The 144,179-nt window shown below is 37.0% G+C and overlaps 1 protein-coding gene and 1 long non-coding RNA gene across 2 annotated transcripts; one reads left to right on the top strand and one right to left on the bottom strand.

The window, feature by feature from the left end:
* Positions 1 to 24,382: 24,382 nt before the first annotated feature.
* MAN2A1 (mannosidase alpha class 2A member 1) lies at positions 24,383 to 125,301 on the top strand. Its single transcript, XM_015849447.1, has 22 exons — positions 24,383 to 24,517; positions 34,746 to 35,006; positions 40,002 to 40,146; positions 46,766 to 46,937; positions 48,524 to 48,651; positions 52,184 to 52,357; positions 53,875 to 54,061; positions 60,191 to 60,368; positions 63,011 to 63,213; positions 68,145 to 68,330; positions 69,106 to 69,220; positions 71,221 to 71,288; positions 86,990 to 87,155; positions 88,394 to 88,630; positions 88,792 to 88,914; positions 96,645 to 96,759; positions 99,392 to 99,525; positions 100,632 to 100,773; positions 103,646 to 103,779; positions 116,435 to 116,629; positions 121,840 to 121,950; positions 122,342 to 125,301. The coding sequence occupies exons 1-22, from the start codon at positions 24,383 to 24,385 to the stop codon at positions 122,492 to 122,494; spliced, it is 3,462 nt and encodes a 1,153-aa protein (XP_015704933.1). The 3' UTR covers positions 122,495 to 125,301.
* Positions 27,516 to 29,598, bottom strand: LOC107306351. Its single transcript, XR_001552085.2, has 3 exons — positions 29,512 to 29,598; positions 27,856 to 27,958; positions 27,516 to 27,608 (listed from the first exon to the last, which is right to left on the bottom strand). It is a non-coding gene; the product is annotated as an uncharacterized LOC107306351 (long non-coding RNA).
* Positions 125,302 to 144,179: the final 18,878 nt, after the last annotated feature.

Here is a 144,179-nt window from a genome sequence, read left to right as displayed (position 1 = left end):
ATTGCAAAGAGGTATAGGTGGGCTACAGTAGTTACTTTGTTTAATTAAAACTGAGAAAGCTAAGAAAGTGACAAGCCTGGGGACTTGACTGCAGTGTCTTGAAAATAATAGAAACACTGACACAGTCTATACACCCAACATAAAAAGAAAAGAAAGAAAAGCTTCAGATCTGAGCAGGGATGTACTAATGCAGATTTTGAGATCTGTGCAGAATATGATTATATTCTATGTAGATATAGCAGTCTGCATTGGCACATCTGTTCATGTACCACTAGGCAGTAATTTATTAATGAACACTCATTACAAATTCCTGAAGAGGAAAAAGGGTGTAGTACGGTTGTGCTTGAATACTTTGATTATCTTTCTGACTTAGTGACAAATGTCTATCTGTATTTCATTAAGGCACTTGTTTCTGTGCTTAAGAGCATCATCATAGTCAACAAAAATCAGAATACAACATGGAAAGGAAGAACAAGCTGAGTTAGCTCTTGCCAGTCTCTCTTGCTGATCCCAAAGCAAGGCCGCTCACCTCTGTGACGGCTCAAGCTGAGAAGTGAAGGAAAGCTGCAGCTGTGGGAGACACTGGAAGACAGAAAAGTGAGAAAGAGTGGTCATAAATATCACCTGGCAGAGAGATACTATAGAAAAGGCTGTGCTGTGCAAGAAGCAGTGCTCTTAGTATTTCATTTTCATTCATCAGAAACATTTTTTAAAAGGGGAATTAATTTAACTTGACTGTTTGCTTGTTTTAGTACATATATTTTAGAAGAGATTGTGTGACAATTTGCTTTTGAAAGATGCTTAGGTATAAAATTAATTCTCACTGAACAATACTTCTGCACACACACATTATTATTTTTCCTAAAGGGTGCACTTAGAATAAGAAATGTATAAAACAAGTGGGACAGTCACTTCAGGAGTGCACTGTTACAGCTATTTCTCTGGACACCCATCCCCTGCTTGGAAGGTTTCCTTTTTCATAGAAATATGTCTCAATTTGGGATCCATTCTTCAAGGTGAAAATATATTCATCTTTAATATTTATCTCCCTGAATGCTCTCTCATTTTGACTACTTCTCCCCGCAGCCTGGCAAGTTTCCACTACTTTTTCCTTTCAGGTCTACCATGCAGGAAAAGGAAAATAAATGCAGCAAAGAGGAGGATTTAGTATTGTGTGTTGTTGCTGTTGTTGTTGTTGTTGTTTTTCAAATTGGACCTCTTAGATTTCATCATAAAAAAGCTACACAGTCAAGTTCTCCCAGCTGTCTTCTGTTATGAAAATGTGTTTTCCAGACACATGAGAGAAAAAATAAGAGTAAGGACTATCACAAACAAGACTGAAAAGTACCACATACCCTTTTTAAATTAAGCACCACAAAGTGCTACTTGAGCAGCTTTATATGGTATTGTATTTTACTTCTTTTTTTGTAGGACATACAAGGTACTTTTCAGCTGTAAGTGAATTTCATTGCTTTTATTCTACCTTATTGTTATTCTTTTATTGCAGGTTTCTTTGTGGACATAAATGACCTTGAAGGCAGTATGTGATTTCAAACATATCTAGGTTTGCTGATAATGCTGAACTGGGTTAGACCAGTAAAATGGAGAGAACCAACTGTTAAAAAACTATCAGACAGATTAGGCTTGGGGCTGATAAAGTGTCTCATTCAGCTTAGCGTGGAGACTTGTAAGATAATGAAACAAAAGGGGTTCTCAAAACAATCCTAGTTTATATGGACTAAAATCATACAAGGTTCAGAACTTGGAGCAAACAAACACTGTAAAAGAGATTGATGGTAATTAAGAGTGTACTTCTGCAGTTACACATGCTCGTTTTCTGGTCTCCGCAGTTCTTTTGAAAATACATGAAGGACATGGGTCAAAATCATGTCCCACATACTACATTAAAGCAAGGTATGAACAAAAAACGTGGAACTGAGGAGCTTAGGTCTCTATTTTGTTTCCTTTTGTTTCTCTTCCAGCAGCACTGAGAGATTGATTTGCCCTCAAACTTCCACAAAGGTCTTGATCTTACAAAGATGATTAAATAGCTCAATCTAGCTAAAGGACAGAATATTCCTAGTGTGCTCACCAAAATTTCTAACTCCTGAATCCACAAGCTTCATGTTTGCTGGTGAACTAGAAGAAAGCCACTGCACTAAGCAGTTGTTATCGTTCATACTTAATAAGTTTTAGAAGCCTCACTTTGCTATGCACTAGATAAGCACCTGTGTCAATTCCAACTGACCCATTAAAGAATATTTGATTTATATGTGTACCTTCCAGTGACAAAGAAAGTCAGAAGATAACTCATCCTCTAGACAAACATGAGGAAACAGTGCTGCTGCACAGCTGGTGTTCCACGTCCAAGGACAAAGTGACACAAGCCAGCTACCATAACTTAAGGGAGGTCTTATGGCCTCCTCCTGCTCCTGTGCTCTGCGGCCCGCCCAGCCCTCACAAGAGGTCATGCCCCTCTCTGAGGCTGCTTCAGCTCACATGTCCTGCTGCAAAAAGCCCAGCTCTTCATTACCCCTTTTGCTGGATGCTTGGACAGTAAGGCTGGCCTGTCAAGGGGGCAAGGGGGGAAATAAGCCACCTCCCTGACCTCCTTCCACAAGCTCCCAGCCTGCATGTTGCACAACCTGCTGGCAGCTTTGCGCTTCTGGACAGGAAAACAAACCTCTGCTCACGAGTCAAGCGTCAGTGTTTTGTTGGCCTGCTTTCAATTCATTATTTGAAGTGTTGAGTCAGACAAAAGAGTTGATCCATTTCTGCTAATCTGTGAAAGAAAAACCCAGTCTGTCCTTCCTCTCCTCAATATGCTCATCTACTTCGGTATCATCTTACTTGGATATTTTTAAATATGAGAAATGTCCTGTGTCAGCAGGTACTCTCTCATTTAATTGGCAGGGAAGCAGAAATTTAAACAAACAGAAATGCAACCTTATCTTTGTTAAAACAACACCGTCTGGTCTTTCTGCTGTTTGGAGAACTAGCCTTAAAGGGCAGAAGTGTAAAAGCCTTCAGTTTTACAAGCAGGCCGAAACTGAAAAATATTAGATGTGGTTGATTTTTTAAGATGATCTGATTTCAGTCCTCCTGTACTTCAATTAATCAGACAAAGAAAAACAAAATAAAAGAAGAAGAAAAGGGAAATAAACCTTCTTACTTGCTACTACTGATGTCAGTGGAAGGCATTTTAAATATTTTGGTTTATGTAAAAGCAGTGAATTGTGATAGAAATAAGGAAGAAAAATGGATCATTCTTTGGAGAAACAGAGCTGTAAAAACAAACCTTTTCGAAAAGAACAAAAGTTATACTACACCTGTGGCACGTTCAAATTCATACAAATTTGTGATTTAATTTTAAGTACTTGATTGCTTCAGAAGTAAGTGATAAAGACAGATGAGAATGTACTACCATGTTAATCTGCCAGATTTCTGATGCTGGATAACAAACAGGAGTATAGTACTAGTTCTTTGACCTGATCCCAAAAGCAATTGACCCAGCACATTCACTCTAAGCAAGGGAATTGGCTCTAACTCTGTCAGACAAGGGCAGGCAACACTGTTAACTCTGCTGCTCCATGTAGAAAATTCACAAAAATTGCTTTTCACCCTGAGGATGGACAACATTCTGGATAACCAACCTGCCTGAGACTGCTCGAGTGCTGGCTACTGTGGAGGTGTCTGATGCTCAGGCCCAGCTCTGCTCCCTGTGGGCCCCAGTGGCAGCTCTGTGGCTGACACAAGTGTGAGTGAGGACCGGCAGGACTGACAGACATGAATAAAAGATACAGGAAGGGAGAGGCAGAAGGGAAGTTTTTAAAGGGTAACTCATTTCTGCTGGGCTCATTATGTGTCTCACTTTCATTATCCTTACCATGCACACTCATAATTAGTATAAGAATACAGTAGACTGGAATACACTCCTGTTGTGACAGGTGTTTAGAGCCATGTGAATCCATGTGAATTCATTTTTACTGAGTATGTGTCCTGGATCCATAGTTTGATTAAGTCATCTATATTGTTGTGTAGGGACTTATCTCAAATTTCAGTATCTGGAAGTGAGATTGAAGAACTGTCTGAAGAAATAAGACAAATAGACCAGCATATGTAGAATGGATCTTCAAGTAGTGCTAGTGCACAATGCACTGAGGCATTCAGTATTGGATCATGGTATATTGGCAGCTTTGTGTTTTCAGGGAAAAGCAGGGAATGATCAAGAGAAAATACCTTTACACTTTCAGTATGAATGCTGAGAAAGGGGAGACAGATCAAAGAGTAATTTTGAAGTAACATCAGAAACACGTAAAATAAAACAAACTCTTTTCTAAAGATAGTGGAAGGTTTTGTACAAAACTGGAAGAATTCAGTCTAAAGAAGTTTGGTGCCACTTGCCCATAGAATGGAGATGAAATCATAGGAAAGAAATACAGTTAGTAGGTACCGTGTTACAGAGTACTGAAAGACAATAACATATTTTGTCAGTAAAAATTACAGTGAATTTAAATTTTGATGTGACTCATCTTAGTAACTTTTATCTTTATACTTGATTAAAAATTATTTTTATCATAAAATTTAAAGAAATGTTTGATACTATTTAGTCTGTTTTTCTCATTAATTAATGCTGACACAAAATATGTGTTAATTTAAACCAGAAAATAAAAGAAAATGGCATAAACATGATGTGAAATTCAAATTAAAGAGGATAAATCTTCATTAGTGAAGAACGAATCGTTCTGGATGAAATCATACTTGCAACATGATTAGTCTCTTCAGCAGCTGCAAACAAAACTTGATCTTCCTGCCCTTGTAGTGCTTGATGACAAAGACTTAGCTGCACTGCAACACAAAACTGCCATGGCAAAATACAGAGTCCTTCTTCTCTTGTCATAATAATTGCAGTGTAAAGAGAGGGTAGGCAGGAAGATCTCAATACTTCCCAGCACAGGAAATATTCTGATACACACTAATTGATCCAGCTCATCCTTACGAGTACAGCCTGTGGCCAACAGTGTAGGAAAAGAGGTATAGAAGCACAGATAAACATAACAGATAGGGCTCAACTGGAGCTGTGAGAGGCTCCTTATGCTCATTTGCTGAGCCTGCTCTGTATGGAAAATGGCTCAAGCATCTGGTGCTGCTAGAAGGAGACTGGAAAGTGGCATGTGGTTTTGAGACAATCCCATGCGTACTTGCTCATTAGTTATGTTTTATGGCATTCTGCTTATCTGAAGCCAGCACACAGCACATGCTCATTGCTCAAGGCCATGCAGACTCACAGAGGGTAGGCAGCATCTGCCATGGCTATGCATAAGGACAGGGGGAGGAGAGGCTGGAAAGCAGCCCTGTGGAAAGGGATCTTGGTGCTCTGGCTGATGGCAAATTGGAACTGAGCCAGTACAGTGCTGTGGCAGCCCAAAGGGTCAACTGTACCCTGGGGTGCACCAGGCCTGGCACTGCCAGCTGGTGAGGGAAAGGCTGTCCCACACTGCTCTGCACTGCTTAGCCTCACCTGGGGCACTGGGTGTGGGTTTGGATGCCACAATACATGGACATAAAACTATTAGAGAGTGTCTAAAGATAGTGACAGGTATTGGTGGAAAGATGTGTGAGGAGCAGCTGAAGTCCCTTGGATCATTTGGCCTAGAGGAGCTTCTTAACATCTAATCTAAATCCCCCCTCTTTTAGTTTAAAATCATTTCTCCTTGCCCTATCTCCATCTGCTTGTATAAAAAGTCACTGTTCCTCCTGTCTATAAACTCCCTCTAAGTACTGGAAGGCAGCATAAGTTATATCAGGGAAACTGGTAGTAAAAATTCATAGAAACAATAGAGAATTTTTGGCTATCTGCTTAGATTCTTGTGATAAGTATTCATTATTTATGTTATGCACAATGAATTATTTTTAAAGAAAACAATTTCAACATGGACAATATTACTAGCATTGCAAGCAAGAATACATTTTAAAGAAAATCATAAACAAAGGTTTTCTCATTTTCATTTCATTATTTAGTAGGTAAGATGCCTGTCAAAGTTTCTCATGTTCAGTAGATCAGCAACCCAAACAACTGTATTTTTTGCTTCAGACTCATGAAATCTGATGGAGGTTTCATTATTCCATCCATGGAAACCTACCTTATTTAGAAAGTACTGAGCGGGCCTTTCTTTAACTATCTACTCCCTTGGTAAATTGTACTTTATAACAAGACAAGGAAAACAGATGGACAAGGTAAATGCAATTCATTATGCAAAAGCTAGAAAACATACAGACATAACACAGGTCAATGCAATATGCTATGATATTGTTTAAAGTTGCTGTATCTGGATAACATCCAAAAGTCTGAATCACAACTGTCATTTCTGCTGACCTTTTGAAGCACAGTGTGGTTTTCAGAATTCAGAAGTACAAAAGTTTAATATCAATCATGATTTATTCTGCTACAGGGAAAGTACAGGTGTAGAGGATTGTGGTTAGTCTATGAATGCAAATGTGAAACAGTCCTCTTCTAACTTTTTCTCTACAGCCTCCCCATACCTTAAATACTAGTCTTGACTTTCATCCTGTATCGCTTTTCACTGACAAGTCTTGCTGTTTCAAACTCAGCCTCTTAGAATTACATGGATGATAATACATATCTCCTTAGAAAGCTGCTTAGATGTTGAGTAAAGTGTGAATCAGCTTTGCTTTTAACAGCAGTGCTTTTGTAAAGGCAAACTTAAGACCCGTTTAGATTCATCAAATAGGTGATCCCAGAAGGAACACTGCACAACAAATGAAAAATACGTAGGGCATTTGTCAACAGCCTAAAAATTGCACCTTTTTCTTCAGATCAACCAACTCCAATGTTGGAGAAAAGTGCAAAGAATGCTAAATTATTATATTTTTTCTCAAGTTCATTTTCCAGCACTGCTTGAATAATTCACTACAGACTAAGAAAAGCTTATTTGCTGTGTAGGAGGTTTTACCAGCAGATTTGATGAAGCCAGCATCATTCTTCTAATAGAGTGTAATCAGAGCTGGTTATCTCTCCCAGATTAATCAGGCCCTAGCAGAAATGGAACATAGCAAAAGATACATGGCTTTGGGCAAGAATATCTTTGTGTCTCCTAGGAGGACATACAGTACAGTAACCTGTGGGTCCTCTTCTTTGTCTTTTAAAATGGTTGTAATGTATAGCCTAGCACTGACAATTCTGTCAGAGCACCTGGGCAAAATTCCAAGAAGTCCCTCTGTTTCCATTCTTTTTAGAGTCATTTATCTTCTTTAATGTCTCTTGCTGCTAGTAACATGTATGCCACATTGATCAATGGAACTGTCTCTCATATACTGAGAGACTGGTTCTATTTGCAGAATGGTAGCATTAGGAATAGTCAGGATTTTCAGACTAAAATGTAACTATCAGATGACTCACTGCAAGGAGTGACATGTGTCTCTGGAAGAGAGAAGGATGGCTGAAGACGGCTTCTGCCTAGGACAGTCATTATTACAGAAAATATCCATCATCCTATTACTGTGAGATTGCATTTCATAGCATTTCTGAGGCACAGGGGAAACTCCAACTCCCAGGCTGGCGGTAAGATAATCAATATGCTTGCTGACTTTGAGCAACCTGAGATATGCCAATGTTATGCTCTGTGTCCAAAGTAAGCTTAAAGAGGATGATTTGAGCATGATATTGTACCATTAAAAAGGAAATTACTGCTTCGGAAAACATACATCTGAGTATGTTTCAGGATGAACGAAAACGTTTTATTTTTATTTAAATGAAAGTTGTATGGAAAGTGTTAATTAAGAGTGGAAGATTCTCAGTGTTTGCAGTAGATGTTAAATTATCATAAATTATCATATCCACACAAACTGGTCTGATTAGGCTGATACAGTCTGGAAGTAAGGGCTATCATCACAAAAGACACTGGTCAAGTAGAAAAAGATAAGCCCAAGGCAAGGCAGGAATGTGCTCGGCACCCAAGCAAGCCGCCAGTAATCACAAAAATTTATTATTGTAAAACAGGTTCTGAGGTGGCTTATGAGAAAGACATGAAAGGAGCTGAAGGTGGAGGTGTGTAGCAGTCACAACTGGTCAGCCAGGAGGCCAAGGGAAGCCCTAGGAATGGAGCTGCTGCATTTCTGGTCATGATTCATAGTGGCATGCTGAGTAATATATCAGCAATTGAACTCATGTAGAAACATGTCAGTTTTTAGCCTCGATGGCCAGCCTTTAGTTCTTAGACAGTTTGGTCAGGTTATCAAGATGTTGGAGACTGGCTTCTGCCAGACTGCTGCCTGCTTTTTAATAGTCCGAGAAAAGCATAATTGCAACTGACAGTAAGTTTATTCATAGCACTTCTTATTGTCTGCCAGAGCTGGATGATAAGTATACTTCTAGGAAGACTGAAAATCTGATGAAGGGCTTTACATAACTTGGGCAGGAGTAATTTTTTTTCTCTATTGTCAAGTGGCTGCTGCATTGTCTGGCTGCTGCGTTGTCAGCCTGCTGATATTTTGATCAATAGTGCATTCTTGACATTTAAGTCTGTTGTTCTAAAAGATGCAAGATCTCCTTGAGCACTCAGGATCTGTCTTTCCAACCCAGTTTGACAGTATAAGAGAAGATAACTACTCAGCAAACAACTCTGCAAAATAAATCTTATTTTCAACTCCTACCAAGGCCCATGTTAAAATGAAAATAAATATCCAAGTTCAAACAAGACAACGAATACAGCTATCATTTTGAGAAGAAGGTGAAAAAAGGACTTTAAAGAAAATAAGCTGTCTATATTCATGAAGCAGACACTTCTCCATCATAGGTACTCAAATTCCATTTTACCATATCTAGAGACATTTCCAATCATTTAACTCTTGCTCTCAACATCATTTGCGTTTACAACTTTAACATTCTCTCCCACAAGCACCTTTTTAAGGACATCTCCCTGTCTGGATCAGATAATTGTCCATTATTACTAGTAAGGAGGTAGCAGGATTCCAATTCATCTTGTCAGAATACCTAAAAAACCATAACTCAGCATGAATATCACTATAGAAATGCAATGCAACTGTGACATTTAATCCTACTGAGCAAATCCAGGTCCAGACTAACTGAAATGCAGAAAAGCCCATAGAAGAGTCATGAAGTATTAACTTAAAAAGACCACTGATAGTCTTACTTATCCAAACTTCATTTTTCAAACTGGAAATGTTCCCTAAAGTATTTCTCTTACACTACCTTCTCTATTAGCAACATAAAAGCTATTATGAACTGTATTTTAATGTATAGCTTTCTAATTGCCAAATAGTTATGTACTGTTCTGCTGACTGACTGCATCTTTGATAACATTTATAAATATATATGTACACATTTCTAGATAAATGGCAAGTTCCTTCTCTGTCAGAAAAATAGTTTTGTTTTGCAACTATTTCTGAAATTTTTATTGAATTAAAAATAGCGTTTCAGTCAAACATTGTATGTTTACTGCAGATCTTGAAGAAGTTCACTCGGCTTTATTTGTCTAGATTTTGAATAATATTAAAGTCCTCTGGTTCATTTACATTAAAAAAAAGAAGTCAAAGAAAGAAGAGGATGGAAACTACTATTGTGTATACAAGGAATGCATGCAGTCATTTGTCAGAACTCGGAGGTAATAAAAAAGAAATTGAAAACTGCTGTGGTCACAGCTGTATTCAATCTGCAGCCAAATCTAGATCAAAGCTTTACTCTTTCATTCTTTTTTTTTTTTTTTTTTGCTTTTGCTTTTTTTCTTTTTCTCCCCTATGGGGAAATACTAATGTTTTGGCAGCTGTTTATTCATTTGGGTACTAGATAATGCCAAAGGCAGCAAGAGCCTCTGTACAGACTCGTATACATTACCTAAAGAAGTGTTTTGAGTTATACTCATAGTTCAGTTGTAACTTGATGACTTATTAATTAAATAAAAAAGAGCTGTAGAGCTTGTTTCTTTCACAAAATTGAAGGTTATTACTCAATAAACCCAGTTCTCTTAACGTTTTACCTAATCTCTGCCAGTAGGTAGCAGTAATCCAATTTGAAACTTTTGTTTCTATTGACACATCACTCCAAAAACAGTGACAAAAGGAAAAGTGTTCCTGAGATTTGTCATGTTTATCTCTTCTTATTTGTCTCTTCTGAATGGCTTCAGAATATTTTCACAAGCGTGGCCTAGGGCCAAGATTAGGAGCTGGTCTTTCAGCTGTAAGGTGGAAAGAGAAATAATCAGTTTCTGTTTCTCTGTTGCAAGGCAGAGAGCAAAATAATCTGTTTCTATTTCTACCAGAATTTGATTATTTTTAATGTGTTTTGAATATTTAATTGCATTCTAGGACTGAAGTCCTTTCAAATAGGTAATGTAGTTTCCCTCAGTTTCACAAAGTTCTGTATTTTTTGGTTAATTACTTAATTACTTTTAAAACTGCATAATGCATAAATGCTGTGTAATCAGAAAATTCTGTTGTCCAATGTGATACTCAGCTTCCCTCAATTTATTTTGGAAGTTTTTCAGTGTATTCTATTTCTTTTGAAGAAAAACTAATAATTCAGAAATATATTGCTCTGTTCAACCATTATGACAGCTTCAAAATTTGCATTGTTTCCTGGAAAAGTTGTCCCAAAAAAGCAGAAGCTGTCCAGTGAATGACTCAGATCTGCTGTGGCAGGATGTTTCAGAAGAACAAAATTATCAATGGCTTTTCATTAGCCATCATCTTTCCCTTTAGCCCTTGTTTGTTTGCCAGTTAAAGTGCCTTACAGTTTAAAGTGTAGTTTGATATTCAGCTTAAACCAATATAAACCTTGTTCTCTTTCTTACATCAATGCAAGCATTCTACAGTCAAAAGGACTGTCAGATACAGAACACATCTGCCTGAAAACCAATTAATATTTGTTTCATCAGGTATAAGCTTCCTTCATTGCTTGATTGCATGGTCTGTGTACCATTGTGGTTTCTAGTGCCTCAGCACAGAACAGGTTATGAGAATTCAGGAACTGTGTAAACAAAAGAGTGACTCTGTTAACATCTGTGCAGACTTGGGCAGACTTAAAATGTAACACGGGAAACCTGTTGTCCTTTGCTGTGTGAAATATATCCAGGAAAGTATAATTACCACCCTTTTGAAACTAAGTAGAGGTGGAGAGGCTAGCCCTTAAATATCAGTTAACATACTGGTTATCGTTAGCACCCACAAAAAGTAAATGCAAAATGCAAATGGAGGATGTGTCTTAAAAAGCAGGTAAATAAAACTGTTCTGTCAAGAAATACAGTACATAGCCAGGCTTTGCTGCCTCAGCTTAAAGGGGAAAGCAATTCTGGAATAAGGCATACCTTCTTAACTAATAGATGTTTGTTTGTTTTTTTTAAAGTGGAATCCCTGCAAACTTCTCTGATGACAGTAAAAAGAGAGGCTCTTTTTACTAGGTCATAAGGACTTAAAAGCCAGTAGCACATTACTAGTTCCAGATTCATCACTTTCCTGCTTCCTGGATTAAAATAAAAGAACAAAACATTCAGCAAATGCTATCAAAGCAAACAAAACAGATAAAATATATGAACACAAACCATGGGAGATTACAACTATATTATTTGACATAAGATAGTGGCAGATTACTTATAGTTTCTTATAGAAGGAATTAAAATCTTTCCATTTTCTAAATACAAAAGAATCTCAGGTATTCACCTTGTTAATTTAGTGCTCATGCAGCTGAAGTAACAGATTAAAACCACTTTAAATACTAATAAAAGCATTGATTTTAAACTAAAAAGTGAAATTCCAAGATTACCTCTACACTATGCTACAAAATACTCAGACTGATAAAAGAATACTCTGCTGCATCATTTACCCTTAATAAAACAGTATAAAAAGAGAAAAAAATATTAATGATTCATATAGCTATTAATTTACAAATCATACACTTCCATCCAATTGCTACAAATAACATATTCCTTTTCTTGGCATCACTGAATTTCATCAAAAAGAGAAAGTTGTCCATGGTCTGTAAGGCATATAAACTGCAAAGCAAATACAACAGAATAGTCACAGCCCATAATACACACAGTTTGAAGGGAGCATAAAAACAGGGGGGAACAACTGCTTACAAGAGTGGATAGTGATAGGACAAGAGGAGATGGTTTTAACCTGAGATAGGGGAGGCTTAGGTTAGATATTAGCAGGTTTTTTTTTTTCATGCAGAGTGTGGTGAAGCACTGGGACAGGTTGCCCAAGGAGGTTGTGGATGTGGATCTAGGAAGCCCTGTCTAGTGGCTGGTGACCCTACACATAGCAGGGAGGTTGAAACTGGATGACCATTGCGGTCCTTTTCAACCCAGGTCATTCTACGGTTTTATAATTCTGTTGTAACCAAAAGCACCAAAATACTGCATGGGACCCCATAACTCAGACATAGTGTTACTGGCATAAAAATTAATTGCAGAAGTGTAAATATTCATTTAATGGTTATCTACAATCCGATCACAAGCCACCAACCCCTTCCAATGTGTTCTCATGTAAGCTTGTCCTATACAACTGTTGAAGTTACATTCTCTCACTATTGTGCAATTTAATAACTTACATCACTTGTGAAAATCAGAGGTATTATTTTCCTAATAGTTATTATCCCAATAGTGATAGAGGCAAAGATCCATAATCTCAACCAGAGTAACCTTACTCTTGTCGACTTGAACTGCTTCCTTCTTAGAGACAAGCATAAACATGCACATTAAATGCAAGAGTTACAAATGCAATAATAAAATGATTGTGTGAACTTTTGTATGCAGATTAGACACCTGCATTACTTGTCATCACCACGGTGAGTGCCAATTGAGTCTTACTGACATTGGCAGTGTGGTCATGGAGCAGACATGGTCATGTTGACAAGCATGTGATTACCTGTGATGCAGTTAGCATGCTGTGAAGAAAAAGCTATAGAATTCAATCCTCTCCCTGTTGCTTCCAGCAGAGATGAGATTGAGAGATAATTTCCTCCCCATCATTCACACATTTTTGCTCACAGTAGAAAGAAAGATGAAAAAGCTAAGGAGCTAATTAATCACTGAGAAAGGAAATGCAACACCACCAACAGAAAAGATGAGATACAGTGTCAGGTTGTTATCATAACTACTTAGTGACTTGTGTTTAATGCTATTTGATAATGAACTGACTGAGGACTACTGGAGTTGAGGACAGTTGAAGTGCTCGATAGTGAACATTTCTATATTAGTTATTCTTTTCAATCTGTTGTGCGATGGTGGTAGAGGACACTACGCTTATTAAATCTTTACATAGCACAGAATCATATTTCCTCAAAAAATGTACTTTTCCCTTTTTAGCCAGTTTTTCAAGGAAAAATAAATTTCTATAATTACAAGGTTACTTGTCCTCACATTTGTATAATGCTTAGAAATACTTGCAAACATTGATCAAGTTCAGCAAGGAAACAAAGATTAAAATAACATTAAAGTCCTACAAAATTAATAAAACCAGGCAATTGGGTAGAAGACAGGCATCTAATTAAGGTTCCCCTGAAGTTCATAGAGCTTATCTCCTGTTTATATATACAAGGTTCCCCATAGGAAAGATAGACTAATAAATGCTAACACTAGAAAACGGTGCTTGTCCTTTATTAATTTACTTGTTATGAAAGAAAAAAAAAAAACAGACAAAAAAGTCTTATTTGTCCTGCTGCCAGCAGAACTTCTTTTCATTCTCTACATTTACTCGTTTTCCTTCTTCTTTTTTTCTTTTTTGCTTTCAAACAAAAACTTAGAGGTACTCTAACTGTTGGACTCTGTGTTGCAAAATTCTTTCTTTACTTTTCTCCCACAGGAATTGTGGGGCTGTTCTAACCAGAGTAGTATAAATCTTGCTGTAAGTTCTTTTTACTTCTTTCTGAATTGTGACATGAAAAAGGGGAATAATGCAACCTAGTATTGTGATACTGTAAGATGTAGGTCATGTACTGTGTCATACAAACAAGTTACGACATGTTACAAGACTCAATAAACTCCAAGTTTGTTCATTTGCTTATTCATTCATTCTCTCTCTCATTAATTAACACTTCAGCATCTTACAGATTTCTTTATAATCACTCTAAACACAAAAGTATGCTGGGGAAGGGGTGGTAGTTGCAAGTTATTCTACAAGACAATGCATATTGTTTGTGTTTTCCAATGTGTAGTAGTATTTTCATCTTGTTAGTGTATTTTTTTTCCCTACATCATTGTTGTCTTAAATGCAATATGTTGCATGTGAAAATGAACACGCACATTTAAAGCAAAATTTCCTGTTGAAATTTCAACCAGAGATAGTGACTGCCATACTTCTTTCAACATCAAACAGCCTAGAGCAGCAAGTCAGTCATTGTGTAAAGCTCTCCTGTTTATAGGCTGTGCTGGAACTGGTGGAGACAGTGTTCATCCTCTTCACTAGTGAATAGTGCCAGGTTTGTTCAGTTGAAATTAATTTTCAGGGCATCTATGAGATGAGTTTAAAAAAAAACCAAAAAAACAAACTGAGCAGGTCTATATGTATATGCTAGAGATGCCTGACCTGTATGCAGTACTTCAGGTGGGGCCTTGCAAGAGAAAAGAAGAAACGATCAATCACCTTCTACAACATTCTGGAAACCCCTCTTTTGATATAACCCAAGATATATTTAGGTTTCTGGGCTGTAAGCAAGATTGATGGTTCATGCTGAGTTTCTCATTGAACAACACCTTCACATCCATCTCCTCTGAACTGCTCTCAATCCATTTTCTGTCCATCCTGCATTTATACTTAGGATTGCCCCAACACGGAGGGAGGGCCTTGAACTTGGCATTGTTGAATTTCATAAAGTTCATATTGGCATACCTCTCGTCTTGTCTGGATGCCACTCCTTCCTTCCAGCGTATTGACTGCATAATGTAGCTTGATGCTGCTGGAAAACTTGCGTATACTCTGTCTCACCACCCATGTCACCACCAAAGATGTTAGATAGTACATTTGCCAATATTGGCCCTCAAGGAGTGCCACTGGCTGTTGGTCTCCACTTCAACACAGAACTGCTGACCAAAGTTCACTGAATGGAACCACGCTGCAGATTCCTTATCTGTGACATGTTCCATCTACCAAATCCAAGCCTCTCCAATTTAGAGACAAGGATATCATGGAGGACAGTGTCAAAAGTTTTACACAAGCCCAGGCAGATGATATCAGTTACTTTTTACATTTTACTCATTTTTGTTTTCCTTTTAAAACTTACGGACTTTTAAGGATTGGGCTGCCCAACTTCTTCTCTTCAAAAAATTATTTAGTTAACTAACTAATTATTTTTTGTAGCTTTGTATACAGCCTTGAAGACTAACAGCAATTTTTCACAACTGTAAACTGTTGCCCATATATCGTTTTACAGTTAAAAGGATTAACCAAGAGAAAAACGTACTTCTCAAACGTGACATTGATTTGTAAGATCCCTTTTCTGACATGGATTTCAACTGACTTGAAAAGAGATCAAAGGAAAAAATAAGAACCAGAATATCATCCAAAAACATATCATACTATATTCCTACAATATTGAATATTTGTTTTCATAGGCAGTAAACAACAATAAATATTAAATACATATATTTTGTTCCATGCTAACTTAGCTTGGCTTATACTGATTTATGTTAGTAGACTTACTATTGATAAAACACATTTTCTGAAGTAAAGCACTAATCTCACTCTTATAACTGGCCTTTTTGCAAGTGTGACACTTATGCTCTGAAGAATATTTTTGTCACTGTTTTGTTTTGAATATTCATTAGATATTATTTAATTAAAAATTTTAACTGATGTTTCTATATGACTTCTTAAAATGTAGACGTTGCTCTTTGCTTTGATGTTGGTAAAGCAGAAAATTATCTCCATCTATTAATTGTTGCTTTATTCCCTTTAAGCTATGCTAACATTTAAAGATTTGCAGTCACCAGAATGGTTTCCAAGTTTTGGGTAATTCTGAGAATAATCATGGTGACAGCCTATTCTTTATCTTTCATTAAACACTGACTTCTTATCATGTTTTCTAGAGATTATATTTATTATATTCAGTGTATCTGCAGATACATAAGGCTTCCTCTGTCTGTTCTGGAGATGTACACTTACTATTACAAAATGCCTCTGGTGAGATCTGAGTGGCACTGGGAAAGACCATGACAAATTTTGTCCTACAATGTTTGTGTAGACTTTCCTTAGCTAAGCCTATGTTTTACCTTTAAAACCAATGATGTTTTGTTAATAACAAAGACTTCATTATTTCTGTGCTCCAAATTTACATTATATTCAATATGGAGTCATTACATATTTTGAGGGGGTGTGGGGGGGGAAGTATAGTTGAAGCAGATACATTCTTTACTTGTGCTTTTATTCTACAGTGTTTTCAAGAGAATATCCATATAACTAAACAAAAGACTGAGTGAACAAAGAAAAAGCAGACATCAAACTGCAATCAGCAAGGAATGAAAGCATTGCTTCATTTTGTAAAATTAAATAAATAGATGATATATTGTTTAATGACTCATTTCCTCATCAGTGAAAAAGCTTGTTGAACAATTTTTATTGTTATTTATGTTTTTGTTTTGTCCAATCCTTGTGCGATTTCTATTGTGGAAGAAATTCAAAAGTTTTCATGTGGGTTTGACCACATTCATCCGTGCTGGCAGTGGAATTCAACCCACAACAGTAAGGCTAAAATAGTGGATACAGCTCTCCAGAAGAAAAGGACCTTGTTACAGCTGGTGGTCAAACTGGTCATCCATTAGGAAAAATGAATTGTATGGTACACAAAAAGCTGGAAGAGGTAACAGACAGCATGTGGTGAGAGGGAACAATCAGTTCTAATATGACCTGTGAGAACAGTCTGCACTATTATTAGCAGCTGTCAAGTCATACTAATGAAAAAACCTTACATGGGTTTGAGAGAGTCCGAACTCTTACATTTAGCCTTGTTTACTCCTACCTGTTTGCAGTTTACTGAAACCTGAAATACATAAATATGATTGATTAAATTATGGATTGAATAGGCTAGGGTCTATCAGGACAACAAAAGTAATGGACTGACAGCTTCCATGTTAACTTTCTGCCAAGATACAGTGTCAAAATTCTGAAACTACAGAATTTAACAAAATTGTTTGATAAAACAAAGAAGTTCCACAGCACTTTTTTCCTCTTCAAAAAGTAAATGTTAAATAAAAACAAAAACCATAAATATATAAGATGTATTAAATATATTAAATAAATTGAAAATCATACAGTCTAAAATCAGAGGTGAGTGCAGTGTGTAAAATGTAGAATTTTTCCTTATAAAAATCAAATTTCCACATCAGTTCACTTTAGTGTGATAGCGTTATCAAGAGGATGCCAACAAATCACATTAAATTTCTTCAAAGATACGCAGTCTTTGCAAGTAGATTTTGAAGAAAAAACAAAAGCAGAAATTTGCATTACAAAAGTTTAAAGGACAAATAAAATGGAAGCTTCCACTGTTCTACATTCCTTGTTTGTATATTATAAGTACAGAAACGTACAGGGTTGCAAGGCCCTGCAGAGGGATCCGGACAGGATGGAGAGCTGGGCCGAAGCGAATGGGATAAGGTTCAGCAAGACCAAATGCCATGTCCTGCACTTTGGCTACAACAACCCCAGGCAGTGCTATAGGCTTGGGGCAGAGTGGCTGGAGGACTGTGTGGAGGAAACGGATCTGGATGTACTGAATGATGCTTGGCTGAACATGAGCCGACAGTGTGCCCGGGTGGGCAAGAAGGCCAACGGCATCCTGGCTTGCATCAAAAACAGTGTTACTAGCAGGAACAGGGAGGTAATTGGCCCCCTATACTCAGCACTGGTGAGGCCACACCACGAGTACTGTGTTCAGTTTTGGGCCCCTCACTGCAAGAAAGGCATTGAGGCCCTGGAACGTGTTCAGAGGAGGGCTACAAAGCTGGTGAGGGGTCTGGAGCACAGGCCTTATGAGGAGCAGCTGAGGGAGCTAGGATTGTTCAGCCTGGAGAAGAGGAGGCTCAGGGGAGACCTTATTGTTCTCTATAACTTCCTGAAGGGAGGTTGTAGTGAGCTGGGGGTTGGCCTCTTCTCTTGTGTAATCAGTGATAGAACTAGAGGGAATGGTTTTAAGCTGCGTCAGGGGAGATTCAGGCTGGACATCAGGAAATATTACTTCTCGGAAAGGTTAGTCAGGCATTGGAATGCACTGCCCAGGCAGGTGGTGGAGTCACCCCGACCATGGAAGTATTCAAAAAACGTTTGGATGTTGTGTTGAGAAATATGATTTAGCTGGGAAGTATTGGTAATGGTTGGACTAGATGATCTTCTAGGTCTTTTCCAACCTTGATAATTCTGTGATTCTGTGAAACCAAGAGAAGTTTAAGCAACCTCCATGCTCATGTTTTCAACTAGACTTAAGCTGAAATTAGATGAGGCTTCATCAGTTCCCCAGGGCTCCCCTCTGTTATAGTGTATCAAGGTCTATACTAAGCCAGTGCAGTCTAATTCTAGAGTCATGAGTTTAAATACACATACCTTTCTTTAAAATTTATATAACTTTGGTCCTTGTTTTAATCACGTCATCTAATGCAATGTTTAAAAGCCATATACAAAAAGCAAGAAAAGAAATCTGATGTAGTTGAAAGGAATGCCTTATTTTGCTTTAGTAGTTACTGATATTTTTGAGAAGAATAACTTGACTGATTGTAACGCTGATTGATTTTTTGCAGTCTGGAGCCTTACATCTTCAATAAATGCAAAGACTGGTAAGTACTTCTACATGATACTAATACCAGGCAATGAGGCTCTGCAAAACTGTTTTCTGGTAGATTTTTCATTTGGATTTAAATACAGTGATCGATCTGTCACTGAGTGATCATAAAATGAAAATAAATTAGCTTGACAGGAATGTGAAAGCTTATTTGTTTAAATAAGTAAATAAACAAGTAAACAAATAAATTAAGGGGGGAGGAGGAGGGAAAAAGGAAGAGAAGACAGGAAGGGGAAGGGGAAAATTGAGAAAATGCTAAAGGGGGGAAAGGGAACCTGCCAAGCTAGCCAGATTTCTAAGTTCCTTAAGAAATTCCTGAGATCACTTGAAGTTTTCCAATACAAAATTTGTTGATTACTTGCTGACCAGTTCAATTATTATGATTTTAAAGCACAATTATATAGTTACTGAAATTACAAGTATTTAAAAACAGGCTCTCTCTAAATTTCATGATTTAAAAGTCATCAGCTTGGTGCGGAAACAAATTTCTGCTGGTAAATACTTCCACAGATTTTTGTTTTTTTACAATAATGTTACCAGCAATAATTATAGCTTCCCTCCTAGAACTGAATATTCTTTTCTCTACCTGAAATTCTGTGACTGTTACAAGTATAGAAGTTACCCAATTGGGTGTTATGCGCGCATGTATATTGGCCTGAAGCTAAATATGTTGTGGTATGTGTAGTGATTCATCTGAGCATGAACATGGAAGCAAAAGCAGCAAGCAGAAATACTTACAGAAATGCTACGAAAGTATGATGCAGTTTGTTAATGCAAGGTTTGTTAATGATTAATGTTTGTCCCTGATTTCTGACATTACAGTAAAACAAAGAAGAACCTTGTCAGAGGTCACTCAGGATCAAATAAGTTCATCCAAGCTTGTCAGCAGCTATTGCTTTTATCTAACCAGTGATGTTTAATCCAGAGGAAATAGAAGCTATTGATTGCCTTTGCACTGTTGTTTTTACCGTAGGCTACTTACAGCAAGACTTCCAGGATGCAGCATCAGCCTTTCTCTGATCCCTCATCCCCTGAGTGCCACAGCCTTTTCTTCTTGGTTTTCATAGCCTGCCTCCTTGTCTCTTCCGCATGGATGTAGATGTCTGAAACAGGGAAGCTGCTTCTTGGGCTATTTCCCTTGCAATTCATAGGAGACATGCTGTAGCTGAAGGATAATTTGTTTGAGTCTGCAAAAGAGGTACAGAGTGTCTGCAGGACCTAATGGATCCAGGGGTGCATGTTAAGTAGTGCCTGGAATTGAGCATTCAGAATCTTGGGGAATCTATTGAAGTTCTAAGAATAAAGTTATCTTTTTTCTTTCCCCCCCTGATGAAAATGACACTGTGCAGAGACTCCTCAGCTGCTGATTTGAGTGCTCTGCCTTTTTACTGGGTATCAAAGCACTCCAGAAGAGCCCTTCTCAAGCATGTTTTCAGCTGCTACCATCTGATGAAAAAAATGAAAAGCTTATTGTGAACGATGTGGTGCCTTTTTCACAGTGATGATTTTTACCTATACCTCATAACTGGAGGTTATATACCCTCATAACTTATTAGTGCCATGCATTTGCCTCAGTGAGTTGCTATGACTGGGTCTGTATTTCTTTTGAGGACTACCTTCCCTATTATTATACCAAAAGTTTTAAGAAAGCATGGAGTAAAAAAAAAAGAAAGCAGAGTAGGCATCACCAGGGGCTTCTTCCCTAGTCAAAGCTGTGCAGATGAACCTGTGGCTGTGCCCTTGACCAGTTTGTGTTTGCTTCTGTGGCTCTGAAACATCAACCACTGGGATGACTGTGACAGTTTTGTCCCCCTAGTTATAAGACTTGGTCTTGATGATCTCTGTTGGTCACTTCCAGCTCAGGACATTCTATGGTTCTGTGAGTTGGTATGAAGTTGAAGGTAGTTTGAAAAGCTAAATCCATGCAACATTTTTGTATTTTCCTCCGTGCTTCTCTCCCCCCTTTCCTCTTTCCTCCCTTCCACCCATCTTCTCTCCCTCCCTTCCTCCCTTCTTCCCTTCCTTCCTTTTTTATAAAACGTTAAACGTAGGATTAGACAGACGGCACCCAAATTCAAAACCAATGTCTAAAAAAAATTCACCGCAGCAGTTGCTAATAGCTTCAGGCATATCTGCACTTAATAATAAATTTCTTTACACTACTGCAATGACTGTCAAGCACTTTTGTGTGGGTCTGTCCTAACCTCAGTATCCAAGTTCCCATCTTCCTCTAAATGGAAAATAAAAGCCGCAAGCCTAAGTCTGAAGATACATGTATATACATTATGGTACTGTTTTAGCAGCACTTGAATTAGTCTCCTCAGGCACATACATATTATTACAGAGCTTTAAAGCATAGGACCAAGTACTACTTTCAGCACCACCCATGACAGTATTTAACATGATTCAATGCATAGCTTTACCCTCATCTTACACTGTCGACTCTCGTTTCTTGATGCTACCATCAAAACAGTGAACAGACAGCACAGCTGTTAATTTTCTTAAACTTAAGTAATATTCTAGGAAATTGTAGTTTATTTAAAGCATTACTGCTCTTCTCAAAATGCTTGTGAGGAAAGATTTAAGTTCATTGCTTTCATTAACTTCAGCTCCAAATGTGAGCATGGTGACCACAGGTCTGATCACCTGTGTCTTGGAAAGAACCCTAACAGCAAACCATCCTTCACCAGCTCTGTGTAGCTGCTTTGGTCTGGGTGAATTAGTATGGGAAATAAGCCCTGTAACAGAAATGGGCACCGCGTCTGACTGTCTGTGGCACTCGTGTTGACTCAGCCACCTGATCATTACTATCTCTCCAAACCACTCCTGATATTTTTAAAGAGGGAAATAGGTCTGCTGATGGCTGGTTTGTTCACAGTCCTGTCCTTCTCCGTAGGTACTCTGTTCAAAGAATCAATTAAATATGCCATGAAATAAATGAGGAAATATATATTTGATCAAGCAAAAGATGAGCAAAGGCTTCTCTGTGAACCCTAATCACACATATCCCAAATCTTGGAATCATCTTTCTAAATCTGTTACCCTACCATAGATTTAAATACAATTTTCCTCTTACAAAAGATATATTTGGAGATAAGATCTCACACAGATCACTGCAAAGTTGGATTTTAGATATCTGACTGCCAACAGCTTATGGGCTGATTTGGCCCAGCTCCATGACTAGAGGGACCTGCAGATCTGCACCCTGCAAAGGGATAATGGAAAAGGATAGAGAGGTGGGCCCAAAACAAAGCATCGATGGTGACCTGAGGAGAAACAAACTAATGTACTAAGTAAGAATGCAAGTTAACACACTATACTACAATATAATACCATATAAATAGAATTGAAGATAATAAATTGAATAACATGAGAGAGTGTCCAAAAGCTGAAGGCCTTACTGTAATGCTGAGGAGAGATTTGTGTTGAGGATGAGCAGAAGGGAGGAGAGCCTGGTCTCAAGACCTTGCCAGGGATTTTACCTCTTCTCTGAATGCAGATTCCTCTGGGGGATGAAGTTCTTCTTTTCTGGAACAGGTGCCCAGAACTGGAGCAGTAACTCTTTAACTTCCAGAGCATACATGATGCTGTGATGTGGAATACCGACAGCCAAAAATCATAAAACCACGACACTGACCTCTACTAAGAAAATGACAAACGGAAAAAGAAGAGCTTATATTTATTTTCTGTGCGAATCTGCCACTAGAGGGGGAAGAGAGCAAATGTGAGGAGGTAAGAGCCACGTGTTATGTACAGTCCTTTGCTTAGCAAAACGCTACCTGTTTCAAAACTCCTGTTTTATTTTAGGTTCTGCAGGATACCCACCAGCACTGTCCCTCTATTAGACTGCTGTGTCCTCCCCTGCTGTCTTTCACCGCGATCTGCCTCATCTCTTAACTTGCAGCTGTTCCTGGTCAGCACTCCTCGCCATTTCTGCATAGCTCCCACTCTTTTGTCCGTCCCCTGTCCTGCCTCCGCTGCACAGCTCCACCCTTCAGCTTTCTTTTTTCTTCCCCGGCATTACAGCATTACAAAAACCAGTCCTTCTGAGCTGAAACACAGTCTGTACACAAAGCAACTAGCAGCTTTCTGCCCCCACTCACCCCATGGTGCACTGCACCCCCACCTGTGCTGCAGGATGACAGCAGGGCCTGCACACCACACCCAGAACAACACAATTCTGCTGCATAGTGGGAGTGGGGGCGACGTGGGTGCTTTGACAGCTTATCTGCGTTTGCGGGTTCTGAGAGACACTGCAACAAGTTATCGATATGGAAAAAAACTTCGTGAAGATTTCACTTTCTTGAATTCTTCCTAAGTCTGAATGTTATTGGTCAGATCTTCCAGTTTTAAGAACTTTGGAGGTATTTTTGTGGGAAAAAAAAATGAAGGAAAAAAACCACCGGTGTCTTTTAGACTTCAGACTATGGGGATGTCAGAGCTGCTTGGCAAGAGCTCACGCATACATTGCTAGAGCTTTCAGCACCGGTGTGGTTCTCATTAACAGACAGCATGTCTCAACTACTTCCCAAAGCGTTATTCAGGCACAGACGCTGAGCCTGGACACTTTGAAATCTTACAAACTCACATCTGTTAAAATGGGGAACTGAACATGGCCACGGCAGAGGAGAGGCACCCCCAGTGCTGAGCCACGAGGTGCATCGGCAGGAAGCTTGTTCGGATGTGGAAAGCACCGACTCAACCTGAACTCGGGGCGATCCATTCGTGTGCTGAACGCTGTACGGGAGGAGCAGTGCCAGCACAGGGCACAGCCCTCGTTCTGACAAGTCTCTGCCGAGCACCGGGCTGCCGTCGGCCACGACTACGGGGAAGAACCCCATTCCCCGGTCCTTTCCGGGCGGGCCCCCGGGGCAGCCGCCTGCTGCGGCCTTCCGCACCGCTGCCCTCTGCGGGTAGGGCGCGGGCAGCGCGGGGCCGGTACCCGCGCGGCAGAGGCAGAGCCGTACCCGCCCGAAGGCCGCGGGGCTGCGCGGTCCGTTCCGGCCCAACCGAGCGGCGGGGCGGGGAGCGGGGGCGGTGCCGCTGCCGTGACCCGCTCCCGGTACCGCCCACCCGCGCGGGGGCGGAGCGCGGCGCTCCGGCGGCGGCGGGGCCGGGCGCGGGCGGGCAGGGGTTCCTTTCGGCGCGGAGCGTGTGCGCAGCGGCCCGCGGTGCTCCGGCGGCGGCAGCAGCAGCGCTCCGGCCGTGGGGCGGGGGAGGAGGTGCCAGACTCCGGCGCCGCTCGCCGGTGTCGAGGAGGAGCGGAGCGGCCGGAGGAGAAGGAGGAAGGGAAGCGGGCAGTCAGCGGCTCTCGCTCGGCCCCGCGGCGCCGCCGCCGCCACTTCCCCGCCGGGTGCAGCCCGAACCTGATCCGCTGCCGGAAACTGCCGGCTCGCCTCCGGCCGCGGCGCGGGGCTCCGGGCGGCGCTTTGTGTCCGGCGCGGGCGGCGACTTGTGGCACTTGTCGGAGGAGCGCTCGGGGCTGCCCCGCCGGAGGAGCGCCCTTAGCGCGGTGCCGCCCGGCGCGGGGGCACAACTTTCCCCCGGCAGCGCCGTGCGGGGCGGCGGGAGCGCAGCGCGATGAAGCTGAGCCGGCAGTTCACGGTGTTGGGCAGCGCGGTGTTCTGCGTGGTGATCTTCTCCCTCTATCTGATGCTGGACCGGGGCCACTTCGACCACCCCAAGAGCCCCCGCCGGGAGGGCACCTTCCCCAAGGTGAGAGCGGCGCCTTCGGGCCGCGGCGGGGCGGGGGCGAGCGAGCGCCCTTCACACCGCGAGGGGAGAGGGCGGAGGGGACGGGGAAAGCGAAGCGGGGGGGACTTGCACTTTCTCCCGTTGAGCCGCCGTGCCGGGGGTAGCGGGGAAGCGCGGCTCCGCTGTCCGGCGGGGCGGGTGGGCCGGCGGGGCAGGACGCGCCGTGCCGCCTCTGGGCGGCGCTGCCGAGCGCGGCGCGGGCAGGGAGGGGCGGTGCTGCCTCCGGCCGCGGCGGGACCGCGGGGCGCCCGAGGGGGGCGCGGGCTCTTGGCGAGTGGCAGCCGGGGAGGTTGGTGCCACGGAGAGCTGGAGGGCAGGCGTTAACCTCGTCAACAGGTGGGATGGGGGAACGCCAAGTTCGCTGTCGCTGAGCGTTGGTTTGGAGCCGGAGGTGGCTCACAGCTGGCAGGGCGGTGTGGCCGTCGGAGAGAACACCTCGCCTTGTCTTGGTGCATGCATGGGTGGAAAGCTAAAAGCTACTTAGTTGTAGTGTTAAAATAAGCTGTCTCTATTTGTAACAGGAGTTAAAGTATTTTGGAGAACACGCAGAATGCCGTGCAGAAGGGCAGAACTGCTGTGTGTGAAGAGTTTTATGCTTTTGCAGTAGTAGACCAAAATTACAGGAAATTAGGAACCGAAGATACAGTTCATTTTGTTTTCTTGTATTTGTTCTGTTTGGGAAATGAAACAACTGGAAAAATCTTAGCACAGCTATGAGGTTTCAGGCAGAACTTGGAAGACGTGCCAAAAAAGTAACGTCTTATTTTTCTGATGGAGTAACTATCTTCTCTTTTAGTGCAAAGATAATAGCTGACATCATTTTATTTTTGGCCAAGTTAAAAGCCTCAGCTTCAGAGTAGGAAAGGACACAGCTCTGTTCAGTTCTGCTTCATGGAGTTACAGTTCAGAGGTCAGACACTGGCTGTTTTTGGAACTAGGAGAACAGAAAAGAAGCAATAGAGAAGGAAGACCAGCTTCTTGCAGCGGTATCTGCTTGTTCTGTAACTCCAGCAGTGTTACAGACACTGTGTGGTACCTGTTAAAGCTATTGTGAGTGCTGTTTTGGTGGTATGGTTACTGTCACTGTTAGCAGAGCATCGTGTGTCCTTGTATCCCTAGTTGAGTTTAATCCTGGTAAAGAACAGAATAGGAAAGCACATCTTTATGTCATGTTTTGATTTAAAAAACTGAAGTGAATATGGAAGACCTACTGGATGTGTTCGGTTTTCCATTGTCAGTATCTCGCAGTTGAAATTCCAACAGTGCAGCAGTGGTCTTGTGGTGTAGAGTCAGGTAGGGAAGACATCTACTATCTGTTCTCCTTCCTCTCTTCTGAACCCTGGAATGTTCTGTTAGTGATTACTTGTTTCTACCTTTTCCAAACAGAAATCCCTTTGAGGCTGGTTGCTCTCGCTGCAGAATCCTCTGCCAGCACTGTTTCATTCCTTCTTTTGGGTTTCTAATCACCCTTTTCCTTCTTAGTTCATTATCCTTTGAGAAGGTTACGTGTTAAGCTGATGGAACTTTTTTGCTGCCCTTTCTGTTCTGAATAGAAATTTTTCACTTTGTTAAAAACTGGAATGCTTCTGAGCCCTGTCATGCGTCAGCTTAAAGTTGGAATGGAAGATGGAGAAGGGCAACGGAAGCTACCAAAAATATTTGAGAAGAATATGCTGTCTTAGCTTACAGGAAAACTATGTCACTGTAGCATTTCCAGAAGGCAACGTTCTGTACTGTAAGTGAAACTAGTCACAGATGTAGAAACTTCAACCAGTTTTTGTTTGTGGAAAAGCTTTGGCAGCAGTGTATTGCATTGCATGTCTGTGGATACAGGAGGACTTTTTTTTTTTTTTGTGATGACAGAGGTCAGTTTTTTTTCCTTAAAGGGATAGATTTTTTTTTTTCTTTTCACTTTTTTGGTAGCTTCACTTCATCTTTTTCTGATCTGATAACGTGTTAGTTTTTCAACTTTGCTTCTCTGTACAGCTCAGCTAAGAGACCTCGCATGTCCTGAAGTATATCCTGAAGTATACATAACCTTGGAGGATGGAAGTGGGTACCACTGAAAGCATCCTCCCCTCTAAGCTTCTGAGTATTCATCTATCTACACTTCAATTTCTGCCAGGATTAGAGCTGGGATTTTTAGCTGGCAGTGTCTGTTGATCTGCATTATCCAAGGAGTGTGGTACCTAGTACCAGTGGTAAAATGCTGGTAATGATTACTATTCATCTTTCATTTTCACAGTTTCTTCCAGATGCTGTTTGTTGCATGATCTCATGATAGCGTGCCTCAGACTAAGGCTTGTGGACCTGTCTTCTTTCAGCTGCATTTGCCATTGTTCTCAAGGATTGCTCTTCCTGAGCTTGATTTCTAGTTTGAGAGTTCAGGTAGTTGTTCAAGCATGCCAACAGGAATAATTGCCAAAATAATTTCGGGAGAAGATCTCCCAAGAAGCATAAATATCCCTAAGCAGGAGCCTTTTACATATGCTCTAATTGAAATGCTTGAAAATGTTTTTTGCTGCTGTGTGAAGGCAAATCTGTGGTCTGACTCAGGAGGTGGTGATAATATCTTCTCTTCAGGGGCTGAATTTGCGAAAGCCGGCTTCAAAGTGAATGTTGTCCATGCACCGTGGTAAAGTGGCGTTATGGCAACTTGATAGAACTTGAACTGGTGAGATAATTTATAGCCTTGTCATCTCTAATGGTGCATGTTGCCGTAGATTGGAAGTCTCTGAGAACTTTGGGAAGATGAGGTACCTGCAGTATGTGAAGATTAAGGCTTGCTTTTCTTCTCATTCCCTCATATAACTTCATGGATCCCGCCTGATTATTGTAAACGTATCATTTTTAATGCAGCCATATCTTTGTCTTTGTAGCCACTGTAGGATCTCTTCTTGCTGTAGTATATCACAGACTCTGGTATTCTTCCACAGAGATTGTTCACTTCCTCTCCCTTGCTATTTTTCTTTATATTTCTTCGGTATGATTCTGATGTGGATCTCCAAAGTCCAGAACTGTTACCATGACTGCTTCCCATGAATGCTCTGCTCTGAAAGAGAATTTGGCCAAAAATCTCCTAAGAGAGCTAATCAGCAGTTAATAATGATCTGCTCAAGATGGCTCAGGCATTGCTATGTATTTATTGTAGCCTTCTCAGTTTAGGTAGTGTTGTTACTATACCAGTTATACTAGTTGTATAAGTTATGGAGAGTAGCAGCAGAATTGCTGCTGGATACCTTTCCCATTCCTCTACTCCTTTAAGTAAAGAAATAGAAGCTGCTGGGGAAAGTACGTACCTCCTTTTGGTAAGGCTGTCTGAAAACATCTGTGGCTGTGTGAATGGAGAGGAAAATACTCCGGCTATCAGTTCGTTGCATTTGAGAAAGCTATTGAAAGATCCTGAAAGTGAGAAGGACAAATTGTACAGCTGATTTGCATGCCTGCTGCCCTGCCTCAAAATAGGATGCTTCCTGTCTCAAGGCACACAAGGATACTGTGTGTCTTAGCATCCTGACTCAGGACAGGAATGATGTTTCTCCATTGTGCAGCGACAAGCTCAAGGTGGAGGAATAGCCTTAGATGCATTTTTGTATTATTATTGAATCAGTCCTCAGCTCTTACCATTGTGTAAATCACCTAGTGGAATTTACAAAACAAAACAAAAAAGCAAGCTTGAGCTAGAGTAAATTCATAAAAGCTGTTCATTTACAGAAGTTGGTGGAGTATTTCTTTCGATCCTGATTTGTGCTTGACTTAAGCCTCAGAGAGCACGGTGCTCATATAAGACCAAATAATATATTAAAAATGCAGCGTTTCTTCAATTAAATGGAGGATTTGTTTGGGGGTAATAATATTTTGCTTCAGAAATATGTCCTTCTGTATAGTCTTCACATTTTGTGCCTGAGCAAGTCAAAGCAACCACACAACAGAGCATCTTCTTTCACAACTGGGGTGGTGATGCTATGAGTTTAGAACAAAGCATTTTGTTTTTTTTCTAACCATTTTCATATATCTTGCTTTCGGCTTTTATGGGACATATCTCTACCATGTGCAAAGATGTTTGTGGAAATATGTTTTTGAAACTCAGGTCTGCCAGTTCTGGTTGATAACTGGAAGAGGTTGAAGTAATTGCTCTTTTTTATCTTAAGTGTTTCCCTTAAACTTTATTAGAAGGAGAACACAAACATACAGAAACTTCGATCCGTAGTTTTTTGCTGCTTTTTCTTTCTTTCCTTTTTTTTTTTTTAATTAATAATTTGCTGAATCAGATTCCTTCTGATCACCCCTCCCTGTCTCCCAGTGCTTCGTTATTTCAAACTTTGATACTCTTATGTATGTGAACAGCTTTTATGGGCTCTGTAGCTGCACTGTCTTGAACAGAGATGATGAAATACAGTTTTCTAAAAGCAGTTGGCTTGTTCTTTCATTTCCTGTATCCTTCCAGGAAAGGGTTAAGGCCTGGCTGTTGATGTTAATACTAAAGCTTCTCTGCTGGCTTCCTGTCTTCAAAGCATCTATATGATGCTTCATATACTTCTCAGTGAAAGAGACAAGAAGTAAGTATTGCACTGCGCAGTGTTATTTCATCTGTGCTTACCAGTTGTTTGAAAGTAATACCACCTGGCCAAAATATAATTCTTAGGTTGGAGCAGTAATAGGTGGAAATTGGAGCCAAGTACGTGGCAGAAACAGTAGCAGTTCTCTGAATCTGAGGGCTGAACAACGACATCGGCTCATGCTCCACAGTTGCTGTGCCCCAGTTCTGTGCAGTACATACCTCAGTTCCCTTCAGTTTTAGCAAGTCTTTATGTCTTCTGCTTTTGAAATCACAGAATGCAAAGGACTGGAAGGGACATGATACACCAGAAATACACATCATAGCTATAGTTTTCCTAGAGATATTGCAGTGAAGTAAGTGAAATCAGTGGCTTACCTGAACTACTAATACATACCTTTTTGTTGCTTCATGTTCTTATCGTGATCTCACAAAAATATTACAGCGAGCTCAATTTGAATGGTTCTCTAAAGGCAGGTAATTTTCCCTGACGAGTCTAGTGCTGTTCCTTGATGGAGTGACAGCATCGGTGCACAAAGAAGCCGATGTCGTAGTTTTAGCTGTCCTAACTTCAGAAACCTGTAATATGGATTTCTCTTCTTCCTACCAATTTCCGTGTGATTTCCTCTTCCACAGGCCTGTCATGCTCTGTCATGCTCCCACTTAAATTTATTGAGCTAGCAGTCTCGTCTCTTCATGAAGTGGTCGCCAGTTGCCTGTTGAAAGCAACTGCATTTTGAAAATGCGTGAACATTACTGCAGAAATGAAAGTTGCAACTAATATTCTTCTCTGCATTATTGAAAGCTTAGATGGAGAAAATTCTTTTGTCTTGCTCAGAATAGAGCAACAGAATATCCTGAGATGGGGGGGACCCACAAGTGTCATCCAGTCCAATTTGAGGCTCCATGCCCAAAATTCAAACCCAGTGTCTGATAACATTGTCCAAATGCTCCCAGAATGCGCCCCAGCATCTGGGGCTGTGCCCACTGCCCGGGGCAGCCCATCTGTATCTACTGCCCTGTGGTGAAGGCCTTTTCCCTAACCCAGCTGCCCCTCCCCTGGCACAGTTCTATGCCGTTCCCTCGGGCACTGTTGTTGTCACAGAGAGCTCAGCCCTGCCCCTCTGCTCCCTGTGAGGAGCTGCAGCTGCCATCAGGCCTCCCCTCAGCCTGCCCTGCTCTGGGCTGAACAGACCCAGGGACCTCAGCCATTCCTCACGTACCTTGCCCCCCCTTCTCCACCTTCCTTTGGATGCTCTGAAACTAAATCTTCCAACCCTGTATAACTTCGGGATGAGCTGCTCATGTGAAGCCCTATCCTACCAAAGCTCTACCTAGTTTCAGTACATAGTAGTATTTATCATCACTGTTAAGTGAGAGCTATGTTGCCTTCTTTCTTCTGAGTGAACTCTTTATTTGTATAGCCCTTCAGTAGCTGAAGGTGGAGATAAATGAAAGAGACATTTTTACCAATGTTACTAAAAAGTAGTTTACTGGCTTTATAAGTCATGTGATTTCGCATAATTTCACACTGCATTTCCTTATGTAAAATAAGGATGTAGATTCACAGGGTGGCGTTTAGTGGTCTCCATTTAGACTGAGCAATAGTTACCCAGAAAGCATATCTCCCATTTTCTATGTGGTTTAGTAAAACTCAAGGTCTTGGAAGAGAACTGCTTCTGTTCTAGGAGGAACTGATGCTGTAAACTCCGGACAAAATCTGCTGATGCTTATGAATTGTACAGCACTCCAAGTTGTGCTGTCTAGTATTTACAAGGCTATTTAGACCACAGCATTTCAGGAACGATTGACTAAGATAAAATTAAGACATCTCTGCTCAGGTATTAAAATAAAACTGCCCTTCAGTCCCAATAATGTGGAAAACTTTCAAACTTAATTTAGAAAAATACTGCTGGAGTACGATTTTAGTGATCAGTAGAAAACACTGTGTTTTATCTTCTGTTTTATCTTTTAATTAGACCTATTTGGTGCTCTTGTTACATGTTGCTAATCTGTTTTACTAATAAGTCGACATCAATCAACTGGCAACTAGCAAATGGGGCAGTGTAAGTCAGCTACCTTTATCAATGCTGAAGCTGAACTCCATTTGTTATTTTCATTGTCTTGAAGGCTTGGAGTATTTTTCATGTTTATCTCAAATTCTAAAATAATTTCATTATTGAATACTACATTTTAAACATTGTCTACTCCTGCCCACTAAAAACATGAGTAGGGAGAAAAGGTGAATTTAGACTGGAGGAGGCAAAGGAAAAAAAAAAAAAGCTTTTGGTAAGCGTTCTGTATGAAATTATTAACTTGAGAATGGATTCTTGATACTATCTCACTATTATTATACTTCATGAAGTCTGGGATCCACTTTTAGTTTGTGATACTGCTTTTTTTTAAAGTTAAATCCAATGGCTGACATATTGTGCAATGAAAATTGAAAATATTTTCAAAATCTACAAAGGCTTGGTTACCTGTCAGTTTTAAATTGGATACTGCATGAAGCTGTAGTTAAATATTCTTAACTGTAGCTTATCATTTGATGTTTTCCCTGCAAGCTGGGTTATTAAGTGTCATGTTTGAAATGTTTATAAGAGAGACATGATATATCTCATAGTCTTTGGAAAAGAAAGCAGATAGTTTTAATTAATGTCTGTTGTTAGTTTCCACCATGGGAGGTTAGGTAAAGATTTTCATCCCCAAAGATGAAGTAATTACATGCTTTATATTCTCATAAAAACTACTGCTCTTCAGTGTTCTAGATAGACTTGAACTCTCCACCTTAAGGATAAATTATTGATGAAAATTTATTGCAATATATAAAATCATTACTTGAAGATGAATGAGAAAAACAATACTATTTCTTTGGACACAAGAAGCATTGAACTCAGTTTTAAAATATTTTTTGCAGTATAATACACTATAAAAATGCTTGAACATGTCACATATATTTTACGATTTAAAGTGCAGAAATTTAAGCAAAATGTCCATCTTTCAGATATAAGAAATATTACATGACCTCTGGCTTAGGAAGTTTGTGTATGGCTGCCAGAAGCTGGCAGTATATGCCAATGGAAGGATGAGTCTAAACATGCATTCAGTGTTAAGTTTTTAAAATGTTCTGTCTGCTGTTGACTGCTTCTGGAAAGATGGTACTTAGCTGGATGATGTAGGGCAGGTTAGTGGTGTAATCAAGGACAGGATAGTTGGTGGGATATTGGTAATCACTGTGAGGCTCTTCACTTATAGGTGTAGGTAAAATATTTCTAAAACATACGTGAATTAGAAGGTAAGTTTTAAACATCTGTATGTTTTTACAGTTGCAGAAGAGGAGTATATAGTGGTGAGATAGGTGTGAATAATACTTCAACTGCTTACTCATTTGGTAATTTTGAGCTATAATCATATGTAGTAAAGCAGGTAATAGCTACAGTAGATGATATCTGTATTTTAGCTTTGTAGGAACTTAAAGATCAGTGGCTGCGTTGGGCAGCCTGTATAGTCTGAAGGAGTACTATTTTACGCTACAAAATGTTATCTGGGTAGAGAAACTTTTCCCCGTGTTTTTCTTTTTTCTTTTTGTTTTAAATATCAGACTTTGAAAGGGAAAATACTGTTTTTATGAAACATGTACCTACAGTACTCAATGTAGTTTGTGGAAGATTTTCAGCTTCGTTGTTTCTTCTGGGCCACTAGGGGGCATGGGACGACACTTTTTTTTTTTTTCTTTTTCTTTCCTGTGCCCTGTCATCTGCATATTGATCTCCTGTTCTTTGTTGATTTTATTTCATAAGTTTCTCGTATCTGAATTCAGTCTGTGTAGATTCTAGGGCCTGTGCCCTACATCTCAATTAACATAGCCTGGATCTATTGTCGAGATGCATGTTTGTCATTTGAGAAACAGTAAGGTTTTTACATGTGTTACATTTTTAAAACCTGTTAGTGTGCTGGGAGTGCATAAAACTAAGAACAGAATGAAACACTGAATCAGCATTTTGCACAGTCTGGAAAATGAGGGGACAAACTTACCAACTGTAAAATAAATTTAAAAAAAAAAAGGCTAAAACTTATCTTCTGCATAATTACAAAGAACTGCTGTAGAGATGAAATTAGAGAAATGACTAGCAGAGCTCAAGAGGATGACTGGTATCTTGTGTTAAGGGGTGCATTTTTCTACAGACTTGCGAAACTGAGCAGAATTTAAAAGACAGTGCTCATGACAGCTTTAAAAGAAGGCTTAATCCCTTGCAAACTACAGAAGTTGGAATTAGTTGGCTTTTGAATGAGGCAATTTGTACATTAAGAAGAAAATGGAAGGCTCTTATGTGAATGATTGTCAAGGGGGGAAAAAGTCTAATACACTAAGGCTGTCTCTGATACTATTCTATTATGCTTCCTACTTTCCATAGGAAAGTGTTTAACTTGCCATTAAAAGCATAGATCACAGAATGATTGTCTATTGAATGACTATTATTTGTATTTTGTATACTGGGTGAAATACAAACCCTTGAATCCGCAGGTGATTTTGTTGCAATTACAACTTTTTTGACAAAACAAAGTTAGACACTATATTTTGGGGTCTGTCCACAACTTTAAAAATAGAGAAAAAAACACCCAATTCCTTTTTGTCTTTTATTATCGTTAAGTTGAAGTCTTTCTGAGGAACGAAATAAACCGTTGTTAAAATTTAGTAACCTTAAAAATGTGTTAGGTGATATGGCCTCTTGTGATTGTGGAAAAGCTAACACATTCACTATTTGGAGGGGGGAAAAAAAGCATACCCCAAGTGATTTGGAATGGGTGGCTTAGGACATCAGAGAGCAGTGCCATCCTAGGCATCTTCCCCTCCTGCGCTATCTCTTGTACTCCAACACTACAGTAATTAAATGACATAAATTGCTTTGTGCAATTTGTCTGCACCTCTCTTTCCAGGTTACTTTGGAGCTACTTTGACTTCTTTTGGTGTGCTGATGTTATCTTCTGTCCTTCCTTCTGTGGTGTACACTAGAATCATCTATAGAATCCTGTTCTCCAGAAACTGAATATGACATTCAAAGTGCAGATGCTATCAGATTGAACCGTCTTCTTACAGAACACTATTGATTGGCTAATTATACAGATTCTTAGAATACTCAGGCAGTTAAATAAATCTTTTTTAGTGCTTCTGTTTATTTCTCTCCACATTTCACTGAAAATAGAAAACCATTTATTGAAATGTTTCACTTGTAGAGGGAACAACTACTGTATTTATGTTCTGTTAATTCCATCATGCTATGACTGTCTTAAAAAAAAAAAAAGAAAGCTTTCCCTTTGGTGTTCTGATGTGGTAGCAAATTAAAATGTTTTCTGCACATTTTTGACATACATGAAAAATTTGATTTAGGCATATTGGGTACTGGAAACAATGTGACCTCTTTGGAATATTTTCATATCACTTTTCTTATTTTTTTTTCATGTTACGAGAGTAGTTTTTTTGTGTAGGTTTGATTTCTTCCTTATTTTGTCTTCATATAAAATACAGAATATTTTTGAGATAATACTTTTACTGTGAAATTGATGTAAAAGAAAAAAATAAAACAAGAATTAGTCTAAGAAGTAATTAAATTTGCTTTTTTCTTTATACAGGGCCAGCTTTCAATATTGCAAGAAAAAATAGATCATCTTGAACGCCTTTTGGCAGAAAATAATGAGATTATTTCAAACATACGAGATTCTGTGATCAATCTGAGTGAATCAGTAAAAGATGGTCAGAAAAATCCAGTGGCTATAAACTTCAGTCAAGGATCCCAGTCCGAGCTCTTTCCTTCTGCTCCCACTCTGCTTTCAGTTGATTCTGAAGATTGTTTGTTTGCTTCAAAAAGTGGAAGTCGTACTTCAGGTGTGCAGGTAAGCAGAATGACTTTTTTATTCTCCTAGTTGCCATTACCTTTTATAGTTCTGAAAACATCTACATACCGGTAGAAGCCTGCAACTAAGCCTCTTACCTAAGAACTGTTCAACTGGCTGTTGTTGTGTTTAACAGAAAATGTTGTGAAACTGTTCCTTTCTACCTTTTCTAAACTGTCTAGAAACAAAATGTAATTATGATGATCCAACATGTCAGAGTGCTTTAAAGTTCTTAAAAACAAACAGTATGAAATTGCTTCTTTTTGTTTATTGCTCAGTATCCTCAGAAGTTCTTAGAGGCTCTCAAATTCATTCTTATTTCTTGAAATTATTGTAAAAACTGGTGTAGGATAATCTGGGAATATTAATCTTAATTTAAACAGGTTTTACTTTTAGTGGTATATATGTAGATGGGTCACGAAAAGGAGATGAAACTTGCTTAGTAGTTAATTGTTTATAAGGATCTCCAATATTGTGCTCTACTTTGCATATCAGTTGTGTGTTTTGATGTTCTCATATATCTCCAGTCTGTATAGACACTTTCCTCCAATAATAGGAACATATACTCTGTTGACTGGTTGGTGTGAACTGGTCAGGCAGGAGTTTTAAAAGTCAAATTCTTCAAGCTAAATTTATTTCACTTTCTGGTGATGCCTGTGAGTTCATTGACTCTTATATATTCAGTTTTAATGCAGTGTTTCAGGAGTGCTAAGAATACTGTGTGAAGTTTGTGATCTGTATGGTTTTTGGGAGTCTTGTGGGAGTGCTATAAATATTCATAGTACTCTAAAGCAAAGATTACATTTTGAATTCCAGCTTTCTCTCATTCTACAAGTGAAAGTGTTTCTATTGGAGGCAAAAGACAGTGGACTAAAGATGAATAAGTTTACACATCTGAACAATTGTAACCTCTGATTTATCATTTATAGTGCTTTTCAGCTCTTCAGGGATAGGCACTTCCTTAATATGTCTCTCATGGAGAAAGATTTTTAAGGGTAGTAATATCTAATTTACTGTTTGTATTGCATGTTAAGACTTATGCATTAGCCATAAATTGTTATCATGATGGTGGATTGTTAACAAGTTATTCCTCTCACAGTCTGTTTTTTTTATCAAGTTTTCTTGGGTGCATTAGAAGAAGGTTAAAGTGAATACGAATTTTAAGAATTTTGAGGTAAAATGACTACAGGATCTGCTAACTTGCCATGATTAGCAAGTATGTGTTTTGTAGCAGTGTTTCATCTATCGAATGGTATTACTGTGCTCTTTATATCTGTTGTTGCTTCCATGGAAATAAACGGAATTCCTTTTGGAGCTATCTATGTAATTTGCTGTATGGTGGTTTTCCTTACTTTTAAGTCTGTATGCAGTTATATATAGGTAGCAGGAAATGTTCTCAGTGCTGTTCCTGGATTCTCACTTACACAGGCTGAGAATGTCAGTGAATCAGTACCTTGTAATCATGTGTTATCGGCCATATATTATTAAGTAAGTGTAATATTGCTTTATGTACAATTTATTGTTGTGCTAGTCAGAGTCACATTTCAGTTACGGAATCTAAAATCTTGGTGTTAGTCGATTCCTGGTAGCACCAGTTAACCTAAGTTAACTAATCTAAGTTGCTGTGTTTGAATGGCTCTACTGTGTAATGACTCACCAAGGATGATATACTCTGCAACCTCAGTTTATTTATTTTCTTTCAGATTTTATGGAGTGAGAAATTCTGAGCAGATTATTTGAAGAGTATTTTTAAAGTTTTTAAACAGCTTATGAGTGTTAATTATCTGCTGTTCATAAATATTAACTAAATATTAACTTAAAACTATTGATTTGGACCTTTATTCTTCTCTGTTTGTCTTTAAAGAGAATGTATGACAAAGAAATGAGAGATTAGAAAGAAATGAGAGAGCATAGATGAGATTTAATGTTTGGATAATAATTGCGATGGAGAACGAACGCAGAAGATGCTTCACAGAATTAATTATGGGAATCCATTATAGTTATCCGTAATGGAGAGGCCATTAGGAGAACAGATTCAAATTTAGATTAAAAACCTCTGGTATTTCAATGAGAAATATTACTAGGTTTTGTTATTCCAAGAGGTTTATTTTCTTTGCATAAGCTGGTGGAAATGGTGTACTAATAACATGAGAACCAAAAGGTTCTTGGATAGTATTGGTGAAGGATGATTTTTAACGGGAAAATTGTAAAACAAGAAATGACACACTTAATTACTTACAACATCCTTCCTACTTTATGGTGTAATAGAGCTGGCTGCTGAAAATAACATTCAGCTGAGAATTTAACTGATTGCGAGGTACGTCCTCTTTGTCCCCTTCAACCACTGTACTATCTAATATTGTGCATAGTAATGTTACTCTGTTTAAAACTAAGCATGAGTTCTGCTGTTTTTTTCTTTTTTCTTTTTTTTTTTTTTAAGAGAAAAAAAGTGACCTGAAGAGGCATGAATTGTGCTTTTAATTTCTCTAGTTTGCACATCTGCAAATTCTCAGGGTAGTGTGTTTCAATGCCTTACTACCCTGTAACTAAAGAATCTGTATGTAACTCCTAACATAAATTCCCCCTTTTGTAGTTTAAAGCCATTGCCTCTTGTCTTATCACTGTCAAACCATGTAAAAATTTGATCTGCCTCCTGTTATAAGCTCCTCTCTAGTACTGGAAGGATGCAGTGAAGTTTCTCCAGAGCCTTCTCTTCTGCAGGCCGAACAAGACCAGCTCCCTTAAACTTTTTCTGTAGGAGAGATGTTCCAGCCCTCTGATTATCGTCATGGCCCTCCTCTGGACCATGAAGTTCAGGGTCTGCTTTATTTGCCATGGCCATATTCCTTAAGATCATGAATTCAACCAGGGCATTTTTGTTCAGCTTCTCATTAGTTGAGCTCTTAAGCTTGGATAAGGTGATTCTTGAATACTAAACACTTCTTTTGGGTCCTTCTTCTCTTCAGGGCCTTATTTGTTGAGACTCTTCCAAGGAAAGAGACTGAGGTCAGCTCCTTTGTAGTCAGCTTGTATTCCTTCATTTCTACACTGTAGTTTTTGGAGCCATCTTGCTTTGTCTCACTGTAGGCCCTTTGATAGTCAACCCTCTCAGTTAATTCCCTCCCTCACAGGTCTGCTGAAAACTCTCTCTTACCCATATTTCCAGCAGAAAGCTCTCACTACCATGGAATCCATTTTGCAGGCAAAGATCACTTTGTCCTGCCAAATGAGAAGTGTCCCATTTCTTCTGAGCAGAAACTGACCTGCAGACAGCAGTGTCATGGTCATAGAATCTCAAATTCTGTTTTCAACACCATTTCTGCACCCAGTTATTGATCTCAGCTGTCACATCTTTTCCCCTCAGTGTCTGGATTGAAAAAAACACCACCTGGACTTCCCTGTCCTTGATGATGGCCTCTTGAGCCCTGTAGTCACTTCTAAAATTGCATAGGTTGCCCTTGGCAGTGTCATTTCTGCCCATGGAAGAGCAACAACAGGTAGTAGTCAGGGAGCTGAGCAAGTCTGGAGCTCTGCAACAGTCTGCATCTGGACCCCTGGCAGGAAGCAAACCTCAATAGATGGCACACCAGGTCATTGAGTTATTTCAGAGAACTCCAAGATTTGTTTCCTGAGTTGCAGTTCCCATATCATGAACCATGTGAGCATAGTTTCAGATCCCTTTTTATCTAATGCATATTATATGGTTATATATATATATATATATATATATATATGATTAATATATATTGAGTATATATATTGTGGACTGTATGAATTGGCATCTTGCAGAATGTAGAAACCCCTATATGAAATTCAGGCATTGCACATTAGAAAGACTCATAGGAATGTGTGTGCCTCCCATGAATTGTTGCCTTTTAAATAAATATTTTTTTATGTTTGGTGCTTCAAAAGAATTTTTCAGTCCTATGTTCTGTTATTGGTAACAGGCAAATTTGAGGAGTATGCACGTCATTTTCCACAAAGAAGAAATATGATTCATAGAATCTTTCATAGAAGAATCATATTTCTTGAAAATCAAATCCTAGGAAAGCAAGGAAATGTTTTTCGCCTAGTATCCGTATAACACTTCCTTGTTCTCCTTGAACAGACAGAACAAAATGTATGTGCCTGCTACTGTTGCACCTGTATTTTCTTTTAAGCAGTGCTGTTGGAAGGTAGAAGCAATTCTGGCACAGCTGTGATGGGACTTTATCTCATGCAACCCAGATAATTAGTCAAGGCCCAAGTGAGGCACTAGGTGAGGTCTAGGTTTATGATGGCTTATGTTCCAACTTGTGTTTATGTGCATGTACAATCTTAGTCCTGAACACAGTTTGTGCTTTATGTATTTAAATTATATTTTTTCCTGAATGTGTGCCTTCCTCTTAGATGGTTCTCTCTAGGTGAGATTCAGTGGCTTTTTCTTCTTTCCTGAAAGCATGTGAAGACTGACAATTCCAAATGCCATGTGCCTGTTAATTTTTCTTCCTAGCTCATTCATGAGTTGTTTAACTTGAGTTGTAGGAGCAGGTGTAGAAGTATACCAAAAGAATAAAACTCTTTCTTGACTGCTGCTTTCAATTTTGCCCAGTTCTTGGGAGTGCTGAGTAAATTTCACACAGCTGACATTTGTTTTGGGCCCAACTAAGCCTCTGGCTTGATTTGTAAGTAAATAAAAAAAGAGTTAAAATGGCTTTTTTCCCTCTTTTTAATTCTTGATGGACTTGTGTATATTAGAATATAACTTCTAAAATGCACACATTTGTTTGGGAAAAATGTTATGATATCTTTTTTCCTAAAACTGCTTGCATAATTCAAAAATACAAAGCAACCTTTGAAGGTATGCAAGGAGCTTCATCTTAACAATTAATCTCTCCCTTTGTAACAAACAGGCTGATCCAGTGGTATTGCTGGTTTTTGAAGAAAATAGCTTTGGTTTAATGTAATTCTTTTTGATGAATTTCTATTTTATATTTTATATTTATCTCTTTTTAGATGTCAGATGTCTATGACATTCTTCCTTTCGATAATCCAGATGGTGGCGTTTGGAAACAAGGATTTGATATTACGTACAATGAAAATGAATGGGACAATGAACCACTTCAGGTTTTTGTTGTGCCTCATTCACATAATGATCCAGGTAATACTTCTTATTTGGGTATGGAAAGGCTTTTGAATTAAGTAAGATACATACTAAAATTTCTGTTATAATCTGAGTGTTTTTGAAGCATGCTACATGATTTATTATATCTAAGTTTAGCAAAACAGTCAAAGAAATACAATTTAAATGCTGTTGATTTCAAGGGACAACTTGTTTTGATAGACTTAGTAGTTGGATACATTAACTGGAGTTTAGAAGTTGAATGCTGTTACTAGAAAATAATTTTCTGTGTTTGTGTTGCTGTTAAACACAGCTTATTCATTGGTGCGTCAAATAAAACCTGTTCTTATTTTGATTTCCTAGTGTAACTTGGATATTAAATCCTCAGCTTCTGCTAAAGGAATGTAGTTTCTGGTAGATGTTGCGTAGTCAAAAACTTCAGACTTACCATTGAAACTCCCTACTTAGCTGTCTGTCCCCTAGCCTAGGAAAGCTACAGTGGGATAATATGAAGTCTGCATTTAAGCTGAAATCTGACTAAGTAAGATCGGTAATTTGGATGTGACTTTGAAATGCTCAGGAAAAATAACCTCTGCACAACGTGCATGATGTTTGGGGGTTACAGGTGGAAGCTTAAAACAGCTTTGCTTAAAACTTCTTAGGTGTCCATTAACATCATGAGGTTTGATAAAGACTCAGTGTTCCGATACTAGTTTCTCTTCAAGTGCAGTATATGACAGTGAAGGCTAAGAGCCTGCATTTTCAGTCAACATTTTCCTTGCCTCTTTTCAGGAGCGCAGACTCTTTGATCACTGAATATTAACTTTCAGATCACTTGTTCTGCTGGACTTTTCCAAAACTAACCAGGAGATGGATGCTTTCTTACTCTAATGCTAAATATGCTGTTTTATAACTGCCTAACTAGATGTATGAGAATGGTAGGTTCATCCTTTTCCTACTTTGAAGTACACTACTCTGTTTACTCTCCATATAAGTTCCATAATGGCACAGTTTCTGACAAAGTCAGGGCTTTCCCTTGTGTATATATATCATTTAAGCATAGCCCTTTGTTCTTTTTTTTTTTTTTCTACAGGCTTTAGTAATCCTGTTGTTATTTTTATTGTTTCAACTTGTTCTCTAGACATTCCATCTGTAACAGTCTTCTATGTAAGATCAGATTGGTATGATTTCATTCTACTACCTGCCCTGTCTAACCAGGGCTTCATACAGAGCTGAACAATTTCTTTTGCTATTCTGGAAGGTCTCTCTGGACCTAACCTTCAGCTTTCTGATCTTCATTCTTTGCGTAATCTTTATATTTACAGATAATATAGTTGTGTAAAGACTTGGATTGGAAAAAAACTTCATCTAGTTCCAACTCCCCTGCTGTGGAAAGCCTTGCAATACTCCAGATGGAGCCTCATTAGGACCGAACAGGTGCAGCCCATGATACTGTTGGGCCTTTTGGGCTTCAAGCATTTGCTGGTGACTCATGTACAGCTTTCTGTCTACTAGGACCCCCAAGTCCTACTCTGTAGGGTTGTAATCAGCGAGTTCTCAGTCGGTACACACATCTAGGATTACTGCAACTCAAGTACAGCTCCTTGTGGCTGGCCTTGCTGGTCCTTATGAAGTCTTCATGGGCCCACTGCTCAGGCTTGTCCAGATACCTTTGGATAACTTCCTTTCTTTCTATTGTATCAGCTGTTCTACTTGGCTTAGTGTCATCTGCAAGCCTTGCTGAGGGTGCACTTGATCCCATTGTCTATGTCATTAATGCTAAAGTTGTTAAGGAGTTAGCTGTCCCAGTACCAACCTTTGGGGAATACCAGTCATCAGTGGCCTCCACTTGGACATGTAGCTGTTGATCACAGCCCTCCAGTGGGCTGCAGCTGTCCAACTAAATAGTCCATCCTTTGAATTCGTATTTCTCTAATTTAAAGATAAGGATGTGGTGCAGACCCATGTCAAAGGCCATGTGGACGTTGAGGTAGACGGCATCCATTGTCTTTCCTTTGTCCACCAGTGCTGTTGCTCCATCATAGAAGGCCTCTAGATCAGTTGGGATGAACTGTCTTGGATGAGCTCCTCATTTCACATGTGACTTAATATAGTGTCCAGGAGGATCTGCTCCATGATCTTTCCAGGTACAGACAATAAAAATTATTGTCGTGTCTTATTCCTGGTCTTCCTTTCTCCCTTTCTTAAAAATGAGAGCAATGCTTTCCTTTTTTCAATACCAAGGACTTTAACTGTCAGGCAGCCACATCAGCCAGCTAGTCCAGGACCTCAGAGTGCATGTCATTGGACCCCATAGATTGTGCACATCTAGCTTCATGAGGTGGACTTAGACTTCCTCTGCTCTTATGTTGCTTTTACGCTGAGGAATTTCGGTTCTAGGAGAGAAAAAAAAAACCACAAAACATTGGTAACAGATTGATGTTGTAGTTGCAGCTACTCAGTGCTGCACAGAGCCAAGGCTATATGCAGAGAAGGGCTCAAGAAGCTGTGAAGGAACAGAATTAGGACAGCTGGCTTAAACTGACCAAAGGGATATTCCATACCATATGACATCATGCAGAAGGAGTTTTGAAGGAGGTGGGAGTGCATCTTGCTCTCTTCCACTCCTTGGCAGGCTAACGGGGCATTGTCTGGGGGACAGTTAGTAATTGCTTGTGCATCATTTGTTATATACATACATGTATATGTAGTCATAAGTATCATCCTCTTACTTTTCTCTGTCTTAGTCCATAGTTTTATTTCAACCCATGAATTCTGCATTTTTCTCTGTCATGGTTGGGTTGTTTGTTGTATGTAGGAAAAAGAAACCAAACAAGTGGAAAGCAAAAACCCTTTTGATTTGGCAGTATTATTAAACTTCCAAAACTGGCTTTACCAGAGCTAGTCCTGCCAGCCCCTTTTCTTGATTAACTTCTTATGTTGTCACTTGGAGAACTTTCTTACCCAGGAAGTATGTTTGCAGTGTGTCTGTCAGCTGTTCAATTTTACATCTGAGTGGTGATGTCTTTTGGCGTGCTTGAAAGTTCAGTTTAACGAAGTTTAATCTGATTCTACCCTGCCTTCTCCAGCAGTGCTCTGGCCCACTTCCAAATGCAGGGGTGTTGGCCATTATGAATTTTGCTTCTGAGATAGGTGCTTTTATCAGCAGTCAGTAGTTTATTTTGGAGGGAGTCAGTCATTAAATCAGCAAGGTACTTGTTTTTCCAGGTCTCTGAAAGAAATCCTGTGTGTGGTTGCCTCTCCTATAATAACATTTGAGTAATTCTGTGAAGTAATGAGACCTGTCTCTTTTCTTCTGTTGTGAATTTCTTTTCCCTACATAGGTCATCCCTGAGGGCTTGTGCAATATCTTGGCTGACATCAGAGATACCTTTCACCTTACTGATGTCTTGTTTTGGCTGTTACCTTTAATATTAATATCTGAGCGATACATTTCTTGAATATAAAATCTGTATTTAGGAAACCAAGGAATCACCGTTTGCTTGTGCTTACAATCTAAGTGTTTTCAATCACATTCAGTTTTCGTATCTGATATTGAATAACATTAGACTGAGATATAGCACTAGTATGTGTAGTCTCTTCCTTGACTACAGGTGTGATTGTGCCGCGCTGTTTGCTTTAGGTAGACTTACCACAGGAAATCTTCAGACTTCTGTTAACAGCACTTCAGTGGAATTGTCTGTATTACGAAAATGCTTATTAATAAGGACTTGAAAATGAGAAAACTTACCTACAATAGAGATGTAAAATCTCTTGTGTAGGTAATGGTTACATGATTCCTTTTCCACTGAGAATTAAAAGGTGTGGTGCAAAGGAAATGCCTTCTGGTAAAAAACCTTTAAGATATAATGAACCTACATTGTAAAAATAAACATGAAAAATATTTACTAATAAATAGGGTTGGTTGATAAAGATGTAACTAATAGCTCTAGAAGCATAAAATTCTCATTCTATATTATATTTTGTTGTCTGAGAGCACTTTAGCTTTTCACATAACCAGTTTTACCTCTGAAATCTGTAGCTGAAAGGCAAAGAAGCTGCCCTGAAGCAGAATCCTTGAAGAAAGAAAAGGTAGTTTTCAGTTCTGAGCTCTGTTTTTAGGTCTGATGCTTCGAATCACTTGGTATTACAAGATTCTGGCAAATCTGGCTTGTCTTCTTCCACAAGAACACAAGCAGAACCTGCAAAGTTAGATCTCTATGATTCTTCCATCGATAATAATATATGCATAAATTATTGGGAAAATAGGTATGAGAATGAGTACCTCTCATGCTTTGGATGAATTGCAGGCATAATCGTGTTTCAGCTACTTGTAGTCAACAAAGATCAGAAAACTTTGTTAATGTGAAGTCAAAAGACTTCAAAGATACCTGGCCCACACCTGTAGCATTTATTGCTGTATTGACTGTGAATTGTATAATGTTTTTTCAGTTAGCTATTACAGAATTGAGACTCGTGAACTTTGTAATACATGTGTACATATTATTTGAGTGTTTGTTGCTGGATGTGATTATTACCGGCATAATACGAGCAGCTCTTAAGTGGAGCCTACAGAAATAAAAACATTTTTTTTCCCTCAGATTTCTACCAAAGTATAAGTGAAAATGTATGTGCACATATATCGGGCCTAAATGCTGCTCTAGGAGACTATATTACTTATCTGTATCATGAGTTACATTAGCTTATTTGCCCTTGCAATAACTCCTTTTTATTGTTTAAGATTATCTGAGTTTCTCAGGTGGCAATCTCTGTAGCATTAAGAAATAGATTGAAGCATCAAGAGAAAAGAAAATTTAAGCTTAAGGTTTTTGTTTTTGTTTTTTTTTAAGCTTCCCATGTTACCCAAAGCATGGGCTTGGGGAAACCTTTTTTTTCAACTTAGGAATAAATGTTTAGTTTGTGTGTAAGCAAAGTGTGAACTGGAGGTTGTACAAAAATCTTAATTGATGTTACAAACTGAGATGTGAATTAATAATATTTAAGATGAATGTAGCATATATGTAGCAATTGCAAGTGAATTTGTTATTCTGTTCAACTTCTGATACTTAGGTTTGAATGTTTACAGCTCCATGCGAAGTTGAACGGTTTCCACAAGTAAGGGGGTTTAATAGCTTGAAAGCTCGGTTTAGAACTGAGTGTATCAAGTGCAAAGTACCATATGTACAGCAGTGACGTGTCAGGTGTCTTTCTGATGGCTTGCAACTAATTCTGTGAGCATTGAGGTTTTCCTCAAGGTTTGGGATGCTAATATATTCTGCCTCTATAGCTTAACTGAAAATACATTAAAAACAAGTCTCCAACAGTGGGTTTTTTTTTTCATGCATTATAATGTAATTTTATGGTATTTGCTTTGTTATTTGTCCATTTGTCCCTGTCATTCTTTTATGTTCCTTTATTATTGGGATTTCCTATGATGTTTAAAACAATTAAATGTATGCTTACTTTTATTTCAGCAGTGTAGTTGAGTAATAGTAGCATGCTACAATAGTTTATGATGATAACAATTTGATGTAAGCAGGGAAGTAACGTTATGTTCAATTCTTCCTAAGAATAATGGCATCTATCTATTACCATGAGAAGAAAGCAGAGTAGAATCTGAATATTGATTTTTAGTATTGTTATAATAATGAATTTAGAGTTTATACTGAAATATTTTGTATTTATCTAACTGTTTTGAAATGATGTTAACTAATTCCAGAACAGCTTCATGCTTATTGTTGGCACTGTCATATGATAGCAGTGCCTTCATAGAACAAAAACCAGGGGGAGAACTGGTAATCGGTGTGAAATCACTAGGGTCATATTTATCCAGATAAAGTTCTCACACTCCCTTAAAGAAACTCCCACAAAATCTTAAAATGTAGATGCTATAGGGATGGCTTGCAATATCACTGGTGTTGTTCTGTACTTAATGTACATTACAGAATCTCAGCTGCCAAGTTCCTTTTGGCAGCACACACATTCATGACAAGCTGGTATGAGGAGCAGGAATATTCTGCTTGTGCGTTAAGTAGGCAGGTTTATCTGCCTCCTTCTCCTAATTGCAATTATGGAAAGAAGAGAAATCTTCCAAGTTTTGTAATGGAAGATGAATGTTTTTCCTCACGTAAGTTATTAGGTAAGGAACTTCATGGAAGGCTATGCAGTGTGAAACCTGAATACATGGTTGATTAGGTACACATCACTGAGCTGATACCTTTTAACAGTCATTGCTGACAGACATATCATAAATGATGCTGGAGTTGTGTAGCAGGGCTTAATGCTGTCATTTTACTTTACACCTGAAGATGTGCAGTACCATTAATTTCATTTCTCTTTAAGCTCTATGTATAATGTATTACTAGTAATTTTGCTAAGTAAGATTTTTAGATAAAGAATAAATTCAAGGATGATTATGGGGATGTGTATGATGGAATGACTCACAGGCTGGGAAGATACCAGTTAACTGATAGTCTCCTTCTGTTGAGAAACAACCCCCTGCCCCAAAAACAAAACCATAAAACTGATGAAAAGCCCTACAAACTAACTAAAGCATGTGAAATTCATCTGAATTTTTTGCAGGGAGTGGAATGAAGGCGGATCGCTAAGACTTTCAAAAGCAATTTAAATTTTACTTTTCTTTTTTTTTTGAATGTAGGATGGCTGAAGACTTTTGATGATTACTTCAGAGATCAGACGCAGCATATCTTAAATAACATGGTTATAAAACTGCAAGAAGACAACCGGAGGAAGTTTATTTGGTCTGAGATTTCTTACTTTTCAAAATGGTGGGATGGAATAGATAGCCAGAGAAGGGATGCTGTTAAAAGGTTTGAATGCTTTTGCTACTTCTTACCTTCCATATTGCGTGTTTTGATACCTTGTGTGTAATTGACTGCATTGTAAACTTGATATTTCACTTGTGATGCAGAATTACTGCAGCTACTCAAGTACTGAATTTTTCTGTTTTGTTTACAGTAAAAAATTAAAACTGTTATGAGAAATATGGTATGATTCTATGACAGAGCCTCATTTCTGACATGCTGAAAAATTTTCCATGTCCAACTTTTAATATGTTATTTAGATAGAAACTGTGCTGTGATTGTAAACCTACCTAGCTCCTTTATTTGAAAACATATTTAAGTACTGGCAATTGAATAAAAATAATCTTTCATGGTAGTGATTCATATATAGATTTTTTTCCTTCAGTTACAACACTGTTGTGAAATGAGATTAGTCCTTTTTAAATATATTTTTAAGACACATGGCACTTTCAGTTGTACACCCCCGCTCATATATTTTTAAGATCACAAGTGAAAATGTAATACAAAAGTAAATGTTTTGACTAGACACTGAAGTGAGAAAAGGTGCTCCTTGATAAATGTAAGGATCTAGTTAAAAGTTTTGAAAAACAGGTGTTTAATTTATAATGTGCTTTGCTCCAAGACCAAATCCAACTGTCCATAACTCAACTCTGTCATTCTATTCTGCTTGTACTCCTGTTCTTCAAGATCAATGGAGTGCAGTATACATTAAGGTGAAATCCTCATGACTGCATGTTTATGGTACCTTGAAAATCTTGAAAATGACATGTAAATAATTTTTTAAAATATTTCTCTAATGCATGAATATTTGCAAGAGTTCTTTTCTGAGATTAAAGAAATACTTCGGAACACCATAAAAGGCAAATGATGTTAAGGAGCTATATGCTTTCTTCAAGGAAATTAGATATTAATTTAAACTGCTGCAACAGTCAGGGAAACTGCACTGGTAACTTTTTACTGTATGATTTACAATACTTTTATTGGTATTATCTGTATTAGCTGATTTTAACAGTTACATGCTAGTGCACAGTAGTAAGACTAAATTATAGAGACAGTCTGCGCTGGAAGCATGATCATTCTATTCGTTGACATCTCAATAGGGAAACTGGATCATCTTGTGTTTCACGAATCCATTTAATGAATGAGATATGCTGGAGCTTTTATATATGTATAATCAACTTTGAAGCTTTATTAAGCTCTCTAAAACAGTAAAAAGAACAGTAGATCAAGGATGGGAGACATTAGTAGTGCTTTAAATGTAGCTCTAGCTCTACATGACCTCTAGCACCATAACATGTTCACTATTTTATTTTTGTAATCTACGCATGAAATAGCTTATTTCCTGGCTTGAAAAGAAAAATAACTGCAGTGGAGCTGTAATTATTATTGTACAGCGACATTAAGAAATTCACGGTTCATGTATTCATTTGTTCAGTGTTTGATTAAAAAAAATATAGCCCAGTGATGGAAGTAGCGTAATTCAAATTTTGTTTTTGTTTCCCTTATAAATATGTACTGGATATCCAGAAATTGATTCTAAAAGTGTTTTTTTCCAGATGCAAGGTTTTGATCTCAATTTACATAATTTTCAGGTTGATAAAAGATGGTCAGTTTGAAATAGTAACAGGAGGATGGGTCATGCCTGATGAAGCTTCTGCTCATTACTTCTCTATAATTGACCAAATGATAGAAGGACATCAGTGGTTGGAACAGAACTTGGGTATGTAGACTGAACTAAAAGTTCACTGTGTTCATTCAGCTTTTTAAAAAATATATGCTTAAGAGGCTTTGCTTACTCTGCTTTTTAGAAGTATTAAATCAGACCTTTGTGGTGAAAATTGTAAGACTGACTCTATAGCATTTATTACTGCAGTCTACATATCAAACAAAAATGAAAAAAACTTTCTAGACAAAGTGTACTTAATGTTCTATCCTGACTTGTTTTAGTGGTCTTTGTTGGTGGTACTTTTTAAAATGATGACAGAGGTCTTCACATTCTTAGAAAATTATTCTGTGTGTCTTGGTCTATTCTGCAATCAGTATATTAATTGGACTTTTACATAAGATTATTAAGAAATAATATTACTAGTAATTGTGAAACCTAAGTTTAATATCAAAATTGTTTGCATTAAAAAAGTAAATAAAGACAGCACATTCACTTTCAGAACCATGAGGAATTATTGCGGTAAGGTGTTTTAGTCTTACTTAGTAAGGAGAACCCCTTCTACAGGGGAATTGCTTATTTTGTGATAGTTTAATGATAGTTTAACATTTTCCTATTTAATTAAATTATTTTGAAAGCCTGTTTTACTATCATAGAATCATAGAATGGCTCGGATTGGAATATCACCTAGTTCCAACCCCTCTTTGCTGTGGGTAGCATGGCCAACTGCATGATCAGACTGCCCAGGAATGCATCACGCCTGGCCTTGAACACCTCCAGGCCTGGGGCATCCATAGCTTTTCTAGGCAGGCTGTGATAGTGCCTTGCTATATTCCAAGAACTTATTCCTAACATCTAACCTAAAACTCCTTTCTTTCAGTTTAAATCTGTTGCCCCATGTCCTATCACTATCTACTTGTCAAAAAAGTTGGTCCTCCTCCTGCCTGTAAGCTCCTTTCAAGTACTGGAAGATAAGGTTTTCCTGGACCTTTCTATTCTCCCAGTGAAAGAATTCCAACTCCTTCAATCTTTCTTTATCGGAGAGGTGCTCCAGCCCTCTGGTCATCTTTGTGCCCCCACCCTCCCCTGCTCTGGGCCTGCTCCAAAAGCTCTGCATCCTTCTCACATAGGGGCTCCAGGCCTGGATGTACTCCAGATGGGGTCTTATAAAGGCAGAATAGAGGGGGAGACAGTCACCTTTCTCTACCTGCTAGCCACTTCTCCTTTGATGCAGCCCAGGTTACCATTGTCGTGTTGGGTTGCAGGCACGTTCTGGCTCATGTCCATCTTTTCTTCCATCAGTACTCTCAAGCTCTTCTCTGCAGGGCTGCTATCAAGGCTTTCATCTTCCAGTCTGTAATCATATCTGTGGTGGCCATGACCCTAGTGCAGTAACTTGCACTTGGCTTTATTGAACCTCATTAGGTCCTCTTGGGCCTACTTTTTGAGCCTGTTCTTATCCCTTTTGATGGTTTCCCTTCTTTGTATTGTATTGACTGTACCACTTAGTGTCATCAGCAAAGGTGCTGATGGTCTACTCAGTCTTGTGATTTAAGCTGTTGATAAAGGTGTTGAAGAGCACTTGATCCCAGGGTAGATCCTGGAGGACACCACTCGTGACTGTCCTCCACCTGGATGTAGAGCCATTGACAGCCCTCTGGCTGTATCCATCCAGCCATAACATCCAATTTAGAGACAAGGAGGTGCTATCATCTACTTTAACATGGTCTCACAGTAATTGCCCTTCCTTTGTCCACCATTGCGGTCACTCCATCATAGAAGGCCACCAGTTGGTATGATTTGTGCTTGATGAAACCATACTGGCTGTTTTGGATCTTCTGCTATCCCTTACATGCTTTAACCTCTCTCCAGGAGGATCTATCCCTTAATCTTCACAGGCATGGATGTCAGGCTACCTGATCTGTAGTTCCCTTGGTCATCTTTTCTTCCTTATCAGCACTCTCCAGTTCATCAAGTGGCCTGTATTAGACCCTGACCACCAGCTGCCTTTTGTTAGTCCTGTCCCTAATTTTAACCCACAGACAACCTGTTCCCAGCTGTTTCTTAGAGGCAGCTCCTCGCACTCTACCCACTCTCTTTCTGAGAGGCAACTCTCCCACCCCACCTACTTTACTTAGCCCTTATAAAAAGCTTATTGCCCTCAATGGTGCTACTCCAGTTATGCGAATCATCCCCCCGTGTTTTTGTGATAGCAACAAGATCGTGGTTTTCTAAGTACACCATGGTTTCTAACTCCTGCTTATTTCTCATGCTGTGTGCGTTGATGTAGGAGCACTTCAGCTGGGCTTTTGAACATGTTACTTTCCTAGGTCCCACTAATGTCTGGGACAAAACTGAGGCTTACCATATTGCTTCCTGAAGTGACAGTGTTCCCTGGCTCTCTGTCACCCCCCCCCGCCCTGCGAACCAACAAGCAGCTCTAGTTTAAAGCCCTGGTGATGTTTCGCTTCTCCTTGTCTGTTATGGCCTGTCCCACACCAGCATAACCAGTTTATCGAGGTTGCACATTACATCATAGAGCCTTCAGTGTGACACACTTGCCAGGATTCCAGTACCCAGCCATGAGGATTAATGAGAACACTACCTGCACTTCTGATATATTCATTGGGAAGATGTGAAAAGAAAGTCTTTTTTAGACTTATTTTTCTGTTCCCTGGTTGTAGCATTGTGTGATCTAGCTTGAAATACCAGTAAGTAGTAGTTTCCTGGCTTTATCGTATGTGGTCTCTTCTTCTTGATGCAGGCCACTGGAGAACAGCAAACTTCTCTAGAGTGGTATTTGTTAAACTGCTATTTCCATAATTATGTCTCACAATTAGGAGATTGGGGGGTTGAAAGTGTATTATAGCAAGAAGATAGTATACTCCCTACTGCTTGCTTGTTTGTTGCTGTTTTTTTGTTGTTGTTTCTTTTTTTATGAGGAGGTAAAAATGCATTCAAAGGAGCCACAGTGAAGAATTAGTTAAACAAGAGATGGATGCAACTTCTCTATTTGCTACTATGAAGTTAAATTAAAAGGCAGTAGTAAATGGTATGATTCTAATGTTTGCCAGCCAAGTGAATTAATTCATTTTGAAAGAGAAAATAGTCCCAAAGCAAACGTAGTTTAAAATTATTTAAATTACACTGACTGAAAATTAAACAAGTCACATCATGTTTTCATGTTTGCATCGGTTCATTTTCTTTCTACGTTCCTTTCCAATTGTAACATCTGGAAATGACTTAAATGAGAAAGAAGTTTAATTATGCTTCCGTGTAAAGATGTTTGAGACAAAATGAGAATAGTATAACAATATAAGGTACTAATCCCAGTTTTTTTAATGCAGTTAGACGGATGGGCTTGCCCCTAGGATATTTGACTTTTTTTTTTGTAAGTAATTATCTGTTTAATTCTAGATAGTTAATTTCAAGGTGTGTTCTGCAGGAGGCTTAGTACTCAGATGTGATTTCCTTTAATCTTCTTTGAGATTCTGTATTCAATGGTCTGATTTGAACTATGTTGGTACGTATTTCATTGAGTGAACAGTAAGAATTTTTCATCCCTTTTAACTTTTTACCTCGTCAACAGGAGTAAAACCAAAGTCTGGTTGGGCAGTTGATCCTTTTGGGCATTCACCAACAATGGCCTATCTTCTGAAACGCGCAGGATTTTCAAATATGCTTATACAGAGAGTGCATTACTCAGTTAAAAAATATTTTTCATCTCAGAAGACACTAGAATTCTTCTGGAGACAGAACTGGGGTAAGTTTTTCCTTTCTGTTAATATGTATTATATTTATATAGGGAAAATATGGAGATATCTTGAATAAGGACTCTAAAAATCTTCACAGGTTGTTTAGAGTAGTTTACATTTAAAAGAAAAAAATAGACTTGAAGTTCCATTAAAAAAGAAAGAGCCTGTTAACTTTATTTGAGGATAGTTTGTGTAACAAAAGGGAAAAGTGAATACCTGAACATTAGGGAAGGGATTAAAGTATGAATGCTGCGGTTTTTCTGTTGGTCATCTTATCTTTACTGTTTCTTCACTTTTGAATGTGTTTTTGTTTCATTTTCCACATCCCATCTCTTCTTCCCCCTTCCCATATACTGTGTAAGTTGTGGTTTTTTTCTTTTCTTTTTTTTTTCTAGTTTCCACTTAAAAACTTTGAATAAAAGTTTAAATGAATGTGCTTTTCCTATGAATCTTTTGTTTTGCTTAGTTATGTTGCTCCAAGTCCTTTTAAGCCGTACAGTGAAGGTATGCAATCAAGTTTATTTTTTGCTTTTTTAAAATAAACTGATATGTCACTGTTTTGTCAGTACAGAGCATAGGAAGTTTTTTTACACTTGCTATTGAAAGGTAGTGATGATTTTGAAGTTTTATAGTATCTGTATGTTGTTAATCAGAAATTGTAGTGAGAAAGGTACTCAGGGAAGGCAATTTGGAAGAAGACATAAAACTGTGAAATAAGCAGTTTTTTAGGAACAGTTCGTAGTTTTTAATGTTGGTACATACATGCATAAATGACGTGAATAGTAATGGTGTAGTGTTCGTATTTCAGAAGAAGGCTTTTCAAAAGAGATCACAGATCAAAGCTCAAAGCATACTCATATGTCATAATATGTAGATGTAAATTTTGGAATACCTTCTTTTGAGAAGGATAAAATTTGTATACAGCTTTAATCCTAGTGGGATGAACTTCAGAGAATGGACTGACTAACTGGAAAATTTAAGAATTCGAAAGTGATCTCAAGCTTACATTGAAGTATATGCACTTCTACTTATGAGTACTTATAATCTGTTTTACAAGAATGTAGAATCGACAGGTAAAGAAAGTCATGTATTCCAGAAATCCAGATACTGCTAAAGCTCATCAACTCAGACATGTAAAAGTGAATAACATCATATTTATTTATTCTGAGGGAAGTGGTTGCATCATTTTATTTATGTGTAGCTTTTTATTTTTGTTCACTTAAAGTACAAAAATATTTTTATTAACCTCATCAGTTCTGGAAATAGTCAGCTTTATGTGAGTGAAAAAATCCCTAACATTTTCTTCTTTTATTTCCAAACTAGTTCATGCTTTGTTGGGATTCCAGTTGTGTTTGATCAGTTTTTAGCCTGTATTAGTATTTAAAGTTTCTGCTTTGCATAGAATCCAGATACAGATATTCAAAGCAAGAAAATGTCTTGGTCTTGGATTGAGGTAGTGGAACTGATTTCGTTCTGGCAAGTTAAGAATTTATGGTAAAGGTGTGCTCAATTTGTTTAATTCCAGATTTGGGATCCAGTACAGATATCCTTTGCCATATGATGCCTTTTTATAGCTATGATGTTCCTCATACTTGTGGTCCAGATCCAAAAATCTGCTGCCAGTTTGATTTCAAACGGCTTCCTGGAGGCAGAGTAAGCTGTCCATGGAGAGTCCCACCTGAAGCCATTCACTCTGGAAACGTTCAACACAGGTACCGTTTTTTTTATATTCTGAAGAAAATTACTTCAGAAAACAAACAAATGAAAAACTGTGCTGTTCTAAGATGACTACTGTGATTAGCTTGGTGAGTTTATGTAGTTCTTAAGTATAGTAGGAAAATAATACCTAGTATTTGCTATTAAGTTCAAAGTTTAGCTAGACAGTGAAGTTTGAAATAGGTGATAATTAAGGAAGACGCATTTCATTTCTGTTTTTCCTTTTCTTATCATGTGAGTTTTCAAGTTTTATCAGCTCTGGTAAATCCTGGTTGTAGGCATGCTAATTTTTTTCTGTTTTCCTGCTCACTTGGTCCTTGCTGGCAGCGTTACTGCAGAACACCCAGTAAAACTGTACGTGTTTGGTAATCAAACAAGAAGAGGAAAAAAAAACTTCAGATGTGTCTGTTCAGGTTGTCACTTCAGTTTACCTCACTGTTTCCAATCCTTGCCCCTTTCCCTGCCCACACCCCACCCCATTCACTCTGATTCTGAGCACCTATGTTCTTAAATACAGGTCAGAATTCTTGACTAATTTGATGCATCTAAGGATCTGTATTTGGTCAGGATTGTACTGTCAGTATAACTGGGCATTCACTGGTACAGCTCTGAAGCATCAGTATTATGCAAGTTGAAGTATATAAGTGACTTCTGGGTGTGAGTGGGTTATTTAGCTCCTTCAGTATCAGAATAATGGTTTGTGGTCCTCGTTGCAGAAATTCTATGAAACATTCTAACATGTAGTAACAAAACAGAAAAAACGGCAGTCATGGAGGTAATACTGTGTGTGTTTGTCAGATATCTTTTTTGTTCTTTATTTTGTGTTTCTGTGGTTTTAACCACTTTGATGTGGGCCAAAGCCGTATTTCATAAACTTTTTATAATTTTTAAGCTTAAACTGTAGAAAATATGGAACGGTGTTAGAGAGTTTATCTTAAAGGGAAATGGAATGCAAATCTACATTTGGAAAGTTCTGGTAAATGTGTGCTGAATAACTGATGAAAGCAGCATGGAGAAAGGGGTTTCCTGATTTTGGACAGTAAATTTATGTAATGCTATAATTGAGATTGGTCCAATTCCCTTAATTCTATATTTATTTTCAATATTCTACAGTGAAAGGGCTTTCAGTACAAAATCCAGTTAGTAGATATGTAATGTGGCTTGCTGCAATTTTTGTGAATTCAAGATGGTTTGTCCCCTTCCAGTGGAAGATTTAAGGGATAGCAGGGATAGCACAGCTTGGTATTCTGTAACTGCAGTACAGTGAGATATTTTCCCACAGTATATCCTCACAGCACTTGGCAATCTGTGGCCTAGGTTTCTTAGTGTAAATGCTTTAAATGAATCTATATCCTGTGTCTTGTGTGTCCTGTTTAGAAACTAAACATATTCAGATGCAATCCAGTTCAGTTTTTGAAACAAAAAAATGAATTGTTTTGATACTGTTAAGAATTAAATTTCAAAGTTTTACATATCCATTTATTTGACCTTTTTCAAACAATATAAATCATAAGATGGAACTGCTAAAGTTCTGGGTTATTTATTTTTTTCCAGAAAGACTGTATTCTGTGGTAGTTTACTGCCTTCAGGCCTAGCATAACATCTGTGCGTACAACAGAAGTCTATGGAGGTGTTCAAAATTATTGCAGATTATTGAGTATGACAGATGTTAAGAATAGGAGGGTGACTTTAAAGTTTTAGTCTAGATGCTGATGATTAAAAGTGAGCTACTGTCATCAGAAATGTGATTTGTAACATTAAAAAAATTACATATATCACAACTGTCATCTTTTAGAACTAGAAATGATGACAGCAAAAAAGTAGTTTTATTTGAAAGTAGAAAAATGAAAGGTGAAAGTGATGAGAGAGCAATAGTTAAGATAGAGTGCAGGTTAAAAAAATTACTTTCTGAGTACTTATCAGTAGTAAGGAAAAGCTCACGTGTACTTAGGTCCCTGTTACATACTGAAAAATCTTGATTATGTGACTCAATTTGTTGCAACAAATGTATGTATGAGTGACAGATGGTTTAACAAATACTTGGAATGTGCTGGCTATGAGGATAAAATGGAAAGCCAGTTTGAATTTTATTTATTTATAAGTCTCAACTTATCTGGGAGCTTCCACGATGCCACTTTTGCATAGCAATTTAAATTAGACCTTGTGTAAGAAATGGTTCCTTCATCATGTTACATGTAATTGATGAAAGATGAGGCAAATATTTTTGTGAAGGTGTCATCAAGTTGAAGTATCTCGAGTCTCACTGTGGTCTCAAAAACTTTTCAGTAGGTAATTGGCGACTGTAGATACATTCTGGTGTCTTAGCATAGAATTGCAGCAGGTTGGTAGATGCTGTCTAAGGAGAAAGTGAAATAGACTCATTGTCTTCGTGTTCAGAGCCTGGCTTCTTTTCATTTGTAAAATGAAAAAGAGCATAGGAATTTCCACTTTAATAGTGGAAATTATGGAGTTCAAATAACTCCATTAAAATATGGGAAATACTGGTTTTCTGGAGAGTGCTAGAAGTATTACTCATTTAAAGAAAATTTTGGGATATTTTAGAAAACAAACTTTTCTGGTTGGGCCTATGTAACAGAAGTTTTACAGAAAAGATGTGAAAAATACCGGAGTGATAGGAAAATCTGTATGTCATGAGCTTTCCAAGGCAAAGGTCTGTAGCACAGTCATATCTCTCATTTCTGGTTTGTTTCTTGAGTCTGAAAAAAAAATATAGGAGATCTCTACTACATGGATCGAATGAAGTAGTATTTGATACATTAAATTTAGAGGCAGGGTTTACATCACTGACCTTTAATCAATGCTAGAATTGCAATTAAATTGATGAAAGGCATCTCAAATACTCAGATGGGGTTGCTTTTGATTTCAATACTGTTATGGCTTTATGTGCATTCTAAAGAAATATTTGATTGAGAACTTCAGGCTAGTAGCTGTTGGATTTATAGTTGCCCTGGAAGTTAATTGCAATTAAAGCAAGGAATGAGAGAGCAGCCTAATTGAAAGCCTGTCCTTTTGAAATTATACCGCAGAACAGCATTGGTTATAAAGATTGTACATGCCTAGTCTTTCAACCATATGCTCATCTGTATTTTGAAGTTCTAGCTTTTCGGCAAACAACTTGTACATGATTTAAAAGATTAGTCCTACTTGCAGGAAAACACAGCTTTTTTTTTTCTTTCTTTTTTTTTTTTTCTCTCCTAGAATGGTATCCGATTGTTTTGTTTGAGGAAGCATATCTTGTTTTGATGAACATCTCTTTCCCATTTTTAGATACAGGAAAGAATTAGAACGGCAAAATTAGAAAACTTGGTTCTCTACAGGCATGGAAAATGGGCTTGCTTTCTCTTCCCTTACTGCTCAGAAGCCGTTTTCAGCTTTTTTTCTCTTTATAACTGGCAACATTGCTTAATATGGAACTGGCGAGTAGAATTAGAATCATAGAATCACTCAGGTTGGAAAAGAATTTCAAGACCATAGAGTCCAACCATCACCTAACCATACTAATCTAACTAACAACCCTCCGCTAAGTTGTATCCCCGAGCACCACATCCAGATGGTTTTTAAACATACCCAGGGATGGTGACCCAGCTACTTCCCTGGGGAGCCTATTCCAGTGCTTCAATTAAGTTGGCATTAGTGTTTGCTTTTGATCTTAGATTCTTGAGATTGGTGGCCTAGTAGGAAGTACTTACCATGCATAAAGATCTCCTTCACAAAATCACAATGCAATATCAAGCTGCAGATCAACCAAATAGTTTTGTCTTCTAGTTGAGGTTATAGAGTGAAGAGTGAGAGCCTCATGCTTAATGTGTTGTATGGGCTTAAGTCGTGACTTCACAGTCCCTGTTATAAATGTGTCATATTAGAATAGCTATTAACTGCTGCAAAATTTCTTCTGCTATCCACAGGTTCCTGCTCCTCCTTTGTTTAACAGCAGGAGAAACTATCCTTGTCAATTGTTTTTATTGTTGATGTTGTTACTGATTTGGCCTATTTATGTTATGTTGATATATTGAGAAATGTATCATGTGTTTTGTCAACAGTTATAGGAGTTTTTAACAGTTTAAGAAGCCAGTAAAATGGTGTTGCTGCTGTTATAATATAGCCATTGTTACGTGGCTAGAAAGCATTTATCATGACTCATCCATATGGTTTTCACATTTTTATTCAGAAGGATAGAATAAACATATTCTCAAAGCCCACCTGATATCTTTCTGAGGGAGCAGAAAGTGAAAGTTTTTTTGAATGTGTTTGTTTTTTCTACAAAAGTATTTTTCATCTTCTGCAAGTTTGGCCTGCAGGTTTTTGATGACTTTTTCTTTCTTACTACTGCCTCTGAGAGTCATTTAGGAAGTTACTAGAGAGCAACTTTTCCTGAATTTTTAGTAGAAGATACACTTCATATGTTGTATCAGATTTTTCATCGGTGCTTTGCCTCAGAACTAGTTTGAAACTAGGTTGTGCTGGATCCTACCGCTCCCCTAAAAGTATCTAGGTATCCTGTAGAAAATGTACATTGCGGTAATGGCAAATAGCACTAATGAATTCTGCAGTGAATTTGGAAAAAACAGCTACACAAAGACATTGAGAAGAGATACCAAAGGCCAATGCACCAGTAACTTACCTTTCCTGGAGTTCTGTACTTTTCAAGAGGCTCTAAAACATTTTCCAAACGATAGAGTGTAATGGAAAATCTAGTCTGGCTTCTTAGAAGGTAGAATTACCAAATTTTCTGTTATGTCAGTTCTTGTATTTGATGTATGAGAAGGAAGACTTCACATTTAAATCAGCATCCTGTTGGATGTCATGGCAAATATTGATTAATACTTCTTAATGTTGATAAATATTTGGTAATCTGAACTATAAAGTGTGCTCCTGCCTCCCCTCTCTGTCTTTACTATAGCAGAGTTGGTGTTTGTAATCTCATGTTGGCAGAACTGTAGTTCAACTGAAGGTTCTGTGCTGATGTCTTCCTCTTACCACTATACATTCAGATGTGTTTACTCAATACTTATAAAATTGGATAAGAAAATGAATAAACATTGACTTGCTGATCAAATATGGGTTTATGGATTTCAAAGGTACCAAATATGTTTCAATTCTTACAGAAATGTTTATATGTTGAGAACAAATTCAAACTAGATGATGGCAGAACATCTGTTAAAATTCTGGGAGAAAAAGGTTACTGGAGTCTGGAGTTAGCTGCTATTTTCAATTTAAAACTTCATCTCATTCCTACTTGTGTTCTCTTGTACATGTTACTATAATTTGTACTCCCTAATAAAATTATTTTATGCATGTTTAATTGAAGAGGAGGATAAATGTCTCAAGATTTTGGTATTGACCTTTTCAATAGCCCAGGCTTCAAACTTTCAACTCCTATTATTCTTAACCTGCTGCTTAATGACAGAAACATATTTTCTCTGTCAAAGAACTGAGCAGATGACAAAGTAGAATTTTACTGCTTTTTCCTTTTTTTTTTTTTTTTTTTTAATTGCCCGATTGGTTGGTTTTGTGTGTTTGTTTTTTTAAGGCTGTTTTTGAGGTTAGAGAGCTTGACTCTAAGACAGGAAAGAAGTTGGCTGAAGGGGAAACAGTGGTTATTAATAGTGGTCTTCCAAAAGAAATCTTTTTGCAAGGCTGAAGTACCTCCAAGATTAATTTATGGGCAGTTATTCTGTCAAGGATACTAAGGTGTGAAGTAAGATGTCTGAGTGAATTACAGGAGGGGGATGAGAAGAGCTTGCTTATTATTTTAAGAAAGGGCTGGAAAGGATTTGGATTGTTATCTAAACATAAAGCAGGTAGACATAATTTAAACTGTTAGTTCTAGCACAGGGGCAAATTGATGCAGACTAACCTACTGTTTATATGGTCTTGAAAAGCTTTTTGAATGATTTAATTAGCACAGTTTCAGCAGCACAGTTGGTTGAATGTGGTGCCCCAGTAGAGGGAATTGCATCTTGCTTTTAGTTACAGAGTGGAACAGTGTGTTGCATGTCTTTCTTTTTTGCAATCACCCTAATGCACAGCTTGATGTCATATAATTATTGCAAATACTAATCTTTATTCTTCTGTTTTCTGAATTATTTTGTTTGTTTTTGAAGGGCTTGGATGATTTTAGATCAATACAGAAAGAAGTCAAAGCTTTTCCGTACTAAAGTTCTGCTGGCTCCACTAGGGGATGATTTCCGTTATGTTGAGAGCTCAGAATGGGATCAGCAGTACCAGAATTATCAGAAGTTGTTTGATTATATGAATTCTCATCCTGAATTGCATGTTAAGGTAAATACAAATCTTCATGTCTGTGGAGAGAACTTTCTCAGTATTCTGAAATACAATGGTAAAACACAAGTAGTTTCAAAGCAAAACATTCCCAGAAATACTATTTGCTTGAAAATTCTAAATAATATTCAAACTAGATAACTTTTATTTCATAGGGTTCAAGTTTCATTATTTTAAGGCTCTCAGGGTTTGTCTTTGTTATTTGAAATAATTGTTTGTGTTTTCTCACAGGAAATTTAGGAAACTTACGTCGCTATGCTTGGGTCCTCTTGCTTTTATGGCCTACTGTGCTGCTAAACAAACAAAAAAAGTTAACTGAAGAGCTATTGTTTGCATATATTTTTACTGTCAAAATAATACTGTTTAATACAGTAGAATCTGTCATTAACCTGACTACAGAAGTAGTGAATTATCAGATAAGATTAGCTGTATTCAGATGATGGTATCTTTATTCTTTCATTCTATTATGTAGACCGTGTACTTCGAAGTCTTCTACAGTATATGCTTTCTGAACTCTTGTTACCTTTTCATCACCTCTTAGCATAGGAATAAGAGGTAGTGGATCAGTCTTTGTTTTTCTTATGTATGAAGTGAGACAGCTATTTTTTTCCCCATAATTAGTCTTTTTAAACCTGGTCTACCATTTTCACTTCTTTTTCAGTTTGTGCGTATAGTATATCCCTAACTTCTCTCAAATCTCCCCCATTATCCTAATCCTGCAGATTTGAGTAGTGCATTAGTTCTTCCTGCTGGCTTCTTGACTAGTGTTCTTTGTAAGAAGGATGATTTCTTGGGCTCATAGCTTGTCTGAAAGCTGAATTTCAGCATCTGTCTCCTATGAGGTATGGATGACGTGACAAATGTGAATGTTTACAATGGGAAAGGGATAGACCTAGAAAATACTCTTTGGTCATCTTGCTATCACTAGCTTTACTAGACTGACCAGTGGTTATTCTTTGGACGCTAAGAGCAATAGATTTTCTGTTGTCTCATTTCCTGTTAATCAGAGCTATGTGAATTCAACAGTGGGTCAAAAGTTGTGGGCTCTGTCTCTGATGATCTTCAAGGACCATTTCTGTAAGGTTCTGCTCTCAGGGGTCAGCTATTATGGTTTTGTTAGCCCTTTCTTATCCACACGGATTAATGCTTTGGGAATCACCAGAGGTAGCAAGCCCTTTTTTTTGTTTTCAAAACTTATGCACAAAAATCAAGTTAATATATTTATCTGGAGCACTGCGTCCAGGCCTGTGGCCCCCAGCACAAGAAAGACATGGAGCTCTTGGAACGGGTCCAGAGGAGGGCCACTAAGATGATCAGAGATCTGGAGCGCTTCTCCTATGAAGAAAGTTTGAGGGAACTGGATTTGTTTAGCTTGGAGAAGAGAAGGCTCCAGGGAGACCTCATTGTGGCCTTCTGGTACCTGAAGGAATCATAAACAGGAAGGGCAGTCACTGTTTATGATGGTGGGTAGTGATAGGACAAGGAGGGTAATGGTTTTGAACTAAGACAGAGGAGATTTAGGTTAGCTATTAGGAGGAAGTTTTTTACTCAGAGGGTGGTGACACACTGGAACAGGTTACCCAGGGAGGTTGTGGATGCCCCTTCCCTGGAGGCATTCAAGGCCAGGCTGGATGTGGCTCTGGGCAGACTGGTCTGGTGTTTTGGTGATGCTGCCTGTGGCATCAGGGTTGAGACAAGGTGATCATTGTGGTCCTTTTCAATCCAGGCCATTTTATGATTCTGTGATTCAAACAATTGATACCTAAAGTGCATTGTTTATATGCAGCACTATTAGCCCTATCTTCCATCTCTTTATTTATTTAGTTAGTTTTTTATTTAGTTTTTTTGCTTCTTTCCTTTTTTTTTTTTTTTTTTTTTAATTTAGTATATTGGTTTATTTATGCTTGGAAATATGAACTTAGCAGCAGAACTTGCACCCTGCACTCTCTGCTGCACCTTCCTGAGTGAACTTGAACTCAACAGGCAAATAAAAAGTCATGTTCAACCTCCTAAGGACCTGGAATATATATAGTACACCGTCCTGCCTTAAGAGCTCTGATGACTGGGATTTTAATTGTTGCACAAGGTAGTGGTCAGTCTGCCTTTGTACCCCTCAGTCTTGGAGGTTCTGTCTTTTTATCGTGCTAGGTCTCAGTAAACAATTTCTTCAAATGTAGAATAAAAAAAAAAAAATTAACAGAATTTATTGGCATTCATTTCTGATTTTCTATTAGCAGTCACCTGGAATTCTACATATGGTATAGATTCTAGATTTTGGTGTACTACATTCAGTTTCTTGTTTAGTCCAGACTTCAACTTAGATAATACTGAGGAAATACTTCGCTCATATATTAGACTTGCACAAGAAAATACTTCCACTGCTTTTTGAAAATTAGCTTGTATTTTGGATATTAATGCATACTTAAAATGGGGAAAGAAGTTTTTCATATTTCTACACCATGAAATTCGTGAAGAACTTCTGAAAGAATCATTACCCTCATCTGAAAAGAGCTCAGGGAAACCTTAGATTTCTGTTATATTTCTTCTTCAAGGCTGACATATTCCTGGAATGTGTGAGTATCATTCTCTTCATATGTCTAAATAAAGAAATTGGAACTATAGTCATTTTAATTTTCTTCCAGGCCCAGTTTGGAACTTTATCAGATTACTTTGAAGCTCTTCGCAAAGAAAGTAATTTGGGTGAAAGGAGCAGCAGCTCAATTTTCCCTGTTTTAAGTGGAGACTTTTTCACCTATGCAGACAGGGATCATCATTACTGGAGTGGATATTTTACATCACGACCCTTCTATAAACGGCTGGATAGAGTCTTGGAATCCTACTTACGGTAAGTAGTGTTATCCAATAAATACATAACATGTTATTTAATATGTGAGAGGTGAATGTGTAAATAAGTGTGTTGGTTAGGTGGAAAACTGATAGGAAGTCTGTATTTTAAATTTAGCAGTAATAAATAGCACAGTGGCTTCCCAGTGGTTAGGAATGATGATTAGTCAGTATACCTGAAATTTCATCAGTCTGCAGAAATACAGTGATATCTTTTCAGTCCATACAAGTAATTTACGTATTCTTCAAGTGACCATCAAGTCCTGAATCCATGAGAAATAACAGGTAGAATGCTTTTATATTTCTGTATTGGATCTGGATAAGTGTCAAATCAGTCTCTTCCTCAGAGTTTTGGAAGGATTTCAGAGGCAGTTTAGAAGTTGTCAAGAACATCATGTTGTCTTGGACTTACCACAGCAAGGCAGTCGTTGCTGTGATAAGTATTTACACCTTTTCTGAAGGAAAAATAATTATTGCTCTATTAACATGGTAATTAAGTGGTTTTCCTTTGTAGTAGCTGTGGATCAAATGCATTGCAGAAAGACTAAACTGTATTTATGGCTCGAGGAACATATTTTGCGCAGGATGCCAATTTGTGGCTTGTCTGTTCCCGAAATTTGGGGATTCTGTTTCCAAGAATGACTGTATGAGAATTTTTTTTGTCTTTTGGAAGGACCTGTTGGAGTATAGGTATTGGAGTGTAGCCTCTTTGTGCAGGTCAGACCCCTTATCAGGTCAAACTGCCTGACTGTTAAGGTATAACTGAAACGTAAAGCACAACAGAACTGAGGGCACTATCCAAATGTTTCCTGAACACTAAGAGGTGTGAAGCATCAACTGTCTCCTTAGAAGATTCTTTCAGTGGTTGACAACCCTTGTGGTAAAGATTTTTTCCTCCTGCTGAGACTGACACCTCCTCACAGTGCAGCATCGCGTTGTTTCCATATTGACATCAGTCCCCAGGAGCAGAGCCCTGCATCTAGCTGTGCTTCCCCTTCTCTGGCTGCTGCAGAGAGCAGTGAGATCACATCTTGGTTTGTTCTTGACGGAATTGGATAGCCCGGTGTCTTCAGCCTCTCCTTACATGGCATGTCTCCTGTCCCTGATATCAGATTTGTGTGTTTCTCTCTATCTGTCTACCTATCTATCTGTATATATGCACCATCCAGCCATTGCTATGGGTCCAGGGGTGGAGGATCAATAAAGGTAAACGTTCCTGACCTTTATTTGACCTTGTCCCTGCCCACGCTATGTTTGGGACCTGGTGTTATGTGAGCAGGCTCCGGCCTTTGATAAGGCCCACTAACTGCAGCCTCTTCCACACTGCAAAGCGTGGGTTATGTGCTTTCAGACCAGGCCATACAAGCTCTACTTAGATATCCTTCCAGAAAGCCTTTACCACAATAAAACATGCACAAACATACTGTTTTTAAGTAGTAAGTAGTGTTTTTATTAACAATTTATTAATATTTTTGTATATCTTTAATTTTTAACTGCGTATCTCCATGGTTGCATTTTCTCGATTCACAAAAGCTTGGTGTTCTAGTGATTTATATCAAGTAAACATATTTTTGTATTCTGCTAGCACATTAATTGGATTTAAAGCACTTTCCATACAGTGGAAAAGACAAAGCTGTAGATCTATGTGCCAATTTGCTTTGCTTTGGTGAACTATTACCAAATAGCTGCTGGCATCCTCCTTTCTGTAGCCCTACCAACATATTAGATGCTATGGAACTCCAAATTATAGTCCCTTCTACATTCTTACCCTGGGAATAGTATATCTTACCCTGATGCTGGACTGCGAAGTGAGAGTTCTATTCTAATAGAGTCACTTTGCAGCACAGATTTATTTGTCTTATTACTGGGTCCTGTGGTCAAAGCCTGTTGAGTTTACCAGATGTTTAAAGTTCACTTCTATTTACTAGATAAAATGAGGGAGGTGAAGAGAGCTGGTAACAGTTCAGATGTGACCTTTTGTATTGACATGTTTGGTTTTTTTTGTTCATCAAAAACATACAAAAGCTTAATTGTTTGTGTGTAGTTACATGCCTGTAGTACAGGCAGATTTTTTGAGAGAAAAAAATTGCTTGATCAATCCGCTGCCTCCTGTGAAATACTGCAAAACAGTATTCAGATTGGATGGTATCAGATTCAGTAATTATCTCTATCTACTATGAAAAATTGTCAACCTCTGTAAGACGTTTTCTGTATGTTATTGCTCTGTGAGAAATGAAGACTTGGGGAAGCAAATCAGGTCAGAAGTCTCCATTTGTGCTTGTCAGATAATTATTTTAGCTTTTGCAGAGTAGCTTTAAACAGTAGATTTAATCTTCGTTATGCTCAGCTGAGCTTTTTTAAAATATGTTTTGCTAGCACTGCTCAGCATCTCGTAGTTATCTGCAGGCTGCCACACAGCTGAACTTCTAGAATGGATGCGGAAATAATCATGTATCTGACTGTTGATTTGAGCTTAAGTGTTTTACTCTTTCCTTGTTGGAGGTGGTTTTTATTGAAATTCAAATTCTAGCAGGACGCAGCAACTACTAAGTGTAAAGGCTAAAAGCAAGTCAGAGCTAGTCATTTATGGAAGCATACTGTTTTTATTGAAAATGTAGGAAGTTGGAATAGAAAATATTATTACAGTTTTTTTAATATCCAGTTGCAATATACAGGAGAAATTGTGACTTTATATTTTCGTATTAGGATACTTAAAGTCTGTGAAAATTCAATTCTGGCAGATGGAATAAAAGTAACAATTTGGGTATTTGACAGATTAACTCAAGTAGAAGACCTACTGAGGTTTGAGATGTTCGTGTGGTCTAATAAAAAAAAAATGGACCAAGCATAAAGTGTCCAATTTTAGTATTCTTTTATATAAAAAATGTCTTTCTCTGCTAAAAGAAAGCCCTTTGAAAAGCCTTTCTGAACAATCATTTAATTATGCATTTAAAGAATACAAAAATATAGTTTTCTTAAGAACGTTTTATTTTTTAGCTTGATTTCTTTATAAGTAATAAGCTAATGAGAACTGATCTATCATAAGTATCTTTTTCTTCAATGAATGAAGCCTTGTTTAACTCCCATAGTGGGCAAAGTTCATTGCCTAAGATTCATGTTTGTTATGGTGGATTAAGGATTTAATTTCATTTTAGCTTTATCATAGCTTTGTTCTTCTCAGATATTCTGTGTGCATCTACTTTATCTGTTTTTGGGTTTTTTTTCACTACTAATGCTGCTATTTGGTGTGAATTGCTTTCGTTTTTGATATTTACAACTTTACACTATTAAAATATTTATCCATGTAAGAGTGTAAGTTTACTTCAAAAGCTGCTAGATATGCAGATGAATCTAAGCTTAACTTTTGTTCTTAAGAATAGCCAAAGCATGTTGGCTCTTGTAACCTGGAAAGGTTTACATTCTTCTCTAGCCTGTGTGTATGCCATGTAAGAACAAGATGTATAAATGCTTGTACACATGGCTAGAAAAGGCAATACCTTGAGAGTTCAGAAACTCTTTGTGAAATCATTTATTTATTTCCATTATGTATAAAGTAGACCAAAAGATGAAATGGGTATAATCTTTTAAGAAATCAGTCCAGTAATTGAAATTAGAACAAACTGGGTGAATTTTAAGTAACTCTTTTAGTTGTGCCTCTAATATGCTGTGGTATGAAATAGATGTGAGACATGTCAAGGCTTTAAATGACTTCCATAGGCAGATTTTTGAATGATGTAAATTCTTGCTTCTAAGTTAAATTTTTATATAATGGGATATTACTATTGGTTTCTCTTTTGGGTGTCTTTCTTTTTAGACCATTGAACCATACTACTATTTAAAATAACCCTGAGACTTGAAAGGAAAAATCTGTGTCTAAAAGACACATCCATAAAGCAGAATCACATTTTTTCCTCAAAGGCAAAAGAGTTCAAAGTGTTCCTTCTAGAGAAAGTGGCTAAGTTCATTAAAAAGTAAGGAAAATCTTTCATACAGGGTTTTATCCAGGGTTTTACATTTGTATCAATAATAAGCATTTTTATTTATTTATTTTCATTTCACACTAGTAGTACGTAACCTCTTGGTTTGCTTTAACTGTGAGGAAAGTTCAGTTTTAAAAACAGAACCCTAATATTTTAGGAAGAAGAGATAAGAAAAAGTTTACAGATGATATCCAGAAATTTTTGTTAGATATTCAGAATAGCTGGCAATTACAGCATTTTTGTGAAATAAATTCATGCCCTCATGAAACTAGTTGAAACCTGATGGTGATGATTTAGTGCTAGGAGCTTTAGCATAAGAAATTGGATAAAAGGGCTTTTCACTGTGTTCAGTCTAGGATTTGTTTTGTAGCCAGAGATCCTACATATCAGATGACTATTTAGAGTGGATTTATTCACTTAGGTAGTCTATTTTACTTAAATTACAAAATACAGTATACCTTTATTTATATATTTATGTGTGTGTGTATAAATACAGGTACTTTCAAATTACGGAGAATTTACAGAGTAGCCTATTTAAGACAATATTATTTTGTAAATAGTTGCTTTTTGAAATAAAAATAGTACATCTCCTGTAAGACAGTCTATCTTCAGTGTTTTTCTTTCAAGATCTGATCTGTATATATCACATTTCTGAAAATCTAATGCAATTTTACAGTGATCTAATTTTAGTCTGTAACTATTGTCCATCACTGACAAGCATTGCAGAAAGCTTAAAAGGTGTAAAGGTATTTGATGATGATGTACGGTCTGGATTTTTAGCTGTTTGAAGTTAGCAGCTGGCTGGAATGTAATAGGTTAATGTTTAAAGATCTCATGGAACCAGATATGATCAAAGATGTGGCATTTTGCAAGCTTATTGCTTAGGTAAAATGTGTCTTGCATTTTGCTTTTTAAACACTTAAAAATATTTCATGTTTCTCTACAATTTCAGAACAGCTGAGATCCTTTACTCCTTGGCTTTGATACAGTCCCATAAATACAACAAGATGAGTGTATTTCCTTCAGTGGATAACTATAAATTGCTGACAGAAGCTAGGAGGAACCTTGGACTCTTTCAGCATCATGATGCTATTACAGGAACAGCAAAAGATTGGGTGGTTGTGGATTATGGCACTAGGTAATTTAATATAGATGTATACACTTAAATCTCATTTTCCTATTACGTTTTTTATAAAAGCGTTTATTGTAAATAGGTACGCATTTACTGCTGTTTGCAAAATGCTGAGTTCTAAAAGTGTGTTATTATCAGATACATCAGTGTCTGCATCGTATTGTATAGGAGAATTGTTGCCTGTTGGAATAGAAATCATTATTAAGTTTGATTGTTGGTTGGTGGTTCAGCATGTCTGTTAAGCAGATTATTATTAATTGCTATTTAAGTTGCCTTTAATGTAGTCTTTGAACCTACTGAGTTCAAGGGGAATATTTTTAAATTTCAAAAAAAATCGATTTATCTATAAAAACAGATTAAAACATAAATTAGTGCAGTGCATTCTATTGTGAGAGATAAAACAAAAGGTTTTCTTCACTTACAATTAAAATTAGAGCTGTATATTTAAGAATCTTTGAACTTCGTATCAGTTGAGAAAATGGAAGTGATGGTAATCATTTAAATGAATAATTTTTGTGTTTCTGATGGTTTCTTTAATCCTGTTTAAATACAGTCTTTACTCAGAACAACTTTTCAGGCCAATCTACACTTCAGATATTGGAAATGAAAAATATAAAATGCAAACTTCCCTAAGATTAACATTTTATAAAATAATGGTACTTTGAGGGCATACATTTTGTGGTATGGTAGTGGAGTAAAAAAATGCAAAGTAGGAAAATAATTCCGCATAAATGACAGAAAACTATTTATAAAAACTAATGCTACTTCAAAATTTTAACAGGCTTTTCCATTCTCTAATGAACTTGAAGAAAGTGATAATTGACTCTGCTCATATTCTCATCCTGAAGGATAAAGGTGCTTATAATTATGACACATCATCTCCATTCCTTAAGATGGTAAGCTATATTTCTTCATTTTCACTTTTAAAAAAAAAAAAGTATTTTCAATACAGTTGAGTGGGCTGGGAAAGGTCAGATTGAAATTTGCTGGCAATAGTTGTTCAAGAACCTTCTTTCCACTGTTCATACTGGAGATGCTGTAAAATAAAAGGTGAAAACTTCAGCTGTTGATGCTGAAAAGAAGTTCACAACTTAAATAATTGGGCTTTTTTTTTCCCCCCACATTATGAATGACATAGTTAAACTGAGTGTTCAGATTTTCTTACAAATTGCATTTGTTGGTAATTTCAGAAGTATAGAGTACAGGTGGAATGCATGAATATGTAATAGTGTGCAGTTCTGTAATTTGACACGGCTGGTTGTTTAGAATTTTTTTTCTTACAATATTTTTGTCTTGGAATGAAATCCAAGCCAGATTTTCAGGACAAAGTCTGGACAAGCCTTGTGCTTTTTTCTTTAGCCGAGCTCATTGTAAACAAGAATCTACTCAAGTTAGTCAGGATTGGATGTCCCTACATCATTCTGAGCCTCACTTTATGGAGAAGACCCTAAAGAAAGGCTCTAGCTAATACTGTTTCGGTATTCTTAATTTTTCCCCTTTCTAAGCACATACTGTCCACTTTTAGGGCTAGATAATCTTAGGAATTGTTACACCAATATTAGTCTGAAAATTATATGCTTTAGTCTGTTTATGTATATATGTATACATGTTATCATATATATCTAAAGCATCTAATAAGCCTAATATTCCCATACTTCCTATACACTCCCCTATCCCTATACCACCAGCATTCATATTGACCTCTGACATTGTGGGCCAGCACAATAAAGCAGGAGGCAGTGCTTTAGGAACAGCCCTCACAACTGATTAGATCAGCCCTGAACATAGTATTGTTTAATTGGGTGCAGAACAAAAGCATTCATATATGTGGCAATAGTTTGATGTGAAAAATATTTTTTAAGGGTGTTTTTTGAAGTATTCTCTGGTACTGGGAGCCTTTTCACTTCAGTTGCAACTTCTGTAGCTGTCACAATTATATGATCTAATGAAAATGAAACAGTACTGATCAGCTGTTTTCTTGCTTAAAAACTAAGCTAATAAGTGATAGCAATATCTCATTGCTACCTAATTTCACTAAAGCTGGTATTAGAGAAAAGAGAAACTGGTGAAAAACAGGAATTTATATATACGGTGATCAACGCTTGAAGAAGCTTATGTCATAAAAATCAAACACACCCCTAAACTGCTTTTGAAGATTTATTTATGACAAGATCTGTCAGAAGACTAACCTTGAAGTCTGTGTGACAAAAATAGAGGATTATAGGACATCTTCGATTAAGTAGAAACTTTCTATTGTGTAGCTGTTTGCAGAGTTTGAAGGAGGTTGGTGATAACAACATCTGGCACGCGGGGATGAAAACATGTACTTACAATTTGATATGGGTTAATAATAATAACAGACGTTAATAGAAGCAAAGATTTCTGACTGAATTCTGTGAAGGCTTCTTCTGCCAGAATTAAATACATCAAAATCTTTACTGATTCTGTGTCTGAACCATAAAAGTTACAAAACGCTTTCTGAGAAGATACCATTCTGTGTAATATGCTAAGTCAGGGTTCTAGTTATGATACAGCTAGCATGTTTTTGTACTTCATAGAGTTTGTGTAGTCAACAAAACTCATATTATACTATCACAGAATCATAGAAACTTTAAAGTTAAAAGTCATCTAGTCATTTCGTCCAGCTCTCCTGCAATGAACAGGGACATCCAATGCAACATCAGGTAGCTCTGGGCCTGATACAGCCTCACCACCCTCACTGGAGAAGTCTTTTTCCTTTTGTCTAAACTAGATCTACCTTCTTTATACTTGAAACTATTTTCTCTTGTTCTATTCCAACAGACCCTGCTGAGGAGTCTCTTTGTATATTATATATTATATATAACTAATATGTATTAGTGTATTCAAAAGCTAATTCATAAATGGTGTCTTGTAGGATGATGTTCAGTCTTCCCAAGATTCTTTGCCGCACAAGACAGTTATAAAGCTGACATCGCAACCAAGGTAAATAATTGATATATTATTTAGTGTCTGAGATTCTTTTAGTAGTATGTGTTTTCTCCACTAACTGGTAGCTTTTATTCTGTTGCATTATTTTCTGATTTTCCTTTTAAATAAAGGTACAATGCAGTGTAGCATGTTATGCTGATGTTATTTTGTCTGTTTGAAAGAGGACAGCATTTTTTAAGTTTATGGAAGTTTCTCCCATTGCACTAATTCATCTGCATCAAGTGAAGTAGTCTGATTACTATATGCTTTAACAGCATTGTAATTCTTAATAAATTATGACTGAGAGCAGCAAAATATTAATTGAACATAATTACTCCTGATTGGATTGCATCATGAATTTTAGTAGGGCCTAAAAATCACAATATATATGTGTGTATCTTTAAAGAGTCACTTTTCAATCTGTGTTTTCTCTTAATTCCAAGTTTCCAGTCTAGTAATGATTCTTAATTCTTTCCCGATAAAAATTCAGTATCCAAACTCAAATAACTTAGACATACATTAAGACTAATTCATCTAAATATAGTGAGTAAGATGTGTGGATACGAGAGCTGTTTGCTTATCAGTAAAGTAATGCAAGGCTAGTTTGTTCTTATAAAACAAGAGATTTAAGATTAATTTAAAAGTAATGAGTGTTGTTTTTTCTGATCTTAGTGTCTGATTTCCCTGTTTCTGGCAAGCAGCAAGCTAATAAAACTTGCTTGCCTAACACATGGAGGTGACCGACTATTATAACAATTGCTATTCAGAGATTCTAACTGAGGAAAAAAAAAAAAGATTTTGGTCCTCGTGAGCCTTTGGAGGATGCTGTGTTCAGTCCTCTGAAGTTAAATGCATATAATGTGAGTGTATGTATTCACAGTTTTGATAAAAACTAGTCTCTAGGATAGTCGTGTAAACTTGGAAACTTTTTTTTAGTAGGAATTTTTGTCTCTGCAGATTGGATAGATGTTGAATAGTTTAAGTTTGTTGTCCAAAATGGTTAAAAATAACTAAATGCCTATTTATTTCACTAATCTTTTCAATTTTTTCAAAACATCTCTCCAAAAATCTTCTCTTGTAGAGCATTATAGATATTGTAATAAACATTTACTTGTCTGGAAGCAAGCTGTTCTTGCCATTTAAATATAATTTGAACACTTCTGCTTTCCCTGCCTGCTTTAGCTGTTGAAATTTCACCTACCTTTCTCCTGTTTCCTGCCAGGTCTTTTGTTTGCATCCAGTGTGCCACTTCTCTTTCTGCATAGCATGCTTAAATAATTTTTTTTGCCCTCTTGGATGTCAGTGCATTTCAATGAATTTTATTTTATTTTTTAATTGTAGTTATATATTGAGCAGATAAAGATGTTAAACTTCTTTGTTATAAAATTAATAGTACCCTAGGAGCCTCTTACTATTGTTCTCTGAACTTGTCTTAGCTTTCCAAGAAAAAGATAATGTTGGAAAAGTTCTGCCAATTTTTAACTTTTCTGGTATTGTAAATTGTAAATGGCAGGAGAAAAATGACAAGGTAATATTGTTAATGCTGCCTGAAAACCTCCTTCCTTTTTGTAATGACTTTCTGTTTTAAAAAACTTCAGAGTAACGCTTAAGTATAAAGTACCTTATGTTTCCTCTGCTTTTAAGGTTTTTATTGGAATATATGTATGCTTCAATTTTCTCTTTATAAGATGAGCTTAGTCTGGTATCTCTTTATTCTGAAACTCCATTAACACTGTTGCCATTGTGAAAGGGTGATGTGTTAGCTAAGACAGCAACTTTTAATTGTGTAAATATATGAATTCTGTGATTATCTGCATGACTTGCCTGGGAAGCTGTTTTATTCCAATACAGCCTGTAATTCAACTTCATAAATTAGTATTAAATAAATTAGTATTAAAGATTCCCTTGTTTAAAACTCAGATATTGAAATTTCAAAGATGAACTGATTCTCCAATTAGAAGTTTTGTTATCTTTATTGTTCCTGTTGGTAGCATAAAATCTCTAAGTTTCTTACCTTTCCAGTGTTATGATATGCCATAACTGGGAGATGGAGGTTAGGTCAGTGTAACTGATGATTTGTTACCTCTTTTGAATTGGCTGAATATTTGGCTTTTTGTAGTTTTACATTTTCATGTCAAGGTCTTTAGAAATATCTGTGTACTCAATTGATCATTCTTACAGTATTTGGATTCATATAATAGATTTACAGAAATAGACTTCTGATAGGACACTCATATTTTCTTTTGAATCTCTGTAATTAGTCCTGATATTGTCAATTTCAAATCTGATGCTCATCAGGAAAGTAATTGATTATATACTTTTGCCTCTTTCTTGTCCAGTCTTCCTTTTAGTTCTTCTCGCTGTTCTTGATAGCTAAATTCAGTAATAAATGCAGAAAAATGGTTGGACAGACTGCACGCAAGAGCACATACAACTTGGTTGCATGGAAAAAAAGAGAAATAATTCTGATTTTCAGTAGTTGTAGTACACAGTTCCTTCCAGTTGTATAGATGAGAATTGTCTTTTGAGTTACTTTCAAGAAGGTGTCACTTCTACTATATTTGGTGTTACTTTGCACCTCATGTATACATCTCATTTCTCTGTAGTGTACTTTCACCACCTTTTTCTGAATCTATCTTTAACAGCAACAAAAATGTTTTGTTTTTTTTAAGTATTTAAATTATTTATATAAAGTATTTAGAAGTCACATCTTAGTATGCGACTCTCTACTTTGGAGCGCTGAAGTGGTCCTATGATCAGACATTTGAGTGCTGAAATTATAGCCTAGTGAATTAATGAAACCCCTTTTAAATACATAATGAACGGGGGAGAAAGAGCCAACAAAACAAACTCTGAAACACTCATTAAATACCAGATATTAATAAGGTAAGATTTTGACAGTACTCCTCTATTCCCCTTACCTATGTAATTCTTTGTGTAGTAATGGCTACTTGAGTGGTGTTTTGTGAACAATATTACTTGAATGAGAATTTAGTTGAAAAGGTCTGTCATTACTTTGAAGGCTGAGAGAAGGGCCCCACAGCAAGGGAGAGAAAGAAACTACTTTGTGGTCATGGAGTTTGATTCCACAAGTCAACCTTTGCTGATGCTGTTCAGTACTGTTCCACTTAAAGGAAATAATAGAACATAAGAAAGAAGACAAATAGAAGAAAAAAGAAGCCACACATAACTGAAAGAGCTGTGTCAGAGTTCATTTTTTAATTCCAGTGTTGCTTTTAGGAACACTAGAAATCAACAATGTAGTACTTCTGGATTTAGTGAACTGACAGGTTTTTTTTTTACATCTTCTTGTTGCTTGGATGCATATGGACAGCAAAAAAGTCTGTGTAGTGAATGTACTGTCATCCAGTGAAAGACTGGGTAATACAATTAAGATGGAGGTTCAAGGAGAGGCAAAACGTAAGAGATTACTCTGAAAGGCTTTTCAAAATTAGGAGTATGGAAACCTGCAGGTTCTGTGGTATGTTCTGAAAGGTTTTAGGATCAGCCTCCTCCTGTATGACATTCTCATGCCTGATTTGGGGTTCCATAAGGGTCTAGCATTTGATATGTTTTACATTTTGTTAGTTTCTCCTTAGCAGGCACATCGTTTCGTTGTTTTTCAGCTTTGTTAAAAATGTGTGGACTTACCATGGCTAGCTTAGACTTCTGCTTCTTCTTAGACAGTTGAATAACTGTGTTTACTGTTACTTTATTTTTCATTTTTAATGTGTGAGGCTAGCTAAAAGATGCTCTAAGGTTTTTCACTTGTTTGTTTCCTTGTTTCATGAATTCATGAAATGACTTCCTAGTTATGTTGATCCTTGTCCCGCATGTTGTTATGACTGAATGAGAGAATTCAGAGTAATTAAGACTCTCAGGAATTGAAAGGAAATCAGTGAAGTTTAAACCATTGTTGTTGTGTTTGGTTTTTTTTATCTCCTAGAGTGGAGACTGTTTTCAAAAGGAGATACTATTTAATCTGTGACAGAATCCTTCAGTTTACTTGCTTTAAATAAGCAAACAAAGCTGAAACTGATGATATTAATGCCATGCTCTGCTTGTGAGACTTGATGTGATTATTTAATGTATAAACAAACAGAAGCTTCATGGTTTTTGAAAGACTGTAGCTTCCATCTGGAAAACAAAACTTTCTCAAGATAATATCCAACCAGCTGTGGAATTACTTTTATTCTGATGTGAAATTAGCAATTTCTATAATAACATCCTTAGGGATGGTTCCTGTGCATGTGCTCTTCAGCTTTTGCTTCATACTTCTGCTAAGAGTGCTGTTCTTAAATTCGATCCTTACTTCTTGGGGCAAGTCTGCCAGAGGCAGTGTTTTCTAAATGTCAAGAGACCATTACGGAAGGCTTAACTTCTTGCCACCAGTTTGGTTAACGTTGCTGAAGGGTACATTAATATTATGGGTGGCAAGATATCCTAGTAACTTGTTTACTCTATTTCCTGGAGACGGGATTACATGTTAATGTAATATATGGCCAAATACCTGAAGCAGTTCTCTGTATCAGCTTGAATTATTTAGTATAATTGTTTGGAACAAAATGGTTAACCTAGGAGAGAATCCCAGGGTATTAATTCTAAATAGGATATACTGTATTTATACTGTGATCCATTATTTCTTTAGAGATGTTTTAAAGAGCCAAGTATTCTAGTGATATCCAGTTTGTGAGAGAAAGGTTCGTTTTTTATTATTTCCCCAAACTGAGGAGATGAAATAAATCTGTGCCATTTTCCTTGTTTCACTGACTGGTAACAGGTTATGTTTTCAGATTTTAGTCAACAGTGTTTTGATGTAAGCTGTGTATCCCTAGTTAAGTATTAAAAGATTTGGTGGGAGGGGGAAAGGCAGCTGAAACAGGGGTATTTAAAATGATCAGTGGTGGAGTGGGAAATCTTTAGGGAAGACAAGGAAGAATACAGTAGCATTTAAAATGATGCCAAAAATATTTGTGGGAGTTTATGTGCTGTTAATGAGTATTCTTCTTCCCCATAAAAAACAGTTCCCTTTTCATTTTTAATTGGACGAAGTAGTGATAGCGGTGTGCTCAAATATGTTCTTATTATAACTTCTGTGTTGCTAACTGTGAGGGATAGGATGAATGGTCATTCAGTGAAGCCTTAAGAGAGTTTTATTCTGTTAATAATTCTTAATTATGCTTTTGTATTCTTAGCACAGTACCTTGAGCAGGCCAGAAACTAGAAAATCATTTGAGATAATGTATGCAGAGCTATATTTTTAGTTTCTAAGACTGTGTCTGCTTAAACTGAAAACAGCCAGATTATTTTTTAAAATATATTAAAGTGTTAATCTCTGTGTTCATCTATGGCTGATCAGTTTGCTAGATTTCAGGTGATTAACAGGTTCTGTCAAGGTCTTTTAGACAAATGGAATCTTCAGATTTTTATGAACACCAACTTGGTGCCAAAGCAGAGAGATGCTTAGCTGACACAGGGTGACTCAGACATCTGAATTGTGACACATCAGTTGACATCAGCATAAAATAAAAGTCCAGGTAAAAATCATTCTAATAGGGACAGTGATTTTGAAACAGATAAAAAACAAGTAAAATCACTGGGCTTCATAGGTGGAACATGGCTGTGCAGCAGTCTTCGTGACCAAAAAGGGGAAATTCTTCATTAAGAGTCAGACAGGAGAGGGGATGAAAAGTGTGAAAGAGTGTGCTGTACCTTAATTCTCAATCCTTCTTTAGTGTCACAAGTGTTTTTCAGAGATTTCAATTTTTATTGTATTGAGTTTTGTACTGTACACACATGACAATGTGAATTATACATAGGTTTATTGGAACTGCCACCTGGAAGAGCACCATCACTTCATTATGAGTTTTAATAGGGAACTCTGAAGTGAAACAAACAAACTAAGGGATGAGGGTCTGCTTTGATGTAAGGCATAGATCTTAGAAACTGAGATTCATTTCTGAATCGTTAAAAAAATTTATTATCTATTGAGAAGTAAAAGGCAGCTTTCATTTGCAGTTATTTGCATTCAGAAGCTGTTTGTGGAATTGATCTTTGTTTTTCAAAACTCAGTTATGACTGCCCTATCTCTGAGTTCATGGTCTACAAATTAGGTTTCAAACATTTACTCATCAGGTTTGTAGGTTTCATACTGTTTATACACCAGCGAGTAATTTTGTTTACTGTCTTTTGAAATCGTGCTTGCAGAGTTGTGTCAGAAAACTGGATGATATACTTTGTAGTATTTTATCTTTGTAGCTTCTCAAAACTGCCCAAGTTCTAGTATTTTCAGCATGATGTGCAGCATTTCATCAATCTTTGTTTGGATTGTTGTGGTAGTGTGAAGTTATCTTTATCAGATAATTGTATTCAATGCTTAAGTTGCTTTAGAAGTTAACAACAAATATTGCAAAGAAAAATTCTGCAATTAGATGTTAAATAGTTCTCTGGACTTCATTGAAGACACTGTAATGAAAGGCATTAAGAATAGGCTAAAAAACAAAAAGGACAGGTTAAAAAATGAAACAGTGCAGCAACAACAAAAAAACTGGTTGTCTTTTTTTTTTTTTCTTTGATAAAAAACAAAGCCAAAGGACCAAATAAGCACTAGTTGTGATCACTATGAAGGAATATGCTAGTAAAGAACTGAGCAGTAATGGAAAATTAGGATTGTGTACACATACTTTTTCTAGGGGTTTTGAAAGCAGGAGCCATTCTTCTTCAGATTGTTCGAATGCTTGTGTATTCTTTCCTTATTTTCTTCCCCCAGGCTCTGGCCCGTTCAGCCTTTTTATTGGAGTTTCTTTGAGGCAATATTATTCTTAGTCCAAGTCTGTTGAGGCGCAGTCTGAAGTGATATGGCGTAATTAAGTCTTTCTGTTCTTCTGAATCAGATTTTTTTTCCCTTTTAAATGCAGATTTATAAAGCCTGCACTACAAGAAGAACAAGGAAAGGATTTTAGTGAAGGCACTTCCTGATCCTGAAAAAGTCAGGGGGCTTCAAGCCCATCTTGGACTTCAGACCTCACAACTTTGTGGTAAAAGAAAAGTTTAAAATAGTGCCTTTGGACTTGATCCTTTTATCCTTAATTGGAGAGTAGTGTTGTGCTCCAAATTAGGTAACGTGTGCCACTAGAATCCATCCAAGTCACAGGAAATACATGTATCTGGCGTACGTAGTAGGTACTTAGAATTTTGCAAGTCGTGTCTTAGGTTGGTGTTGGTTTTTTGTGTGTGTGTGTATGTGTTCTCAAAATTTATAGTTCTTACTGTGCTGTGGTCTGTGTTTATTGTAAGTGCTGTTTACTTGAGGGTGTCCAATAGTTTATTTTCCAGAAAGTCACACAAGGGTTGTGTTTTCTGTAAGAGTAGGAGGATTAAATACTTGTAGCCTACTTAATTTTTTGCCTTTTGCATGAGCTGTAGAAATAATAAATATATATTTGTGTAGTTGCAGGATGAATTTATAGGTATGCGAGTTCTCTTACCTTTGTTAATGACTGTAGGAAAGACTTCTGATTTGTCATTAGGAAGGCATTAAGGGAGTAATTCAGAATTCTGAAATGTCAGGATAAGAGTCATGGAATCTTTTATTAAGCACAGAATCACTGTTTTTAATTATTTGTATATTAGTCAAATCTGTTAGTCCTTAAGGCTTCTACAGAGAATATGTAATTTTAACAACTTTGCATTAGCTCATTCACCACTGAATTGTTGTGATATTATTTAATTCATGGATAGCATCTCTTTGTGTCACCAGTTTCATTCTGTAATGAAAAATTGACGTAAGAATTGTAGTTTCCAATTTCACTTGTTTTTATACCTTTTGAGGACAACTCAAATTCTATTGTTTATCTGAAATTTCAAGTTCTTACTCGTTCTTCAAGATCTAATCATAATCATAAAGCAGGTTTCATTTTAGGAAGAGAAAAATCTTTATCTGTATGTATTATTTTGTTGTAAATATCTAAGACATTCTTCAAGAGTTCAATTGATTATGAAAATTATAGCTGAGATAACAATTCATTTTTGTTACATTTGTAACAGTATTGACAGTCTAAAATTTACAAGAAGCACAAATGGATGTGATACAGAGCATATCACCATTATTAGGTGTATCATGTTAAGTAAGCCGATAGATATCTTTAGACTTTATGTGGTCATAGATTCACGTAGGTTGAATAAGTCATCTAAAATCAAGTCCAGCTGTTAAATTAATCTACCACTGCCAAGTCTGCCACTAAACCATGTTCCTATGTATGTCTTTGAAATGCCTTCTGGGATCACAGAATCACAGATTCTCAACTGTTCTTCTCAGTTATTACCCTGGGCAGCCTGTCCCAAGGCTTCACAACCATGTCAGTGAAGTTTTTTTTATTTTTCTTTTATCCAAACTAAGCCTTTCCTGGCACATCTTGAAGCCATTCCTTGTTGAGTCCTATTGTTTGTTGCTTGGGAGAAGAGATAGACCTTGCTAATAACCCACGTCCCCTCAGCTGTACTCAGAAGTGCTGTTCACTAGATCCTTCACCAGCTACAGTAAATGAAAAGTCCCTTGAGACACTATCAGAATCAGAGAGGACACTTGTCTTTCCTCTGGCAGTGTAGGGTAAGACTGTTTGCTTAGCTTATCAGACCACTCATACTTGTGTGTATTCAAGTTACATCATTATCTAGCAGAAGACAGTGGAGGTGTTAGGGTTGTTTTGGTTTTTTTTTTTTCTTTTTGCGAAGAGTGAGGCCAAAACTACACAATAAATGAATTCTTAAAATCACAGAATACTTTCTGTTTGTATCTATCACATGCTAATCAAATAGAATTTCAATAGAAAGCGAAATTTGAAGTCATACTGGGAACAATCTGTATAAGATTAGAATTTAAAACTTTCTTAAACCGGAAACAGTTTAGTAATCAAACAGTTGAATAAAACAGATAAGTGGAAGTGCACAGCACATGGAAAAACAATGTAGACTAACCAGCTAGCCCTTATGGAAGTGGGAAGGGTCAATGCATTGAAGAATATCACATTCAGAGAGCAATATTTGTATGGTGTCAAACACCATTTTGCCTTTGGATTATTTATGTGGAAACGTTTTGTGTAAAATAAAGCTGAAATACTGTGTTATACTTTGGTTGATGAAGGCTTCAGCAAAGATGGTGTATTCTAGTTTTGGAAAATGTGAGGAAATGAATGTGTGGGAATGCTTAGCAGAAAAATGAGTAATAAGCTGAAGAAACCATACAAAGTGTTGTATGAATATCATCTGTTCAGCTTCAACAGGCTATTAATTGGAAATATGAGACTTCACTTAGAGGTTCATTAGAAAGACAATCAGTTATATTACAATTGCAGTGGAAGAAAGAAAGAGATGTTTGGAAGAAATGTTGTTTAATTTGAAGTAATGAAAGTTTTAAATGTGTATCACCAAAATGGGTGTTAGACCTGCGACTCAGTGTAGACACTTTTGGACATCTTCTGGAGTAGTAGCTACAGCATTTCTCAGATGTGGTTTTGCTGAATTCCTCTTTAAGAGGCCAGATTGAAGAGGTCATTGCAGCCTTTCCAGTACTTAAAAGGGAATTACAAAAAAAAGTGGAATCTACTTCTTACTCCAGTAGATAGTGATGGGACAAAGGGAATGCCTTTAAGAAGAAAGAGGGAAGATTTAGGTTGGATATCAGGGGAAAGTTATTCACTGAGAGAGTGGTGAGGTGCTGGAACACCTGCCCAGAGAGGCTGTTGGTGCTCTGTCCCTGGAGGTGTTCAAGACCAGGTTGGATGGAGCCCTGGAGATCAAGCAGCTTAACCAGAGAAATAGACTTTTACAGAGATCTAGTTGTTGTAATGAGAGAACAACTCTCTCATTAAGTGCTGCCCTTGATGCATCTGCAAAGTAATACAAAATAAATCTGCATTAATACAAAGTAAATTTCCTGCTTAGGATAAATACTTTTTGTTCTGACAAACTTCATTTTCACACCTGACAGACATATTTACTATGAAGGAAGAGTGTTTCTTTATTTCTGCTCATGAAAGAGCTGCCTGAGTAACAGTATTGCATCTTAAATGTTCCCAGAGTTATACTTCTTCTTCTTTTCTTTTTTTTTTTAACTCTAAGTAGATAAGTTTCTGATTCTAAATATTAACTACTAGCATTATCAGCAATATCAGTTGCTATGCCAGTGCATATTTCCTAACACACTAGAAGACTGTCATTTTACCCCTCCCCACTTATATATTTTTCTTATATACCATATCTATGTGTACATATCCTGTTTTATTTATGAAGTAAATATCCTAAATCTCTTAATATTGGAAACATTTTTGCTATTGTGTTGTTATGTGTTTGGGTGTTATTGTTTTTTATTTATTTCCTGAATATAAATTAGGAAGAAAATGACTTTTTGATCGGTAACAAAAATTGGACAGATATCCATGAATATCTGCAGAAGTACATTCAGTGTTTTGTTACAGACTTAAGAACTTCATAATTCAAATTATCTGATAAATTGATTTCTTTATATTTTGACTCCGTTTGCTGTTTAAAAGGAAAATTTCTAAAAGAAAATTATGAGCCAAATGGTATTGATGGTAGCTTAACATACAGAGGCGTATATTTCAGTGCTTTGTTATGTAAATTGGAAAAAGTGTGTTTTTTGTGAATCTGCATTTCAGAGGTAAATATTCTTGTTGCACGTGGGAAAAAGATTTGAAATAATACCTGCAGAGTCGAATTTTCTTTGAAACAAACATGAATCAGATTTAAGTAATTTCTGTAACACGATTTTCATATATGAGATTTTGAGCGACTTCCTCTAAACTCTGTTACCTTACTTTCTTGTTAAATAAGTTTTGATTAGGACTGAAAGATATCTTTAAATACTGTCGAATTTTTAGTACTTTTAAAGCTCAGTTTAGAAACTGATGGAGTTGTAGGAAAAAACCTTAATCCTTTTGAAATAATTATTTTTCTACCTTTATTGCTATATAACAGAAATGAATGCAAGCACAAACAGCTCTAGAAAAAAAGGGAAGCATCCCATAACCAGAAAAGTCACTTTAGTTATACTTCTAAGAAGGTCTTGATTCTCATGTAAAAGACAATAAGAATTGTGAACACAACTTAGTAACTCAATACATGTTGTTGTTTTTCATTTCTGCCAGTGTTTTTGTGTAGATGCTCAGTGATTTGTAGTTCTTAAAGAGTATCTATAGTAATTGTAGATTTTCAAAATAAACTTGTGTAACTGAGTAATGCGGGCTGGTAGACTAAGTTGTTGTACATTGTAGCCTCTTGAAGAGGTGGTTGTTGAAACAGTGCTTTGTCACTACAGTTTGAGTTTTTAGTATTAATTCTGGTTTGTCATATCAGTTAAAGGCATCACTTATGAAGTAGGCATTAAAAGAATGGTAATTGTTGAAGGTTTTACCAGTGAATGCATGCAGGTATTGATATATATATATGTGTGTGTATATATTTGCATATACACATATTTATTCACATTAGTGAAACAAAATAACTTTTTAGTTTAAAAAAAAATAATTGCTGTACTGGACTTTTTGAAGATTATGATTAAAGTTGTTAAGAAACCTAAATCTACATTTTCCACATTTTAACTATGGATGTAGCTAAACTCCTTTATGTGTATTCTTGATAATTTATTTTAGTATGCGAAGAAAGAATTGGAGTTGTCTATGGCTGTGAAAATATTTCACAGAAAAATTACTTTTTTTTGTACAGAATAAGCTACTCAACATTTTCTTTGAAGCTTGAATGTCCATGTTTAGGACAAGAGTTTATTAATGCCATATGCTATGTTATGTAGGAAAAAATCATCATGCATATATGATTTAGATATTCACTTTGGATTTCGGAGACACGGGTAAATATAGGATCAGAAAATTCATGGGTGTCTTTCAAAAAATGTCTGATAGGTAGGTGTCAGAATCTGCTTTTTGGACATTGCAAATATTTATATATCAGGTATTTATTCTATTAAGGAGTAAGAGCTCAGGTCTGCAGCTGTTTCTCATTTTTGAGAATGAATAAATTGAGGGCAGTTTACTCCTCCTGCTGATGCGCAGATGGGGTATATGGTCTCTGCATGAAACAATTGGCCATGGTTATATTTGTAAAGTTACATATTTATTTTTACTTCAGTGCAGTTTATCTTAAAATAGCTTCAGAATTCATTTTCTTCTGGAATAAGTGAAGGAAATGCTGATTATCTTTTTAGCCATTCTTGTGCTTCTTGATGATTTTTTTTTTTTTTCCTGAAATTTTTCAGTAGGCATTAAAAAAAAATCATAGAATTATAGAATGTTTTGGGTTGAAAAGGACCGTAATAATCACCCAGTTTCAACCTGCCTTGTTATGTGCAGGGTCACCAACCACCAGACCAGGCTGTTCGGAGCCACATCCAGCCTGGCCTTGAATGCCTGCAGGGATGGGGCATCCACAACCTCTTTGGGCAACCTGTTCCAGTGCTTCACCAGCCTCTGTGTGAAAAACTTCCTCCCAGTATCTAACTTAAACCTCCCCTGTCTCAGTTTTCTTGGTTCTATTTTCAAAAAGCAGTACCCTGAATAATAGTTTGCCACTTTGGAACTTTTCATTCTTGCCTTGAAATCTGGAGTAGAAAACCTTTACATACCATCGTATTGTTTCTCTAAGTAATGTAATCTTAACATACTAAGCACTTGTATGCTGCATTTGTGGGTGATGTTCTCTGTAATGACAGAGCTTAACTGAAACATGCGGCTTTTTTGTTGCATATAGAATTGAAAGTAGGTGCAGAGGAATGTTATTTAACAACAAACCTTGAATGGTACTTCAGAAATATCACAAACTATATTAATCAGTGCTTTTACATATGCACAGTATTTATTATCTTACTTAGTGTAAATACTCCAGTCTTGTTGGAGAGAAGAATGCTGTCGTCTAGACTAAGTTCCTTTATCACTACTACTGAAAGTCTGTCCTACCACTGCTACCTTTTATGGCTGCATCACTTTACAAGTACATAATACGCTTAAGATACATTGATTCAAGAGGATATAAAGCATAAGGGTCTTTACCCAAGAGGTAGTTGGATTAAATATGGTGATTATATGCCAGTTGTTAAGACATGGGAAATCGCTGGGAATGTTTTCATATGGAAATCCTATTCATGTAGAGGATAATTTGCTTTTAATGCAGTTAAATAGTATTACTGAAAAGGAATTGTAAGAATTTTACTTACTGGATTGCCCATGTATAGAAAGAATATTTCTGTAATGTTCTGATAGTTGAGGATGTTGGTATACTCTTGAGCTTTTGTGCTGCATTGTCTCTTTTATTTGAATTGTTCCTGACAGTTTTTATGCTCTTTTATTACAGTATACAAACCAATACAACAGTTACGTTAAAGTTTAAAATCTTCAGTGATGTAAGAGTTGTATCAGTAACCTACCCAGTTGTAGAGAAGGGTGTCAAAAAATCATGCAGAAGTTGTTGAGGACTTCAAAAGCTCACCTGGAATAATATTAACTATTGTCTCATTTGTTAGGAGTCTTCATCATAAAATCAGGCCAAAGAAGTGTCCCGGTGTGCTTTTTGTGTTAGTTTACCATGACTAGATACAAGGAAAATAGTTTATATGGACAGCACTCATAGTTTCATAGTTTAACAATAATTCCGTACAGGAAGCTTCAAGTTAGGAGCTAAACAGATACATTTGGGTTTTTTTGTTTGTTTTTTTTTTTTGTTTTTGTTTTTGTTTTGTTGGATGCTCATTCTATTTATGCCAGGCTATTTGAAGCATCTTAATACCAAAAAAAAATCTATTATAGCCTCGATTTTTTTTTATACCACAACTGAGAAGTTGAAGTTGAGCTTTCCTTCTGATTATGAGGTAACAGAGTGGTATTGTAGAACAGTGAGATTGAAAAGAAGAGCCAGAGTTTGATGCAAATGAAAGGAGACAGTGCAGAGTGGGAAGTGGTAGCCTGGTAAGCATTCATAAGCCTTCTCAGTATCAATGGAGTAAAACTGCATTTGTTGAGATTAGAGTAATATTGAAATAAATGAAAATGAAGGTACAGAGTGCAAGGAGAGTGGATGAGATTTAGCAGTATGAAGGAGGAAGGAAGTTCCTTGTGCATCTGCATTACATCTGTAGTTTAACGGAGGATTAAATTTTGGTAAAGATTGTATAAGTAGTTTCTCTCAAAACAAGGAGTTAAAATTCATGCTTCCTCATCAACTCTTAGCAGTTTGCTGCTGTCTCTCAGTCTGGGAATCTTGCTGTTTCACTATGTGATATATAATCTCAGTATTTCTCTGTCTACTGTCTGAACTTTGCTGAAATAACATCAAACCTGCTAGCAGACCTCACTTTCCTGTGGTGCTTGTGTAGAGGGCCCCTCAGCTGATTTAGATGGGAAAGACAGTGGTTTGAGGGGTTTAGCTATTGTATAAGTAACTTGTTCTTTGGATGTTAGAGTTTGAAGATGATAATTGAACTTGAAGTTAAGGTATGAGAGAGAATGGTAGTTGAAAAGATACGAGGCAAGAGAGAAAACCACTCACATAATCCTGAGAAATTTGTATATAAAATGGCAGAGAAAATGGGGACATTCTACTTCAGAAATTCTGAAGGGAGGATTTCATAATTATGAAGGAAGTATTGTGGAACCCAATGAAAGATAAGTTTTCATGAAAAGTAAACTTTGTTTTATGGTGGAAACATCGAATTGAAGAAGTAATTATAAATTTTAGCAAGAATGTTTTTGTATTGTCAAAGACAGTGAACAGAAGTGAACAGAGAGAAACATCTGGGAAAAGTTGAAAATTGCATGCTCTTGGAGGTTGGCAATGAGAAGATGAGAAATGCAGTGTTAGTCCTAGTCCTACAAATGTGTGAGGCACAAATGTTCTGGTACTGTCTTACTTTTCAGTATCTAAATATATGTGAAATGGTAAGAGAAAAAGCAAACAACACTTTACAATTGTTCTTTTCAGTTTCAAGTGAAATTATTTGGTTAATGATCTAAACTGTGTGCCAAAATGCAAGCGCAGGCCTATTATTGCATACAAATTATCTCTCCTGTACTAGGAGAAATACTAGCAGAAAAACCTACTAGGATTGTCTAGAATTCTATGGTGCCTTAGTTTGAAAGGGACCTTAAAGATCATCTAGTTCCAGGACTCTGCCACAGACAGGCTTGGGGTTTGGAGCTAATTCAGTGTATACACACTCAGTTTTCATAGAGAATTGTGTTAATTTATAATTTAAACAATTATGAATTTTCCCTTATACCAAAGATAAACTAGCTTCCTTGAAAGATATGAGTCAGGTATGTTTAAGGGTAGTTAAGATTTTAAAAGCTCAGCCTGAAAAATCCACTTGAAATAACCTATGTTTTAATACTTTTAACTATTTATAGAAAGAAGCTGGTAGTTACGATATGAAAGTCATCTATTTTGATTGTACAGTGTTTTCAAAATTATTCTAGGATCTGGAAACTAAAAGCATTAGGGAAAGGAACTTTCCAAGAATTGATGTTAAATATCCATTGTTTCTTGGTTGTTTTGCATATTTATTTGTTGTGATACGTACCTGTTGTTCTAACATTGTTTTGAACCTCTGTATGTACAATGTATGTGTAGTAGTATTAAACCTGAAGCAGGGAGCTTCTTTGCCAAAAGATAAATTGAAAAATATATTTTTGCAGGTATCTTTTGATTTACAATCCTACTGAACAGGAGAGGTTTTCAGTGGTCTCGGTCATCGTGAATTCACCCAGAGTTAAATTATTATCTCCTTTGGGAAAACCCGTTACTGTCCAGATTAGTGCTGTTTGGGATGGAGCTACTACAGTATCACAAGAAGCCTATCAGGTATGTTGCTTTAAGTGGGGAAAAAATAAATAAATATATATATATATATATATTATTATATATATTATATATATGTATTATTCAACAGATACTGTAGATCCACAGTCAAATAAAGTGAAACATTGATATAAATTAATATAATAATATAAACTCCAAACATTGTCATTTCTGTCTTCTGTAGGTAATGACATTAATTCTGTCACTTCAAGGAAAAAAAAGGACGTATTTAACATAAATTAGAAGTCTTTCTTAAGCTGATAAATTATTAAACATCTACTTACTATGCGAGTAATGCCTCCTGCTTATTTCTGTGGAATCTACAACATATGCAGAGAGTACCATAACACTATTTGATAGAGGAAATTCTCAGCTACAAAACATGATTTTTCAATGTAGTCACCAGCATTACCTATGCATTTTTGCCAGCGATGAAGAAAAGCCTGCATACCTTGCTTATAAAAATCGTTATGGCTTTCTAAAACCTGGATTGTCTTTCATGTCGTTATTGTCACTGTGGAAACACACTAAAGATAATTCAGTTATTTTTTTTGGTAACTAACGCTGTGTGGTAATCAGACAAGGTACAGAAAAGAAGGAATAAAATTAGATATCTGTAACTCAAACTCTAAACAAATTGTTTTGAGAGGGTTAGTTTTTACTATTACTGTTTTGTGCAGGTGACTTTCTATTTCTAAACAAATAGAAACAAAATATAATGTGGTTGCTTTAATTTCCTGTTTAAATTTGTGAACTTTTATCTGCATTTTTGGTTGTATGTAGAGTTCATATTCAGTTGATATCTGTAAGCATATCTGTAATGAAAAGCATATTTACTCAGAACTGCACATCACATAATCATTGCATTATGTAAGTGGTTTTGATATTAAGTCAGTCAGTGATAGAGACTTCTGTTTGTTACTTCTTCATGTATTTGAGATTTTAATTACTATTATTATTATTTAATAATAATTATTATTATTATAATAATTATATTATTATTATAATATGTTATATAATATATAATATATTATATATAATGTATATTATATATATAATATATATTATATTATTATAAAAATAATAATATGATAATAATAATTAATTATTATTAATTTAATACCAGTTATAATTTCATATTCATTTACTTCTTGTTGCAGGATTCATTTTGAGCTTATCTTCACTATAAGAAGTTAATATTTTCATGTTTCTAGAAATGGCTTCTTCTTTGTTCCCAACAGGTCTCTTTCTTGGCACATCTACCACCTTTGGGGATTGGAGTTTACCAGCTTTTGGAAGTTCCAAGTTCAGAAGCAATTTTAGCAGACTATAACATATATTTGAGTGGAAGAGATAGCGTTCAGGAGAAGCCAGACAGATTTTTTAAGATAAAAGAAATGCCAAATTCTGTGGATAATATAATTTTAGAAAATTCTTACATGAAACTCTGGTTTTCTGGAATATCTGGATTACTGGAGGTATGTTGCATAACAATGTATGTTATCTTTATAATAATTTTCTTTATATGTTTCTTTATATATATTTATATATATATTTCTTTATATGTTTATCATACTTTTTACTCTTTTTTTGTGGAAACTTAACTCTGCCTATTTCAATCATGATTCTCTGTCCTTAGAAAATAAATACAAAAGAGGATGGTAAAAACCATCAAGTGAAGGTGGAATTTGCTTGGTATGGAACTACCAGTAATCGTGATAAGAGCGGAGCTTATCTCTTCTTACCAGATGGAGATGCCAAGGTAAAACTTTGCATGGAGATTCTAATCTTGTAGTCATTTGAAGCCTTCTGCAAATACAACTTAGATAAACAGTTTTTGCAAACTCTGAGATATGTCTTTGTGACTGTATATAATCACCTCAGTTATTGAAATGATTGGTATAACTTCCTTCTTCTTAGTCTTGGATTTGGATTTAAAAACAAAAGGAAAGTATTATTTTCAAAGCACAAAAGTATGGAAAATATTTGATTCAGTTAAGAATATAAGATGCTGGACTTCACAAGAAATTCAGCGAGATGTGACTCTTCATAGGCTGTAAGATCACTTTCACTTTACATGTTAAAATGTATAGGAGATACCGATTGATCGACTTTCCCAGTTTCTTGGTGGTGGCGATTGAGGAGCTTCCAGTTCAGGGTGTAGTACTTTTTAATTGGGATTTGTACATGTAGGTTAATACAGCAGTTAAGATGCAGAGTCCCTGCTGATGAATATACACAGAGAACAGCAAGCTAAGCATCTGTTCTGGTTAAGGTGTTCACTTGCCCATCACTGTTTTAACTTCATAATTATTGGAAGGCAGCAAAATACTCCTTTTTTTTTTTTTCTAGTTGGAAATTCAGAAATGGCAGTGTTTTTAAGCTGGCTTTGTATAACCAAGAGAAATCCACTGTGGCACTTTTGGAATGGGGAACAGTGATATTTTAGAAAATAAATGATAAAGATAATGAACTGTTTTAAGAAGCTTGGTGGTTCGCAACATATGTCTTCTGCACATCTTCTGGAGGGGATAAAATTGAATTTATAAAATCAACTTAGATTTGAGTTAGCCCTATAGGAAATATGCAGTGGTAACCATTCTGTTGTGTTATGCATGAATCAGTCTAGAACTGGACAGAATCATTTCCTTTTCCCTTAGCAGTCTCTCTTAGAAACATTCTGTTTAAGATTTGCCAGTTGGCAGTTTTGATTTACATAAATGTTTTTATCAGTTATGTTCAACAGGGCTCAATCTTAAATGCCAAATGTCAGAGATTTTGGTTGATAAATACCCAAACAATATGCAAAAACAGTTTGTTGTTTGTTTGTTTTTTTCATCAGCTATATTTTTAACGTCTTCACTGTTTTATTTTAAATGCTACTTTGTCTTTTGCTCAAGAACTGTCATGAGTAAAGGAATGTATTATATGAGTGGATGTATAGCTAGAAAATAACATACACACTGGATTTTTATGATCAGTGGAATAGAACTACATTTTTATGTAAGATGAAGTGTGGTGTGCTCAGATTTTTGTAGAATAAAAATGAAATCGTGATACTTTAAAAAAAGTCTACTTCATCCTTATACAAGCAGAATCATTTGGTTAGAATTTTAATAACAATAATTAGCCCACTGGGAATAAGAATGCGATTTTATCATAGTTTCTAAAGCATCTTCAACTAATACTTCCTTTCTTAAAAGAAATGCCATCTGTTCAGGATTCTCAGTGTGAGGTGGATTATCTAGCACTTTATAAGTCCTTGTGAGAAGTGGCAGTAGGATCATATATTAGCAGTTTTCTTCATCCTGAGTATGTGATACTTTTCTGGTTTTTTTCCCCATGTTTTACAAAAAGAATTACAAAAAGTGTGTCATAAAATCATTGATGTTGGAAAAGGCCCATGAGATCATCAAACCCAATTATCCACATAACATCACAAATCCACTGCTAAAGCGTGTCCCTAAATTCTGCATCCATATGTTTCTTAAATACCTCCAAGAACGGTGAATCCACTGCTTCCATGGACAGCCTCTTCCAGTGCTTAAGCACTGTTTCTATCCTGTTCCTTATGACCTGGGGTAAGTTTGACAGTCAGAGGCAGCACACAGTGTTTAGCCTTGTGGAATGGCTTTGTTCAGCTGGTTGTTCCGCGTGTGCCATGTGATGGCATTCAAGGAGGTCTGCTTCCATGACCTTCCCTGGTATGTAGATCACAATAGCAGGCCAGTTAATCCCCTATTTCTCCTTCCTGTCCTTCCTGTAGATGGGCGTCACTTGTAGTCATCTGGGACCTCCCCACTTAGCTGAGACTGCTGGCATGTTATTGAAAGTGGCTCGGCAGGTCCTTGCACCAGCTCTTATTGTACCCTTATGTGGATCCCATCTGGACTCTTTGATGTGTGGGTGTCCAAGTGGTGTAGTAAAATGTCATCAACAAACTTGATGAGAGTGCAGTCAGTCCTGTTGTCTGTGTCACTGATAAGTATGTTAAAGAGTACTTGTCCCAAGATGGGCCTCTGAGAGATACTCCTCATTACCTGCCTTTTCCAGGACATGAAGCCATTGACCACAACCCTCTGTCTGTAACCTTCTAATTAACTCTTTATCATGCAGCTGTAGAGATAAAACAGTGCTCATCTCATATGTATGTATTTTCTGCAAAGTAGAGCAGAAGCAAAAGATAAAGCAAAAAATAAAGGCGGTATCTTAAATTTTTAAAATGTCAGTGCTGCTGACATTTTTGCTGACAGACAATATCGAGTTTTGGAGGAGAAGACCTTTTTGTTGCACATCACAACAAACACACAGTAGTACATCCTGTTTATGAATTGTAAACATAGTTTTTCTTTTTTGATTTTGTGGAAAATGATAAACTCTGTGAATCTGTTTGATCTGGGGTGAAGCATCACTGTTCTATAAACAGGCTAAAATTGTTCACTGTATTTTGTTTTATGTATTTAAGACAAATCAATTTATGATTACCTACTCACAGGCTGTGGTCAATATCACTAAGGAACAGAACAAAGTGGTTTTTCCCAGAGTCAGAGCTAACTGTTTGTGGGATCGATGTGCATGGTTCTTTTTCTTGCTTTACAGAATAATTTTTCAATAAAATTGACTTCTTAGATATGCCCAAACTGGGGAAATCTCTCTTAGGCAGCTGTGCGTATGTACATACATACGTACTGTATGTACTTACACACTCTCAGAATTTGTAATAGGAGGTTTTCATCCAGCAGGATCCCTAGTGCTGGAATTTTTCACCATGTCCTGTCCCCTTTCATGCTTTCCCCTCAACTCTGTGGTTGGACTTGATTTCCTGATTATAGTCTCTAGCTCTTACAGCAGCAAATGCTGCTACTAGTTTAAAAAACAAACAAACACTTTTTTTAATGAAAAATCCCTCTTTATGTCTGTCAGGTCTACCTATTGCATTTACTTGTCAGATAAGATGGATCTACATTATCTAACTGCTTAGCCTTGAAGCCCAAGGAAAAGATAACAGGATCTTTCTGTGTTTTGTTAGCCAGACTGGGATGTACTTCTGCACAGATGGAGAGACTGTCCATTTAGAATATCATCCTGTATCCTTCTTCAGATCTTCCCTCTCAAACAGGTTGAGGCCTATTCCTTAAGCATAGGATCTTGTCTCTGAATGTTTCCCTTGTTTTTGCATGCCTGATAACAGGAAATGGAAAGTATGTAAGGACAGTTAACTGGAGAAAGCTTACAGTGCTCCAGTATTGGCTCCCTTTGAAGTGTCTTTTCTCTCCTTGGTGATATGCATTTCCTTTAAGCATCGCAAATATCACTTGGAGATCTGCCCTACATGGTGCTTTTTGTTTTTGAAATACTAAAATTCCTGTTTTCTCTCTTATGCCATGTAATTCTTAAAATAGTTCTTGAGAAGTCATAGCATTTTCTTTGTTTCCTGAAACACTTGTGTAATCTCGTGTGCTGCCGTATGAATCGTAATAAGCTGCTGAGATGCCACTTTCCTTGACGAGGGCAATTGAGTGCATGCTGGGAGCTTTCCTCTGGACATTTTTGGTGCAGAAGTCATTTGCTCTATCAGTATTGTGCCAAAAATTTTTAGACTACATTAATGTTAGTAGTGGATGGCTAGTAGTACTTCAGTTGACTTTAGGGGAAGACTATTACTAGTCATTTTTCATGCCTTCAAACTATAACATGCCATGCAGTCTTCCACAGAAGCCAAGAAACTTATATGAAGGCAAGTATGCAGTCATTCCTCTCCCACTGGCACTTCAGCACGGAGTTCTTGCTGAGTAGTTCAGGATACCCCTGGGAGCAGCGACATAATATTCTGCTCCAAACAGTCTCCCTTAAAATTTCTGCCTCAACATTTTTTCATCTTCCCAAGAGCAAGCTGTTATATTTCTCTTGAAAATTGGTACTCAGAAATGGTTTCTGAGCCCCTCAACCTATGATTTTGTTATCCCATTTCTGAAAACATGTGACTTCCAGGCTAAACAAATCCTGTCGCAGAAGGCTGCTGAGCTTTGTACAATGAAGCTGATACCAGGGAGGCTGAGGGAAATGGGTATTATGCCAACTATTCTCCTGAGCTGTTTAAGAAATTAAGTTTTGAAACTGTACATGAGTTTTGAAAATAGTTCTGTAGTTGTTTGTTCCCGTCATTTAGAAAGTGTTTGAACAGCAAGAGACTTACTTTTTGCATTTCAAATCTTCAGATCAAATATATCTTTGTTTTTCAAAGTCACGACCTGTTCACAGGCCTTTGTGCATCTCACTAGGGAAATTTGCATTGGTACTAGACTAATTGTTCATTCAGTGCGTAAAGTTCCCCTGCTTAAAAGCTTGATTCATTGAAGTATTTTCAGTATGGCAAATCTGGTCATGGTCTGAGTTCAGTGCACCTCCAGATGACTCTTAAGATTCTTTTCTCTGCTCAGAGATATGATTTAGCAGAGGGTTGTTAAGACTTAGGGTACTATGGTTAGGCTGCAGTTGGACTTGATGATCTTTAAGGTCTTTTCCAACCTATGTGATTCTGTGATTCCTGGGATTAGTGCTTTCTTAAAATGATAAGTATGAATTGGGAGTATTTGTTGTTCCTTCAGTACTGTATTTGTACAAGTTTCCTATTTCCCCAGCAATCAGAAAGCAGCAATCATCCGTCCAGTTAGTATTTCCACAGGTTACCTGGGAAAAAAGTCTGAACCCCTCTTAGCCACAAACTCCATATAGGTGGTTGTAGAGATTGATAAGTTCCCCCCTGAGCTGCAAACTGAACAATCCCAGTTACCTCACCGCTGTTCCCCATAAGACTTTTGTTCCAGACCCAGCATCGTTATCCTTCCCTGGACACGCTTAACAGCCTCAGTGTTTTTCTTGTGGTGATCTCATTGATTGGGAGAGCTGATATGGATTTACGTACAACTTGGAGACTGGCGTATGAACATAGTTTTTGTTGTGTTGTCTCATAACCTGAGAACTGTGAAGTGCATCTTATTTAAGCTTTCTGCTGGTGTTGGAATAGTGTATTTTGATGGTAGTTGTCAGTATTGCCATCATGTTTTATGCTAACAGGTCAGTTGGTATAACAATCCTCCATTTTTTTATTATTATTTTTTTAAATGTTTTTTTTTTTTAATTAAAAAAAAATCTACTAGTAAGTTCACAGACTTACTACAAATAGCATCTCTCCATTTTACTGTTTTGTTTTTAGATAAATTGCAGGGCTGGAGTGGACAGGCTGAGACTGAGAAATATTCTTTCAAACATAGAAATAAGGCCATAAGTTAAGTATTTCTTTGCTGATAGGATGTATGTAGCAGACTGCTGCTCATGTAATTAGTGTTCTCCTCTGCAGTAATTTTATCTTATTTGCTTGACTTGAAAACCTCAGATTTTTCAAGCTCATTTTTTGATAGTTCTCTTGGTTTTTGCCAAACTGAGGGCTTTCTTGCCCTAATCACCATGGAGAACTTGGAAATGTTTGTTATTCCATCTTCCTGTCAGTAATGCACTTTCTCTATGATGTTTTAATCAAAACACATATTTTAGGAGGAAGTAGTCACAGGTTAAATGAGTTTGTCTTTTTTCTTGTGTGAGAGGCAAACACAGATATCAATCAGTTCTGCAAGGGGAATAGGAGAGATTCAGTTTCCAGTGACTGATATTGTCAGTTTTTCATCATGACAGGAGAATCCAAAAGCTATCTCATAGTCTAACCTGAGGCCTGATCTTCAGACATTCATTATCATACTATACTAATTTCACCTGGCCTTCTTACTCTTTAATACTTTACTCCTAGCAAATACTTTCTGACCTAGCAAATGTATTTTGCATGACATCCATTGTACTGGCAGACTAAGACGCCTTGGAATCAGCCTATCATTTTCTCAGATGAACTGTTGAATAGCCTGTGTTTCCACATAAGGGCTTCTGTACTATTTAACGGTATAAAATGTTGGTGTTAGTTGAACCCAGGGGAAAAAACACTATGTGTGAAATATGTTACTGGTGTCTAAGAAACTGAGTCCTTTACGAGATTGTTGTATGAAACATTACTATGGTTGATAGCTGCAGAGTTGCCTCTTGGAACTCTGGCAGTAGGTTTTTTTGTTTGTTTGTCTTGTTTCATTTTGTTTTTGTTTTCCTTAAGCTTTAACAATAAATGTATGTAATAAATGTATTCAGCCCTTAAAGGGCCTATAAACAAGATGGAAACTGATTATTTTTATACAGTCTGATTGTGATAGTACAAGGGAGAATGGTTTTAAACTAAGTAAGGGGAGATTTAGGTTGGATATTAGGAAGAAATTGTTTACTCAGAAGATGGTGAGACACTAGAACAGATTGTAAGGAGAAGCTTTGGATGCCCATTCCCTGGTGGAGGTATTGAAGGCCAGATTGAATGGGTGTCTTGAGCAGCCAGATCCAGTGGATGGCAACTCTGTGCCCACATCAGGTGAGTTGGAACAGGATGATCTTTAAGGTCTTGTCCAACCCAAGCAGTTCTATATTTCTGTGCTTTTATAAAGCATATAGTATATACAATCTAGTTTGAAATCATCTCGTGATAGGAATAGAGGGAATGGCTTCAAGTTGTTCCAGCAGAGGTTCAGGTTGGACATTAGGAAATACTGCGTTTCTGGAAAGAGTGGTCAGGCAGTGGAATGGGCTGCCCAGGGAGGTGGTGAAGTCACTGACCCTTGAGGAGTTCAGGGAACGTTTGGATGTTGTGTTAAGGGACATGGTTTAGTGAGAACTGTTGGTGGTGGGTGATCCTGTGGGTCTTTTCCAACTCTGGCAATTCTATGATACAGCTTTAAAAGTGTCACCAGTTGCTTAGCTGAGAATTGGAATATGTTGTGACTAAATAGTTAAAGTGCTTTGATAACCATTCTGCTACTCTGTGAGAGAGGAAACAAGCTGTCACTTGACTTTTCTTACTTTTACCCTGTTCTACCCTGAGTTCCAGGGAGCTCCCCAGTCAAAGCAACTGTAGGTGTTTCTGATCTACATTACCCCTTCTATTTTCAGAAAGACACGAATGCTGGTCTGTACAACAGTGCAGAGGGAGTTATACGGTGTGTACCACTGTTACAGTAATCTGCATTCCAACAAAAGGCAGTCAAAACCCCATCTGTCATAGATTGTGAAACTGCCTATTTGATTGCTGATTAGCAAATATAATTTTGCTGTCATTATGCTCAATTTAGATAATTTACAGTAGTATAATGCTGTGTTTGTCTGTAGGTCTCGTATCTATTAATCATTGTAGAATACGTTTAAGATATGTAATGATGGTTATTGTAATTTCAACTAAAGGAAAAGTGGGACTTAAGATAAACTTTGGTGAATTTATGAACAGCGATGTTTTATTTTTTCCACCAAGTTTTTAGGCTAGCCTTAGATACAGGCTAAGTTATTTGAAAACAACTATTTATCCAAAAAAAGGCTATATATATATATATATATAAATTTTTTTTTTTTCAGCCTTATATTTTTACAGATCCACCTACTGTCAGAGTTACTCATGGAAGAATTTTCTCAGAAGTTGTGTGTTTTTTCCACCATGTGACACATACCATGCGACTCTATAACATCCAGGGTAAGTGCTGTGAACTGGATCTCTCTCACTGGTTATTTTTCAACACTCTGGTCTTGTGAATAGAACTTCTGACTTATTAAAAAGATTCAGATTGAAATCTCAACTGGGTACAGTGTAATGAATACGATCCTTTTGTAAGCCTTTTCCTAGTTATTAAGCTGACATGCTTAAACATAAGGATTTCTTGGAGCTCTTTCAGTATTAGGAAATCTTACAGTATAGATTATAGAAAGTGGGTTCCAAATGGTTAGGTCCTCTGAGTACTACAGGTAGTAATAGGTTATGAAAATGAAAAACTGTGCGGTATATTTTAGTGATGATTAAACATTTTAACAAACTTAATTTTCTTCATAGCTTCAGACTTACTGGCATAGGTACAGTGTCTTCTCTAAAATCACAAAGAATGACAACTTACCTGTGACCAAAGTTAATAGCAAAGTAATTCTAGATGAAACTCTAGATCACCTCCCTTATGAATACAGTCTAAGATGTTATATTGTAATTTGATGAAAATTTTGAAGAAAAATGTTTACACAGTATAATTTTATGCGATCAATACGTAAAATGGGTCAGGAGATGAAGACCATCTAGTGTAAATGTACTGAGTTGCTGAAAGTGTTTGAAGGAAGTTATTTTGATATGTGGATTTCAGTAAATTGAACTGTCAAGCAAGATGGAAAATTGCATAAGAAGGTTGTTTAAGGTAGTAAAGTGGAGAGAAAACATCTGAATGAACCTCTCATGTGTTGAATGAGGTAGTTTTGGAATGGTATTTCCTTATAACATTTCTTTTTCGTTAATCTGTGCCTGCTAGGGTTGTTACGCTTTCACAGTTCATAAGAAATGAGCTGTCAATGAAAATCTTGCTAGCTATTTCCTAATGCCTAAGTTTATCTTTCATCTCAAGTACAATTATTAGTTATGTTCTTTTTTTTTCTTTGGCAATTTGTGATTCATCTCACTGTTTCCAGTAATTACATCATTACCTGTCCACTCGTACTGAAGTCCTGTACCACCTTTCCAGCTGTTACAAGGAAAGACAGCAACTTTTTAAATACAGTTTCACCTTACTTTTATTGTGTGTTTTGAATGTGGATTTCTTCATATGAAATGGCCTTTTGACTTTACATCGTAGTGAGGTCAGTTTTATTGGCTTTGTAAGGAAAGCTATTTGTTTTTTTTTTGTTATTATTATAATAAGTAATAATTTGTTATTATTACTTAATTAAGGAAGGTATTTTAAGGTCTTAATAAATATATAAAGTAAAAAAGCAAGCGGATAGAAATACACACATGCCCTTGTGTGTGTGCCTTTATTTTCTTTTTAAATAGACATGACATCCTTTTATAAGTCTACCTGCTTGGAAAGGGGTGCAAAGCTTGAGCAATTGGCTAATCCAGCTTGACAGAAGTTCTAAGTTAAAATTTAAATGGTTTGTTTTCTTTCCATTAGCATCTGTTGTTGATATCAGTGTAATTTTTATTTTTTTTTTTTCTTTTTTCATCAGGCTACTTAAGTTTTATTGTGCTTCATAACTGTATTTTACATTAGCTCAAATTATGCAGTAGGGAAGAGCTGACTGTAATTCATGCTATGTTCATTTTAAAACTGTAAACTAAAAATATTGTATCCTTGTTCATTGTCTGCGTGGTTTAATGGACTTACTGCAAAGTAGTTGGAAAAGCCACGATTGAATGCAAAAAGAATAGAACACAACTAGGCCTGGGAAAATAGATTTACCTAAAGCCAAATAGTTTTCAGTTTGTACTGTGGTGTAATCACCGTTGATAAATACGAGCTTTTAACAGCTGCTGATACTACTGATGGCGAAGTTCAGATTTTAAAAAGATGAGGAAACAAATACAGAGTTTAATACCCTTTTCAAACCAGGCAGCAAAATCAAAACCTGGCTGTATTTTATACACAACGTAAAAACTGAAGAAAGTTCCAGGTTGTTTAAGAATTTGCTAAAATAAAAACCTATTTGAGGAACATTCATATTCTCAAAACTGCCATCTGTACTGTAAAATTATTTATGTAGAAAGAAGATCTTACTAGCGACAGAGTGCTTAGGAATCTAGGAATTTTATTGTGAAGATGTTTCACCCTTTTGCATGAGCTTTTGACTGCCTAGGAACCCAACTGGTGATGATCTTGCCCATGAGTGAATTAGCGTACAGTCAGCAGTTGGAAAAAAAGGAAGAATTCAGAAGAAAAGTTTTTAAGTCTTCAAACTTTAAAGGACTGAACCAATTAGTCTCTCGCTTTCTACCATCCTCTGTTTACAACCTGTCAGGCAAGCACAGTGTAATCTCTTGAGTACCAAGAGAAATTTAATGTTTCTGTTCCATTTGGCACATTTCTTTTTTAGCTGTTAGTTAAACTGTTAAACTACAGGAAACGTGGTCTTAAGTTGTTTGAAAAAGATTTTTGGAAAAGGTACGCAACTTTCAGTGTAAGACACTGGGAAAGTCATACTGTGCATTTATCTGCATGTTCAGATAGTTAATTTTTCCATTAATGAAGTGGGCAACAATCAGCAAAGATTTGCATCCTGATTAACACTGGAACTCTTAGACCTGGCAGCAGCTTTTAAAAATTAAGACTCTGAAAGCATCTTTTTTCATTTAGGTTTGGAAGGCCAGTCTATCGAGGTTTCCAATATTGTGGATATCAGAGGAGAATATAATCGCGAGCTTGCAATGAGAATTTCATCTGACATAAACAGTCAAAATAGATTCTTTTCCGATCTTAACGGATATCAGGTAATTATTCTCTACTAATTCTAAAAGGCCTGGGTCTCAGTTTTCAACTGATTATAAAGAACGAGTCATACTAATCAAACACTCATGTTACAGTCCACTTTACCGCTTAAAGGAGAATAGGCTCTTAGAATGTATCCCTATTATAAAATCGGTTTAGATAAGCTGATGTAGCAATTGTTTTCTTTCAGATTGCAAAGTTCATTAGCTATACCTCTGTGTCCTTTAGAAAACAAGAAGTGTAATACAACAGTACACAATAAGCCTTTCTGCTGTTCTAATGTCTTGCATGCCTTTTCCCCTTCATCTGTTTGATTTGGGCCTTTGGTCTTGCACAAAGCATAAGCGTACTTCCCAGTAGCACAGAGAATTACTAAGAGTAACCTAGAGAACAAATATTTGATGCTGTGATAGAAATAAGTAGATGGTACATTTTCAGAGTGTAATAACATACTCTATCGGTAATAAATCTGATGAAATAGTGTGACTGTCTTTCTTGGACTCTGAAGCACGGACAAAAAATAAGTATTTTCTTTTCCTGATCTTCCTTCCTTGCTAAAGTCTGGCATTGTGAATACACTAAAAGTCTGCCCGCTGTTCTGCCTGTTAGTGTGTAGAGCTGCTTTTTGCTAGAGACGGTGAATATTTAAACATGAAAGTACTTTAAATACTATTATTCGTTTTCATGTACCATTCAGGAATTCTTCCAGTGCTTAAATAAGACCCCATTATATACCAGCAATTGCTTTTCTGCTATCTTCAATCTATTCACTGCTGGCTCTCTAGAGGAGAAAATATTTTCTCTCATTCTATGACTGATTCTTCTTTTTTCTTTTCTTTCTTTTTTTTTTTTTTTTGTACATTCCCTTGATGAATCTTTTAGTTTTGAAAAAATGTTCTTTGATCTGAAAGTACATTGAAGTTATCATTTCCAAATAGATAGTTTTAGCCAAAAATCTCCAAAAAGGTAAATAATACAGTTGAGTGGATACTTTGGTGCTGGTTGTCAGTCATTTCTTCTAAAGCACATAGGATTTATGTCTGAGAATGTCTTTGTAATTTAAATGCATAAAAAATATATTTTATCAAAGTCTGTGTTCATACTGTAGATCCAGCCCAGACTGACAATGACCAAATTGCCTCTTCAAGCAAATATCTATCCTATGACTACAATGGCTTATATCCAGGACTCTGGTTTTCGTTTGACACTTCATTCAGCTCAGTCTCTGGGTGTTGCAAGCTTGAAAAATGGTAAGAAGGAGATAGGTATTACAAAGATCCGTTTCATTATTATCTGAAATAGTTCACTCAAAGATTACTACATTACTATACCTACTCATACTTGAAGAAAACAAATAAGTTCTTCCAGCTGTGACTGGTTTTAAAATATATCTATAGAAGAAGAGCTGGAGATTGTTCCCACATGAGATCCTGTCATCTTCATTGGAAAATATGTCTCAAATTAGAGGAAATTGATCATGAAAAGTTGTCAGAACCAGGTATATTTCATCCAAGAATGCTGATGAAACTCAAGGATGAAACAGCATCACTAAGTGGTTTCTACTGCTCTGATACAGGAAGACTGAAGATGGATAAAGTGATGTTGTCTGTTTTCTTCATCTGATTTTAAAGTAGAGAGCTTAAGGTGAAATTGATGTAGCCTAATATCCCTATCAAGAAAAACATCAGCAGCTTTTTGAAAGATTGGAATTGTTGGAATAAAGAAATAGACTTACCTCTGGTGAATATCAACACTACTTCTTTTAAAGGAAAATCATACCTCAAAAATTTAATGGAGTTAGTTGAAAGAGTTGATTATGTTATCAAGAAATTAATAAAACCAGAAACTGTTCCAAAAACTTCCAATTTTCTTTTCAATAAACTGTCATCTTAATGTCCATTCTGACAGACTGTGGGTATCATCCTACGGTGGTAAAAATATTATTATGCCTTACTCATTTTAGGGCAAAGTGTTTTTATATGTTGGTATGTCCCTTAAGTAAATGGGTGATGAAGACTAAGTCTTCAAAGGCTCAATTGCTGGAAGAGCCTGTAATTGTGCTTTAACTATCTTAGTTTATGCACAAGAACACCTGTGGTGTGTGAGACATAGATCCTCTGTCTTCCTTCAAACTACGGGAGTTGAGAGTAGTGCTGTATGCGATATTTCACATAAATGTCAGGGAGAAATTGTCTTTCTGCGAGCATTTATTTAATCCAGTTGAGGGCGTTAGGATTTTTTACCCTAATCCAGTTATAACAAAGAGCAAAATATGTATCCCATACTTGTTAATGGTATTAATCATTTAATTGTCTGACTCTTTTTAGCAAACTGTTATGTCAGTTAAGGTCCAAGAACTAGTTAGCAACATCAGATATTTACTCTGCATCCATTAAAATTTTTTGAAGGGTCCTGAAAGAGGAACCTGAAGCATTGTAATTGAAGCAGATGCCTTAAGTCATAGATAGTATGTCTCAAGGTATAGGTCACCATTTGCATTTTTCTGAATGGCTGATTTATTATTTCTATCTCCTTCCTGTATTAGAGGCAGTTTCTTACTATGAAACAGTTAACTCATATGCTGTTAGACAGTCCCAGCAGTGTGGAGTTGGATTTCTTACTGGATTGTTATCAGTCGTCAGTATCAGCTTCTAAGAGACATGATCAAAACCCATAAAATTCATTTGCTATGTCCTTATTCCTACTTTTCTGGCTCTCTTTCCATATATGGGATTGGATATGTAATCTTGCTTTTAATGTTAGATGTTTGAACACCATGATGTAAGTCCCGTCCAGTTCTGCTCTAATTCACTATTTAGAGGATTATCCTACATGCCCTAGGAAAGACCACCTCCAAGTAGATCACATCTACCACTGTGAAATGGCCTTCCCTGCAGTCTAATGGTTAATTAATGAAGTAGAAGCAATCACTTATGTCCTGAAGCTTCACAAAATACTTTTAATTCCATTTTAAGCCAGAAGTTTTACCAGTTTTTTTCTTTGACCCAGTTTTGAGATGGTTTTTACATGACTTCAGCAGTGCTGATGATTTTGTTTTTATATTCTGTTCACAATCACCTTAAGAATTATAATCACCTGTCAGCATCTGAGCTTCTTAAAGAATGCTGGAAACTTGTTTGTATTATTTCAGATCTTAATCTCCCAAGCATTCTTTGAAGGCTTTGACAAAAATGTATCATGTATTTGTTCTCCTTGCTGTGGTTCTAACATTTTTTCAGACATATTATGTTTGCCTTTAACCCGTGTTCGTATTACAATCCATGAAAACTTGAAACTAAATTGAGTCACAATCCTATATTTATTTCATAGTACTAAATGTAGTGGTTTCTTACTACTTTCCATCTAAATTCTGAGCTGAGTACGCAAGATCTGTTGCTTTTTGATCTTTTGTTGGGTAATTTTTGTGAGAGAAAGGAAGAACAAGTATTTAGGAAGATAGATGTTTAACAGCCTCAATTACATGCCCTGAGCTGCACTCCCTCTGGAGTTACAAACATATAAGGAAACAAATTATCTTCTGTGAGGTTGTCTATGATTTAACATCGTGATAAAAGAGCTATAATGGCGGTGCTATAGCTCAGTGTATAAACTCAGATGTTTATACTTCGTTTTCATCTGGTATTTTCCTTTTTCCCTCAAGAGAAAAAAAAATGCTTATATTATGGTGTTTATACCAGCTTTTTCTTTAAAACAATTAAAAAAAAAAAAAAGTAGGTGCAATGTTTTATCTAGCATTAGATGACACGTTTTACAATGCATTAGAGGTTCCACTGCACTGGTCTCTCTTCTCTTAATATGTGATGCACCAAGCATACTTGTTGCAAGAAATAGTTAACAGTTCTTCGTGCTAAATTTCAGCATAGAGAAGTATGTTAAAAAATTCATCAAACCTTCTACTGTACACTAAAATTTTGGAAGATTACAGACAAAATCATGTAGTGTTCTTATTATCAGTCCTAACAATATGAAACTATTATTAATCCTCTATATGCAAGGAAAAAAATGTGATTTTTATAGTTCATATTTCAGTACATTTCTCTACATTTAATAGAAACCTAACATACTTCTACTAGCATTGTAATTCTTTTTTTGTATTTTTAGGCCAATTGGAAGTAATCATGGATCGCCGACTTATGCAGGATGACAACCGTGGCCTTGGACAAGGTGTCCAAGATAACAAGATTACAGCTAATGTCTTCCGACTTCTGCTAGAAAGAAGGCATGGAACAGATGCGGTAGGAATTACTGCTTGGATATTTTCTGTTGTGAAAGATCAGAGATATCTCCTTTCTTACCCTTGCCTTCCTTCCTTATCTATCACCTAGATAAGAGGTGACGAGTATTTTGTACGTTCTTAAGATTGCATGTATATTGATTGCATTACTAGCAAGCCAGTTAAAGCAGGTAAGTTTACACTTCAGTGCATTACTGAGGTGCTGCTGTGAATGTTTCTTCTTAAATATGTACTGGCTGTTATTTTGCCAAGAAGCTTGTAGGCGATTGGTAGTTAATGAGACTTCCTCTTATCAGAGTTTTAATGAAACTGAAATAATGGTGAAAAATAATTTGGGTTGAAGGGGTGATAAACAAAACTGAACTTAAATTCCTTGGGAAATAAAATTAAACAAGAAATACTTAGATGCCAGATATAAGTCTTCTCAATTCACTGTGGTGTCAGGAAAATAGAGAACAAAAAAAAACCCCTTTTTTTTCTTGTAAATCTTGCTTTAGTGTTTTATATATTAATCTTGTGAGTTAACTGCTCTTTGCATTTTTTTCTCTTTTATACCATTGGAAAAGGATAAAATGAAAAGTGCATTTTCATACTGAGACAATGCAGTCATGATGAAAACACTGAATAGATTTTGAAATTGGCAGATGATGTAAGATGAGTAGTTGTGTACTGAACTGCTAATGAATGTGCAGATAAATGGAAATAAATTCTGCTTTATGATGGATATCACCAAGCACCGTGAAAGGTTGATAATATCAAGCCCAAAGCTAATTTCCAACATGACTGACAGGTGTTTATATGTGTCGCTGTAATTTTCTAGTAACTCATCCTGTGTAACATAAGCACTGCACTTACAGTTATCAGCATGGTCTGGAAATAGCTGAACTGTTGAAGTGCTGGAAACATTATAGCTTTGACAGCAGAGGTTGTTACCCATGTTAATCTGTCTTGGTAAGAGAAGGCCTGCAGAGAGATCTATGATGCCTCAGTAAACTTTTTAGTACCCAGGATAATAAAATTAATAAAATTAATTATTTTATTAAAGTAATTAAATTACATTGTGAAGCAAGTAAATTACATTTATTGGACACGGAAAGCAATTTTTATATAGCAAATAATTTTAGGGGACTAGAGAAGTGGAGTGTCATCATTGCCAAGGTGCTTTGCATCTGTACTCTGTGCAGTTCAGGTATTTTCCATAGAACCATAAATACTTTCATACTTTTACGCGTGCACCTCTGCAAGTCCTACTGTCCAGACATTGCTTAAAACAGATCTGTATCAGAGGAGGTGTAAAAATAATTCAAAGGGCTAATCACTGACTCAGACTGTGATGGTGATCTGAAGGGTTGTAACACAGCTGTTGTGTAGCACTAAGGGAGCTTCTTGGTTACTTTTCCTCTAAAGGAAAACTATTGCACACGTACTCAGTCTCTTCTGTAAAATAACATGGGTTATTTTATATTTAGTGGGTTGTTAATTGTGATTGACTATCAGTTTGAATTCAGAGCTGCATCTTTCTGATGTTATATCTGGAGTTCCTCTATGGTTTATTTTAGCTTTCTGATTCTTGTAATCATCTTGTACAGATGTTTCCAAACATCTGTAATGTTTTCTGATTCTTGTACCTTTCCGACCTGTTGAGATAAGGAAGGGGAAATACTCCCCTGTCTCAGTGTTTTGTAAAATACACAATTATTTTTTTAGTATGTTGTTACTTAGGAGTTTGTTGTTATAATTTAACAATAGCCCTGTCAGAAGATATTAAGGAGAAATTATATGCAATTTATGTATGTGTCGGGATGCACTGTGTGACTCATACACTGACCTTAATTTTGTTGTCAGGACCTATCTTGTTGTTTACTTGAGGAATGATAGAAGGAGGGAGAGGTTGTTTTAATAAGCTGGCATCTTTTGTCAGTACAGGCTTTTCCTGAAGTGGTTTCCAATTTGATTATCTCCTCAGTAGGAGTTTTTCTACTCTCTGGGAAATTTCTGTTTTAAGTAGTAACTTCTGCTTTAAGAAGGAACGCGTTTGAAGTGCATGATGTGAAAATTCCTTATGATGAACTGAAATAAATGTGCATCGCTTGAATGTAGTTGCTGCAGCATGATCCTAGTGTTTTCTGGATGTTGTCTGTTGAATTTTAGCTCATCTCACCAGTAATAAGTGTTCATGCTGATATCACTTCCACACAAATGGCTTCAGGTTAGTTTAACTGATTTTGTCCCATACCCTGAATTTGGATACTGCAAAGAATATATTAACTGACAGTATTGTACATTAAGTAAGCTATGTACATATCAAGACCTGGGCAAATCCCATTTCATTTTCAATTACATTATCTGCTTTACTGCTAACTTTGTTTCTGAGCCCTCAGTTTGTGTTATTAATGTGCTTTGATACAAATTCTAGATACATCTTCTACAAGATGTAACTATTTCTGCCTAAGTTCATTTTGTCCTTGCAAACATTGATTGGCTCTGTGCATCTTTTTACTTTTTTCTCCTCATATTCATTCCTCTTTTACCTCAGATCATTCAGCAAGAATCAAATGAATTTTATTTTTAAAGGGATCATTATGTTAGCTGAAAATGAAGCAGAGCACAATTATTAGTACCTGTCTGCCAAAGCATTAAGCAAAGCTTTATTTTTGAAAGTACAGAATCTTTATTGTACATTTATTATTAAAAATAAACCTTTTTATTTCCAAAACCTCAATGTTTTATATTAGTATAAGAATAGGAATGGCATATAATTTGTATGAAGAAGTAATACATTTATTTCATCAATTGCGTTGTTGGAGAAAAAGATGCTATTCTAAGCAGGCATTTTCTTCTTCAGGTTCATATTTTGTACCTTAGCTTGACTTGTTCAGCTTTTATAACTGGATTTATAGTGTAGTTTTAAGCAAAGAGCTCAAAAATCTGCTGTGATTTGGGGAAGGTTTTTAGAGAAAGTTTTACTGGAAGTTAATAAAATCACAAATATGTGGCAGTTCAATCAAATTACTTTTTCTCCATCACATGCAGCTGTTCTGGTTTCTTATTAAGAATCTGTCAGTATCCACTTTCTTTGAAAACATACACCTGATTATATAACGATTTGTCTGATTATTGAGTTAAACCTGCTTCATATATGAAGTGCCTATTTATATTTTATATACATAACTCAAGTAGTAGCTACATACTGTACACTGCTATTCATTACTGTACCTTAGCAATTGTAATTGATAATGGTTTTGTGCTGATTTGACACAGTTCCGTAACTAACACCCGCGAGAAGGGGAAGGGAAAAATGGGAAAAGGTAGGGAGATGGGCCTAAAAACAGAAACAGTGGCTAGCTAAGGGAGAAAACTGATTTACTAAGTACAATAGCAGAATGCGAGATAGCACAATATAATGCAATATAATTGGAAATGAATCTAGTAAACCAAATAAAATGGAAGAGAGGGTGTTCAGAACCAAAGGCCTTACTCTGCTGCTGAAGACAGCTAGGGAGCTCATATTGCAGAGGTGAGCAGTAAAAGGAGGGACAGTCTATTGACTCGTGGGCAGTTTTATCTTTCCCTCTAAATAAAAAATGGAAGCAAAACAGTAAAATTCTTCTGGGATATGTAGTTATCTTCTGAGAGCCAGTTACCTGGAAATAATGACAATCCACAGAACTGGAGCATTAATCCTTTAACTCCCAGTGCACTGCATCATTTTATGATGTGGAATACCAGTAACTAAAATTATAAAACCATAACAGTATGAACACCTCTGAAGTGAATTATGTTATTTTCTTGGATTGTTTTTATTTATTTTGTGTATACTTGTCTGCCAACTCTTTATGTAATAAAGACAGTATTTTATTTCAGTAGTATGTTTAGTATTTAAGCTTGGTTTCTCCATTCCTAGACCATGTAAATGGCCAAAGTAGGAAAGTATGTCTCTTCAGAAGCTAGTCAAGCTGATGTGTAGGGGACCTGTACCAGAAATTATGTAAAAGCCTGGTCTAGTGAATGGTTAAGAGGCCTAAGATATCAGGCCTGAGTAGCAGACAGACTTAAAGTCCATACTAACTATTGAGGCATCAGTAGATATTGAATATGTTAATGATGATGTTTCACTAATGAATTTAGACCTCATCATGTGCAGGATCAAGTTAGGTTTATTCTGCTTCTGTTTGAGTGCTCTGTGGATTCTGTTGTGTGTGTTTGTGTGTGCTTTTTGAAGATACAGGCCTTGCTCCTGCATGGAGTGGGAAAACAGGATCACAGCAGTCTCCTGTCTTTTGAACTAGGATAGGAGTGGTCAGCTGAAGAATCTTGTGCAGTCTCAAGGTCCTAACTATTCCAAAATCAAGGAAGGTATTATCGTCTTGCCTGATTTTCACTCAATCATAGTTTCTCTTAACTTGCACTTGCAAAGGTGAAAACTGCAAGAAGTGATGGGCAGTATTTTCTTCAACATGTGATTGCATTTGCCAAATATGGGTGGTATTCTTCATTGCTGAAAAAGGAATTCTTCATTTCAGAAGAGAAAAAGATTTTTCTGTTGTAATTACTGCTTTTGAAGTGATGAAAGTTTGGAGACCCATTGTAGGCTGAGGGAGATCTGAATATGCTTTTCACAAATGGATAATTCAAAACCATGGATAATATAATTGCTTCAGAAGGAAGATAGATGTAAGTATGTAAACATGCAAGATCTCTTTGTCCAGTCTACATTAGCATCTAATTGCTATTTGTTCCACCATCAGTGTAAATTCCGTGAAATATTTTTATTGCCTTCTCAAAAACACTAGTACTTACAGGCACAATAAATTCTAGTTCTAGGCAGAGATCTCAAATGGAAAGGGATACCTGTACATCCATATCTTCATAACTTTCTAGTGAAATAGAACTTGACATGGTCATTCCTTTTGTGCAATTTTGTTTAAAGAAAGTGCAGTGAAGCTAAAACAGTTGAGTGCTTGATGTCAGCATCATGAGTTTGACTAAAATCAGTTCCAAAGAAAACCTGAATTTCCATGCAAAGTGGGGAGCTACAGGTAAATGTGTGTGCAGGAAGTTTGCATAGCCTTTTCACTCTTCCAGTTTACAGACGTTTTTCAAGTGGAGAACACTTTACATAGTTAAGGATTCAGAGGTTTTTTGCTTTTTAATGTACATATTTTAAAGATAATGCAGCAGTCCTTAACTATCATGGACTTTTGCCATGTTGATATAGTCAGTGATTTTGTCTGTCATTATGCCTATAAACATATTATTATGGTATCACCTGTATAGTTTCCTACATAGAGGGAGTATCTCAGCTGACGCAAACAAATTGTCAGCCTTTGAATTTCACACAAAAACAAATTTTTCTTTCCTTGTTTGTCTTTGAGAAGCCTTAGATTCTTTAACTGACCGTCTCAGTTGCTGTCTGTTGCTGCGTTGTGATGGAGAAATATTAAATAACTTTGCCTGTTTTGTTTTGGAACTAGAAATGCTCTGAGGAGTCTTTTTACTGCACAGATCGTATCGTCCAGTTCAGGAGCATTCTTCTTCTGCCAGTGAATTTTCTTAACCTATGAAAGAGAAAGTTAATAAAACCTGTTTCTTCACACAACATGAAAAAATGTGATGAGCTGTTTCCTTTCAAGAATAGTATGAATGTTTTCATATGCATTCCTTCATCTTGCAGGCCTAGAATTCTGTTTCTTTCCAGATTCTGTTGGAATGCACTGAGTTCCATATTCACTGTCCACATTTCAGTGGCGCAATCAGGTTGTTTGTATGCTGATGTAGTTTTAGAGTAAATATCTTTCCACATTTGGGCTGTTCTTTGTAGAGAAGTGTATCTAAAGGAAAACTGAATTGTCAAGATTTGTGATTTGATATTCTGTCTGCCCTAGTTTGCTTTCCTTAATTTTTTGCATAGGAAATTTAAGATTACTTGCCTTTTGAAAAGTTAATTGTTTCTCTGTTAGCTCATTTGAAGTCCAATTATCAGCTGTTTCAGCTTTACTGTATTCTCTACAGCGTTTTCTGTTCTTTCTTCCCTTCAATTACTAAGTGATTTCTGAAGAGTTTAATTAGTGTTTTTTCCCCTCTAATTGAAGACCCTAGTTCCTCAATTTAAACTCTTAACAGAAAAGTGTTCGAGTCTTTTCTTAATACGTTCTGTTCTCCTTTTATTGACAGAATAGCTCTTGTCTGCTGAAAGGGCACATGCTACAGATGGGGCCATCCTTAGAATTTGTTGCACGCTGTAACATAGGGTTATATTGGAGTCTGTTTTGCTTTGTTGTTGGTTTTAGTTTTTCCTTTTGGTTGTTTTTGTTGTTTTGTTTTTCCTTTGAGTCTGAAAATTCAGAATTATTCACCTTATTTTTGATGACAAAGAAAGAACCTGTGTGAGAATATGGGTACATCTTTGTGAAATCATTGTGAGGTTGTATGTCAAAGCAGACTGTTTCCAGTTGGATAATTGTATGTGAATGTGCTACACGGTAGTTTTAAAAAACAGTATTTAGTTTGATTAGAAGAAATTAAGCCAGCTGTATCAGTGGCATTTGTCAGAATCTTGCCAATATGTAATGTTTACAAAGCTTCCAGTGGAGCTCAATTTCAGACTTTGACTGTTGAACACTGTCACTGAAGTTAAGGAAACAGTGCCAGTTCTGAGAGAGCAGCACTTTAATTACATGGGGACTGTGGGACTTTGTATTTAGAATCAACGAGGCTGGAAAGGCCAGTGGGATCATCTATCCCAACCATCAGACCATGCTTGTGGCTGCTCTAGACCATGTCACTCAGTGCAAGACCTACCCCACTGCTGGAAACTACACACATAGTGAGTGTATATAGAGAGAGTGACTGTTCTTCCAAATCTGATCTGTTTGCAGGAAAAAAAAAACACCTTCCTTTCTCCGTATTTCTACAGAGTTGTATTTATATGTTATATCATTTGATTAAGAAGGAAGGGCATACTCCAGTCCTTTTGAGAATGTAATGCTTATAGGAGAGGGAATTGGGTTTTAAAGTGTTCCTTCTGGATCTTTTGTAACAGCAGACAATTGTCTTGGCAGTGTTTATAAACCCCCTTTCCTTTATTTAGTCTTCTGGCAGGTTCTGACATCTGCTTTGCTCTCCATTCCTGTTGACTGCAGAGGTTCTCTTGGTGCGGATTGACATTCCAGATCAAGATTCATCACACAATCCCCATCTTAGTGCAGCTTTTAAAAGTTTGAATTTCGATAATGCTCAAGTTGGATGTTTCTGACTGTGATAAAATATTTAAACACATCAGGAGCAAAGATGAGTGAAGTTGATTCAGCTCTGGTTCTACATTTGCCAGAGTCCTTCAAGGTCATTTTCCTACAATATTCAGTTACTTCAAGAATCTAGGAAGTCGAGAGCCATTCTTTATGTTTCTGATCCGAGTTTTCTGACTGCTTTATCCATGACAGTAAATGGTTCTCTCCAACCTTTATTATTCTTGAAGGTTTTCAGTGTCTTTACTTTCATCTCTCCTGGTTTCTTAACTGAGACGTATTTTACTGCATCTTTACAGTAAAAAAAAAAATAAAAAAAACCACCTTTAAAATTTACGAGGGCTCCTCTGAAAGTAATGCCTCCTCTTTTATTATGTTTTGCCCACAATGTCAGAGGAAGATGTTGGTGGTATGGCAGTAAAAGCTGAACCTTACCACCAATGTTCTGTTGCCATGTGACAGATGGCAGCAGAGGAGCAGTCTGACAAAATGGTGTCTGACATGGAAGTGTGTATGAAGCAAAGATGGGGCATTGAATTCTTCCATGTGAAAATAATGGCATTCCTTGACATTCATTGAACTACTGAACACAGACTCATGTTCATCACTGGCAAAAATGCATAGCTATATTGAAAAACAGCGTAGCTGAGAATTTGCTCTGTCAAATAGTTTTTCAGTGCTCTTTGTCGTGGTTTCCATGGAATTAAAAAAAAAGCAGGTGTTACTTTTATTACTTCTGCTAACCTTAGATAAGGCTTTGAAGGATTCAGACCTGGAAGAATGACCCACACTGTCTCTTAGAATAATGCGACTGAAAGGAACCTACACAGATCCAGTCCAACAGCCTGAACTTCAGAGCTAACCAGAAGTTAGTTAAAACTGCGTTATCAGGAGCATTATACAAATGCCTCCTGAACACTGACAGGTATGGAGAGATCAGCTGCCTCTCTTGGAAGAACGTTCCAGAGGCTGACATCATAATAAAGAAATGGTTTCAGTTCTGTCTGAACCTTCTCTGGCACTGCTTTGTGCCATTCCCACGTGTCCTGCTATATGCTCCCAGGAGCAAAGCCCACCTCCTCCCTCTGCTTCTCATCCTTCATGAAGCTGCCAGGAGCAGTGAGGTCACATCTTGGTCTCCTGTTCTCCAGACTGGACAATGCAGTATCCTCAGCCTCTCTTCACAGGAGATGCCTGCCCGCTCTGTAACAGCTTTGCTCTGATACATACTTTATAGGTGGAACTGAAACATTCTGTAAATTCTCACCTCTGTACATCTCAGATGACCTCAGCACTGTAGTTCCATTCATAAAATGATAGTTGATTGAATGAGTTATTAGGTACAGTTCCAGTAATGGATTGTGGCTCTTCTCCAAGTGTGTGGGATGTCTCACAGTGAAAATGTGCATGTAGGTAAAAAATGAGGAAAAAAAATGGGGCGTACAACTCTTACTTTGATGTGTTTGTAGTGTATGTCAGGCAGTGGTCAAAACCAGGGGAAGAAATGGAAGAACTTGAGTCAGCATTGATTTTTGGGATCAAACTGTGATCCCTTATTTGAAAAGAAAGCATATTTGTGTATTTTCCTTGTGTTTGGGAGTTCATGTAATCCCTTAAACAGGAGGCTTCTGTTAGCTTTAATTGTATTTTGAGCAAGTCTGTTCATATTTTAATTGGAAGAGTGGGAAATAACATTTAAAAAAAAATAAATTGCCAGTAAAGCTGTATAAAATAATGTTAAAAATTGAAGTTAGCCGTAGAATTGAAGAAGGACTTCAAACTGATTAAGCATGCAGTAAAATTGTAGATGAAGTTCAGTGTAGACAAATGCAATGATGCAAATAGGGGAACTATCTTCTCCTTTGCAACTATTAACTTTTTCCATTTATGGAATGCAATTTTGGGGATCGTAATAAATCAATAAATCACAGAATCACAGAATTACCCGGGTTGGAAGGGACCTCAAGGATCATGTAGTTCCAACCCCCCTGCCTAGCAGGGCCACCAAACATACACCTTTACTAGATCAGGTTGCCCAGGCCCCGTCCAACCTGGCCTTGAACACCTCCAAGGACGGGGCATCCACAACCTCCCTGGGCAGCCTGTTCCAGGACCTAACCACCCTTCTAGTAAAAGAACTTTCCCTAACATCCAACCTAAATCTTCCCTCCTTCAACTTAACCATTTCCCCGTGTCCCCTGCTATTATCATACCCCTTTCGAAGAGTTTTACTCTCCCTCCTGGGAGTAAGTTCCCTTCAGGTACTGAAAGGCTTGCAAGATGAGGTCAACCGCACCGCAACCTTCTCTTCTCCAGGCTGAACAAACCCAACTCCTCAGCCTGTCCTCATAGGGAGGTTGCTCCAGCCCCCTGATCATCTTTGTGGCCCCCTCCGGAACCTTTCCAAAATCTCCATATTTTTTTGTACTGAGGGCTCCACACCTGGAACACAGTAACTCCATATGGGGCCCCTCAACAAGAGCCAGAGTAGAGAGGGACGATTCACCTCCCTATCCCCTGCTGACCCAACGCCCTCTCCTATGGGAGCCCAGAGCTCCCCAATTCTTTGCTTTCCGAGCTGACTTCTCAAAGAACAACTCTCCCACGCCTGTACAGGTGCCTGGGGGTTCTTCCAGCCCAAGTGCAAAACTTGCCACTTTGCCGTGTGAACCTCATTAGGTTTACCCGAAGCCCAGCTTTTCAGCCTGTTCAAGGTCTTGAATGGCATCCGTCACCTGCACCGTATCGATTGCACAACTCAGCTTGTGTCATGCAGCAAACTTGCTGAGGGGTGCAGCACCTCCATTCCCTCATCGATGTCATTAAATAAGAGATGTTTTAACAGAGCACGCGGTCCAAACAGACCCCTATGAGGGTCACGCCGCTCGTCTTACCGGCCCTCCACCTTGGACATTTGAAGCCATTGACCCACCACCCTCCTGTCCTGCGCCCTTTCAGAACCAATTGGCTTATCCATCTATGGTCACCCAATCAATCCACCTCTTCCTCCAATTTGGAGAGCAGAATGTGATGGGGGACCATGTCAAACGGGCCTTTCGCTCAGGTCCAGGTAAAATGACATCGGTCCCGCCTTCCTCTCACCACCAACGTCCAATCACTCCATCATAGAAAAGGCCACACAGATTAGTTTAAGCAATGACCTTCCCCTGGGTGAAGCCGCTGATGGCTGTTCTGGATCACATGCTCGTTCTTTTATGTGAATCAAGCATGTGTGTCCAGGAGGATCTTGTTCCATAATCTTCCCAAGGCACAAAGGTAGGAGGACATCACCGGCCTGTAGTTACCCGGGTCTCCCCTGCTGCCGTTTACTTGTAAATTGGAAAGTTGAACGTGACAATTCCTCCAATTTGTCCGATCCTCACCTGAACAGCCATTGACGTTCTCAAATACTGATTGGAGAAGCGGCTTCAGCAACACCACCTCAGCCAGCTCCTGCAGGACCCTGGGATGCAGCAACCATCTGGCCCCCATAGACTTATATTCAATTCAGTCTAAGGAGGCACCTCGGACTTGCCTCAACTCTTAGAAGTGGGGGAGGGATACCTCCTTGTCCCCACATAGAAGGTATGGGGGTGCAAAGACTTGAGGACGTGAAAAAGACTAAGAATCCGGCAGCACAGTGGAACGACCGAGGGGTGAAAGAACTCATTCACACCTCCAGGTTTCTCTTCATCTGTTTTGAAGCCATTCTCCCTTTTAAATTTACCAGAGTAAGGCAACGCCCATCTTTGTCCTGTCCTTCTGGCCAATGTACCCTTGTAGAAAGTTTTTCTTATTGTTTTCACATCCCTCGCCAAGTTCAGTTCTTGCCTGCGCTTGGCTTTTCCTGGTTCCCACGTCTGCAAGTTCGGACAGGCATCCCTGTATTCCTTCCCAGGTGACACAGCCTTGGTTTCCAGAGGCTTGTACACCCCCTTTCTTCACCCTATTTCTCTTAGCATGGGTCCTTGCTGAAGCGCATAGCCGCGGTTTTCTAACCTCTCCTGCGCCACACTTTCTTAATCAAGGGAACGGAGACCTTCTTGTGCCTTGCCCAGGAGGCCATCCTTTGAGAGCAGCCAAGCTCCTTCCACTCAACATCCTTATCTTTTGGAGGCAGCGCCGCCAAGGGGATCTTGGCCAGCACTCCATTGAGTAGCTTTGAAGTCTGCTCTCTACAAGTTGCCAAGCATCACTGGTCCCTGCTCCTTTGCCAAAGGCCCACATCGCTTGAGATCACAAACTCAACCAGGGCATGATAAAAAGATTATCCTCAATGTTTAGTAGCTACCAAACAAGCAAATTGCTGTTAGTCATTGCTATGAAAAGATCCACCAACAAAATAGAAATGATCAACTTGCATCAACTCAGCTCTGGCATGTTTTCAATTCCTGCACTGACAGATGTATTTAATGATTCTGCAGAGGTAAAAAAAAAAAAAAAAATGCTCATGTACACACCAAAGCAGGAATTACTCTTATGGTTGTTCATTATGAACCGATAAATAATCTCCTTCTTTGCTCTAAGGATTCTTACCTATTTTCTATTTTAATGTTTTCAACCTGTCTTGAAATGTAAATTTAAAATGGCAAAGGTAGAGATGATGTAAACTTTTTGCAGAGTCTTCACAAAAAGTCGCTTGTTTTAAGAAGTAAGAGTTTATCTGATAAAGGATGAGAAGAAAAGTAAGAACAAAAATAAGTATTTACATGTTTCCTTGACTGAATGAAAGTAACTTTTTAGCTTTCTTTTTTGGGTTCTTTAAAGCTTTAAGTAGCTGGTGTGAATATGAGGGGTTATTTATTTCAAGGTTTGTGATGTGGTTTCTGCAGCCATGTTAAAAGCACTCAAAGAACAGGTCAGTAAAAGCTAAGGAAGGATTCCTTTCAGTTCCTGCTGGTGTAGTGTTGAAATAAAATGAAAGTAAGCTGCATTGTAGATCAAGACAAAGATTGCAAGTTCTTCCATAAAACAGTTTTAAGATATTAGATATAAAAAATAAAGTGAGAGATAGGATTCAAGTTCAGTTAATCTGAACAAAGTGGGAAGAAATAAGAAATAGAGGAGAGGAAGCCTGCAAAAGAGTATTTTGGTTTTGGTATTCAGGTAAATACTGAATAACCAAGAGCAATTTGCTATCACAAAAGCCTCATGGTGGTATAAAAGGAAATAGCTAGTGACTATTGTGAAAGACATAGTAATGATTTGTAAAATCAGGAGGATCTCCTATTACTAGTAAAGGCAACTTATAATTAATCAGAAGTTTCCATAAGTCATTGAATGGACATTCTATAAAGTAAGAGTTTCTCTTATGGTAGTGGGATCATAAATAAGGCAAATGGGTTTAGAAGTTTAGACATGTTGCTATAGAAAGTTGATTCTATAACTGTTTTCTCTTATGTTTTGCAGAGTGAAGAGAAGGCATCAGTCAGTTTTCCCTCACTTCTTAGCCATATGACGTCTTCTTTCTTAAATCATCCTGTAATTCCAATGACGACAACTGCAGATTCAGGTGTCCCAGAGATACTGAATACTTTTTCTCCACTCATGTCATCTATGCCTTGTGATATTCATTTCGTTAATCTGAGGACAATCCAATCAAAGGTAAGAACAGCATTTGAATCAGCAGTTTTATTAATATAGTCCAATCAAGTGCTTTATTCTAGGAAAGTATTATAGATGTATTTCATACATTATATGATGTGTTTCATACGTTATATATAACTAAATTGTAATGGCTCATTTTTGTTAATTCTGCAAGAACTGTGATTACACAGTGGTCATGAAGGACTCTGAAATAGAAGAACTGCTTTTTCACAACATACTAAAATGCACAGCATTTTATTCTGTCTCTGGAGTGGGCGTATTTCCATAAATTTATTACGGTTTGAGCAAAGAAAGGTTTCTTAGATCAAATACTTCAGCTTCTTCTGTATTAAAAATTAAATTCAAGTTCAGTAAACCCTGCTCTGAATATACTATTTTTTGCTTTTAAAAAAGCATCTTGTTCCATCTGATTCCATTTGGTGGACCTGATGAAAATCTGCCACATCTGACTCCCACTGGAATAAATTCTTACAGTATTCTTATGCTGCAGTACAAGACCTTGTTTAATTACACTGATATCAACTTACTGTCCAGGCTTCTTGTGAAACTGTTCTCTGGTATGTTTTAAAAACCCAGGCATGTGTCTAAATTTCAGCTGGGGCAGAATTGTGTTCTTCAGAGTGTCTGGTATATGTTTTGGTTCCAAGACAAAAACGATGTTGATAGCGCACTGATGTTTATAGTTATTGCTAAGCAGTGTTGTACAGAGCCAAGGTCATTCCAGTTTCTCAGCTCATACTAACGAAGGGCTGGGAGGGGACAGAATCAGGACAGCTGACTTAAACTGCCAGAGGAGGATTCCAAACTGTATGACAGCATGCAGAAGGAGAGATTTGAAGGGAGTGGGAGTTCATCTGGCTCTCTTCCACTGCTTGTGGGGTTAGCTGGGCATTGGTGGTGGTCTACTGATCCACTGATATAACTGATATAACAAGTTCATCACTTGTTATATATATTCATATATATTTATCATACTTATTTTTCTCTATCTTAGTGAATTGTTTTATCTCAACCCATAAGTTCTACTTCATCTATTTTTCCTTTTGATTTTCTCCCCCATCATGCTGCAAAGCTGGGGGGGGGGGAGTGAGTGAAGGACTATTGGCATATTTTTTTTTATTTTTGTTTTGTAAAAGTATTTAATTTTTCTGTTAGGAAGCTATAGAAGAATCTTTGTTTTCAGCTTTTAAAATATGGGTATCTAAATTTTATGCAGTACTGTGATATGACTCACCAGTGTTTCCATCAGTGAAATCCCTTTTTAATTCTTCATTACTTAGGTACTTTGCGTCTAGAATTGTCCTTTCTCTCGCTGAGTCTCCATTGTGGCTGAGGTAGAACTGCTCTTCTCTATTGACACCAGACCCTATTCATAGTGTCTGCAAAACTGTTGTATCAGTTGATCATTTTCAGTCTTGGTCATTATTTTAGAACTTGATCAGTTCACTTACTCACAATTTCTATTAGTATTTCATTCTCACGTGAACTCCTTCAGCTATTACTTTGTTGTTTTCAATTACAAAGTGAACTCTTGATTCTGTGAGTCTGAAGCCCTTGAAGAGTTAGGAGGAACCTTTGTATTAAATTAAATCTTTATGTGAAGTGTATGTTCCATGCTTTGCTGTAAAATTTTTCCATTTGCCTTGGCAGCTCAGGGCCACTTGTTTGGTTTTTTCCCCAGCATGTCAGGCTTAGCAGCAGAGCTTCTTGAACTTGCCACCTTTTCAACTTCAGGACCTAAATTTCTTGCCATTGTTTCTATACTGCAGTCATGGAATCCATGAAAGGGAAAGTTGGCTGTGCATCAGCTGTTTTGTTCAGTATTATTCATAGGTGAATTTTACCATTTTAATTAGACTATGCCAAACAGCGTTATCCCAGTTGGCATAAAGTTGTTTGAGGCTGTTATTTCTTCCCTTTCAAAGATCATAGAATTGTAGAATCCTCTGAGTTGAAAGGTGTCTTTAAAAGCACAAAAAGGCCCATCTTTCATGTCAAGATCTCTCTGGATGACATCCCTTCCTTCTGCTGCCTCAACCACACAACTTATTTTTGTGACATCAGCAAACTTGCTGAGGGTGCACTCAATCCCATCGTCTGTGTTGTCGATAAGGATATTAAAGAGTACTGATCCCAAGATGGGATCATTCTATGCTTTCACTACTATAACTAAGCTCCATACAATCCAAACTTTCTCTAATGTAGAGGACTACCTTACCTCCTTTTCTTTGACTGGAAGTATTGAAGAAAAAAACAATCATTGCTCCAGAGTCCTTTACCGCTGTTCCCATTATTCTATATTTCTTGATAATCCTACCTGTATCACAGATGCCCACATGAAACAGAAGCATTGGATAATAGTCAGTGGGCAGTCAGCTTGATATTGTCTTGGGAGTGGGTGAGGATGTGTCATGGGGTACCTCCATATCTTTCCACTGAAAGTCATTTACTGTCACACATCAGCTTTTCTTTGTTGTACTGATTGTTACACAAGGAACAGATTTTCAAGAAATGATACCATAACAATTACACATAAAAGAGTACTAAATTAATATATATGTTTAAGATTTAGGGTTGAAGTTAGAATTCACAAAAAATGCATTGAAATGTAAGTGAGAAAAAGGGAAATTCTTACTTCACTTTAAACTCTCCTCCCCTGTAGGGGCTTAAAAATGCCATTGGGTGTAATCCTGCCATGCAGAAGTCCAGCACTGTGTATCTTGTTTGACAAAGATTTTGCCTACTGCAAGTGGACAGGACATTGAGATTTGAAAACTGAGTGCATTTGTCCCCTTGTACCAAATATAAATGTGTGAAGTTTTGCAAGATTAAGGATGTTGCTGTTTTCTAGACATTGAGAAATCTGTTACAAGTCTTCATACGGGTAGCACAACCGTGTTTAGAATGGGTATGTGGCATAAGTTAGGTTCATTTTTTTTTCTCAGACATTCCCTTATGCATGCACAGACATAATCTAATTTACCTAGAGTTGATATAAGAATAGATAAGTTAAAGTAGATGTGGAAACTGCGGCAGCATGCTCAGTCTTACACCTCTTCTGGTAATGCATTATGGATGCTGTGTGCACGCTAAGTCCTAGAAAGTGTAAAATCTTGAGTATTATGTTGTGTTTAAACTTAGCAAAGCTCTCTTCCTGAAGGCACCGTCGCTTAACTTTATTTTAAACATTTTGAATCTTAATTAAGGTAATATTTAAATTTAAAAACTAGAAGTGAAATTTTTATACTGTCAGCTGTAGTGTATTTGTTATGCAGGTGACTACAAGGGAATTCTATTGAAGATAGATGAAGTTTTGATACTTTCTTACTGTCTTGTCATTCTTAACATTGATTAACCCCATCAAAAGTCAGGTTTTTTAGTATGAATTTTAATACATCTCTGATCTGATGTTTAGACAGACAGTAATATTTTGTGTGCATAAAAATGTCTACTTATGAGTGTAGCAGTTTTCCACGTGACTGACAAAACGACAAAGTTAGGTATCACATAGTAGGAAACTGAAAATAGTTCTGATGAATCACTATTTTTAATTTAACCTAGGAAGCAGAGCTGCTGTTTCAGTAAAAAATGTAAGAACTTTTTCAGCCACCATAGATACTAAGTAAGCACATTAAACCTGTTTAAATTGCTTTATTATGAATACCATTCATTAATTAGCAATATGACTTTAGGTGGTTAGAAGCTGTGTTAATCATGAAAAATCTTCTCAAACTGAGATGTGCTGCTTTGGTTTTGTAAACTGTGCAGCGTTTTTACATGTTAGCATCTTACTACAAAATACCGTGTTTCAGGTCCAAGTACTGTTGAGTACATTTTTGTTCTTTTAAAGGGAGAACTTGCTTAAGAAAAAGTAACTTGAGTTCATTGTTATCTGAATTATATTTACAACTATGAAATTGTAGCACTGTGAAGCTGTGTCATGCTGTATTTCAAAGAAACTGGTCCAAGTGTTTGTTCCGTGATCTACTCTATTAGAAGAAGCTTGATTTGGATCTGAAGACCTAATTTGTTGACATTGCTTATTTGTTACACCTCAAAGTGATGAAGCTTCACAGATGCCTAATGCTTGTTGACTTAGGCTTCTCTGAGGCAATAGATCTTATTGAAGTACCAAAAATGAATGTGACTCATGAGAGAGATTACTGAAAGAAAATGTCAGTGCACAACTCAAATAAGGTTTTAAAAAACAAACAAAAATCTTACACCGCTCTATTAAATATTTAATAAAGTGAAGGGCTGAAGAAGTAAAATAGGAAATACATACAGTGAAATAGATTACGTGATAGAAAATAAATGACAGGTGAGTATGGTGCTACAGCAAACAGCTTGTGGCATGTAGGAAAACTCATCACAGGCCACTTGTTGGTGCTGTGAAGATAGTATGCATGCGTATACATATATAATGTGAGGCAGAATTCCATTTGTTACTCTTACTGTGTAATTGAATATATATTTCTTTTATGCCTTAGTGTATAACAAAAAGTTTTGCAACCATGGGAAGCTTTCCTTGCTCTAGGATGTGACTGTTTTCTGAAAAATACGTGTCAAAACAAGATCCTGACTTCAAGCATTTATGTGGCTTGTTTGTCCTAAGAGATCTTAGAAATTTATTCCAAATCAGCAATTTGAGATTGTGGATTACACTGTGATGCCTATTGAGGCTCAAGAGCACCACGTGTCTTATCTGTAATTATTTAATATTTGTATGTTAGTGTGTGATTTCATGATTTCATGCATGTTTAAGCCGTTTGAAGTTTTACAGGGCCGATTTGAGAAAGGAAAATTTGATACAACATAGTCACGGTATTTAAAGCTAGCTGTTGTAATTACTGTATGCTGTTTTCTTTTGTTTTTGTCATATAATTTACCTGGGAAGCCAATTAGTAAAACTATGATAGATGCACTTAAATTCTGAGTCTTGTGCATGTGAGTTTATTGAGCTCTGAATTTTTTTTGTTCTCCACTTAAATTCACATTTGGTAGTATCTGTGTATGTAAAATCACTTTGTTGTTTAGTAATTTTTATGTTTAATCCTATAGACAATAAAAGAAACACGTTCAGTTCAGGCTGAACGTTATTTAGGGCATGAGTGGTTCCATCATTTTAAGGTAGTGATCATCTTACGAGGTCTTACAACATCTTGCTGGCTCTGCAGCTTTTGGAGTAACTTTTGATTTGTTTGCAGGTAGATACTGGGCCGTCTGATGAAGCTGCTCTGATTCTTCACAGAAAGGGATTTGATTGTAGGTTTTCAAACAAAGATGTGGGTCTGCTCTGTTCCACCACTCAGGGAAAGGTATGCTGATGTTCTGTGGATATTTTACCTTGCAAGTGTAATAACAGTGAATTAACAGTGATATTTAGAGTAAATTATTGTTGAAGTGTAAGTTGGTATTTTTTGAGTAATGCAGAATTGTAGCATAGTTTATCTTGAAATCTACTTTCCATGTAATAAAGATGTAGTTCTGCTGCTGTGTGGAAATTACAATGTAAGCATCTGCAGGCTGTTACTAACCTAAAAAGACTGAATCAGGTATATAGTATTTGGGGTGTTATAGGAATGGTAATTTTGGTGCCAGAATTGTTGCCCTGATACTTGTGAAGGGTATTTGACCAGCATTTTCAGGATTAAAGTGAAGCTTAAGGTACATAATGTATTTTCTAATTTATTTGTTTATTTTCTGCAGGTAAAGGTGCATAAACTCTTTAACAAATTCCATGTGGAAAGTCTTACACCTGCATCTTTATCTTTGATGCATTCACCTCCAGATGCCAGAAATATAAGTGAAATAAATATGAGTTCTATGGAGATAAATACATTCCGGATTCGACTAAGATGAAATCTGGCTGTAATGCTCAGATAGAGAAGAGGAATCTGCAATTATCTCCTCAAAGTTTTACGTGCAATAAGAAGCACATTGTTATTATTCCAGCTTCTGGATACTGTGAGAAAAACATGCATTGTCTATTTTTATTTTCTATTTTTATTTTTACCAACGCAGTGAAAAGCCATGTTGCAAGCAACTTTATTTTTTTGTCATAAAATACCAACATCAGTATAAGTTAACACATCAGTGCAACAAGTGAAGAAATTTATAAGGATGTTAACCTCTCAACAGATTAAATCTCAGGTTAAATGCTGATTTATGTTTCTGGTGTTGAAATTTTCATAGGAAGGGGATTGGGTTTTGAACAGCTTTCTTTGCAGATTGCTGATAAATTTATGTACGAATAATTCAGTGTAGGAAGCCCTGATTCAACTTTGAAACAAGAGACAATAAAACATACGTGTTAATAGCTGATTTCCAAAAACTTGCAATCATTAATCGAAATGAAAATAAGTCACATTACTCCACAATTAATTTCAATTTACTCAATGAAAAGGGGATCTTTAATTGTGGTAAAATGAAAGCCTGCCGTACTTGTGACAAGTGGTGGTAGATTTTAACACGTCTACCATTCACCTGAATGATGTAAATAGGAAAACATGAACCTACAAAATAATTTTACAATGGAAACATTTAATAAAACTCCCATTTTGTTACTTGACACACTGGGATACGTGCAATTATTCCATTATACATGATGAGAAATGTCCATACTTAACATGAATACAAGATTTTTTATAAAACTCATTTAGATATCGATGTTCTCTGAAGTGAGTTTTCTATTTCAAGATTACCATATCAAAATAAATGTGCCTTATTTTTTGATATGTCTTGTTACAATTTTGGTGTCTATGTTAATGTTTTTGGGGGAAGGGTAGTTTATATAATACTTAAGCTGTGTATCTCCTGTTTGACAATGCTGGCCACACTCTGATCTATGTCCTCCTGCACCAAGTTTGTACTATCTTGTTCTGAGCAACTATTTGAATGTATTAACAAGATGTCATAATAAGAAACAGACAAAAATTACTGTAAAATCTAAATTCAGCTGCTTTCAAGGAAATTGCAACTCAATGCAGAAAGCTGATAGTGAGCAAGACATAGTTTGCAAACCCATTGAAACATGTCCTTGCCTGTCACAGACTGTGACCTGTGCATTCAGAATCTCGTGCCTATATTTTAAGCATCATTTTTCAATCTTGTAACCTCAGTTATATTGCCAGTGTTCACATGTTCATACTGCCGAAGAGTGGAGTCATACTTTTAGCTTTCATTTCCACATATTAACTAACTCATATTTAGTGCCGAAGCCATTCAAGTGTGAAAAATACTGCCTAAGTAGAGCTGCTGTTTACAGTTAACTCACATAAAAATACACTTCAGACTTATCCCATTTACTGGTCTTCACGTATCTTCGTACCTCATCCATCTCTTGTTTACCCCTTCCAGACGTCATCGCTTATCTTCAATACTATTGCATGGAAAGTCACTGTAACTGGTAAAAAGGTGTGCTATTTTTTAACTCTAATATTACCTACTGTATTTAATACCATCTTTATTGTTCCACGATTCATCAGATGATAAATTGTAGCTACAGGCTATCTGAAAAAGAAATTGAAAGCAAAACTCTTAATTTTGTGCGTTGACATGGATTGATTCTCCACCAGGATTGCATTGATTTGCCCTGTTTGATTCAGTCTACTGTATATTTTCTAGTTAGTGGAAAACTTAGCAGGATCTGGTGCAAGTTATGTCAGAAATACAAGAACCACTAACCACAAATGAAATAATCAGACAGATCCAAGAAGTTGATGTTTTCATGCAATAAACACGTACTGTAAGTTTTCTTAGCTATAGTAATTGAAAATACTTCTGTTCCTGTTGGAAGTCGGAGCTCAGTAGACTCTCCAGCAGAAGGTTCTCGTAATGTTTGTTATTGCATCGTTAGTGTTAAAATGCTTCAGAGACTTTTGTTTGTTTTGAACAAGAGAGCTTTCAAAGCCTTTCAAGTTCTGTGAAGCAGAAGGGTAAAATTTTGATGCAATAAAGTTTTAAAATATTTTATCATTGGAATTGCTTCCAGGAGATGAAATAGCGTTGTACCTTTCATCATCAGCTGTACAATCACAATGCTTGCATCTTTCTTAACCAGGAGATTTAGTCGACGTTCTCTTATTCTGCATTATTTTTTGTGTAGCAACAGAACAGCCTTCAATTTAGAATTTACACATTCCCAAAGTCTGTAACTAAGTCAAAACTCCGAAGCATGAAAATAAATTTTACTTTAATTGGTTCAGAATGTGACTATTGATTTCCTTTTTCAACAGTTCGTGCTGTCACCTTATACTTACAGTTTTTTACCATGAGGTTCCAGTGAAGGTGTTTCTTTTCCCTGCACATTCACCATTCAACTTGATTATATTCTTCTCTGTTTTGTAGCTGCTGGCTGTAAAACTGCTGGTTAAGAAAACCGAACATCCTTCCTTTCAGCCAGGATGGCTTTAAAGACAATGCTGAGCAACAACAAAAAGGAAATAATAAAAAGATTCAAACCTTGTAATTACTTTCCATACTAGTTATACTTGTACTGATTATTTTTTTCTTTTATGTTCCTTTTAATTGTCTTTGTTTTTACTTACTCATGTTGTCTGAAACAAACTGATTTAAATTGAAGGTTTTTGATATTTTCTCTTGGAAGGTTTTATATCTTATGGGGATATGTAAAATAAGATCTCTAATAAAAGATAATGTTATTGTGAGATGTGTTCAGTGTTGTTGATGTCTTAGCAATAACCAGTTCAAAAACAAGTACACATAGCTTACTGCAAGGTGTTTCATATATCAATAGCATCTGGGAATTGGGATCCTAAGTAGTGAGACGCCCTGCTGATGAAAGATGCTGAGACTAAATTAAGGGATGGGGAAGTGGTGGGTGTTTCTTTCTTCACAAGGGAAACCTTGCACTGATTTAAGGTAATAGAGGTGTAAAATGACTGAATTTTATGTTTAATTTGGATTAATTTCATTACTGCTTGCAGCATTTGAGAGTAATGGAATGAAAGCTGTTTTTGTAAATCATTAAATACTCCATTAGAAAATAATTAAGCTGTTATATTAGGCTGAATACTTTAAACAATATAATGCTAATATAAGGTACTGTAATTACATATTACAGGTTGGGCAGGCATAGGTGTATTGCAAATTTGCTTCCCAAAGTGTTGGAGCCAGAGAATAATGGGTTGCAAAGGCAGCCAGTATAAATTTATCAGCACTTGAAACTAATTGATGCTGGACTGGTAAGTTTTAGCTATGGATGTAAAAGTATACCTGCATGGGTTCCATATAAGCCCTCAGAATTTTAAAGCTTGTATTTCTGGATAAAGAATAGAAGTATAAAATGTCTGTGTACAGCAGCAATGATGGGCTTAGATCCAATCTGAAGTAACACATCACCTTTTTAAGATTATCCTGCCCTGAAATCGACTGATAACATAATGACCATATAGACAATGTATTCCAGGTACAGGAATCTTGCTGAAATATACTTTACCGTATTTCACATATACATGAGTACACAATGCTCTGTACACTTCATCTGAGCATTCCTGTGTGATATGGCAAAATGTCACTTTGTACTGCTGTCTCCCAGGAAGTGTTTTAATGTACCATTGTCTGCCTTTTTGATAACACAATATATTTTCATGCAAAACAGTAGTCTGATATACAGTGTAAACTGAGATGCTAAAGTGTTTGATTCCTTTGGGAAGAAAATACACGAAATGCAACCAGCAATCTGGTTGTACTGGAATAGAAAGTTTAATAGTAGATAGATGGTATTAATGTTTTTTTCTAGCAGGAAAAAGAAAAAACAAAACAAAACAAAACTTCAATGATTTCAACAGGAAAATATCATTAAAAGTAAATTAGCAGTTCTAGATAAATGCCAGTTAAATGCAATCAGTGATACTGATGCCAGTTAAATGCCAGTTCTGGTTAAATGCCATCAGTAATGCTCAAAGTTTGCAGCAGTCATTCACAAATCCCATGAAGGCCTGAGGAGAAAGGAAATTTTCTCTCATAAAAGTCTATTGTCTTTGAGAACATTTCTTGATGACTTACTTGGCTTGATTTGGCACAATGATCAGAAGGCATAGTTGTGAAAATGAACAAAAGAATAAAAAGGTAATAATATTGTTCTACCCCTCTTTTAATGCAGCCCGGGGTAGCGTTGGCCTTCTGAGCTGCAAGCACACACTGCACTGTTGACCACAACCATTTGGCTGTGACCATGCGTGCAATTCTGTCTGATTTCTGTCTCAAATCCATCTCTCTCCAATTTAAAGGCAAGAATGTGGTGCATAACCATGACAAAGACCTTGCACAAGTCCACTTGCCTTTTCTTTTGCCCACCCATGCTGTCAGGCATGATCAGTTCTTAGAGAAGCCGTGTTTGCTATCTCAGATCACCTCATCTTGCATGTGCCTTCATGACCCTTAAGAAAGGATCAGCAAAAGCTCAAATGAAACTGTAAAACAAGCTTCATTAAGTGATTTTTGCACATCGATCCATAACCTATTCACTTAATTAGTCCCGAAACAGACAAAATGAGTAATGAATTTTCAAAAAAAAAGTGAATATTCAAGAAAAATTGGGCCACTAAAGTATGAGCCAAGATAATAATTGTGTTAAGCTGGGTTTCATTATAGTTAATAATTGTGTACTTAGTGCAAGGAAAGATGCCATATTGTCATGGTTTTATGATTTTTGTTGTGGGTATTCCACATCATAACATCATAACCCATAGTAATTCACTTGTCTAACTTGAGACTGGCATGAGCATCAACGTTAAACTGCTACAACCTCAGTATATGTCAGTAGGGAAAGGATAAAGAAAGAAATGTAGCAATGAGATCTTATTGAACAAGACTACATCCAAACTTGTCAGGATTCTTCCTCACTCCTTGGCATCAACTCTGTGCTTAAATTAAAAACACAGAATAAAACAGTGCCTCTATTCCCCACACATCTATTTTATCCAGTTTCTGGGAATGTCCTGTCATCACTGTCAAGATTTCTAGAATTCCGTAATATAAGGTCAATAAAAGTCTAGTTTTATACTGCAAACTGTGGTCAAATTTTATTAGATCTACCAGGCTTTTTGGACATACCCACTTTCACATGGGTACTGCCTGGGTCATTCGGTTCCCAAAGCTTTGTGACTGTGGGGACAAGACAGTATTTCTGATAAGCAGGTCGCAAGGTGACTGGGTTAGAAAAGTGATAGCAGTGTTGTAATGGGAGATGCAGAAGTATGGGTAGTGAAGCCAGGAGTTTACGATTTCTCTAATAATTAGGACAATCACCAATTCAACGTCACTCCACTTGACTCAGAGTGAGATTCAGAGGATTTTTCTCAGCTGGCACTGATAAATGGTGATTTTGTTCTACACTTGGCTTTGAAATTAGGTATTGGCAAATGGAAACTAATACAAAGGACAAAGGGAAAATGTTTTCATGGTAATTCCAGATCTCTGACAATAAAACGTGACTTATATTGTCTTTCATAACACCTCATACTAATGTTTGAAGGCTCTTCCTTATTTGCTGAAAGATGGTATCTTGGTACAGCCTTCGAACAGAAGCCCATGTTGTAGAAAGTGCCTTTGGGAATCTGAGATTGTTGATATGAAAGTGAACCTGAAGAAATGTGAATCATTTCAAAAAGGATTGATTACTGAGGCGAGATGATCAAAAAAGAGAAATTTCTATGGGCAAAAAGAAAACTCAGATTGCTTGAAACTAAATAACTTCCTAGACAGCCGTCAGTGGCTCTTACATATCATCTGCTTGTGGATGTATCAGGTATTCAGAACTCCCACAGCAATTAGATACAAAAAGCTAAGTCACCCTCCAGCAGCCAAAGCTGAGAATGTTGTGATGCCTGCTGACACGATTATTTACCTATAACATTTTAACATTCTTCTTTCTAGCTTATATCAGAAATAGTGTTGATAGCAGGAGCAGGGAAGTACTCAGCACTTGTGAGGCTGCACCTGGAGCACAAAGCTTGGTATCATTGTATCTGACCACTTGATCACCCTCTGTCTTTCTGACTCTCTCCCTTTTTGGGTTAAAACTGTTCAAAACATTATTGTTTAGTTACTGTGGTGTCTTTCATTTAGATTCTGTTTATTGACTAAACCACAAGGATTCCTGACCAAATGATCAGACAGCCTATGCTTGAATTATTTTGATTTTCTAACATCAGCCCTGGGGTTAGTTTATAAACAAAAAAAGTACAACAATGCAGCTGGTGAGGGGTCTGGAGCACAGGCCTTATGAGGAGCTGCTGAAGGAGCTGGGAATGTTCAGTCTGGAGAAGAGGAGGCTCAGGGGAGACCTTATAGCTCTCTATAACTTCCTGAAGGGAGATTGTTGTGTTGGTGATAGGACTAGAGGGAATGGCTTCAAGCTGTACCAGGGGAGATTTAGGCTGGACATTAAGAAATTCTGCTTCTCTGAAATAGTGGTCAGGCAGTGGAATGGGCTGCCCAGGAAGGTGGTGGAGTCACCAGCCCTGGAGATGTTCAAGGGATGTTAAGACGTGTTGAAGGACATGGATTAGTGAGAACTATTGGTTGACAGATGGGTGGTTGGCCTTGTAGGTCTTTTCCAACCCTTCTGATTTTATGATTCTTTGATTCTATGATTTCTCATACAGGAAACGTGTTTGGATACATGAACTTTTTCAAAGCCAAAGTCCATACTAAACAAAAGTTAAAATCTCATTGAAAGAACTGAGCATTTCGGTATTTTCTCTATAGTCTGACCACTAGTACTACATCAGTGGAATTCTCCAGTTACTGCAGTCATCTATGGTCTAATCTGTGGGACAGATGACTAGCAAATTTGAAATTCTGTAAAATTTTTATCTTAGCCCTTGTTAAACCATCATTCTTCAGGAAACAGCAATAAATTTGATGCAGAAAAGATCTGGATTGCTCTAAAAGGATTTTTTTGCCTATGCTCTAATAATTAAAAGAAACATAATTATTTATGTTTCCACCAATGGGAAACGTATGTAGGACAGTAGGCCAGCAATCAAGACATAAATCATTTTAAGGCAGCGAAATAATTATGTAAATTTATGGTAGTGGCAAATCAATAGGCAAATATCCATCTTAGAAGTGCAGTTCTTCTTTGAGTCCGTGATAAATTAACTGACTGCAGGTTAGAGAGAGAATGCTTAGATTTCAGAATTTAAGTATTCCATGGCAGAGAAATAGCATATAACTTGAACATGGGTCTCAAGAATTTACACAGATTTCTTCATTAAAATGTTGCTTAAGTGGATAGGAGAAACAATATTTAATCTTAAGGTTCTAGCTGAGGAAATGTTCTAAAATCGCTGTGCCTATGAATTAAAACAGGAGGAATGAAGTTACTCTCAACATGAGTTGTGAATAGAAGTAACCTTCTTTTATTACTTCCACAGTGATGAAGAGACGAATTGCCCAGAAGATTTTTGATGGGTGTAGGACTTTATATTAAATACTAGATTAAGATTGGGATTGTAACTATACCTATTGGAATATAACCTTACGTCAGTTGATCTAATAGCCTGGACAGAGTGGTCTCATAGCCAAAAGAATATGTATTCAAAGGGAAAAATATATAATGAGAGAGAGACAAAAGGGTACAAAGCCAAAAAAGGTGATATCAGCTTGTTTTGGAGATTGATATGACAGTTTGCTTGGAGTAAAGACTGTAAGATCAATGCTACAAAATAGGCTATCCCTCTGTTGTACCTATCACTCAAGGCTGGGCTGTTGTTGAAAGCTGCTGAAACCACTTTGTCCATAAACAGCCTCATTCTTGAGGCTGAACAGAATCACAGCTTCTCATTTAGTCCTTGATTTAATGAAAACATGGGAGCATTTTAATGATCATCACTGAAAGTGCTGGGTCCCTGCACTTAGGAAGTAGCGGCTATGAGCAGCTGTGCCAGGCAGGCAGGTGCCTCTCAGCTCTGGAATGCAGACTGCTGTTCCCCCCCAGCAACTTGCTAACATTATTTGCTATTGGGCAATATTTACACTTTTCACAGTCAGAAGTCCAGTTAGACTGTGTCAAGTTAGAATGGGGAAAAAAGGAACTTGCTTTGAACACAAACAGGACTGTCCATAGCTTCCATCAGCGAAGAAACACATGTCTCAAAATCACAGTTTTTAAACAAACACTTTGGTACTTTTTCATACTTCCTGAGCATTTAATGTATTAAATATGTGCTACATAATGCTTTAGATGTTTAACTTATACTGCAAAAAGTGGTGCATGACAGTATAGGATCGGTGGATCTGTGCCCATCCAGGAGCCTTTTCAACTGCGTGTAATACCTTTTTAAAGCAAAAAGGAGAACATGAACCCACCCATCCAACCTACGCACCAAGCAAAATCATAAATGTCCACAGTTAACAGTGATGTCACACTGTTTAGCAGAGCAATTGCAGAGATTTTTTCCAGCGTGTGTTTTTTTATATGATAGTGTTTAGCTACTTCTTTTGTTTGTAATTTTAATTATAGGAAATAATTTTATTTCATTAGGAGGTACTACTAGGAAAACATCTATCTATTTGTTTATTTTTATTATTTTTTCTTTCCTCAACTTTTTTTTTTTTAAGAAAATGTTTTAAATTTTGAATTTTATGTAATACTTTCTTGATCATTACAAAATCTTTAATTAATACACAAATCTGTTTCTCTTGGCCTTTCCTTTGCGACTTATGTAAATTAGAGTGTCACTCAGGGATTCAATCTTTAACCTGAAATACTGCACTTCCAATTTATAAATGGATGATTTTCACCAGTCTGCTGGAGTTTAGACAGGAGAAGCATTTGCACTGAATTCCTGTTGCCATGACAATACCTTTGGTCTCTCTCCTACTTGGAAGAGCTCTCTTTCTTTCCCCAAGCCTGATACTCAGCTTGCACTTCCTTCTCCAAACCTCAGATGAAGAAAGATAACATTAATAGAAGACTAAAATCAAACAAGATAAGAAAGTATTTGGTTGTAAGGATACCTTCAAATACAATTGAAGAAATGCAGTGAATGCAAAATCCTTAAAATGTAGGTCTACACTTGGTCAAGCATGCCTGTCTATACATCTCTGTGTTCATAAAAAGGACGATGTAGTTCTTTGAAGGACATGATAGTGTAGGCATTATTTTCACTGTAATTTAGGATGTGATGAGGTCTGTGTCTGAACCCAGCTGTACAAACTAAAATCTCACATTTCTGAAGATCTACTGAAGCTTGGACACCTCAGACAACCGGGACATTGCCCACTTTCCCCATTGTCCAGTATTTAAACATTTCCTGTTAAAACTAGCAGTCAGATGATGAAACTGTATCTTCACCTTCATCTGGAAATCCATGCTTCTGACCACTTCCCTTCTCATTACTCCAAAGCAAATGCAATTCAGTGTTTAGGAAAGAATGTTTTACCTTTTTTTTTTTTTTTTTTTGCTTCAATCAATGACTTACAAGATTATACCCTTGCCAACTAGTTTGGCGTAAACTACCTACGCCAAAAAACCCCACCTAACTTACATATAAAAGATCCTAGAAAGTGTCTGGAAAACAAAGAATAATAATCAGTGCCTGCAGCTAAGTGATGTGAAGGGTAGTTGTTGGATTCACAGAGGTACAGACAGCTAATATTCTATAGAGGCAACAGTATTAACCTTCTGCTCATATCCAATAGAAATTGCATTTGTAGATGAATCTGGCTGCTGTGCAACTTTAATATTGATATATCTGACTTCCTAGCTTCACAGATATGGCTAAAAGCTACATTTTGCAATTGCAGAGACAGAAAGACCCCATGCATATGTGATCACAGTCACTCACATCATTAAAAGTCAGCTGTAGATCAAAGAAAGCTGGGGGATTTGCACATCCAGTGTGCTGCAAACATCTCTGGTGCTTGCTGCGTTGAAAAAATGGCATTCCTCATTGCGTTTTCCTCTCCAAAATTATGTCTGATGCCAGTTGCTATAAAATATGTGGAATGAGTATATTCTGCCTGTGAAAGAAATAAGATACTGATGGTATTGCATGAGAAGGATCTTGGATCTTGCTAAGCTTACCCCACATTTGTCCATTCTCTCAAGATGACAGAGCCCTCTATTGCCTCAGTTTAAAACCACTGTCCTGACTTGAGGGGCTGCGCTGAAGATTGCACTGTGTGTTAGATTGTCATGCAAGTGGTCTAGAGAGAACCTGTTTGTTTGCATTTTCTTTTCTGAGGGAGTTGTCTACTGTGTGTTTTCCCTGAGAAACCCCAGCTCACTCAGTAGCAAGCTCCGTCAGTTTTCTACTCATATCAGGTAGTAATGGAAATAAGTCATAAATGTTCAGCTATTTCAGCCAGTCTTTTGTGGTGATAGAATTCTACAGCTGCAGACTGACAGGACTGTCTGAATTGGTTTGAAGTATATCTGTGGTCTTGAATTTGCTCTCCAGATGCCTGCTGTAGTTTCTAGGCACTCAGACTTGGACATGTCATTGTTAAGTTGAAAGGTTAAGTTTAAGGGCCGTAGGGGTAAGAGAGCTCTTAATTCCATGCAATTCAGTTAAGTCCTCTCATAATATTTTTTCTCTTTACTTGTGCTGCTATTCTAATGTGTCATTTTCACTAAGTTTAATTCTGTTGCATTCTTTTATGAATACTGAAGGAAAACATACCAGAAGAGCTATTCCAAGAAATACTCTCTTGCATAGAAAATGTTTCTGACAAGTCACATTGTTTTATATTGGATTAGGATATGTCTTAGAATTCCCAATGAAGCCATTCTAGATACAATCAATTATAGTTATTGAACAAACATTTTAATATGGATGTTAATCTGTAGTAAGATACACAAGCTATGCCTTGCTTGCAAGTAATTAGATTCCCAGGAAGTTTGTTTCCATTCAGCTGCAGTTGTTAGGAGTAAGGACATTAGGCTGTGAATTTTAAGAAAGATTCTGCCATTACACACGTCAAAAATATATTGCCCCTCTGCCAGCACACAAAGCTCTTCCAGCTCTGTCAGCCTCCTCTGTAACAGGAAGGCCAACTCCAAAGGACTTGAAAAGTGCTGATGCTTTTGGAGACTCAATTTACACTTCTATGTCACTGAAAGCTACACTGTTTAAGAGCAGAACGGCTTACAATTCTCCACAAAAAGAACTGAAAATAGTTACTTTTTTTGGTATATTTTGAATTCTTACTTTTTAAAAATTAGCTTAGTAAATAACATTCATTAATATTAAGCTGTTGGATATTGAAGCTTTCATTTTTTATTGGCGAGAGTCAGAATATTGCCTGTTGTAGATAACATCTGTTCCTTAGCTGGGAATACACAGGCTAGCAGGGAAGGAGGATAATATTATGAACAAATGTGCATATGCAGCATAATTATGGGAAGCATCTTGGCTCAAATGGCTAAGCTGAAGATCTAAATTTGCACATTTTCTTTCATCTAGATGAAAATTCAAAGGAGAGAGGAGATACTTCTCTCATGAATATTTCTCAGGGACCAAAGATTTAAAATATGCAGAATTTTTAAAGTACGCATACACACCTGGATACCCTCACTTCACTTTTTCCTTGTAGCTGTTGAAAATGAGGATAGAGGAGAAATGATGCCAGCTAGAAACAGTGGCCTGCTGTATGACAGTCAGAAACGGTGGCTTTTTTCAGCACTGAGATCTTAAGAATTCTGATGTATGATAATTTGTGCTGGCTAGCATGATGGTTAAGTTGTGTATACTTTAGAAAATTAATGCAGGCTAAAGTAAAAATCTATCCAAGTATTCTACTCTTATGTCTCTTACCTTGAGACTGTTTTTTAGCAGCTCAAGCATCTCTAGTATCGCTTAAATTATCCATCTGTTTAGCTTGTGTGCTATGGTATGCTGTGATTTCCATGTGCTTACAAACAATGCAATTAAGGAATTTACCCATTTCCTAAAGGATGTAGATTAGCTGACTAATGGTGTAAATTGATAATAGGATGTAAAGATTATGATGGGTAATTCTCAGTTACCTGGAGATCACTTTCTATAAGGTTAATTATTCCAGTTTCCCTCATGGGCAAAAGTGGTTTAATGTGGCTCTACCCTGATGCTAAGGGGACAATTAAGAATAACTATTGTTTCTCTATGAAAAGTACCAGTGTATGCTCCCATAACTTACCAATTTGTCTTTCTCCCTCACAGTTCTAACTTCAGCCGCTTGGGCTGAGAGGAAGTGTCAGCTACCCTTTCATTTCCATATAAATTGAAGGGCAAAAGACTTGGACTGCTCAGGTATGAGTAAGGGCATATAAATCCTTGCTTAACTATGTCAGCACATTTGTACCCATGTTGTGAATGGATATAAATGGATACAAACACTGTACACTGTTCATTTTAACAGTGAGAGCAAAGCATAAATACAGATAGATTGAAACATAAGCATTTCAGTATTGAATATAAGCCTTTCTGAGTGTCATAAGCATAAATGGAGACTGATTAGTATACATCCAATACCTCATCTATTATGAAGTCTACACCTTGTAACCTCTTCTCCTTATTAAAAAGAAAAAATGGAACCAAAAAAAGGAAGAAAAAGAAAGCTACAAGTTGAAAAGAAAAAAATAAAAATAAAAATAATAAAAATTAAAATTAAAATTAAAATTAAAAAAAAAAAAAAAAAGGAAGAAAAAAACAAAAACCAGAAAAAATTGCAGTATCCTTTCTGATTTTTATATTATCAAAGTTGTACTTTCATAGGATTTTGTCTTAGCTGCTTTTGATAATGGGTTGTGGAACTGATATTTTGACTTTTCTTTTTTTTTTTTCTTTTCTTTTTGCAATCTCTATGTCCCTGTCCTGCTTGCCAATATACTAAACCATACATTCAAAGAAGAAAATACCCCAGTACCAGACTAACCATAGACATAACTTACTAGAGGACAGTTCTGTTTTTCTGAGAATTGTGGCTGGTTACTTCTAAATTAATCTTACAAAATTCATAAATATGCAATAGTACTTACCTATGATTGATCTACAACCTAACAAAACGTATCCACTTTTTTTTTTTTTAAATTTATTTAATAATTAATAATATTATTAAATATTAATTTAATAATTTAATATTTTGGTTGTAAAGAGTCTTAGGAAAAGATTTAAACGAAAAGAGAGGGCAATGCCTTATTTATTGCATGAAAGATTCATTAATTTTCCATTAGTCTTATTAGGTAGTTCATGTCAATATTTGTTTCTCACAACCGATAGAGAGAGTACAAATCTGCTGGTTGCCAAGCTGCTTACTTTTGTGTATACTAAATAAACAGCTAATTTTAATTGATCTCTTCTGATTTTAAACTATTCGAGTGTTTTCTAATTTTCATTTCAACCAGTTATTGTGACATAAAGAAACCTCTAAATTCTCATAAGTTTCTATCCTTAAAGAAAGGATTTTATTTTGTTAATTATAATTTTTATTTCAGGCCCTTCAGATTTCTTCCCCATATGACAGTGAGGTGAATGTGACCCGCACTGACACAGAATGGAAAATGTCTACTCAGAGTTTTTTCTTTGTATATATTGCATTTCTTGGACTGGGGAAATTATATATATATAAACAAACAAACAAACAAACATGCAGTATGAAGGACAGTGGGAAACTTCTTTCTCTCATTTGATGATATTCCTCCGGTATCAAATCTCTCTGGCCTGAATGTTCGCTGCCTTCAGCAGCTTCAGCTGAATAAAGATTAAATTCTTCTTAATATTTATATTGTCTTTGGATTTATTTGAAAGTAGAGTCTTTCCCGTGAATGAACTCTGACATTTTCTGTAACACACTGCCAGAGGTACATTAAATGAACCTGCAACAACACTGAGAGAGTTGATATCTGAGCATCTTCCCTTGTGCACATCTTCTCTACTGACATGTAGGTATCTTCACTCAGAAACTTGTTTTCATATTGGGTTTCCATAAATTTACTGAAGTTTTTTTCTAATTTGTACGCTTCCATATTCTTTTGGCACTACAAAATCTATTCAGGATGAAGTATTATAATATAAACATGAGAAACCTGTCAACTGGAAAGGGAGACATTTTGGTGTGGCAAAAATGCATGTGAGAAGATATATATGTGTATAATCACAAGCTTTAATTAGCAGTTACTGAGGAAAGAGATCTAGGAGGCATTCTGTACATATCCCCAAAAATGACAGTTCCAGTGTACAGCAGCAGGCAAGAGGGAGAAAAAAACACTGGGCTTTATTGCTAGGTGGAGAGTCAAATTAAAAATCAGAAAATGCTGCTGTGATTTGAACAAATCAATAGTACACCACTGCCTTGAATAATGCCCACAGTTACAGTTATTTAAATTTTAAAAGGCCATGGTGGAACTAGAAAAAATACAGGATGGCCAACATGAATGATGAGACTGAATTCCATGTGAGGAAAAGGAGTAATCCTCAAAATAGAATAGAAAATAAGCAAATGGCAGAACTGAAAGACATTCATAAAATTACAAATCTCTAAATGCCGTGGACACAGTAGATAGGAAGTAACTTACTACATTTTTATGTAAAAAGTGTGTAGCGTAGCACATAGTTATAGGGTAAAACATTAAGAACAAAAACAGAAGTAGAATGACTAGTGGAAAATCAGTCTTGGAATCATAGAATGGCTTGCGTCAGAAAGGACCTTAAAGATAATCCTTATAGTTTCAATGCCCTGCCAAGGGTGGGGTTTCCATTCACCAAGTCAGACTGCCCAGGACAACTCAACCTAGCCTTGAATGCTTCTAGGGATGGGGCACCCACAACTTCTGCCTCACCACTCTCTGAGTATAACACTACTGCTTAACATCTAACCTACATCTCGCTCTTTAAAATAATTCCCTGTTATCCTAGCACTGTCAGATCTTGTAAAAAGTTGTTCTCCATCTTTTTTACAAGCCCTCTTTTCTTGAAGACCACAATGAGATCTCCACAGAGACTTCTCTTCACCAAGCTAAACAAGCCCAGATCCCTTAACCTTTCTTCATTCTAGAGGTGCTTTGATCTTCCTTATGGCCACCTTCCAGATCCACTTCAACAGCTTCACATCCTTGTAGAAGGGAACAACCACCTTGCTCTCCCTTCTGACTGCATCTTTTCTGATGCATCCCAGGATACTGTTGTCACAGTGAGTATACTGAGAGCCCCTTTGAAAAACAAGGATGGTAGCAAAGAGACTGCAGCTTCCCCAGAATACTCTTTAGACTCCCTAAAAGAAAGTGTCAAGTTTGTGTCCTGCTTCCTTTCTGCATGTGAGGTGGCTTGGGAAGAACAGAGGCAGAGAGTGGGCTAAAAGCCAAACAGCTTTGGCAGCAGCATCTTATCATGTAATGAAAAGAATTCCATATGGCCTTTTTCATGTTGTAGCTGGAACTGAGCCATGACCTGATAAAAGAGGAATATATGGCACTGTTATATTGCATTAGTATACTCATACTTGGTTTCCCAAGGTCATTGGTGAGAATATTTAAATAACATCAGTTCTAAAACCAATACTTAATGAAGTTCCTAATTGCCTTTCTTCAGCCCAGTAGTTCCTCTTTCATCACAGGTCTGTGTTATCTCCCTTTCAGGCAGTTCCTTGTTCACTTTTAAAGTTCAAATATTAATTCCCAATGCTTGTTAACACTGTATACATTCAAGCTGTTTCATCAGTTATATATGCGTAGATACCTATATCTATTTCTCTGTCTCCAAATAAAATCTTTTTTGTTCTATGCTAAGTCCTGTGATACTTGAGCTAAACTTAATATCATTCATTACTAATTGTTAAAAAAAAATAGCATAGCAAGTAATATAAAAATGAGAGATGTAAAATTTTAATGCTGCCATTATTCAACTGAGAGGAGATTCACTTAATATAGTTCATTATAGTTGATGAAATGATCTGCTTGCCATAATGTAGTCGAGATTATGGATGGGGAATTCAAAAGCTCAGTGCTCAGACCATCTGAATAATTTTGTGGGTAAACTCAAGTAAATAGGATTGAATCTCTTCCATATTCCTGCTGGCACATGCTGCTCTGCTGTGTCTTGAGGCACAAAACAAGGCTGGCAGAGTGCAGATTCCATCCCCACTTCATCCAGTGAAACAAGCCCAAGGCATCTGTGCATACAAAAACTGTGGTGCAAAGGACTCAAGTGATTCTAGCAGGCTTGAAGGGACTTGGATAGTGCACAACAGAGAATAACAAAAACAAAACAAAACAAAACAAAAACAAAAACAAAGAAAAAAAACCAACAACAAACCAAACACATTTTCCTTGCAAAATTAGTGTAAATTTCTTTTATTTCTTTATTGTTTCTTAGCAGCTACATTATAGTTCTGCATGGGGGTCAGCTCTCTATGTATGTGATCTAGGGTGTGATCCTCAGTCTCTCTGTAGATGATTTTGTAAAGAGGGTCTGACAGTCTATATACAGTCAGCTTCACTTTTATTTGTTTATTTCTCTTTACAACGCCAGGTGACTTAATCTGAATTCTGTGTTGGACAACCTATTTACAAAAGGGTTGTTCAAGATCAGTCAAAGGTGAATGCAAAATCTACAGTCATATTCTGAATGAGATGCGTCTCACCAGGGCTTTATATAAAAAGAAAATCCCTTGTAAAAATGTGAAACTTGAAAAAGGGAATTTACAAATGTTGAATTTGATTGTGTACCTCCAAAAGGCTTGGAGGTGAGGTCCAGGTTTACTTTGAATCATTTATGATGTGTATATGATTTTACTTGGTTAAAATATAATCACTGTAGCAAATCAACATATTAGAGATCTCTGCAAAGACTCTTTTTATGAGAGAAGTAATCCTTTGTTGCTGGTTTTTCTACCCCTTTTTGGCAGCAGCTCAGGCTTTTCAACCTAAGGTCTTCCAACCTAGTATTTTAACCTATTAAACACAGCATGTTGGAACAAAACTCCCAGCACCATGAGGGAAAAATTATTTGTTGATGGAGAGCTTTTTTTTATTTCCAGCAAAAAGGGCAGAGGTATGCATATTTATAAATGAAATTGACTTCAATGTGCTTCTGAGGAGAAGCAGAACGGCTGCCATACAGATTTTGAAAATGCCACCATTTGACAAATGTGCAACATAAGCACAATGACTTCGACAAAATTAACTTTAAATTTTCCATCAGCAAGAGAAGAACAAGTTCAAGATTAGTTATGCATTAAACAATCAATTCATGGAGACTAAATGAAGAAGGGAAGACCTTGAAATGGAAGTCATACAAAAAAGGAAACTGATTAGTCTTTATATTAATGCCTCTGTTGAGTAGAGCTCTCTTTCTTTGCCATTCGTTTAATAAAAACCTACACATCCAAATCTGAAATTCATGAAATAATGAGTGCCTCCCTACTAGAAACTAAACACCAAGAATATATTTTTGTGTGTACATCTGTACAAGTATGTAAGAGATTTGCTTATAAGCAATGCTGAGGAAGCTTCTCAGATTTTACTGCTATTTGTGCAGTTTTTACTGAGAAGAGTGCATTAAAAGCTCATGGGTTCTGCTGTGCACAGAGGAGATCTTTAGAGTAGAAGAAACAGGTAGTATTTAAACTGTAAGTTTCGTATGAGGAGTTTGTATGAAGCATTTCAGGCTATTTAAGTTGTACCTTGTTTCACACTGAAAAAATAAAATAAAATTATTTTGACTAAGGATTAGCCAAACTGCATTTCTTGTAGAGATTAGTAAAATATGACACCAGATGCTCCAATTATTATATCACTAATTTGTGTAACAAACCTTTTTTTTGGTGTTAAATAATGTTCATGTTAATGTTAACATGTTAATGTTTCATGTGTTAAATAATATTTTGTTCTAAGGCTTCAACAATATAGGTAGCCTAAATTCTGCTCCAATTCATGCGAACCCCCATGCAGTTTTAAAACTAGAATGCCAATTCTTGAAGTATGACAGCAGTTTCATTCAAGTAGAAAGTTTTTCAAAGCAGACACAGTGAAGAAGCTGTGGGGATGGCAGACACCAAAGCTATGTCCTGAGTGTTTCCAAAGTCCTCCAGTTTTCTCTTTGTGAACATGTTTATGTGGTCTGCTGGTGTTGTAACTCATACACCTACACTGCACCTAGCTGAGTAGAAACCTGGAAAACTGAAAATTTTAAGGTGTAGAACTGATAGGTGTAACACTGGTGGGAATAACAGCTTGAAGTAAATACATTGTCCTTCTCTACCCATTTCAGCATTACAGGTTTCCTACTGTGGTGGGACTGGCTGTGCCCATAACTGAGGGAAGTCTAAATGAAGCATTTTTTCAGCCTGGCTTCAGACATGACGCTTAGCCTACAGAGGATAAAGTACTAGAAGCACTGAGCAGCTACTGAATCCAACACAGCAATGAATTTAAAAGGTGGTAAGAAAATGGCCTGAGTAAAAAGCTGAAGGGTCATAGACAAAGAAATGTATATATGTAATGAAGATGAGTGCAGGATTTTTATTTGTGACACACTCTGTATCTGAAAGGATCAAAAGACAGAAAAATATCCAAAATTCATATAAATGTAAAATATGATGAAAGTGTATTTAAACAGAAAAAAATAACATGAAGCTACAAAAATCAGTGACATAATTTATGAACAAAGAGATGAACAATACTAGAGAAAGAAGATCAGATTTTCATTAGGTCAAAAACAATAAAAGAAATTTTGGTGGAGAAAGAAAAAGAAAGAAAAACCAAAAACCTCACTGTGAATTTTGACATAGCAGTTTATTGAGCATCAGAAATAATCCACAGTAGAATGTAATTCATAAAATGTGGGCACCACTCCATAGCAACAAGAATGGTTAAAAAAAAAAAAAAAAAAAAAAAAGAATAGAAAAAGATTTGAAAGATCAATAAACCTCATATTAAATGACAAAGCTGCTCAGAATTGGAGAGCACTAGAAACAGCTTGGGAGGATATGGAAGCCAGAACATTAATCAGCATTCACATGAGTTTTGCAAGTGTCATGGTTTTATGATTTTTGTTATCAGTATTCCACGTCATAACATCGTGTAAAGTGCTGGAAGTTAAAGAGTTAATGACCCACTTCCACAGACCACCAACTTTCCGTATACCTGGCTCTTAGAAGAGAAGAACTACATACCCAGAGGACTTTGGATTCATAAAGAAAGATAAAGCTCCTGGAAAGTCACTGCACTCTCTCTTTTCTTGATGCCTGGCAGTGTGTGCGTGTGTTCCCCAGCCATTTTGCCTTCAATTCAGAATTGAAGGCCTTCAGTTTCAGACTCTCTCTCTCTTCTTATTTGATTTATTAGCCTCAGTTCCAATTATATATTGTATTATATTGTGTTATCTTGCATTCTGATATCATATGTTGTAAATTAACTCTCCTTTTCAGATTGTAGCCACTGTTCTGTTTTTAGGCCCATCTCCCACCTCCCTCTCCTTCCCCTTTTCCTCTTTTCCTCTCTTCCCCTTTTCCCCCTTTGCTGGAGTGTGCGTCTGTGAGTCCCCTGACCCAAAACCAAACTGAACAAGCCCTTGAATCATTGTCACCACCTCCCCTTTTTTGGGCCACTGAGCCTGTGGGACTGCTGTCCCCTTGTCACGGACACAGACAGATCTAGAAATAATTCTGTGACAGCAAGAAACATAACTCTATAATTTTAAGATCTTTGGAAAAGCTTGAAAGATATGTACAAAATTCACAGAGGTGGCAATAACATGACAGTCAAATTCTCTATAAAATCTGAAAGGCAATAAGTAATTAAATGATGTTTAGTAGGACACTGATATACAAAAAAGTGCCCTGCCAGCAAAGTTACTTCAAAAAAACAAAAACCAAACCAAACAAAACCCCCAAACAACAACATCAACAAAAAGGTGGAATGCATAGGAATCATGCAGGGAGTTTTATGAAAAAGTGTACCTAAGACGGAAACCACTCCCAAAACAAGAAGACCTAAGAATAATAAAGAATATTGTTCTTCCTCCAGCAAAGATCCCTTAGAACAGTATCGTCATAGGAAGTGAGCCTAATCTAGCTGATCTGCTCAGTAATCTCAGGATGCTACCTTGGGCTGATGTGCTTTGGACATTAAATGAATACCTTTATACAAGATAAAAGAAGCTGAAGGAGTTAAATGAGGAAGCAGCAGTGGTCATGAGCAACTCCAGGAAGAACAATTTAATTTGTGTACAGATGACTCCAAAAGGGATATTAGCATAATCCTCTTTTTGGCAGTGTGAAAACAGCTGCTCAAAACTGAAGACCACTGGTTTCCATGTGAGGCAAGCAGACAGAAATGTAATGCCATAAATGCAGAGAAGAGCTCTGAATGCAAAAGGCTTAAAGACTTTATAGGAGGCAAGAATTATCTGAAATGGAACAAAAATCTCAAATAGCTGTTGCAGACTGTCACTGTTACCCGCTTTTCCCCCTAAGAGAAAATGGAAAGGGTTCTCTTCCCTTACCACAGGTTGACATGAATATTTAAAAGCAACAAGAATAAAAAACTCATGCATTTGGAATCCACTATAATTTGTCAAAATTCTTCCTAATCTGTGCCATTCTTTTAAGTGTCCCAATTGAAAACATAAACACTTGTGGGCAGTTGGAGCCCTTTTGGCATTTAAATGTAAAATAATATACAAAAGTTCAAACACAATACAGATTAACTTACTGAACAGAAGTAAACCAAAACCAAAAGTATGAATTATTGCAGATTAAGGTACAGCTTTGCAGAGATGATGAGGAGAGCATAATGACCTTTATCATGAGTAGTTGAGAAAGAGTTTTTCTGAACTGTTTTGCCAGCTGGAGAAGGTATGTTTTGATAGCTAAGTGAAAGTTGTCTGAATACTAGAACAGAGATTCACAGTATATCATGGAAGAATTTAAGTAAAGGGATAAAAAAGGCCTTTAGAGATAGGAGATCCTGAGAAGGTCTAGGAATATTTTATTGCAGCTCTAGATGAACAATGCTGAAATCTCTGTACAGTGATATAACAAAAAATGCCAGAGTTTAGAAAGAGCCCACTCTCTGTAGCAAAGAAAATAGGAACTTATTTAGAATGTTTGAAAAAAAAAAAAAGTATATTGTCTAAGATATCATTTTCACTTATTTGTGAAAATATTCCTATGACCATGATGATACCAGAAACTGGGTAAAGTGACAATAAGGTTTATCACACTAGTCATAGAATTATAGAATCACAGAATGGCCTGGGTTGAAATGTACCACAGTGCTCATCTAGTTTCAGCTCCCTGCTATGTGCAGGGTTGCCAACCACCAGACCAGGCTGCCCAGAGCCACATCCAGCCTGGCCTTGAATGCCACTAGTGCGGCATCCACAACCTCCTTAGGCAACCTGTTCCAGTGCTTCACCACCCTCTGAGTGAAAAAACTTCCTCCCAGCATCTAACTTAAACCTCCCCTGTCTCAGTTTAAAACCATTCTTGTCCTATCACTATCCACCCTTGTAAACAGCTATTCCCACTCCTGTTTCCCCCTTCAAGTACTGGAAGGCCACAATGAGGCCTCCTCCTCTTTCCTCACAGGAGA

The sequence above is a fragment of the Coturnix japonica genome, chromosome Z (assembly GCF_001577835.2).
Source record: "Coturnix japonica isolate 7356 chromosome Z, Coturnix japonica 2.1, whole genome shotgun sequence".
Taxonomy (NCBI): domain Eukaryota; kingdom Metazoa; phylum Chordata; class Aves; order Galliformes; family Phasianidae; genus Coturnix; species Coturnix japonica.
Note: the sequence above shows the minus strand (reverse complement) of the source record. Positions and strands in the feature narration are given on the sequence as shown.

Bases quoted from the DNA above. Each gene is read 5' to 3' on its own strand.
- MAN2A1 (XM_015849447.1), top strand. From the start codon at position 24,383: ATGAAGCTGAGCCGGCAGTTCACGGTGTTGGGCAGCGCGGTGTTCTGC. The intron at 103,780-116,434 runs GTAGGAATTACT...TATGTTTTGCAG, and splicing joins GAAGGCATGGAACAGATGCG to AGTGAAGAGAAGGCATCAGT. The intron at 116,630-121,839 runs GTAAGAACAGCA...ATTTGTTTGCAG, and splicing joins TGAGGACAATCCAATCAAAG to GTAGATACTGGGCCGTCTGA.